Source organism: Chiroxiphia lanceolata, chromosome 1 (genome assembly GCF_009829145.1).
Source record: "Chiroxiphia lanceolata isolate bChiLan1 chromosome 1, bChiLan1.pri, whole genome shotgun sequence".
NCBI classification, from domain to species: Eukaryota; Metazoa; Chordata; class Aves; order Passeriformes; family Pipridae; genus Chiroxiphia; species Chiroxiphia lanceolata.
The window spans coordinates 87332877-87463397 of record NC_045637.1 but is presented as its reverse complement, the minus strand read 5'-3'; the positions used below and the strand labels follow the sequence as shown (position 1 = coordinate 87463397).

The 130521-nt window shown below is 38.4% G+C and overlaps 1 protein-coding gene across 2 annotated transcripts; it reads right to left on the bottom strand.

The window, feature by feature from the left end:
* Positions 1–8931: 8931 nt before the first annotated feature.
* Positions 8932–115942, bottom strand: CDYL (chromodomain Y like). Of its 2 annotated transcripts, XM_032692108.1 has the most exons (7): positions 115772–115942; positions 67833–68499; positions 19959–20215; positions 19191–19363; positions 15974–16184; positions 11851–11994; positions 8932–10820 (listed from the first exon to the last, which is right to left on the bottom strand). In XM_032692108.1, the coding sequence occupies exons 1-7, from the start codon at positions 115793–115795 to the stop codon at positions 10662–10664; spliced, it is 1635 nt and encodes a 544-aa protein (XP_032547999.1). In that variant the 5' UTR covers positions 115796–115942; the 3' UTR covers positions 8932–10661. The 2 variants fall into 2 exon arrangements, with proteins under 2 accessions (XP_032547999.1, XP_032548003.1); XM_032692112.1 differs by lacking the exons at positions 8932–10820; positions 11851–11994 and adding an exon at positions 13992–15106.
* Positions 115943–130521: the final 14579 nt, after the last annotated feature.

Here is a 130521-nt window from a genome sequence, read left to right as displayed (position 1 = left end):
TTCAAACCTGATAATGTTTGTGAGGAAAGGCAATAAGAATAGGGAAAAGAGCTAGGGGTATGAGTAAACTGAAAACTCAGACAGTGACTTCAGTGTTTGGCACAAGTCAGTAGAATAAATAAAGCACGGAGATGCTGGGGGGCAGGGAAAGAGACACTCCCAGAGTAACATAAACAGCAAGTCTTGAGCCAGTGTACTGTGCATTGTGTTAGGAGGCATTAAGTCGGGTTTGTGGGAAAGATGGATAACAGCAAAAAGAGACTAAAGGATTTGAATGAAGGCGACCAAAAGATGGCTGTGCTCCAGTCATTTTTGTACTCTGGTATGAATTGCATGCAGCCCCAGGGGACTTCAAAGATGAATACTGACATAATGCTAGGAGAGAAATGGGCTTTCTTTTTATTAGAAAAGATGCAGATTAGATAAAATTGTGATTTATGTCATTTTGAGCATGTGGGGAGCTGGCATCAAGGGCTGAGAAACCAGCAAATTACAAAGGCCTGAAGAAAAATGAACTGGATCCCAAGGGACTGTCTATTCTCTCCTGAAACAAAATGGTCATTAAGAAAGATAAAATTACTCAAATTAGGTAGTAAATATAATTTTGGGCAGATTGTAGCCAGCAGTGCACATGGACTACTTTATGTCAGTGTGACTGGAAAATAAGGGGTCTTAGTTTCTTTCATGTTGTATAGCAGCAGCAATGGAGAGGTCAAATCAAAAGAGTGACAGGCTGTCTCCAGTGCCCATCTTCCTTTTCCAGATATTGCTGGCCTCTTCAGCTGGGGAAAAGTTTTACACGTCCTTAGCAAAAGCTGTTCTGGGTGTCAGTGAACTTCTGCTTCCAGGGTGCTGTTGAGTAAAGGCAACATAGCAGAGAGGGATGAAGGGTGTTAAATATGTGGCTGGTGTTAAATATGTACTGACCCGAAAGATGAGGAAGAATATAGTGCACAGCCTTACAGGAGTTCCTGATGCACGTGGCTTCTGCCTCTTCCCTCAGTAAACCTGAGGGACACAATTTTTTATAATTATGTACTTCTGTATGATTCAATCAGGGGATGCATAGTTACTGCTAAAGAAAGAAAACTGCTATTTGGATGAACTCTTTCTAGGCAAGAAAAGCCTGTGAAGATCAAATAACAGTGAGAAGTCATTTTGCTGTTCCATCTTCTGTTAAAAAAAACCTAAATTTTTTACCACAGAGGACATCAAGGAGGATGCCTGATATCTGTCTCTAGAGTTCCTAGGATTGCTTGTGAAAGTCACCCTGTCATATATCATCTTGTACCAAGTATCTTTAACGTGAAGCTCCTGAAGCCATGCCAGAAGGCCCTGGTTTGTAGTTTTGTGAACATTTCTGATCCTCACAAGTGTTGAATTCAGAAATTCTGCAGGCACATTTTTAGGTCAGTGTGACAAGGGGATGAACCTGAATTTAAAGTTGTCACAATGCGAAGGTAACTGGGTGACTTGTTAGTAAAACACTTGAAAAAATAAGAACATTACAGACAAAAATGTGGTTAAAACTCTTATGATGGGCAAAACCTTGTTAACTTATTGGGTAAGTTATCCATGCAGAATATACGTGTGAATACTGCATGTTATGCGTTGTGTGCATGGAACTGTCTGGTTATATATTGTAAATATATTGTAAATATATTTTGCTTTTACTGCAGTTATGTGCCTAAACCTCATGGTGACTGTCAAAAATGTCAAACTTCATCACTATCTTAAAGCATAGGTTCGTTAATTTGCACAAATAAAAAAATAGGGATGAAGGGAAATCTATAGCTGAGATTTTTGAAAAGTTTGAGGTCATTTTTGCTTTGCTCCAAGGCTGTGAAAGTGGTTATATGCTTGTCAGTTAAACTGGTTTGGGACTTTTTTACCCATTCTGGGCACCCAGCCAGCCTAACTTACAAAAATGCAATTATCATGATTGTTAGGAATAATTCCACTTCTTCCCTCGGATTTCTTCTGCCTTGCTTCTTTTCTTCTTTGAGGAAGTCTTAAATTTTCCTGTCAGTTCTGAGGAGACCCTGATTTTCCCCTTAGGGGTTCCCACAGAGACACAGAGTCACAGAGGCTCTCTAGCTCTCTGATAAATGTTATCCTTCCAGAGGCAGCAACAAGCAGGAGTGTTGCTCCATGGGATCAAATCCCTGCTGCCTCCAACCTACAAAGCCAGGTCTTACTGCTAGGAGGCCCACAGCATTTTGAGTTTTTTAATTTTATGGTTTAACACAGAATTTCTAATTATATTTTGATTTTGAAAATAATTTGAAGGCTGAGAGTCTTCGGTGTTTGCATAATTCCTCGTGTATGACCACATCGTTTCTGTGGCAGTTGCTGGCACTTGGTCAGTGAACACTTCCAAGGTATTTTGATGCTCCTCCACGAAACACGAATCGAAAAGGAAGAACTGGCACCAGATGCTGCCCCCCGGCAGCCTTTGGGCTGCAAGTACCGTGGTGTGAGGGCACCTTGGGGAAGGTAGTCTTTACTACACTGTTGCCTCTGGCCCCACAGTCTCCAGGAGAAATAAGCCACTGCTTCTGTCAGGCTCCCGGATGACTCCTTTCCAACCCTAGGTTGTAGATATGCGTGGCTTTAATTATCAAGGACAGCATGCTGGAAGGTGCAGTTTCTTGCTGCTGGTTGAGTTGGGATTGCAGCTTCCTTCACGAGAAAGCCTGCGAGGTGCTGATAGTGTGTGGATACCACTGGGCAAGTCTGTAAGTTGAGCAGTGCTGTACTCTGCTCTTTATCGCCAGTGATTTGCAGGGCCAAGCGTGGCAGCAGCCCAGGCACAGCACATGGGAGCCTTTGCACAGTGCTTCGAGCAGAGCTCCTGTTGTGCACAGTAAGAAAAACAGATGTAAGAGATCCTTGATCTCAGCTGTCATCCTTGCAGAGGAGCTGTGCCTCTCTTCCCCATGTTTCATGTAGATTCTGGGTGGGATGATCTGATTCTCCTTTGTGGAGTGGTTTCAGTTTGAGGCGGTGACCTGAGAGAGAAAATCCACTGCTTATCTCGCCAGTGCCTTGTTCTACTGGGCTGTTGTGCCTTCAGCGATAACACACTTCTGGGGAAAGTGCCTTGCTGTTAGTGCTGGAGCTCTTCTCTGGTTACAGATGCTCTTCATCAGTATGAACTTGGAGGAGCTCTAGGAACGTCAGAGACAGGGAAATAATGATGGTGTTGTCAGCTTATTGTGTATTGCTGGCCAGAAACTTTCCATCAGCGTATTCCCTGGGTTCAAATCAACTTTTTGGGATACAAAAACTCTGCTGAGGATTTCTGAAGTCTCTGAATGTGAAGTCGGGGACACTGTGCATGTCTTTTTATAGACAAAAATAAAAATTACATTTGTGTTCTGCCAAGCAACCCCTCTCAGGAACTTCTTGTCAATTTTCATATGACTTTGTTGAATTATTTTATGTATATTAGCACTACAGACTGCTGTATTACTTAGAATAATAGAATCGCAGAATACTCAGAGCTGGTAGGAACTCACAAGGATCACAAAGGCCAACTCCTGGCCCAGCACAAGACAGCCCAAGAGTCACACCATGTGCCTGAGAGCATTGCCCAAATGCTTCTTGAACTCTGTCAGGCTTGGTGCTACGACCCTGGGGAGCCTGTTCCTGTGCCCAGTCACCCTCTGGGTGAAGAATCTTTTTCTAATATCCAACTTAAACATCCCCTGATACAACTTCAGACCATTCCCTCGGGTCCTGTCACCGGTCACCACAGAGAGGACATCAGTGCCTGCCCCTTCTCTTCCCTCTCACAAGAAAGCTGTAGACAGGTACAAGGTCTCCACTCATACTTGGTTTTATTTGTTTTTGAAAGTTCAGTAGTCAAAAATTTATTAGAGAGGGAATTGAAACAGAGTGAGATCTTAATTGACATGCTGAGGATTGGTGGTAACTGGTTCAGTGGCAAGATTGCAGTTTTAATGCCTGTGTGTGAAGAACTGTCTAGAAGCAGATGTGCAACATGTCTTTTCAGTGAGTTTTGCTCCCAAAGCATTAACTTACCATGTGAGCACTGGGTGGACCTGTCTTGCTGTTAGCAAGTGTAGTGAGGGAGCTGAATGGCATTTTAATATTGGCTTTTCACTTACTTTCAGGTTTTGAGGTCCCCCATTAATATAATTTTTGTGCACTTTACTTTTTTTTTTTCAAAAAACCCTATGCTTTCAACCAATTATGTTTAAACTGTTTAATATCTGTAAAAAACCTGTTTGCTGAGTTATGATGCCTAAATCTGTAGTAGCATGTAATAATTGAATGAATATGAAAAATTACATTTGCCCTCATCTGAATGGTTGGTGTGATGTTGGGGGTATCCATTGTAGGGGAACCTGAACTGTAGACTTTGTGACTGCATTTTTTTAAAGTATTAAGCGCAATAGTCTATCTTCTTGTGCCAGGACCTTTCAGAAGCATCAGGGATATGAATTATTCTTTAAGAGCTTATTCTACCTGAGAGCTGGGTTGTATGAGGTCTCCAAATTTCCCGCCTTACATCATTAGGACTAATAATTTGCAAAGATCTTCCGCTGAAAGAATCAGAACTAATTCTGCTGCCCCATAGACGAATATCAATGACTTCAGATGTTTATAGTTCTAAGGGAAACTAAATCTGTTCTTATGGGCTGAAAGAGATTATCCAAAATGTCCAAGAGATTATGGAATTGTTGCCCCAGTTCCTCCATCTGACTGACTGTTCTGGTTTATTTTTCTTCAAGAAAATTGATTTCCAGACCTGACCTTTGTCTTTTTCTTCCCCTGGATGCACAGATTTGTTTAATTTCTATCCAGAATACAATTTTCTGCCAGCATGAATGAACATGTAACTTTTTCAGAAACATTCAAAAATGAAAGTGTATCTTCAAGTATTCCAAGACACAGCATAATACCGTCTTCAGAAATACTTCTGTGGGTGTTACACAGCTCTTGAGATCACAAAGTTAAGTTTGCAGACTCCTGTTTTCACATGATTGGGCCTGAGAAGCCTACCAAGAAGCATGAGCAGAAAAACTTCCAATGGCCATGGTGGCTTCCTTTGTTTTCTGATTTTGATCCCTTTATTTCAAGGGGTCATCCAGTTCAAAAACTCCCAGCTTTGAATTGTTTTAATTTTGTTAACTGTTATTTAGATCCAAAATAATGCTTCCAGCATGTAAATTCTGGATTTATCAGGTTTCCAGCTTAAATCCCCACCACTCTTTCTGAGCATAAAGGCAGGAGAGGTGGGTGTGTGACCGTGGAGAAAAGGGAAGAAATATGGGGATGTGTCTGTCTTTTGATATTTGACCATGGAAAAAAAACTACAATATTTTGTCATTTTTACTTTACATCACGTAGTGCAAGCATGATTCCTGTAGAAGCGTTTGTCTTAGTTATTCCTGGCATAGCAGGTGGGTTTGGGTTTGTTTTGGTTTTTCAATAATACTGTTTGGTTAAAGATGCCAGTCCAACTTGACAAACTCAGTGAATTCCAAAAACTTCATAGCTGTAAGGAGCAGCATCTGTATTTCACAGAAGTTGCTACTGTCGGCAGCCAGTTTACTCAGGACATGACTTTGAGGTTGGCCTCAGTGACTGCCTTTTCCTACTGCGACAAATGGTACAGTTTTACAGAACATTTCGATGGAGGTGGGTTATGACTCCTGGAAAAACAGCATCTGGGAAATACTGGTTTATTACAGCATTATAACCTGACTTCTCACCCTGCAGACTTACTAAACACACACTACAAAGCAATGATGTAAGTTATATCCAGATGACATGGTACAGACGTGTTACACTGGACCTAAAGGTTCACACTGTGCTGTCTTCTTGGCTAGTCCATGTGGTTATGTTTCAAGCATGAATGCCAGTGGCTGGGTTACTGTTCAACTTGATTGAAGCAGATCTTGCAAAAAAATTCAAAATTTCAAGGAGCTGCTGAGGCCAAAGCAATGTTTCAGGTACTGTATAAGGCATGAATTTGTTTTGGTTAAGTACTGCAATCCTTTTTATCCTCGAAGAAACAAATTCTTATTCTTTGCATTAATGATTTTCTTTATGCTTTTTCAAGGCAGGGTGAATTTTAACCCTGTTTTACCTGAAACACTAGTTGAGCTGTACTTTGTTCTGAATGATTTGGTGTCACCCAGCACAAAAAGCTGACTAAAGGTGCTGCAGAGTTTGAGCAGCCTAAAGTCCTAGCCATAGGAGTAGTTTGTGGATGATGACTGGAAACCTGGAAAATGAATGGAAGTTGGGGTTTTTTTTTTGTTTTTAACAGCATGGTGGAAGTTGGAAGGGACCTCTAGCAGTCATCTGGTCGCACCCACTGCTGCTCAAGCAGGACCACCAAGAGCTGTCTACCCAGGACCATGTTGAAAAGTTTGAGTATCTCCAAGGATGGAGACTCCACAACCTCTCTAGGCAACCTATGCCAGTGCTCAGTCACCCTGACGGTAATGACGTGTTTCCTGATGTTCAGAGAGAACCTTCTGTGTTTCAGTGTGTGCCCACTGCCCCGGTCCCGTCACTGGGCATTGCTATTCCTTTATTTCTTCTTGCAGCTCCTTTGACTTCTTACACGCTGTTTTTTGGTTTCTAATTCCCCTTATTTGTTGTATTTTTCCCTGTGCAGGAGGGATGAGAACAGGAATTCCATACCCATCTTCTCATTTTTTATTGTATTTCAAAATCTGTGTACATCAATCCACTTTTCATCCTGTGAGTTCCTCAAGAGGTAATTATATTTGGTTTTTGCTTGTTAGGAAGACCAGTGTGTGATTTAGTCTGCCAGTCATGTCCCTCACGAGTAAGAAAAAAAAATGTTGAGACCTGTGAGCAAAGTATTTTCTAGAGAAATCTGAGGGGCTGTACAAAGCAGGACCATGGTGATCTTGTGCTATACCGGGGCTCTCCTTTCCTTGGAAAGGCAAATTCACCAGTGTGCCATCTTCAGTATAACTGAGTTCCCCTGCTGCATGACTGAAGGTTGCCAACTTGGACTCTGCTACAAGCTCTGTAAGACAGACTATGTTGACAGCTACTGGCAGTTCTTCAGGAAGGAAAATCATGTGGCAAACCGTAAATGAGTTGAGGCATCTCCTCCCTCCTACTCTCTTCAGAAGCATACTTGTAATGTCCCAGATGAATGTGACAGTGCCTTAACCTCTACCAACAAACCTAGGCAGAGTATAGGCTCCATTTATTGAAGGAAGTTTTTCCTTGTTTGCTGCCTCGTTCCGTAGCTGTTTGCAGTCCTACTTTATCTACTATTTGGGTAAAGTATGAACTATATCTGTGTAAAGTTAAGTAGTTTATAGCTCAGTACTATGTATTATTGTTATTAGTATTATGTATAATATTATTTTTCTATTATGTATGCTTGACTTTAAGAAATTATTCCCATCTAAAAAAGTAATTTAATTCCCCTGAACCTGTTTTCCAGAATGATAATGGTGCAGCTTCTGAAGGACAGAGAAGTGTCTTTTAGCAATGTCAGCAATCCAGTGAAGGACTTGCTCAAGTAAACTGTTTCAAATCCTGGATTCATACAAATTACGAAGTTTGAACAAGGAAAAAATCTACAGGTGGGTTTAGACCTTCAGATTACCCCAAAACACCTTTTATTGTAGGTTATCTTACCCAGAGTTCAGACTTTGCTCTGCTTCCTATTTTTGCTGAAAGTAACATACCAGCAGAAGGTGGGATTAAGGCACACAAGTGGCTTTCAAACAGCTCCAAGTACATTCAACCCATGTGTCTCTCTGGTACCATTTCATAATCAGGAGAAAATTTCTCTTATTTTCTTCTGAAAATGAACTTGAATGTGATAGAACTTCAGTGTGGAATGCATACTCTGTGGTGCAACCCAGTTGCCAGAGCTTGTCAATTCGCTGTGGTTGCTAGTGCCTGGAATGTTACCCGTTTCAGAGAACTGTAAACCTTCATGCACATGAAAAGATACTCACCTGTACCGGAAAGAACGGGACAGTATTTTCCTGATGAAACAGTATCCCCGCAGTCCAGTATATAGACAAAAGCTAGACATTTTTAATTCCTTACATAATTTGCTAATAGTGTCAAGTTAGTTACTGCTTTTAATGTAAAGTTAGGGCAACTGCACAGTGACACTGACAGTGTACAAGAATGGGCCTGAACTAAGGACTTTTTCCAGTCAAAGACAGGAATTTACATAGTCACCAACTTACTCCCATCTTATTGTGCAAACTGTAAGCAGCGTAACAGCCTGACTCATAGTAACACGCACACCAAAAAAAATGAAGCAAGTAGAAATATTTTTTCAGTTGAATTGCTTGTACCTTCAATTGTACCTTCAATGTACAATTCAAATATCTTCAATGTAACAGAAGGCTGGACCCAAAGTTCTTTCATGGTTCAAGAAAAGCATAAACAATACCTGAGATGACATAGATGGAGTCTATGCCCTTATAGGTGCAAGAAAAGGGATCTTTATATAAATTGGAGTCAAACTCCAAAAGGTTTAATATTACAGAACTGTAGGCAAAAGTACCTTTCCTTCTCCCTTTCAATAAAATCAAATTCAACTGAGGAATTCTAACCTAAACGCAGCATTATAGGGAAAATGACCCATTTTTAAGAGATTGCAAAGAAACATTTACATTTCTTTTGGAACTGTAACAAAATAATTAAAATTAGAATTACTTTCTATGTCTTCTTCCCCTGTCTACATCCTGTAAGAGAAAATGTCTATGTAATTTGCAACTATAAACTAATATTCATGTTTAAATTTTAAGGAAATTAAGAGCTTTTTAAAAAACCCCACATAAATATTGAAGCCTCTAATTTACGAGATTTGTTTCAGCAACTTTTACTTTAAAATCAGAATGAAAATGTCTTTGAAAAAGATAACTCTATGAGAGAACCACATTTAAAATGTGTTAAGAAATATTAGTTTTATTTAACCAGTTTTCACAGCTGAATATTTATTCTATAAAAACTTTACAGATTGTACAGTTTATATATAGTTCAAACTACTAGAACAAAGAAGTAGGTCCCACAGATGCAAAAATACTGTACCAATCCAAGGTAAAGGCAGATTTACACACTGTACAGCTCTCCACTGGGAAGGGGAGGTGGGTCAGTTCCAAGTAAAAACTTCAAAACTGTACAAAAATAAGGTTTGATTTCTTTTTCATTCTTCATAATACATTCAATAAGATTGCAAGCACAGATACCCAAGTAATAATAGATATCTGCAGTCAGGAATCAATAACCACTCCTGAAAGGAATGCAAAATAGGTCTATTTACACAGGGCACTCTTTTACACCATACTGCATATAGTGTATATTTCAAATAATAAAAAAGCATAGACAAAGAACATTAAACATCTAATATAAGGTAGTTTTTTTAAAAGGTTTTTTGTTTTTTTTTACTTAATAGTGTGCCAAAAGAATTTTAACTTATTAAATAATATATTCTAAGTGAAACTAAAATTTATGAACATAAAATGCATTTTTGGTGTAATACATCAATTAAACCAGCAAATAGGAAAAAAAAGAACCAAAAACAAAACCCAAACTGTATATGAAGTAGTATTCTCACCCAGCAACAGAAGCACTTATGTAGTTATTAAAAAAAAAGAAACAAAACAAAGAAACAAAAAAACAAAACAAAACAAAAATAAACCCAGAGAGGTTTTTTAAAAACCCACTAAAACTAACTTATAACTTAGGATATTCATACATAAGATATTCAGTGATTCACTAATACTGCAAAATGAGCTTTTTTGTGTTGTGGTTTTTTTTTTCCTTTCCCCTTCCATTTCCCTCCCACTTTCCCTCATTCCCCTTCCCTAAGAGACAGTGGTTTCTTCATGCTGTCTGGGTAAGAATCAAACATATTCCTGCCCCCTTCCTCCCACCCCTCTATACCTCCCTCCCAAAAAAGGACAGAGTGTTTTCTTAGCATTATTCATCCTGAGCACACTCTCTTTTTGGGGATATGTGTGATTTAACCTTAATAGGGTCTAGTTCCCCAAAATTTCAGAATGTTCCATTACTTGAGGTATTTCAACCTTCTTCTGAGACAACAGCTTGTATCTTAGCTGACTCATTGGGCAGAGAAAGTAAGGGCTGGCTAATACCCGTTTCAATTCTGTATTCTCATGAAAAAGAAAAGCATTATTCCAGACTTCCCTGCCACACAGAAAATAATGCAACACCATTCACTTTTTAATTAATTCTCTATTTGATACAGTACTAGCCAAAGATAACAAAAACTAGAGCTTTTAAAGAGATGTTTGGTAGTGCACTCTATCATTTTTTAGCTTGTGTGTGTGTGTCTACGTACACGCTCTCACACACATATTACATTTATATATATATAAAAGACATATATATATATGCACACACATACACTTGTGTGTGTGTATATATATCTGCATGTAACAATCAGGGAAAAAGGAGTTTTGTTCAAATTTAAGTGATACAGTACTTTTAAACCCCTTGACAATAAAAGGGGAGGGGGGTGTGTATGTCCACTCCTGTTCCCAAGTTGAACAAGGGGTTAGTTTATATAGGTTTTTTTTTTTTAAATGGGCATATTTTGTTTGCCCTGATGTCCAAGAAATACAATTCCAGTGTCAATGGGCATCTCATCAGAACTCATCGATTCTGTTCTGCAGATATTTTAACATTGAGTCCATCCCTTGTGCTGAGCCCCAGATTTTCTTCAAAACTTCACACTCCTTTTCGTTTGCTTGTTCCAACTCCACCTTCATGATGTTACGTACTAAAGCTTTGGATTCTTCAAGTACCTAGGCCAAAAATAAAAAAGGGGAGTTGGGTTAGCATTACACGAGAACTAAGCAACACATGCACTTACAGGTTATATGAACGGATCTCAAAGTTGATTATGAACTTAAGCTTATCAATTCATGGGCATACTATGACTATAAGAAACATTTCTTATAGTCTTTCATGTAGCATCACACAAAATTTCCTTTATCTTACACCAGCAAAATTTAAAAGTGCAGAAAAATGTGGAAATAACAAAAACAATAAAATAACAATAATATGGTCGTATAACCAGGGAAAACTCCAAGTCCATTTTGGTACGCACATAACACTATTATTCAGTACTGTTTTAATAACCAGGCAGATCTTGAATTTCTTGAGCACTTAAGATACACTGAAAAAAAATCTCATCTGCTTTTCCATTTAGAAAACTTTTAACTTGCTTTAAAATCCAACATTTCTAATGCACAGAACACACAGGACAGTTATTTTGTACTAAACCTTTTCTTGCAAAAAAGCATCAAATAGTGGCAGTTTTAGCTGTCTTGTGCAACTGCCAGTACTGCACACAACCATGACTGCACTAGGTGTTACTCATAAAACTAAGTTAAACATAACGTCAAAGACTATTTATTTCCATGGTAATTTAAATTACAACTCAAGACAATTCAAGATTTCTGTGTTTCTGTGCAGATATTATGGCAACTGTTTACATTGTTGGTTAGAGTAAGTTGGACTTAAGCAACTATGTTAAAACCAAATTATATTATAAAAAATCCAATGCTGGTTTATGTCCTTTATTATATGCCAGAGTACATCATGGTTAAGAAGAGTTAGATATAAATTTAAAAAAAAAAAAATCCTAAAACCCCCAGAAACAGAAAGATACATAAAAATATGTCAAAAACCATTGCTGTACTATAATACAGTCCTTGTTTCATGAAAATGGTCTCTTTTGTTTTTGGAGGACAAAACGATGCAGTCTAATAATAATTGGAGTAATTTTTATTCATCTAATCATCAAAATATAAGAAAATAAAGGAAACTTACAACTGAATGGCATGTGACAAGTTCTTTAATTCGAACCATTACTTCTTGTGTGAATGTTCCCGGCCAAAACACTTGAGAGACGAGTCCTTTGGCACAAGCTTCCTGCGCCGTCAACTTCCTTCCACTGAACAACATTTCATTGGCCTGAAGGGATAAAAAGTTACTTCTGGTATGAAATGTAATGAGACAAAACTCATTAAAGGAAAAATGTTTGAAAAGAACAAGAAAAATGCCTGCACTATTTGAAATAGTTTTTACTATAGCTCTTCCAAGTTTTAATTAAAAAAGAGAAAGACTGGCCTACAGATGGTTGATCCATGTTGTTGACTAGTACTATGTCAGTAGTTATTAAAATATGGAGGTCTATGATTAAGGCTTAAATGTGAAAATATCTTTTGTTATTTCCTGGCTGTGAATGTTTGTTAACTCTGGCTTTCTTGCAGTATTGCTTACTTGGTTATCTGTGTATGTGGCAATAGGTTTTAATGCCTGGCAAATTTGTAAAACAACAAAACTTGCCCTTTATAATAATGTATGCCAATTTCTGAACAAATTTGTAGAAAATAAACATTCACATCTTCAGAAGTTCAACATCGAATTGATAAATCCTTTCAAAATCTTATATAGCAGTCTTATTAAAAACCAACAGTATTTAAAAGGTCTTGCACATAGTTTAAAGGTACAGAACTGACTACTACATTCTATGCAACAAGGTGGTCTCCAGTTCTGTAAATATTTTTGATTTGTAATTATCATGCACTTCCCTATTTACTAATTTCCCCATTAAAGCTTTGTCCTACAACCACTTTAATTCTACCTTTAGTGAAGTTTCTTATATAGTTAAACTTTGTTTGCAGTGACATCTGCATGGAAACAGCCAGTGGAAACTAAAAAGTCAGAGTAATAGTAAACCTCAAGAAAAAAAAGAATCAGTTTTACTGTTTCTTAATGACTTATTTGCACTGAAAAGTATGACAAACCCATTACTGGACTCTTGAAATATAGGAAATAATGCTGCTATGAAACACCCAAACCTGAGGGCAAAATTCTGAGTTTTTAAATGTTTTCTAATACTGGAAGTTTTGGTAATTATTTCAGCAACTTTCAATTAAGGACCTCAAATTATCTATTTCCTGGGGATGTTGACATTTTACAGATGAAGCAATTTGAAGTCTAATATCTGCAGTCTATTACTTGCCCCTTGTAATGAAATACAAAATCTGGATTCTACCGGCATTTCCTTCCTTAAAATTTATCATCAGCACATCTCTCATACTTAATACAGAAAGCTGTGATTCACACATATTAGTTTATAAAAACCTCAAATCTCTTGCACTATGGTCAAATTCTATACTCCTACAGTTCTACCTTCTGTGAATGCAAAATTAAATATAAAGGTTCGTTAACCATTTCCTCTAATTTTCCAGAATACATGTGAATGATAATAACCTGGAACACTAGCTAAAAAACAGTGATGTACACAAGCTTGTCTAAAAAGATATATCCTTTTTCCTAAGCAGATGTGCAGATGTGGATATTCTTTCAAAATAATTTTGAAAAATACTTAATGTTTATATCAAAGATCAAAATGTGAAGTCAATCTAAATAGTAATTAGGAAAGGCAAAAATTTAAGTCATTTGGTCAGACCTACATATTCTTCACATGTATCTTTGGTAGAATGGATAAAAATTAATGCTAGAAAACCTTGATATTTTTTTTCCTAAAACTAAGTGGCAATTGCTGAATTCTCCTGAACATGGAAGAACTTAAGTGAGAATGGTGCAGTTATCTTATTTCTGCCATCTGTAACACAATATTAGCATAAAGCCTCACACGAACTGAGCATTCCCATTAATATTCTCACTTAACAGGTTTTGAAGGGAAATGTCTTGCTCTGGCATCTTCACTTCTGATCTACACACAATATATGCTGGAGACCCACTGCTATACAAGCTTTAACCATATAATCATGCCTTGTACCTGCTGTAAAAATTAACACACTTGTGGTTACTTTCCAAGAAAGGTAACAATATAGCAATAGAAATGAGGTTGATAAAAATATTTCACTAACATAAGAGTCTCACTAGAAACCTTCATTTTCTACCCAGTCTGTCTTTCTCCTTCCACAGAGGAACTTTGAGGCTCACCAGGGACCTTTCGTGCAAGGCCACAGGCACTGGGGCCATGAGCATCTCAGTTCTCTTGCACTATGATCAGGTGACAGCTGGTGTCTGTAGAACCCGAGATCCTGACTCTGATGTGGATTACAGGCACTATGGAAACGTGTACCCCTCATGACTGACAGAAAAGCACAAGTAATGCTGCCAAGCATACTGGGGACTGACAGGGAAACCCAGTGTGTGATGCTTGATCACACGGTTCCTGCGCTCTATACCCAGACCAGACAACCAGAGCAAGAACTCCACAGCAAACACACAATAACATATCTCTCCATACAGATGTCACCTTAATCTCTACTGCAGATTATTTTCATACTCAAAAGCTAAGTTTGAGAACACTTCTAAAATTCTTGGTATTCCCAATACGCAGTATCAGTTTTGAATTCTAAGGTTTGGGCTTCAGATTTCCTGTAATAAGACTGCTGTTGAATGTATTCTGTGAAAAAAAACTATCCATGATAGACCTGTTCACTAGCCAAGACTGATCCCACAGGAAAAATATTTCCAGCAATCTTGCAATTGAAGATTTTTACATAGCTGCTGCTGCTAACAACATTACACTGAATCTGACTTACAAGAGTTAAAGGTGGGACTAATATTGCTGAATTGATACATTTGTAGAAAACTTTATGATGCACACAGAGGGCTTAATTCTTTCTTTTGTATGATATTTTAATTTTTTTCCCCCCTGAATGTTTTGCATCTCACTCATAACATCTTTCTGCTGACTTCTCTCTCCCTTTTAGAGATGAAAAGCATGCTGCTTTATCAAAGTCTTCAGTATGGATTGTGAACATATTTCATGAAATCTGCTGAGTAAAGTTCAATTTTGTCCCATACAGCACCAACGTTGCTATACTGCAGAGGGTCAGGGAGAGTATGAAAACAGTGGATTTTTTTTCTCCCCTTCTGCACTGAACATTATGGAATTGTTAGCACTGGAAGCTTTCAATTTAAGTCTTTATATTTAAAAATGAAAGCATTCACAAACACACATGGAAGAGTACACTAGGGAAGAGCTTCTTGTGTTTTTCGTACAACTTCTAAAGAAATTAAAAGTAACAACCACAAGTCTCTAAAGGACGAGGATGGATGGAATGGATGGATGAGCAGATGGATGGCCAAATAAAAAGGGAAAGGAACAATCAGTAGTTTGAAACATGCTAAAATATTACTCTTATAACTGTTAATCTATTTCAGTTACCTTTTCTATTCTCTTCTAATAACTAAATCCAGACATTATACAATTAGTCATTAGATCTGATCAAAGTGGTGGTTTAGTATATTGAAATCTATATTTTTAAATCAATAAATACCTACAGGGAAAAAACTGGCTTTTACATTCATACTGGTCAAACTGGAATGTGACGTAGGTCTAAGTTTTCAAAGAACACAGCATGAAAAACACTAAGGAACATGAAAATAATGTAGGTAAGAGGTTTTTAAATAGCTTTTTTGTTACGGGTGCATGGAAGCTGAAATACTTATTTTGCATACTAGTGTAAGACTGCTGCTGGGTGGTGACACAGTGCTCTGCCATGTAACGACACCGAGGGCAGAGCAGCCCGTTCTCTGCTACACTCTGATGCTGTGCTGAACGCAAGACACTGCTGGCTGATCTTCAGAGGCACTGGCAGGGAAGGTGTGTCTTGGTATACAGGACATAACCCTTCCCACACCATCAGGGTTAAAGGTGCCCATGATGTGGGATTCAGTCCCACACCTTCTTTCTGTTCCGTGCATGTAGGTGAAGACTAGCTTGTAAGAGCATGGAGCAGAGAAGCTAAAAAAGAGTGGTTTCTCATGAAAGGTTTTCATGAGAGAAAGAAAAAAAACTAAGAAAAAGACAACACAGCAAAGGCAAAAAGTCTTGAAATCACGCTGGATAAATTATCACAACTGAACTGTGAAGCTGTCGGCCCCTACCCTGCAAACTACTTACAGAAGCCAGGCCCATTATCCGAGGGAATGTAAGGGATGAACATCCATCTGGACTTTGTCCAAAAGTAGTGTATGGTGTCTGAAACCAAGCCTTCTCGTTAGCCCAAACCACGTCACACAGAGGCAATATAGATGCTCCAAGTCCAATGGCTGGGCCATTTACTGCTACAATGATAGGCTTCTTAAACTGAATAAAAGTATTCACAAAATTCCTGAAGAGAAACAGAAACATGCACTCACTACATATATTGAGAGAGTAAAATACACCAGCTCTTGAAAACTCCATAATAATTAATCTCCACAGTAACATCACTTTCAAAACCAACCTGACAACCTTCCGCAATGAGGTGGTTATTTGGTGGATGAGGGAAGAGCAGTGGATATTGTCTACAGAGACATCAGTGAGGCTTTTAGCACTGTCTCCCATAAGAGTTTCATAGTCAAGCTGTTGATGTATGAGCTGGATGAGCAGACAGTGAGGTGGACTGAAAAATGTCTGAATGGCTGGCCCAGAGGGCGGTGACCAGTGGCATGAAGCCTAGTTGGAGGCCAGTAATTAGTGTTGCACCCCAGGCGGTCGGTGATGGGTCCAGCACTGTTCAACAGCTTCACTTATGATCTGGAGGATGGGGCAGAGCGTACCCTCCACAAGTTTGCTCATGATACAACAGAGAGTTGTGCTGCCATCCAGAGGGACCTTGACAAGTTGGAGAACTTCATGAAGTTCAACAAAGGGAAGTACAAAGTCCTGTGCCTGGAGAGGAACAACCCCAGGCACCAATACATGCTGGAAGCCAAATAGCTGGAAAGCAGCGCAGCAGAAAATGAGCTAGGATTCCTGGCGGACACTAAGTTGAATTTGAGCCAGCAGTGCGCCTTTGTGGCAAAGAAGGCCAATAGTATCCTGTGCTGCTTTAGGAGGAACGTTGTCAGGAGGTTGAGGGAGGTTATCCTGCCCCTCTGCTCAGCCCTGGTGTCCAGAGCCAGTTATGGGCTCTCTAGTGAAAGAGAGATTCAAGATGGTCTAGTAAAGGGCCACCAAGATGACCCAGGGACTGAGAGAGCTGGGACTGTTCAGCTTGGAGAAGAGAAGGCTCAGGGGTTTGTCATCAATGTGTATAAATACCTGAAGGGTGATGCAAAGAGGACAGAGCCAGGCTCCTTTCAGTGGTGCCCAGTGAGCACAGACTGAAACACAAGGTCCCCCTGAACAGTAGGAAATACTTTTTTACTGTGAGGGTGACCGAACAGGTAGCCAACAAGGTCCTGGACTCTCCATCTCTGGATACATTAAAAAACCCCAGCCTAAACACGGTCCCAGGAAACCTGCTTTAGGTGACCTTGCTTGAGCTGAGGCAGGTTGAACAAGATGACCCTTCCAACCTCGACCATCTTCTGCTTCTGTAAAAGCCTAGCATTGCTCCCAGCCCAACAAAGCACAGTAGTTTGGCAGGTTCAGATTTAACACCTCTCCCAGAAGCATCAGCTGACCTGTCACTTGAGGTATATTCACATGCCTCACAGCATTCTCAGATAAGGCTGCAGCCATACCTCACCTCTGGGCACCAAAACTGTGGCTACAACCCTAGTAGTTTTCACTGTATTTATGTATGGCATTGGTATAAGGTAACTACATGTATTTTAAGTGAAGGTAATAAGGTATAAATGAAGATGGGCAAAGCATTAATGATTTTCCTTAAGGAGCATTTCTGGACTACTGGGACACAGCTTTTCATAATAAATAAATCTGTCTTTTAAAATTATAAACCAACCACGAACAGTAGAGCTCTATTATCACAGATCACGCACCTGTAAACTTTCCCTCCTTGTCTACCTTCTCTTGGTTGGTCATAATGATCTGGGTACTATGTTATTAAGTTACAAATGCATATTCTCATCCTCATTGTCAACAAAAAAATGCCAATTCATTCCAGTACCCACAAAGCGTGGATGTTCTCAAACAGTAACGCCTTCAAGAGCTTGTCAGGAAAAAGTAAGCATATGTGTACGTATACACATAGAGGTTATTTTAAAGTTTGCTCTTTATCTGCATTACATACTTTTGTATTTCTGTGAAACAGGACAATTTTACTGTATTACTTTCATCACTAAAGGTTATCATGCTGCTTCTTAACTCATTCAAGTGAACTAAAATAGCTAAAAGCAAAAAAAATTTCTGGAACCATCTTACACAAGTCATCATGCAAACATCCCATCCAGAGACTTAAGAAAATGTTCACCCTGTCTGAATATTCCAGAGAGTATAATCTCTAGCACACAAATGAAAAATACCATTATTATATTTGAAAGGGGAGGTGTATTTGTAGGCCTTTTAAGTTACCTTTGACCATTTTATTAACAAAGAATAATAGGTGAAAGATCAGGTTTCTGGAAGGGCCCAAATTAAACCAGTGATAGAAGCTCAGTGTTAAGAGCCTCTGGCCACATCTGAAGTTACTGCATAACCAACTTATACATGGAAAGACTGAAAAATTTCCTTTAACAAAAATAACTACAATCATCTTTATGAACCAACTGTGCTTCCAATGACACAGACTTTACATGCCACATGGTCTTTTCTTGAATATCGATAATAACAACACAAGACAGGTCTCTGAAAGAATACAGATACTCTGAAAGTATACAAGACACCAGAATCTCAAGACCTGTGTTCAAATGATAAGCTACTTGTTTGTTCTGTGAAAACACGTCTCTGAGACACATACTTCTTTTCCATATATTTTCTTCTACTTAGTAGTAATTCAGCTAATTTTGTTTAAATGTTAGGTTTGGTACCTAGTGTTGAGATGATGTTTACTAGTATTAATCTACTCCTCTAAAATATCCATCACTTCACTGCTCTCAACATACTACATCAAGTTACTCATTCAATGCACATCTCATATTTTTGTGTATTAAATTTGTTTTCCTGAAACCCTATGGCTATTTAAGTATTTTAAAATTGGTTTTAACTGGAGGACTATTACCATACTCACAGTTTTCATAGTTCAATTTTAAAAGTAAAAATAGTGATGTGTGAAATGATAACCCAAAGAGAAAGGGACAGAAAGTATAAAGAAGTGCTGCACAGTATATCTCATAACAGGGGAATGTCTGTGATCTTTTTGAATTAGAGGCTTTTAAAATGAAAAAGATAAAACAAGCCAGGTTACATGATGAAGGATACCCATCAGATGACTAAAGATAATCTTACATACCTAATAGCTTCTGCCATCTTAGTGCTTTCCTTTTTTCTATCATCTGTTAAACGTCGTATAAAATAAATAAAATCAAGACCACAGCAGAAAATGCTACCAACTGCACTGAACAGCACAAGTTTACTGTCATCTGCAGCTGCTGTGTTCAGTGCACTTTGGACTTCCTTCATTACCTGAAAGATAAAAATTTCATAAGAATTATTTTAATCCATCATTAAAAAGTAGCATGTTGCTCTTCCCTTCCTCCCCCCGTGAGATCTTCGACATCTTTAATTTTTCCTTAGGGTCCACTCAACCATCATATTAGAAAAGTTAACTTTCTTCATTATCCAAAAAAAAGAAAGTTAAAGTATTAGAAGCTTTGCATTTTAAAAATGTAATTAGACTAAGATAATTAAATCATTAAGGAAAGATCTATTAGATGTTATCTGTAACTGAAGCACTCATTCAGCATTTCTGTAATTTGGACAGCAGATGGCACATGCAACCAGTACAGAAAAAAAAAACAACCTTAATTGAGGCTAAAGCTTTTTCAAGTTGCACTTCGTAAATCACTGCATGTGTTATAAAAGACAGTACATCTACACTGTCAGATAACAGTTTTTAAACTCAAGTGAATTATGCATAAAGTCAATTGTAATTGTAACATCTTGCAAGAATCTGTATTTTGTTTTTTGTATGTTTGTGCCTGAATAAGAGGCATAAATGAGGCAAGGACTTCAAATTCCCCCAGCACCCTTCCCCTCCCAAAATCAGAATTGTTCTGACCTCTGGATTTAATGAATTATTTTCAGATGATTTTGTTGATAGCAAAATATGTGTGAATCCATCTTGTTTCCTGACAACAATGTCTCTGTACCGGTACGCACTCTCCGTTTGTCTCACGCTGAAACGTAGCCTTTTATCAAAAGGCTGATCTCTCCTGTCATCAATAAACCTTCGTTTGCTGGCTGTCACTCCTGTTACAGATGTCTGTATGTTGGTTGTACCATTTGCTGCTAATGCTTCCATAAAGGTAGATGTACCTGGAAACAGTTTAAACAAGAACAATTGCATTTTATTAGTCCACCAGTCTCAAAATCCCTATTAGCATGAAAATGCTAAGAAAATGCTAAGTCATATTAAGAATACACAGTAAATAAAACCCAGTCCCCTGGAAGTTACTGAAATAGACACTGTGCACAGAGCAAAATTAAAGTGAGAAAGGGATTTGAGAAAGTAATTTTACTTTGAGAAAATACATTTAAAACAAGCCAAACAGACCATAAAGATCATATACTTATTTTTAGAAGGAGAGAAAGGTGTATTTAACCTTCCTAATACCAATGCACTTCAGTCAGTTAATGCTCTGCTTTCTCCTTGTCCAACATTTTAAGGTCATTTAACAGCATCAACATTGTGAAAAGAAAGCACAAGTCTTTTTTTTGCAAATGTCAGAAGTTAATATACAGAAGAAAAAGACACAATAAACCAAATAAAGAACTTCACTGACAAGATAATTTAAAACACAATAGTCTTTAAAGAAAAATGGAAACGAAGAAATACAGACTATAGCTCTCTGAGAGGGAAGCAAGATCATGTGGTGAAGGATATTTTAATGGATTCATAGACAATAAGATCTTTCTCATATTAAACAATTTTTGTTATTAGAATTGGTAAATAGATCATTAAGTCTGTATGGTCTTGTTCCCAGTCACTTAGACAGAATTTGAAGGCATGCAAGTAAACAGGCCATTCCTCATGTCACAGAAGGGACAGGTTTTCATGCACTCCACATTAGAAACATAATACCAAATAATTACCATTCACAAGAGAAAATAAGAGAACACATTAGATCTATAAGTCATCTGTAAGTTTAGGCCTCCATGCAAAATCTCCATAGAATTTGTCATACTGAAGTAATGGAGTATACATAGAGGGAGGGGACAGGAGAGTTAAAAATGTGGGAAAGTGTGTTACAGGCCAAGACAGGAAAGTTTAGAAAGACTTTTTCTGAAAGCTGATGTCTGAGACTAAAATCTACTGGAAATCCACAGCTCTTATCTTACTAACAGGCACTTCAGAACATCATGCATATGAGGTCTTTACTAAAAAGTAGAGTTAAACCATGTATAAGTAAGTTGTTAATTAATGTCATTGATGGATCTTGCTACACGTCTCAAGGATGAAGGACCACCGCCTCCCTAAGATCTTTGTTTATGGTGAACTTGCCACCGGCTGCCACAAGAGAGGAGCCCAGAAGAAAAGATACAAGGACTCCCTGAAACAACATCTCAGCCTTGGCCATATTGATCACCATAACTGGTCTACTCTGGCCTCCAATCGGAAAGCCTGGAGACACACCATCTATAACGCTGCTGCTTCCTTTGAGAACGCACACAGGATCACTCTCGAGGAGAAAAGACAATGCAGAAAGAATCGTGTCTTGCAGAATATACAACCTAAGGAGTCTTTCTGCTGTGCCTTTTGCAACCGGACGCGTCTATCTCGTATTGGCCTTTTTAGCCACCAGCGCGCTTGTAACAAATGTGGGTAGAGCCCTTCCCAAATCTTCGTTCGCAAAGCCCAGCCATGACGATGATGGATCTTGCTTAACTCATCATTATCTTCCTGAAGAAGTTGTATTTTTAGAGTTCTAATAGTAAGCAATGCCATGATTTCAATATTTGGTTTTAATTGCAACATACTTCAAACACTTGTGGGTCCAATGAAGACATTAAACAGGTTCACCCAGGTAAGTGGAATATCTTGATATTTTCACTGTATTCAAATGCTGCTTACTTTGACCCACATGAAGTATAAGAGAGAGACAATAAGAGACTAACACAATCAAAATTTAGAACATTATACATTTTCCTATTTGTATTTCAGAAAATGAAATTTTTACATAAAATATTTTAAAATAAACATTTTATTAAAAACGTTATGATTAATTAGGCAAGTTGCCTATTAAAAGAGCTATACAATAATAAGGTTTTATTTTACTTTTTAAGGTATTTCTCATTGTAACAGTGATTTGATTCTCTCACCATATCACTTTTTGTGAAGAAGTTAAAGAAAACTCATGATTTTTTAGTTGTTTAAAGTGAAGAGTAAGAAACTGGACTCAGTCTGTGATCAATTTCAGAGGTAGAAATTAAACAGAACATTAATATTTTATACTGCCAAAAAAGTTTCACATTTATTCCCAAATTTTTCATGGCTTATGAAATTTCTTTTTTTCACTTCCGCAGAATAAATAAAAATTTGATGCATACCAAGTATGAAGTTGATGAGGGTTGCTTTCAATACCTTTCCCTTGTAAACCATACTACGGCAATTACATTCCTTTAAAAGAATTCCCTTCAAAGGGAATTTGCAGGAACACCAGTGTTGTTCCATATTTCACTAGGAAAACAAGATGAAATGGCATCACTGGCTTCATTGTTTTTTTTCCCCCATAGGAAATGTAAATTAAAACAACTGAAATCATCTCTGATTTTTAAACCCCAATGAAAGTTTTTTGTCTGCTGTCCTAGCCATAGTGAAAAACATGGAGAATTGGGAGAGCACAACAGACTAGATTAAGCCAAAGCAAGAGTCAGTAAACTCGTGCAAGAGTTTTGAGCCTATATTTTCCCACGACTCACACTTCCAAAGCTATACTCAAATACCAGAAAATGACTTTTGAGATGTAAGAGGCAATGATTATATACTTTGAGAGACAAAACTTCTGGCAAGAGAGACCAAGATGTAAACACTACAGGCCTCTTTTCATGCTTATTGAACTGACAAGAGACCTTCTGAGTTTTTATATAAACGCTGTCTACACTTGTCAACAGTTGTAGTTTCAAACCACAAGCTGCAGTTCAGCAGAAGAATACTCCTATATGCAATACCGAAAACACACTTTTAGGATCCTTAAGATGGAATAAAAAAACTGTTAACTTTAGAAACCACACCTCTGTGGAGTTAAAATAGGTTTGTTAGCGTTTGTCATTATCCTTGTAAGTCTGGGACCTAGTACACCTGACAGCACAGAGGGCTCTTTCTTTTAGCATTTGATCCTCAGGGGTGAAGAGACAATGCAGAGACATAAAGCAGTGATTCATGCTATATATACACTGGCAAAGGTTGTTTTGCTGCACATCTTGGACATGTGTTGCAGCAAATGAGGACAAAATAAGAAAGTGCCACTGAGAATTAACTGTATTGCCACAGATTTCCTTGCATGAAAACTCTGCACTGAGGTTACTTATCTTCAGGTTAATTACAACTACATTTTAGTGTTTCAAAATAGGATTTTGTAACAAACCAAAAGCAGTTCTGCATTTTAATACATGTAAAAGACAAACAAAACAACACAGCCTGCTCTTTTCAAACTGAGCATCCAAAAATAAATAAGGGAAAAAAGACAGTTTACCCTGGATATTGTCAACTAATGCAGAACAGTGTTTGTTTAAGAGGTAAACAAACAGCTTATAGTTATATGTTCCACCTGCAAACTGCTAATGTAACGTGATCTCAGAGGTGAAGACATACTACTGCTGCACAAAGCCAAAGCTTCACCATACAGATACTAAATGAAATTAAGAGGACTACTTTGTTTTGCAGTTGCTGATCAAAAACTGGTAACAGTCACCAATTTCATGCAGCTGCCCTTGGAGGGAAAAAAAAAATTATGAGTAAGAGATAAGAAAGGAATTGCTCTTGTCCAAAGGAAGACAGGCACAAAATACCAATGGTTAGAAAAGGGCATCATCATCTGCATTCCACTGGCAGAAGACAGAAAAAAAGAAACCTCTTTAAAATGTAAGCGAGATAACAATTAAAATGCATGATGTCAGATGTCAGAGTTAAAAACAAAGCAAGTAACACAGGACTTCACAACTATCCAAAGTTGCAATCCCAAGCTCCACTAAGATATTTGTGCCTCACTGTTATTGTTTCCTAAATTCTTAAGAAGTTCAGTTTCGCTTACACAGCAAACCTGGAACGCAAACACTCCCCTCCCTGCAACAGTACTGGGACACATCCAAAGAGATGCTTTAAAATCAGTCAAGCTTCTTTTGTATGCTTCTTTTTGGGTACACAGGTGCTAGTACTGGTGCTCTTTATTCAAAGGTTTAAGTGACAGAGTGTGCTGTTTCTGAAAGGCATAGATGCCTAAGGAACAAGCATAAGAACTTGGGAGGTATGAATGATACTGTCCAAGTGTTTTAAGCCCAGCCATCAGAAATGTAGCAATTACTAAAATTTGCATGCCCAGAATCATAGGCTGCACCAAATCTCATGTAATTAAACTCTCCTCCCCCATGGGATTGTCCAATTTACTTCTGAAACCACTACGGGTTTGTCTTCCGAAGTACCTTTTTGCAGCAAGTTCTACAACATACGTCTTGACCTTCTTCATCCCTTTCATCACAGATTTATTAGCCCCCATCTTATTTTCCCTTTCTTCTTTCAGAAGCCATTCCTCTCCATGCCTCTTCCTCTTCTACTAAATCTTGGAACACTGTGTAAAATGGCACATGATATTCAAAACGGATTTTTTTTTTAAACTAGGACTGAACAGATGTTTGCAGAAAACTACCCAAAACAAACCAAATGCCCTTTTCCTGAGCAGCAACATGAAGTCAGGAACTAGTCACTGATTTATGTTTTGTTATAGGCACAGGTTTTGCCTATAAGTCTGTTTTGTCCCCTCCTCATTGCTTGGCATTCATCTGCACTGAAAGTTATCCCTCATTTTAAATCACAAAATCACTTAGTATTTTCAGAGAAGGTTTCAGTGATTAAAAGGAGCTTCAAGGACTCACGTGCCTTTTCTGTACCTCAATTCATCAACCACATCCTCTCGTACACCAAGCGATGAAGGGGTTAATAAGCATCCCACTTGAATAAGCAAATGAACAAACACCAGCAGCAACAATGTCTTAAAGTGTTAACTGCAAAAATAACACTTCAGTGATAACTGAGTACAACTCAAGTACCAGACAGGGAACAATATGATCTGGAACACTGATTGGAAACAAAAATTGAATTTTCAACGGAAAAAAAAAAAATTAAAAATCAGTGCTAGAAGTAAGTTGCATTTTTTAAAATCCTTTCTCTACTTTCACTGCTTTATTGTTCCCTGTATAGATAATCCGCAACACTTCACATCAGTTGTCCAGTGCAGGTTACCTCACATTTCGTTTTTTTGCCTACACACAAGGGTGTTTTGCTTCATGTTCATACGTCCTAGCAAGCTCTAACTGTAAACACTGCTAAGCTTTTCCAGTCTTAACTCTGCACTACATCAAATATTTCACACAAGACACAGATCCCAGACAGTGATGGGAAAATGCAAATGCAAACATAATATATAACAGTTTCCAGTAATTTTTCCACCTCTGCTTCAGCAATTACACAGAAAATATCTCAGAATTCTAGTGTATTGGCACAGATTATAGAAACTAAAAATGGGGGTTCTAAACCTGCTATGTATGTGTCCATTTTTTGTCTGAGTATATATATTAATAGCATTTACATTCTGGAATCAAACAAAAGTTCCACCTTCCTTTGAAACATCACTATAAATATTTGTAAGAAAAAAATGTCTCAATTTATTGTACGTTTCACCTAAAAGGATGATTTGCTCTGTGTTTCTGAAAGGGCAGTCGGAAAGGACGAAAATTCTTCAGATTATGGGCTGCTGGTCACTGTGATACGCTGCTGCTGGTGTTGAACCCTCCTCAAAACTCTTACTGTTGAGGGGGAGGGCGGGAGTGTGTGTGTGCCGTAACCTTATCCCTTCTAACAAAGTTAACAATTTCTTGATTCTGTTTCAAAGACATATAGTTACACAGAACCATTAGATGTTGTTCAGCCACATTCCGTTGTTTTTGCAAATATGTCACATTTCAATACACAAAGAATGTAGGTTTTAAGCACAGATTAACTGGCAAATTATGATGGTAGAACTTGGTGGAGCACCAGCAATACGTAACTACAACTCAGAAGCAAGCACTTGTGCAGTGGCTGGCAGGCTTGATTGTCAATGTCTACCTTCAATTCCTAAACAGCCCTCTTCTCATGCCCTTTCATTCCTACTCTGCCATATATTTTGTATGGGTGTTAATTGTAAATGTCACTTTGAAACATTGCTCCTATTAAACCTACATTTCTTACAGGACGTTGTTGTGGACTAAACTACCATGAGAAGACAAACATACATGTGTACCTTGGTAATGTTTCTCCACTCAACTTTTCAAGTTTTTTCATCTTACACTAGCTTTTAATCTTGACTGCCATGTCACACTTAGAGTAATATGGTACACAGCAGCCTTCCCCCTCCTTTGTGGATAGGTTTCTCTGTTTCTTTGATTACTCAGAACATCAAATATATTTATGTGTTATTTTAATATTGTTAGGAAAATATTGGTTGTATTGGATTTTAGTGGGTTATAGGCTATTTAATTATTTTTGCTTTTGAATGTCTTTCCTTCTCAGAGAGCATAAGCATTCATGTGAAGATAAACTCAATGCCAATCAAAAATGCAACTGATTAGAACACAAAATTCTATTACTGAAAGTGGGCAACCAATACAAGAGAAAATGGTATTTCTCCACCCTTGAGTTAATTAGGTTTACCTTAGTCTGACTATTTTATATCATGTGGAAACAAAAGAAAGTTTACATATTTTAAAAGACGGGAATAACAAATGTTAGGTCTAATGCTTTGTTAAGATCATGCCCATAAAAACAAAAAGGATAACCTTAATATATAAGTTGGCAACATATCTTTTAAGGAGTCTGATTAAGTTTTACTGTCTTTGAAAAGGAGCTGTGCATTTTTATGCATAAGGTATTAAGTAAACTTTCCACAGTCTTATGATGGAAAAAAAATGTCCCTCTCCTAACACAAATAAGGACAAACAAGAAAAACCTTCCCCAGGCTATAGACTCCTTTTTGTGGCCTTTTAAATCTGGGAACATTTCATAAGGGAAAACTCTTCTATCTTGATATTTTTAGAGCTGCAGGTTATGGTACCGCAGCATTCATTCAAAATGCTCTCAAATTTAAGAGTTAAGCAAGGACATCTCTTGGGGCTCATCTACAGAGGAAAGCTATTTCAAAATAGGCTAAGGTTTAAACCCAGCTATTTCACACTAACTCCTGAGGTGAACACATTCTATATTAAAAGCACCTCACTGCAATTTAATCCAATCCCCAGGGTGATGGGAAAAATGGCTTTCTGTGCAATATCAGTGCCCTAATGCAAGGCTAGTCTAGAGCAGATACTGCCAAAAGACATCACAGGTAATTTCCTCTATAGACATAAGCATATACATATTTTAGTACACATGCTCTAATGCTTGTAAGGACATCAAAACATTCTAAAATATCTTAGCTAAATTATGAATGAGATTTACATAGATAGGTATAGCACTATACTGGCAGAACTCTTTCACTTACCTTCATTTTGAAAACACATGGGAATACTTATTGGCAGGTTCATTCTCATCACATAGATGAGGTTTTTAATACCAGAGTTTGCAAGAACTCCATTCACAACTGCCCCTTGCCCCCCTACATTTGGCATTTCGATGCAGAAAAGTAGTAGACAAAGAAGGCTCGAGACTTTCAGAGGTTCAGAACACTGAGGCACATGTGCCAAGCTTTTCAGGGAACCCCAAGATCAGAGTGCTCCAAGTATCTGGAGTTCATCCCTGCTGGGAAGAAGTGACTACTTTTACATATCTACCTCAAGAAGGCACATATGTCTTTCTAGCCACTGTCTAATGTCTGCTATTCATAGAAGATGCCTCAACCTCCTGTGGGATATTCACCAAGAAGTTCATTTACAGGTGGCAAATGAACCTGAAGCCATCTTCCAGTACACAAGGGTGCACGGCTGTGTGCCTTACCATGACCAGTTATACTTTATCCTTGAGTAACCTGCAATACATAATGTTGCTGGCTGCTACTAACACAGGCAAGCTGTTCTGTAGCAGCATCCTCTTATCAGAAATTACTGGCCTTTGCAGAAATAACTGGTTGGGGTGGGAAGGGGAAGAACAAAGAAGAACAAAGAAAGTCTCTGGCTTTTCGAAGAGGTTCCCAAAAACCTCAAGTGAAAAACTAAACATTGCAGTGCTGGGTGTTTAGTCCTAAGCTCTGCACTTAAGTAAGAGGGCTGCTGGCTCCTTAAACATTGCTGCTGCCTGAATGGTTGTGGAGCAAAAACCATGAGCTGGACATTGCCACCAGTGGAGAAAATAGGGTGAAAAGAAGATCAGAAGTCTTGGGAAAGTGTAAACACAGCTTTAGGATCCTCTGATGAATGGCATATTAAAAAATGCATGTGCCAAGTAAGTTCTCACTTTTGATTCAGAGGCAATCAACAGAAAGTAGTCTCCACTGAAGAGTTAAAGATTTTAACCAAAAAGATTTCCAGAAGACCTTGTTTTTAGGCAAAACACACAACCGATATTTACACCACATTTAAAGAGGCATTCACAAACTGTTCTAGAGGCAATCTCTCCAACCGTTTTCCCAATATTCTGGGAAAATAAGCCCACATTAAAAGAAGGACGAAGAAAGGTGTCTTTGGGTATCCCATGCAACAGGTAGCTGGATAGTTAGTTAGATGCCCTGAACTAAAAAGTAATTCAGAACAGTGTATCACCTTGCCAAATTTGTCCTTTTGTACTGTTGGAGAGGAATAAATTCCAAATACGATCTACTGGCAACAGCTGAAATGAGGCATGATGGAAAGGAGTAAGTAAATATAACCTGTGCTTTCAAGATGAATCTGATCTCTCCTGTGTGGTTTTTGGCAATTCTAGCCAGGATCAGCACATACATGAGGACTTGCCTCGGTGAACTCATGATACACATCCAGAATTTTTTATTCTTCCTATATTAAATAATAATAAAACCCCCAAATAAACAAGCAAAACAACAACCACCCCCTCCAAACCGAAGCAACAAAACTAAAAAAACCTCAAAGTCCTACAGTCAACTACCAAAAGACCTGGATCGGACGCTTTGCATGAGGAAAAAATATATGATATCCTCTCTCAATTAGGCTTTGTGCTGTATCACTGCAGGCAAGTACTAAAAGACATGGGAGGCATTTGTTTTCACGTCATCTTTCCCTACAGCTTGATCCCAGTACAAATGATATAGTTCTCCACGTGTGGGATTTGCAGAGGCAGCAAAGATCTTGAGCACAGCCCCCAGCATAACAAGAACACAGGTCTGCTGCAGCAAGTCCAGAGGAGACCACAAAGATGATCAGAGGTCTGGAGCACCTGTCCTATGAAGACAGGCTGAGAGAGTTGGGGCTGTTCAGCCTGGAGAAGAGAAGGCTCCAGGGAGACCTTAGAGCAGCCTTCCAGTACCTAAAGGGGTCTTACAAGAAAGAGAGACTTTTGACAAGGGCACGTAGTAATAGGACAAGAGGGAATGGCCTTAAACTGAAAGAGGAGAGGTTTAGATTAGATACTAGAAGGAAATTCTTTACTGTGAGAGTGGTGAGGCACTGGAACAGGTTGCCCAGAGAAACTGGGGATGCCCTGTCCCTGGAAGTGTTCTAGGCCAAGCTGGATGGGGCTTTGAGCAACCTGGTCTAGTGGAAGGTGTCCCTGCCCATGGTAGGGGGGGGGTTGGAACTAGACGATCTTTAAGATCCCTTCCAACCCAAACCATTCTACAACGATGGCTTTGGGTCCTGGGAAAATGCCCATCATAAGAACATGTTTTCAACAAATTTTGCAATAAAGAATGTAGAAGTAAATAAGCAAATATATAAAAAGAAACATGCCCAGCGTAAATTCCAAGGAAACAACCACAGCTGAAAGCAGTGAACAGCATCTCAGCCAGCAGCTGGGAGGACTGGAGGCTGTCGTTACACAGCAGGGTGGATCACACATGCATGGGTACTGTTTGGGTGGGTGCTCTTCATATTGCTGAGGAAAGCAGTAAGCTTCTATTTAAGACCTTAAGCTTTCTACTTCATTGACCGTTGTCATATTTATGAACAAACTATCAAAAGAAAAATCTACAGACAAACACCCTACACTGATAAGTCCACAAACCACTAATTAAGTAGTTAACACATGCTGCCATACAGAGATTATGGTGCAAAGCTGCCAAAGTGGATTCCCTCAGGCTACAAAGCAACTCAGTATAGAATCCAGGATTATTGGTTACAGGTGGTCCCAATACCCAAAGACTATTTTCTCCTGTAAAAATCTGCTTTTATGAAGTACTGGAATTTTTTTCTTTAGAGATAATGTATGTATCTAGATGAAAGTACCAATAATTATACTATTGCTAGACAGAAGAGACAGCTAATGAGGCAACAGAATAAGCACTATGATATTTAAGTTTCAGCAGCACCAATATATTATATATTAATATAAATATTACATATTAATATTAAACCTCAGCCTCTAAATTATTATTAATACTAATACTAGGAGGCTGAAGTTTTGAAGAAAAAAAAAAATCAAGAAATTAGGAAGTTACAGATGTGACAGAGAAAAAAACCAAGCAACAGAAAAGCCAGTGTGGTTTAAGGCAAAGTTTCAAAAAAGACAAACCAGTTAAGATCTGTCTCAGAGAGCAGGACTTAGCAACTACTGTCAACCACACCAAAACCAAGGGAGGTTTATTCAGGTATCATGACACCCATTGCTACACAAAAACCAAGAACAAAGTGTATCATGTCTGATACTTTAAATCAAAGTGTGCAGTGGCCTCAGGGAGAATTTTATTGTTTGTGTAGCTGGCAATAGGAAAGCAAGGTTTATTTGACTATTTGGAGATGGAGGTATGAGCACATCTTTTCACAGAAGTCATACTGGTGTGTTCGCAGTTCAAGAGTAAATTTGCAGATTTTAAAAAATATCACTGTAAGGGCATGGAAGGACTTGGGTCAACAACCTAGTAATTTGAGAAAGCAGGGGAAAAGAAAAAAAATCATCTCCATTTGAATTTTGGGCTTGCAAGTTGTTACAGCTCCCATTGCTGCAATTCCAAAGTCCAGCACTGAAGCCTCACATGTTCAGCAGGAAGTTCATAAAGCTGTGCTTAGAATTCTGTTTACTAAGAGGTGGTTCATGGGTGACAGGCTCTGAACATTTTTAGATACAGTAGATGCCTAAAATGTTGAATCTTGCCTTAGGAAACAATCCATTAAGAACACAAAGGGAAACCAAAAATATCAAGTGAAGTCACTACACAAAAGACAGAAGAATGACTATTGAGTAAAGCAAAGATAGTGTACACAAAAATAATGGGACTAGTACATAAGTAGCCACAACCGTGAGCTCAATTTTAACTTGGAAACCATTTAGAATATGTCATAGATGCCACAAAATGATAGATGAATTACATGACTGGTTGTTTCCTGAAACCTGCCAGGGACCCACCTGTTCATGTCAGATTCCAAACACTAAAAAAACAGAATAAAGAAAATAGAAACAGGACAGTGTCAGCAAATGGAATAGAAATTTAATTTCTACCAAGATGAATGCTGTGCAATTTTAGACAGCTGTGTTAGGTAAAAAGATATTGCATTTAATACTTTTTAGACAAATAGCAAGATACCCCAGTCATAAGGAGAGGGTGTATAAATGGAACTGAATTTATACAGTGATTATATTATTTTCTCCAGGAGTGAGATGTAGCTTCAATTAACTCCACACGGTTAAACAGGTCAATAGAAACTGAGGGGAAAAAGAGAATATGCTATACTTACAAGAAAATAGGAAGTAAAGAACACTGGGAAGAATACAGGGAGATGCTAAAACAGATAAAGAACGGGTATTAGAAATGCAAAGTAAAACTCTGAAGTACTCATAGTTACAGATGCTAAACACAAATTATTTTTCCAGTGATAAAGAAAAAAAGAGAGAGGAGAATTAGACCAAAACCAAATGTGAAACGCAGTATAAGCTACAAAGTCAATTAAAATATTACTGGGGAAACCAGCATGCCATAGGAAACCAGAAAAATATTTATAATGAATATGAATATATTGAACATATAACAAATGACATACTAAAAGGCTTGAACATGGCAGGACTGGTGACTGAGAGTAAAAAAAAAAAAAAAGAAATAGACAAATGTGATAGTCTATGTGGGAAATGTATCACAGCAAGTGAAATACCTCCGAGAATTGCTTGCTTAAAAACTAGTAAATTTGTAAGGTACACTGAGTAATAAAATTTGTACTGATGTAGTTTCAGATACAGGTTTAAAAAAAAACCTTAAAAAAAAAGGCAGTCTTAAACTTCTGAAGTTTGTTTCTGTTTATAAACAAGACTGCCCTCAAAGTCATGTTTCAAAAGTGTGCTTCCAGTTAAAACCTCCTGGAGATCCAAAGCAATACTCATGAAAGCCATACTGGGTACCACAGAGAAATTTCATCTTTTTACAGGAGTTCACTCATTATTTGCAATGTATTTTACCAATATTTTGCAGTTTCATACCATTACAAAACATGCATCAGAAGCCTCACTATCATATGTACTTACATGTAATGTAAATTTCAGGATTTTAAAAGAATGATCTCATCACAGGAGCAACCTTATTTTGCTCAGCATCAAAACTGTATACATAGAATAATTCTTAGCACTATAAAGTTGAAAATACATTGAAAAGTAAAAATTTTCTACCTAACATTAATTCTACTTCCTAAAAATCCTAACACACATAAGCTTTTATTGATGCTCAAAAGTGGAAATTTGTAGCCACACAAATTTCAGGGTTACTGTACGATAACACAGCTAACATTCTCTGTCATTGGGAGTTTGATATACAGAGTTAAAAGAAACTCTGAATCTCCATTTGCTCTCAGAATATGTTGCCATATCACCAGTATGTTGTCATAAGATCAACAGTTGACTGAAACAAATTTAATGCTTAGAGTTTTCTATTCTGTTCTTATCTATACATAAAAATATTGGTGCTTTGCAATCCTAAACACCTTGTCCTTTTTTAATTACTACAGTGGATGAGTTTGCCACTCCAGCTACATCACAAAAGATACCACATCGTCAGATATTTCCCCCTACAGCTCAGTTAAAATACTATCAATTCCTCAAGTAAGTGTATTTTCAAGCTGTTCTTCTGAATAATCATAATTAAGATTGGGGTGGGATCTTCTTACTTTTTCATTAATTTTAAACAAAATTATATGTTTATTGAAATTTCTAAAAGAATTATGTGGGTTTTGCTTTTCGAAGAGGGATTACTCCCCACCCCTTACCGCCTGAAACCAGGCAAGAGACTATAAGCAAGCAGCACAATCATATGCTGGCTCAGATCAGATTGACACTTGCAAATATAGTAAGCAAGTTCATCCCTGCTAGAAGGAGGAATAAATCTGCTTCATGTCTGTCCTTGGGCTTGACTGTTCTTGCCAGCAGACTGGCATTCCATTTAGCTGGAAAATTCAGGAAAATTAGGATCTTCCATGAGCCTCACTGTACCCATGACCTGGGCAAGCACCACATACTGAATTACTTGGCAGTACTAAAGCACCGATCTAGTTTACATAACATGAAGATTCATTTCCCTTCACTGCTCTATTTCTTCCCTGCATAGCCTGCCAGATCAGAAACAAGTCATTCATTGCAGGTATTTCTGCCTAACCCAGAAGCAAGGCAGCTGGATTCCTTAATACCTTCCCTCCATCCACTGTTCCATCTGCTGAATCAGTCCATGAGACCTTCCAGAGTTAAACCAAATTTCAGTTTAAAACTATCACCTGTGATTTTGCCCCATTTGACTTTCCTTTCCCAGCCTCAAGTAAGACAACTGGAATCCCAAACCAAAATTATGAAAAACATTAAATACAGTTCAACTACAGCAGAATATCTGGGCAAAAGTAGTAGTGTTTTCCTACTCTGGGCTCAGAGTATTTGGACAGAAATATCAACTTATGACTAAGTACCAAGAAATGAGTAATAAACTGACATAAACAAATGAAGACATGCCAAAAAATCCCACAAAAACTGACAAAATTAATTTAACAGCAGCCAAACATTTTTGTGATGTGCATTGGGTTAACTTTCAGCTTGATCATTTCCCAAGTGCTGCTGCTGACCAGTGCTGTGTGGGGTGGAGGTGGGGGGAAAGAGGACATGATAACTGAGAGTAAGGTGAAAAGCACCGTGTCTAATGAGAACAGCAACATATTTTTCTCCGGTTTAAATAATATACTGACTAGTAGATAACAAGTAGCATTTTAAGCCCCCCCACTGGCTGTGAATCTATCTTCTAATATTTCAATTACATGGCTACAAAATCCACCAAGACTGGGAACTACTTTTGCAAACATAAGGTGGCTTGTAGTTTAGAACCAATCTGTGGACTAGTTTATTTTTACAGTAGAAAACAGCCTGTGATGTAAACTCCTTAAACTTTCCCAAACACAAAAATAATGAGAAAAACTGTTGCCATATCCGAAAGAGAAATACAGTGCATTTCGTTGCTGCCATCAACTTGTACTTTAATCAATGTTTAGCAAAGGAATGAGAGAAGTTGTCACAGAAAAGAAAATGGAATAGAAAGTGAACAGGATGTCCCGCTGAGACACAACCTACAGAGGGAGGTGGGAGGTAAAACCACTGAGGCTGCCACAGTCTGCAGTGGGATGAAGCATGAACAGGGACAGTCAGAGAAGCGTGACTATTCATCACCTCCTCTTCACAAGCAGGGACTTCCCTGCCTGCTAGGTCCAGGCAGCATGAGTTTTGACTATAATAACTTCTAGAGTAGATTGCAAGGAATAGGAAAAGAGACTAAAGTTCAAGCTGAGGATCTACAAATCAGTCTAAAAAATGCTTCAGTAAGCCCCTGGAAAATGTTGTTAGAGAGTGCCCTGACATCTCTGAGAATTATATTAGTGCCATATGTACTCAAAAAGCCGATTTAGGATTATTTTGTTGCCAATTTTGTCAGTCTTCTGAAGGACACAGAAAATAGTGAAACAGACACAGTCTCTAAAGCTGTTGGGAAAGTTGTCTTCCCTAAACTAATGGCTGTGGCAAACAGCAGACCTCATTCCAAAACACACTTCATTCATATGCCATGACAGGTTGCCCATGTAGATGTGGTACTTCGGGACATGGCTTAGTGGTGGACTTGGCAGAGCTGGGCTGAGATGGTCTTAAATGCCCTTTCTAACCTAAATGATTCTATGATCACCAGCCCATAAAACAGCTTTGCTTTCAGAGAGGGACTTGCACTGTGCCAACTTGGGGTGGTTCTATCACAACTGCTTCTCTCCAAGACAAGTTTTTCACCATGCCTCACTCTGTGTGTAACAGCCAGGAGGCAAAGCCTTTCCCTTCCTTTCAGGATGGTTAAGGTTTAAAGTTCAAAACTATCTGTTCCTTTTCATCTAGCTCATATATGTTCCCTGTAGCATATGAAAACTGAATATGATGACCATGAAGTAGGAATCAATCAAAAGCAGAAGGGGGTAAATAATGGATTTTGGCTCAGAGGGTAAACTGGAAACACAAAAACAAACCTAAAAGGGTGGTTCTTTTGTTTTGAGATGTAATCCTTCTATGTAACATCTTTGAAACTGTTCTGAACCAAAGCAAAAATGCTGCTTCAAAACAAAGTCAGATGTGCATTTAATAAATGGTACTAATTTATAAATAGGATTCTACTCTTCCCTGTTCTTTACTTTTGTTGCAATTTCTATTGTTAAAAAGAATGTTGCCTGTATACATTCAGGAATAATACAATTATAGCACTTATTACGAGAGCTAATGCAATAGTTTTAATTCTTTTTCTGTATAAACATGAATATGTATTCTTCACGTTACTTGTAGCAAAGATAAATAAGAAACATAATAAAATTTGCAAACATTAACATAGCAGTTAACTCACTAGATTCTCCTTGAGGAAGGTTAAAATTGAAGCAGAACAAACCTAGCACTGTATCCTACAGGTCAATTTAAAATTGATCATAACTTCAGTCACACATGTGTTTAGCTGAAAGACAGAAATGATTTAACTGAAAAGATTTTTCCTTTGTGTGGTAGAGAGAAACCAGTAGCTTGAACTCAGGCCTGTGTTGTTTCAAGATCACCCTTTGAAAGTGATTTCATTCTGCTTTGGCAACTTAAAAAACTACACATGTCAGTGGTCACAACACAATTGGAAACAACAACTTCTCGTAATTACTTTCCTTCCAAAAGCATCCCCTCTCCCAGTCAGGGTTCAACTACAAAACCCAAAGCATTTGTCTCACACAGGCTCACTAGTGAGCTAGTGCTGATGGCCCTGTACAATCACACTACGCAACGAGGCAAATAACCAGCGCCCAGAAGCAAAAAAAGTGAAGTACGGTCCATTTAAAATAACATACATCCACTGTCATGTATTGAAAATCCACTTTATTATATGCCCAAACAATGCCTTTTAATGCTCTGATACAACCAAACACTTCAATAAGTAAATTCAACCCAGATTCTGAAAGAAAAATGATATTTCCCTCATTTTTTAGTCTTCACAGACAAAAAAGGGTCAACAGCAAACAAGCATTTCCAGAGACATGCATATTATTTTCATTGATACATTTCCTCAATAAACTCTTTTCCACTACACCCTTGACCAGCTAGAGTTATCAATACTTCTGTTGTCCCAAGGGCATCTACAAAAGCAGATGGCATTCTGACTCTATCACACTGCCTAAAACACCTTCTGTTCCACCAGATGACCCTCAGAGAGAACTTACCTCCATTTTGCAGTTCCTTGCTCTTGCTCCTGCACAGTGACACAACAGTTACTAGCCTTTTTACTAGCTGGCACATTCTTTAACCCCAGAGCTACAGGTGTTTCCCACTGACTCTGATGGATTCCTCTGCATGTAAAAACAGTTTGAATCAACAACAGCATCTGCAGAGCAGTCTGGGGGAGGAGGAGGATGGATCAGATGACAAAGGTCTTTTCCAGCCCTATTTCCTAGTATTCTGTGATGCATATGTGATTACACTATGCAGCACTTTTGCCTTTTTTTCCCTGACTGAGGGGCTTTTCAACAAACTGGAGTACCAAGATAAGGTACCTGGACCCACATCAGGTGCAGATTAGCAAACTGTGGACAAAGACAATCAGATTCTTAGCTAACTGCTGCTTTCCGATCTGATGTCTGTGTCCTTGAATCAACCCTGGAGGGAAAGAATCCTCTTTCTGTGGAGCCGCCTGAATATTTGCCTGGGAAGCCATCAATGTAGCTCCAATGTATATATCTGTACCTCTGCCATAAAGTTTAGGATCTCATGCTATGTAAGGTCTTTGTAAGAATGTTTCTATGGATTGCAGTCTCCACTCTGAACTGATCATTTCTGCAATGAGGTAAAAATGACTCCTGTTTTATACATTTTATACATTATTCGTAAAATACTTCCAAATCAGGAGACTATGACTGGGTACAAGAAATGATAGCCTTCTAACAGTTTCAAAATAATGATGAGAAAGATAGCCTGTGGTAAGAGGGACCTTCTAAATGATCTGATTAAAAATGACAATTTAATTTTTCTTCAAGGGTAAGGAACATGAACGGTCATTCATCAGGAGAAACTTTTAATCTCCTTGGTATCAGCACAACCAAAATACTATCTAAATTAAATATGGGTGCTATTACTGGATAAACTTTGTGCAATACCTTTTGGACTGCCCAAGGGAGTTTACAGCTAACGCTAGGAATCATTCTCTGAGATGACCTTCTGCAATGCTTGGTATTAAACTAGAATTTGGCACAGTTAAAGCTAAAGAAGTAAAGCCAGTTTGACTCCTCTAATATACTGGCATTTAAGCGTGGACCATAATAAAATCACCTTTCCCCAATGTGTAGGAGTCTGGACTATATGATAAAACAATAGCAAGAGTGGACATAAAGAATTCAAGAGTACTATGCTTCCCTGACTTACCGCACTTATTGAGGTGCACAGTTAACTTTTTGAGAGTATTTTTTTCCCTTTTTTGGGAAATGCTGTTTTGTCCAGCGTTGTCCACTGTTACTAGTTACTTCCAAATGCTGAAAGTTAACTGATCATACAAAGCTTCTGGGGGGAAGGGGAGGAGGGAAATTGGGTTTTCTATGAGTCTCAGCCAAAGCAAAGTCAGTTCCCTCTTGAGGGCCTGCAGGTTCCTCTTTTTTTTTTTCTCCCTTAAATCAAGGAATACTTTGTCAGGAAACATCAGCATTAACCAAAAGAGTGTTCAGTCACTAAACAAGAGTTGAACAAGGGTCTTTCCAGCCTGGCAGTGCTTTTGGCCATCTTCCAGTTTGCAGCTGCTGTCTCAGGCTGGCAGGCAGGAGATGGTGGGCTCCCTGCAGGGCAGGCACAGAAAGGAGGCAGCAAGGGCATGGAGCCACTCTTGTACAGGGAAGCACAGGGTTACAGTACTGAAAGATAGAAAGGCTCATGAAATTCATCAAGAAGGAAGGAGATGGGGGAAAGGAGCTGAAGCAAAAAGAGCCCTTGAGCGTTTGCCAGGACAGGCAGCCACAGCTGGCTGCAATTTGGTGAGCAGCCCCTTCTCCACCTGGTTTTCCCAGACTGAGCTCAGTTGCCCCAGGTCCAGCCATCATAGTCCTCCCAGAGCAAAAGGAGACAGTTACAAAACTCAATCCTCTCGGGGGAAAAAAAAAAAATCATCTTTTTAAGGAAGTCCATTTCTACTATTTCCATGCTGAGGAGATCCACTCACTGAAAAGGAGACTGCTTCCTCTGCTGTTAGCATCATGTTAGTAGGAAACATCTGCAGGCGTCGTTACATTAATTTCCAAGCCAGAATGTGTTCATTGTAGGCAATCTTCAGGCAACGTAATGGATGAAAAACAAAGAGGGTTTTGCTGAGTGTGCACACAGCCAAACGTTTTTAGAAAGACTGAAAGGGTGGCCAAGTCTGAACGGATTATAACATGATAGCAAAAGCACATCTCTGACATACAGGCCAAAGCTCTGTTAAATCGCAAATCATTGCACAAAGGCTTCTGTGAGGAGCAGATTATCGGCTCCACTGCCTTTGACAGCTGAGATATTCAGAAAGCAAACTGCAGAGAAACATATGACATTCTCAGGATATGGGAATTCCTGACATCCCATACATTTTTTGCCATATAATTCCCTCTGATGCAAGCCCAACACTCACTGCAGAACTTTCTGCTATTGACCTTTTCCTTTCCCTTTCCTTTATTCTCTGGAAATTCCTTTAAGTTTGGAAGATAGCTAATGAGCCTGAGTTTTTTGCGCTTCCTCTTCCCAAAAGGCTAAAATCTCAAGCCAATAAAGTTTCATCACTCTCCCAAAGTTTAAAGTAAGTAAGTACTTACTTACATACTGCAAGTAAGATGGCTAAAAAAAATCCAGCCCCAACAAATGTGACATATAACAGCTTCCTGTTACATTTCCAATGAAAAACTAACCTTAGACATTGCATTGAAAGTTAGCCTGTGTGAACATACACACACTAAAAGTTCTTTGTAAACCTTTTTTTTTGTTTTAAAGATTACTTCAAGGAAAGGATGTTCCTTTATCTATCACAGTAGGAGATGTTAATTTGCACTGAAAAGTGTTCCTTCTCATCTGTATAGCAAAGCTGCATTTATGATTCAAGAGGATTAATTTTTTTTAAATTCAGTTTATGTAATTTTTTTTGTCAGTGTAATTGATTCTTTTACTATGTGGATTTTAGTATTAAACTTCATTGAAGCAATTTAACATTGTCTTATCTAATTTACATCTATAACCTGTATTTCAAAAATAGCTTTTGTTATCTCTCAGCAAAGACTTGTTTCTTGGTTAATTTAACAATGTGACCACATTAAGATGTATTTCCTTTCACAAAATATGACAAAGTACATATTCTTAAGTATTACTATAATATAGCAAAAGTGACATATAATCAGATGCAAACAATTAGAAGCACATAGACATTTTTCTGCATATATATATTTATCCCAAACTTGATTTATTTTGAAAATCAGTCATTCAAATCAAGTATTCACATCCCTATTGAAAGTTCCAACTGCTGAAGTTTCACAAATAAATAAAATAATATTTAAAACCCTATTTAAGAGTAGTCCATGAGCACATACGTGAGAATTAGAGCAAAAAGGGCCAGTGCAACTTGCCAGAACACAACCTCATGAGGGGGTAAGAATAACAACATTATGGCAGCATCAAGGTTATGACAATTTTGAACACTACAGAAGTGGAGAAGATAGAATATTACTTCTGTTGTGCTGGCATCAACTGCAATAAAATTACTGTAACAGAATCCTGGGTATTTCAGGCAAACACATTTGGTAAAACAGCATGTTTGTCTATGGAATTCCATTGGTTTATAACAATGTACAATGTTTTGAGAGAGAAATACACAGACAAAGAAAATAAATACCTTCTAAACTTTAAAATATTTGTCTTTAGCTGTTCATCTGTTTAACAATTTAAAATATCTAACAATAGTCGCAAGAGGAAAAAAACAAATATAGTCCCTAAACCAGCCACAAATACTGACATCCTACAGAAATATGAATATTTTAAAGATGGAACCAAGACAAAACAAAGAACACCCTTCTGTAGGCCTTCATGATGTAACTGACTGACACAAAAAGGGGACTGTGGAACAGCAATCATCAGATGAAGCCCGTTTATCTTCTGCTCAGGAAACTTAGGTAGGTTTGAGGGAATAAGCTTTCAAAGCAGGAAATGTTTTAGGGAATTGCACTCAGTGAAGCTTGTGGTACCCTTATTTAATGTTCCTTGTTGTCTTACGGATTTTTACTGCTTAAATCGTTTCAAGTAAGCTAGAAATCAAAGACTAACATATTCTCTGCAGGTTTCATTTCTATCCCGCTACTGTTCCCTATGACTTTTCACTCACAGCAACTGCATAACTGTGTTACACAGTGAGGGCCAAAGACAGGGACTAACCAAAAGAACTCAAGAAACCTCTTAGTATCAAACTGCAAACTCTTGCTGTGGGGATTGTATTGAAAAGTTAAAACAGGAGGGCTGGAAAAGTGAAGATAACATACAGAGAAACAAAAAGTATAAATCTGAACTCAGTACTAAGATAACACATAATGACTTTTTTTTGTTTGAGTACCAACAAGCATGGGACAGTATTATAGTATTTGCCTCTACTGTAAAAGAGTAAACTCACTTTAAAGAAAAAAAAAAAAAGAAAAACGTGTTCCAAAAATCCCCAGAAAGACATCCACGTCTTCATAAGTGAAAAGCAACTTTTTATTAAAAACACAAAATAGAGCTTTGAAGAAATATTAACTCTATTATGGAAAGATCAGAGCATGGTAAACCATCTGAACTATTATAAAGCAATTAAACTATAAGAAGTATGTAGCTGTAATTATGAGAGAATCAGACACATGCCAGTGACCTTAAAGAATATTCATACTGGAAATGAGTAAAAAATCTCTGTAAGAAAGAATAAATCCATATACTCTATAACATCAGATGAGCTGATGAGCTATGTGATACTGAAAGAGTACTATGTCCTTGGCATTTGCTTATTTTAAGCCAAAAATTGAAATCTCAGGAATACTACAACTAATTATCCATTACTGCAAGTTACTGGAAGAAGTTTATAAAACTGTTAACTTTATATTCTGTAAGGTAAACAAGATGGCTCTACCTTCCCAGCTGGAACCATCTATTTTATTTATATTACGTACTGAAACAAGGTCCAGAAAAGTAATTTCAGATGTGAAATGGAAAAGCACTGATGAGATGCTCTCAAAAGACAGTGAACGGAATCTCTCTTTTTTTTTTTTTTTAAACACTGTTTTATAGGCCACAAAACATCTAATCATTTGCTATCATGCCTTTCTCCCACCAGACTGAATTTTCCAAGATTCACATGAGAAAATCATGAGAAGACTAAAAGAAAGAGGCAGTAAATGCCCTTAATGTTCATGAATGAAATTACTCTTCACTGTGCATAACTGCCTTCATAGAACTTAGGGATTTAGATCAGCCTGATATTTCTGCAGCACTTACAACCAACCTAAAGAGCTGTCTTAATGACTTCACGCTGAGCTTAGGTCCCTGGCATGACCAGACAGTGGAATAGCTGAGAAGCAGAGATTTTCTATGTACTTATAGACACAGTCTCCGGAGATCTTATTATCCCAAGCTTTAATACCATGCCAAAAAAACAAACAAAAAACCCCCCAACCAAATAATAAAATAGAATAAAACACCACTACCTCAAGTTTATCAAACTGTGTTGAGCCTAAATGTACAGCAGAGATACGGAGACTCTTACATCTTAGAATTAATCATGTTATTAATTCAGAGCAGCAGACTCAGACAATGAAATTTGAATTCTCCCTAACTTAGGCAAAAAAACCCAAACCACTTGATTCCACAATCTGAACAGTAGAATTGCCACAAAAATTTTGTGGGCAAAAACCTATTATACTGACAAAAAAACCCAAATAATGGGGCTTAAAGCATATTTCATTTAACTGAGATATAGTAACCACCTCTCCCCCCTTCTTATTTATTCACAGATTCACAGAACAGTTAAGGTTGGAAAGGACCTCTGGAGATCACCTAGTCAAACCCCCTGCCAAAGCAGGGTCACCTAGAGCAGGTTACACAGGAATGTGTCCACATGGGTTTGGAATGTCTCCAGGGAAGAAGACTCCACAACCTTCCGGAGCAGCCTCTTTCAGTGCTCTGCCACCCTCAATGTAAAGAAGCTTTTGCTCATGCTGAGGTGCAACTTCTTGGGTTTTAGTTTACGGCCATTGCTCCTCATCCTCTAGCTGGGCACCACCAAAAAGAGTTTGGCACCATCCTCTTGGTACCTGCCTGTGAAATATTTAAATGCATTGATGAGATCCCCTCTCAGTCTTCTCTTCTCCAGACTGAACAGGCCCAGCTCCTGCAGTCTCTCCTCATAAGAGAGATGCTCCAGACTCCTCATCATCTTTGTGGCCCTTTGCTGGACTCTCTCCAGTAGCTCCTTGTTGTTCTTGTACTGAGGAGCCCAGAACTGGACACAGCACTCCAGATGTGTCCTCACTAGGGCCAAGTAGAGGGGCAGTATCGCCTCCCTCGACCTGCTGGCCACACTCTTCTCAGTGCACCCCAGGATACCACTGACCCTCCTGGCTGCAAGGGCACACTGCTGGCTCATGGTCAACTTGTCATCCACCAAGACTCCCAGGCCCTTCTCAGCAGAGCTGTTCTCTAGTAGTTAGCCCGCAACCTGTACTGGTACTTGGGGTTATTCCCTCCCAGGTGCAAGACCCTACACTTGCCCTTGTTGAACCTCTTTAGGTTTTTCTCTGCCCAACTCTCCAGCCTATCAAGGTCCCACTGAATGGCAGCAAAGCTTTCAGGTTTATCAGTCACTCCCCACTCCCACCTCTCACCCCCTGTTTTGTATCGTCAGCAAACTTGCTGAGTGTACATTCTATCCCTTCATCCAGGTTGTTGATAAACAAGTCAAATAAGACTGGATCAAGTACTGATCCCTGGGGAACACCACTGACTACAGGCCTCCAACTGGATTCTACCTATATTATTACCTACTGACCACAAAAGCTCCCAATTAGTTTGGATATATATTTCATCGGTAGCAATCCTGTTCTGTAAATTTACAAGGCTGGAGTCTCTGAAGCAGTGATTCCAGAATTGGGTATCAGTGTTCAGAATTTAGGTAATTGGGTAATATTAGACACACTGAATGTTATACACAATTAAGTTCATCTCCACACCATTTCAAATACATTTCTAGTGCTACATGTACGTATCACCACAAATTGCACTATCAAATAAATATACAAAGATTTCTCTTTAGAAAATCCACATTTAAGAATTCTACTGTGCCCCTTCCCTCACAGGTGCACTAGAAGGAAGCTATACCAGTACAGCCTTCACGTAGCAGTAGCTAGTAATTTGCCACTGACAAAAGCTAAAGTAAAGCTGCAATTCTTGTCAGTCTGTAAACAAAGAGAAGTTTCTCATTTGGACACTGAGCCAGGACACCTTTTCTGTCACTGTCCAGTGTCAAAAGTATCACTCTACACTCCAAAATTTCTGGACTACTGTATCTTAGAAAGTATATTGCTCTTGGAGGTATATTGCCTCTTTCTTCTCGCAAAATGGTACCTCTTACAGAATTATAAAGATCCTTGTAAACATGCTGTGACTGAACTGTAGACTATATTTAAAAATGAACTGTAGACTATATTTAAAAATTGAGATGTGCATTTTTAGTTGTCATACTCTTGCACAAACATTTGAAATGAGGTGGTCTTTACTGCTACCTTGATGAAAAGAAAATATAAAGGACAAAACCTATCAATATTTTTCTTAAACCCAGAGAATTTGTCTTTAAATTTAACCATAAAGTATTCTAATCCTCCTCAGTGGTGACCCTGTGAAGTTGGTTCTTAAAAAGCCTGAGGTTGCATTTACCTTGCAAACAAGAAAAAGCCAACACAGGCTAGATTTGTCAACTTTCTAGAATATGTTTAAAACCAGTAGGAGTCAAAGGTTTTCAAGAAAGTTTCAAGGTCATGCTTCATTGCTTATGGCATTAAATAGGTCTACAAAAAGAATTTTAACAGTCTTAAAGTGAAAAGCATGTAGGGTACAAGGACAAGTGGGTTTTTAGAATAAACATGTGGTTTCTTTAAGCCTGAGACAGGAAGCCAGAGCCTGGACAGGAAAAGTTCTTAGGAGAATTCACTTAACTAAAGCTCTGCCAGTTTATAATTAGTGACTTCACTCATTATGCCTTTTTTTTTCTTAATCTTAACCAGGTATTTGAGAAAAAACATTTTCCATAATTCTGTACAGTTAGCAAACAAAATGGAACTAGAAGCTGACTTTCTTGTATTATGTCAAGCTAGGAGTGATAAAATCACTGTGGAAAGTCATTATTTCAGTACATATTCTAGTATTACATAAATTTGTGAGATATTCTGAGAATGTGTATTTTCCCCTAACCTCTGAATCACAACCTTAATTTAAATGAGCTGAAGCCCAGTAACAAGGCTACTAATTCATGCCCTTAGAGTCCAGGTGATCTATAAATCATTTACCTTCACAGAGAAAAAGAGATCAAAATAACCATGGCACCGTTTTAAAAGAAAGGATGAGGATCACTGCCTGAAACAAAGACAAAACATAACTGTCTGGTTTTACCTACAAAGTCACAGCTCAAAGAGTGGGAAATATGTGGGAAAATAAAGGATTGTGACTGTGGTATGAGGAGGAACAAAACTCAGATTATTCAAATGTAGTGCATAATTTTTTTGGAAACTCTGGAGATAAAAATGAAAGTGCAACTGATTCAGCAGTGCCAACTACTGAAACTGGAAGTCACTGAGCAATAAAAGAGTCAGTGCATTATAAACATGGGGAAGGATTCCCATGGAAAAGAGCATCACTGCAAATCACTCCTTCACAATCAATGCCTAAAGAACCTATTACTGAGTTCCTTGGTAAAAACATGTAGTTAATGCTACCAAAAGGGTATTAGACCAACAAAGTACAACACTAAAAAACATAATATTAAAATAAATGTATGCGTGGAGAAAAAAAAAATTTAAAAGTAAGAAAGAAGGGAATTTGCTGCATGTTGCAAATATAAGCAAACATCACCTGACCAGACCGAGCAAGCAACGCATAGCAAAGACAAAATCTACAGATCTTGGGTTGCTAATCTCCAGAGTGATCTTTAAAATCTGATAGGCAAAACATTTAGAATATCTAACTGATTCAGGAATAGCACACACTGTGATTTACAACACCTGATCAAAATTTGAGGCACTCATAAATTAAAGCAGCCCAAGGTTACATGTGATAGCAGGATGGAGAAACCTCACTTGGGGTTGTCCTGTTGACAGCTAAGAGGCTGTCACCACATGCAGCCCAAGCAGAGGTCATGCAAAGAGAGGGGGAGAGGGGACCACAACTTAACAGCACATCACAAGGCTACTCCTCTCTACAGATGAATGCAGCCCAGTCCTGCATGGAGACAGCAAAATGCTGAGAATTTCTGGTGCCACTCAAAAAACCACAACCACAATCTAGGAAACTCACTGAGGAAGAATTAAAAAGGGGAAAAAGGAAAAAAAAGAAAGAAATACATTTTCTTTCCACAGTGGAATACATATTGGTGCAGTAGATGCAAATAAAATATTAAGCTGTGCAGCGAACAGTGTTACTTGTCTTTAGCACCTTTTCAGCTTTACAAGGATAAAATTAGGAAGTCTTCAGAATCTAGAAAGTCTCAGAGGTGCTAATGTCACCCCTACGTTTGAGAAATAGCAAAACAAGGTTAGGAGATCTCAGAAAGTAGTCACAGTTGCTGGGTTAGACAAGTCATATGGAAAAGGCATGCTGTGACAGACCAGGAGGGTTACTGGGCATTGGCTACAGGTATAGATGGGGGGGCAACACTGATGCAACCCCCCCAGTTGAAATATTATGTTTCCACCTATAAACATATTTGGACCACTGCTGTTATTTTTTCAATAAAATTTTGTCTCCTACTCTTGGCCACCCAATTTTGAACAGACATGATCTCCACTCCCTCAAAAAACCACAACACAAAATCACCACCAGCACAACCACCTCACATACTTGCAACCAACCTCTGCAGGTTCCTTGAAATCAAGTAAACCATTTAGTGGTAAGGGGGAAAGGGAAAAGAAAAAGACAGAATAGATGGTTTTGACACTGGTGAGAAAACAAAGAATTATTCTTTAAGGGTAACAAGCACTGCAAGGTGAGAGAAGCAAAGTATATGAATAATTAAAAAATATATGAAGAAATATTATTATTAACACACTATCAAACTAAAAATACTTTTCAAGGCAAAGGTCTGCCTTTGCCCTAATTCTTGTCAGTACTTTTTAATCAAGACTTATATAATGGAAGAGAAACTGTTCATGAAATGAACAGATTACATCAAATTGAAACGACTGCAAAACTTTAGAAGGGGAATATCACATTTCTAAATTATATTGCTGAATTTGGAAGACAGCTTGAAAAGTGTATTTTTACTTGTACGGAAGAAAAATAAAATGCATTAAAAACATATATAACAGACTATGGATCAGGAAAGTTTATTGGATAATAATCAATCATGATGTGTACATCCATTAACAATGTGGTGTTAAAACAAAGGCAAAGCTCAATTCTGAGGCACATTGGTAAGGAAACTTGACATGTGCAAGATGATGATACATTCTGCTAAGTATCTGCTGAAACAATCCAGTTTTCAAAACTGTACCTAAAAAGAGGTACAGTTCGTGGTTGACCAACAATGGCAAGAGATTTAAAAACAATACTTGAGAGGAAAGATTAAAAAAATACGGTCTCTTTAGTCAATAAGAAGTAAGTATGGAGATCTGACAGCTGTTCTACAGCATGTGTAAGTCAGATATTAATTGTTCCTTGGAAGAATTACCACTGAATTGGCTAGACCTGTATCTATTAAAATAAACTGCAGGGAAAAAAAGTGGACTTTTCTAATCAAAGCAGTATGAAAAGGGAGTTAAAGATGGTTTCATTCCCATTATGGAGGTATTTTAAGAAGAGGTTATACAACCCCTGCCTTGGAAAACACTTGCTCAATTTTGCCTCAGTACAAGTATGGACTAAGCTGATCAACATCTCCTTTAGTCAAAGCTGCAGCCCTAACAACATCCCTGAGGTGTTTTTTTTTAAGAAAATCTACTTTCCACATGCATAGTCCCAGTTCCAATGCTATCGTATTTTGAACAAAGGCCAATATTTATTGCTTCAGTGACATGTTGTTCTACACAGCTCTTCAACTTAAGATGTTTGGTATTTCTAAATGGAGAAAAAGTGTTGGAGTAACAGGCTTACTATAAACAGATACCATCTTGCTCGTTTGAAGCTGTTGGTAGAAATCAGCACCACTGAAGACAGAGCCAATGTGGGCATTAACTCACTAAGAGATTTAAACCTACTTCAGAACACACACACACCATCTGGTAACAACATCTACTTGAGGAGCCCCAATTGATCTCTCAAATTCTCCAAATTTGTAACAAAGACTGTAAGACTACATGTTCAAATAATCAAATGATTCAAATATGACTAATACTTCACAATTATGAGGTCTGAATACAGTTTACCAGCTTAATTTGACTATTTGATGAGGTAAACGGGAGATTCTCAGAATCAGGTGCCTCTTTTCCCTCCAAAATCAGACTTCCAATGCTGAAGGTTAAAAAGTAAAAACTATTCCAATTTTGTTTCCTGTAGCATGTAGGATGGCTGACACATTAGAAAAAAGCACTCAATGAGAGCTGATGATCTTATGTCATATTTAACAACCTGACATACAGCATTGCAGAAGGATAACCAGGTTATTCTTGGAGATGCACATTAAGGGATGTGGGGAAATGGAAACTGTAACCAGTGAAATTCTGATACTAGGTTTAAAAAAGAGTCCACAAAGACGTAAGTCAAGAACTAAAACAAGTGTTCGCAAATGATGTGAAATCTCCATACTTGCAGATAATTTAAACAAGCCCTGAACAACCTTCACATGGATATCAAAATGACTGATGAGAAGTAAAACAAAAAAAAAACACAGAACCTTAAGCACAAGACTGAATCACAATCTTTTTCAATAACCAGATACAGCCCAATATATCCTGTTCATCGGACTAACTGTTTGATCTTCATAATTATTCCTATTATTAGAGCAGAGTAAAGAATAGGGGCATATTTACCTGTTAAATACTGTCTTTTAAAATTTGTTTAGCTCCTATCTTCCCGTGACCCACTATCACATTATTCTAAATGTCAAAAGGCAATTTTCTTCATCAAACAGTTTCAAAACTTATGACATTAGTCAGTCATACCGACTAATGGCCCAGGCCACATTTTGCTGGGTCTGAATTATAAACTTCTCATCTGAAGCGAAGTTTTGAGTCAGCTACCTCCATCCTTATCATCCACAGGGACACAGCTGCCAATGCAAAGAATGGAAATGGCTAAGGGAAATCGTCACTAAAAAGGCTCTGTATTAGCTTAGTTGAGATATAAAGCAATCCTTCCACTGCTGCAAAAGTTAAGAGGTTTCCATGTTCATATATTACGTATTGCCTGTATTTGAAGAAGCTGCTTAGTGACACTGATTGCTTCTATGAGGGGGGTAGCAGAGTGGTACATTGCATCAGGGTTATAAGCATCTCAAAGATTGTTAATTAGGGAACCTCAGAGTTATCTCTGTATTTCTACTCCTTGTAATAGGGACTTCTGCTCAGTGAAGATATCAGCTCTTGGTAACTCTCCCCACAACTTTACCAGATGTTTTTAGCAGTAAAAAAAGAAAAAAGAAACTTTTCAAAAGGTATCTAGAGCATGCTTCAGTAAGAAGCAGTTCCAGTTTCAAGATCCTCCTCTGCCCAGTGCCTGCTGGTTTCAGCCCCTGCTCAGCCCCTTTAAGTAGGCTGTCATAAATTAAAGGAAATGGACAGGAACAAGCAGCCAAAACCATGCAGTGATAAGCAGGACAGACAGAAGCAAAAAAGACATTGTGTAAGCAGGTGTAGGAAGCACTTCTACTTAATGTTTAACCACAGTACTTAATGGGGGGAAAAGTATAGCTGGCTTGGGCTAGGTTGCCTAGTAGAAATCTGTAGATGTATTTCTCCTTCCCTTCGAGAAAGTAGTATAGACTGAAGATTTTGAAAAAGCTGCATACAACAGACAAAATGAAACAGGAGAAGACACAGATGCAGGCACAGGAAAGACAACCCAAACAATTTAGAGAGAAAACCCCAATTTTTTTGCCAGGACTTTTCCAACATCTGAGAGGGCTCAGTACAGGGTTATTCCTGAAATCAACTTCAAAAAATTTTAAACTTTAAAAATATTTTCCTTACTTTTGCAGAACTTCGTAGTGTAGACAATGTAAGAAAAAAAATGCAATGTATTTCTGAGACCATCTATTTAAAATCTATTTGCACTGGATCTCTCTGGCTTGGACCTTCTGCAGGTACCTTTCCAGGCTACAGCTCAGCCTGACATATGTAAAATTAAAAAAAAATATCTCTGGTCATATGCTAATCTACAGACAATTGCAACAACCCCCCCACACACACAAAAAGACCACAACAAAACAACCCCAACCCTTTTTTGTTTAAGGGGGAAACAGCAAAAAACCCCTCATACTTCTCTTGTATTCATAAAGCCCATTATGCCAACTCAGCTTTCATATGCAAGAGAAAGCCCAGAGTTTATGGTGCAGAGGTCTATCAAGAAATTGTGTGAGCCTGCCTCTATTCTCTTCCTCAGTTGAGTAAGAGACTAAAGGAAGAAACTGCAAATGGTGAAAGCAAGCCCTTTATAAGGATGACCTCTGCTGAAGTTTTAATAACCAGCCTACACAGTTTTTCATTGTCAGCACACTCAGGCATTCAGGGAGGCGTAACAATCTGCATGGGTCTTGGTGGGAAGAGCAGAGGTTGCCAGAAGGAAGTGTTTGGAGGGCACATTACCAGAGCTAGGCTATGTGTACATGACTGAAACATAAGCTGCTTTTCTGCAAGCAAGCTCTTTTAATAGGAATCCAGTTTATTTATTTATTCAGAAACAGATGGCATCCTCTCAAGATGTTATGCAGAACATGACACACAAAACAAGTATTTTCATCCGAGCATATTTTTTCTAATCAACTCCCTGCTATTCATCATTAAATGACAAACAAAAATTTAGTCTCCAGAGTCTGGTAATACTCTAGGCTAACTGAAGCTAACTCAGGATGTAGCAGTAAGTGATGAAAAGTAATGACTTGTAATACACTGGAGTGCAGACTAGATGACCTCAGTGTCTTTTGACTTAAATGCTATACAAAAAAAGCATTCCAACTGCAAGGGAAAAAAAATATTATAAATTGTAGCCTCTGTGCTGATGAGCACATCTGATAGACAAGCCCCATGACCTATACTTACTCAGAAGTGCCCGGCACAGTTTTTTGTATTTATACAAAAGAGAACAAAAGGCAAGAAATCTTGTCAGAAAGAGTTAAGAATACTGCCATGCAATCATTGTATTGCAGGATTCTGTATGACATTGTTGATAGCTTTCATACCACGTTTTTATGTAATTCCTACTGAATCATGACCTTTAATCTCCATTCATTGTAAAGCCTAAGCCACCACTACAGAGACATGTAGAAGGATATCATGTTAAAGACAATGTTATCACTACATACAGACAAAACATAATTTAGAAGGAAGTTAAGTACTGTCAACTACTCCCCTCTCTCCTGACTCTTCATACTCCACAGCTCAAATCCCAGACTACTGTGTACCACCTTGCAGGTTTTCTTTTAATAGGGAAGTCATACATATCCAAGTGTATTGATGTACTGAGGTTCATTTACCACACGATAGTACAATGAAGTACACCAAAAGTGAGTCATGCTCTCATTATAGCCTCATACAACACATAATTAAAATATAAGGGACTCCCACAAAGTAAAGTAATTTTAGAATTTTCTGCATGAAGAATACGCATGGTCCTAATATTTTCCAATAATGTAACAATTTACTGGTTTTATTTTTAAATAAGAACACACTCAAAGAATAGTAATACCAACTCCAGGAATTTATATGTTATGCACTATGTCAAGGTGGTTCAAAATTTAGCAGTCACTGAAATCACATTCAGCTTCTAAGGTCCCTTTCCGCTCCTGACAGTGCTTCCAGCTTCTTTTCAATGCCTCCCCTTCACCCCTAACCAAGATCATCACCTTCCACTCTCTGTTCAAGTAGGTCCTTCTCACTCCTCTCCCATACAATAGCTCTGCTTTCTGTTTCTTCCACTGGCAACAGCTGCTCCTGCACACACCATCCAGACACTACTAAATCATCGCTGGAGAGCGGAGAGGCCTGGGAGAGCTGCTGCTGCCAGGCAGAGCACACAGTTGCAGGATGCATGGGACACCTACTGCTCCTAGCAACTTCCCTCCCACAAGCAGGAGCACATAGCCTGGAACCCTGAGAGGCAGGAGAAGGGAAGGACTTGAGGGCTTGGACTGCACTTTCTGTTCAAATGGTTCTCCATCTCTTTGGGAAAGGGCAGAAGACTCCCAGGATAGACTGTCTGGGACCAACTCTACCTGTGACGCGATTGTTGGGATGAACTGCTATATGCAGTTAAAGGTAAAAAAAGAAATTGTATCTTTTCTCATATTAACTGCATCACAAAGTCAGTTATACCCAAAGTTCTCATGATCAAGAATGATAAAATTTACAAAATTGTAGTTGTAGTAGTAAGAAATTCTTACACACTCTGTTATTTTTCTAAAGGTAAATTGAGTGGGTAAATCTAAACCAGTTTTAGTGTGAACACTCAATTTCTTACCAATTACTTACTCTCACTTTACTTTGTTGTGCCTGAACATGGGTAAAGAATAAAACTTAGGTTTTGTTTAGTTGTGTGTAATTCTTATTTGTAGAAGAATTCGACCCCTTATTATTTGAAAGATTTTGCCTAACTAAAGTGCCCTTGAGAAGATTAGCCTGCATCACTACTTTTCCCCTCTCTGCTACATCCAGATGGCTGAGAAGACTTAGCAGGTACCTAAATATCATTGGAGGTTACCAAGGAACATTGAAGCTTCAATGTTTCATATTTGCACAGTTTTTCTTCTTTAGTTTTTCATACTGAAGTGGGTTACCAGATGATTTCCAAGTATTGCCAGCCGGTCTGATTTTGTGTTCTCTTTCCCCTTTTGGGAAAGAGACAAGAGCTGTGATGATCACCAAGAACCCTAAGCTCTAACAGCTCCATATGAAGGACTGCCAAGCTTCAATATCCCCCATAGTCTGGCTCTCCCACAACTAACCCCATGAAAATCCAGCCAACTAGCAGCTCAACACTAGTGAAAACCTAGCAAACTAGCTAGTAAGAGCTATTCAGACCTGCCTGGACTTCTTAACCTTTTCCTCGGCCCCCTTCTTCCCCCCCCACCCCCCGCCCAAATTCTGAATGTGCATCTCACAAGATACTAAGATAAAAAGAAAAGGAAGGTTTTGGGGTCTGGGCCTCCTGCCTTGAAGTTAGCCATAAAAGCAACTTGCTGGGCCAGAGATTTCCTATGTTTTCAGAGATCAACCCGTTACTGTTCGTGAGGGTGAAAAAAAAAATATGGTTGGAGAAATGAATAGTTGCAGCAAATTATGTGACTTGAGTATACATATAAAAATGTGATAAATGAGAAAATAATTCCTTCAGGGAAGAGGAATGATCCTGCTGTTTTTTCCAGTACCATCACTGAAAAAGACAAAACCATCACCAATAAAAAGCATTTCCCCCTCATCTACTATAACTGAGAAATACCGTAATCAAGGTTTTTGGCTTTAGTGTTTTATTTGATCACTGCTGAGAATAAAAGCTAATTGGGATCCCTGTGCAAACTAGGGATCTTACAATTTACCCTCATTATGAAAATTCAGATGTGAAGGAGGGCATTACTTCCCCCATTAAGGGAAGACTAGAGTATACTCCCATTCTCATCCCTTCCTCTAATGGCTTTTACCCTAACTCTAGATTGTTTTCCATGAATGTAGATATTCTGTCAACAGAATTTCAATTGTGTATTTTTCTTCATAAATCTTCAGCTTGCTACACCACATTTTTAAATATGCAAATTAATTTTAAACAAATCAACTAAATGCCTAAGAAACTTCACCACTGAAACAGTATCATAGAACCATAGAATACCAGGTTGGGAGGGATCTCAAGGATCATCTGGTCCAACCTTTCTTGCAAAAGCAAGGTCTAGACAAGATGGCCCAGCACCCTGTCCAGCTTCAAAGTGTCCAGTGTTGGGGAATCTATCCCTTCCTTTGGGAGATTATTCCAGTGGCTGATTGTTCTCATTGTGAAAAATTTTCCTCTTATGTCCAATCTCCCCAGGAGCAACTTGTACTCATTACCCTTCATCTTTTCCATGTGGCTCCTTGTAAATGGGAGTCTCCACCTTTTTTGTAGCCACCCTGTAGATACTAGAACACAGTGATGAGGTCTCCCTAAGCCTCTTTTCTCAAGGTTGAACAAACCCAGTTCTCTCAGCCTTTCCTCATATGTCAGTTTGCCCAGGCCTTTGATCGTCTTTGTAGCCCTTGGACCTTCTCCAGCTGTTTTGCATAGTGGGGACCAAAACTACGCACAGTATTCCAGGTGTGGCCTGACAAGCATTGATTAAAGTGGAATAATGACTTCTCTATCTCTGCTGGTGATGCCCTTGTTGATGCAGCCCAGTATCCCGTTGGCTTTCTTTGCCACAGCAACACACCGCTCACTCATATTGAGCTGCTTGTCCATCAGGACCCCCAGGTCCCTTTCCACAGAGCTGCTCCCCAGCCAGGTAAATCTCAGGCTGTGCTGCACTCCTGGATTATGTTTTCCTCACACTTGTCCTTGTTGAATTCCACAAGGCTCTTGTTTGCCTGCTCTTCCAGCCTATCCAGGTCTTCCTGCAAGGTGGCTCTCCCTTCCAAAGTGTACACTTCCCATTCAGTTTGGCACCATTGGCAAACATCATCAGGGTACATTTCATCCCATCATCCAGATCACTTATGAGGATATTAAACAGTGTTGGGCTCAGTATCGGTCCCTGGAGGGCCCCACTTGTGGCAGGCTGCCAGTTTGAAGAGGAGCTATTTGCCACCACCCTCAGGGTGTGGCCCATCAGCCAGTTCCCCACCCAATGCATGGGACACCAGGCTCAACCATCACGCATTAGTTTCTTTAGGAGACTGTGGGAAACCGTATTGGAAGCCCTGAAGAAATCCAAGCAGACAATGTCCACTGCTCAACCCCCACATCCACTGAGTAGGCTACTTGGTTGTAGAAGGCAGTCAGGGTTTGCCCTTGGTGAATCCGTGCTGGCTCTTTCCAATGACATGCTTCATCTGACCCATGGTGGCTCCCAGCAGGATTCATTCCATTCGTTCCCCCTCCCAGGGACTGAAGTAAGATTCATGGGCCTATAATTTCCTGGATCCTCCCCTAAGCCCTTCTTGTAGATAGGGGTGACATCAGCCTTCTTCTAGTCTTCTGGGATATCCCTGATACCTGTGACTTCTCAAAAATTATGGAGAGCAGCCTGGCGGTGATGTCAGCAGCTCTCCTAACACCTCGCTTGGACAGTGACAGGGTTCACTGGTGTGTGTGGGTTGAGCCCCTGTAACAGGTCACACACCAACTCTTCCTTCGCTAACAGAGGGTCTGTGTTTGCATCCGCTTGAATTTTGGTTCCCAAGGCTGGGGGCCCAGCAGTGCTGGTAAAGTTGGAGAAGAAAGTATTGAGAACCCCTCTGCCTTTCCCACACTGTTGGTGACTGTTCACTTCTGTTTAACAGCAGGTCAGTATTTTCCTTTTGTTTCTGCTTGTTGTTTCCATACCTAAAGAACCTTTTCTTGTAGTTTTTGACATCTTGGGCTACTTTCAATCTGAACTGAACTTTTGCTTGTCAAGCTGCACCTCTGCACACCCTGTCAATGCCCTTGTAGTTCTCACTGGGTGTTTGTCTGCTTTTCCATCTATGGTATGCTTCTCTTCTGGCTTTGAGCAGACTCAGAAGCTCACAGTTAAACTAAGGGCATCTCTCCCTACCTCCCTCATGTTTAAAGGGCAAGAATGGTTTTTGTGTTTCCAGGAGAGCGTTCCTGAAAATCTCCCAGTACTTGCTGGCTCCTTTATTCTCCATGGAAGCTTCCCACAGAACCCTTCCCAGTCGAGCTCTCAGCGAGCTGAAGTTTCCTCTTCTAAAACTGAAAACATTTGTCTTAGTACTAACCTTCAATGTGTTCAGCAGGATCCTAGACTCCACAATATTTTGATCAGTGAAGCCAGGGATATTACTAGCAGAGATGTTACAAAGTAGTATTGCATTTCATTTGCTTATTTGTTCTATTCGGTCATTTCAGAGTATCTAACAGATGTGAACAAGACTGATTTGAGGTACAACAAACACTAGGCATAGCAGTGCTAGGATTTCACAGCAAATCCTGCAAAATCTAAATTTAAAAAAAAAAACAAAACACCAAATCGATTTCCCTACCTTACCTCACCTTACCCCTACAAAAACATTTTACTGCTAAATGAAGCCACAGTACAATTAGAGCAGAATTACAAGAGTATCTGTGAAAACTGGACAGACACCAAGGCACTTACTGACCTATAAACAAAATCTGTAAAAGCACACAACGATCATAATAACAGTTCATATCACCCTGCAACCAACAGAAATCCTCTTTAACTGCTGAGGATTGCCAGGGATGCCAGAGTATCTCAGTTTTCATCCAAAGGCTCCAACAGCCTCCCCAAGGGCCTTCCCTAGGCCCTGACACAGTCCCACCAAACTCACAGCAGTGCAGAAGGAGAATCTAAAATTGTCTCAGCATAAGACCTATCCAAAGAGTATATGAAGTACTTATAAGAGAAAGATAGGATAATATTTAAGTATATTAAGAAAACCTGACACACAAAAGACTAAAATGTTTGAAAATGTGATCATTGAGTTTGATTAAGCTGTTAAAATATCATAGTATAGCTAATATTGACACTGGCTAAATACTAAAATATTAGCCAAAATTACAGAAGGAAAAGTGTAGAGATGTTAATGTCAGGTCAACGACAGACCCACTGATTGACAGTTTTATCCTGAAATAAATTTATTTAGTATTACTCTCAACCTTTTTAACCAGAACATATGTAAATATTTGCCCTATTTGTACTACATTACCCTATTAGTTTGTAATTTATAATACACAATAGTGGCGTAAGAATTTCTTCATATTACATTTTAACTGAAAAGAATCTAGATTTTTTACTTTTTTAAAAATTGTGTATTACTGATATGCCTAAAATATCTAATAGAGAATGGAGTGCTCCTTAACATGTCATGCATCAATCACTAATCTACTAATATACCTTATTAAATTATGGCACTTCAAACTGGACTATGCCAACAAAACAGTAACAGGGAGACTCTGTGACAAGATACACAAGAGGAATAATGATTTCTTAAAGACGACCGTTGTGCCAGAGTAAAACTCAATACTAGATAAGAAAGAACTTAAGAACAAAATATCTTAACATATCACTGTAACAAGTCCATTTTCTTCCTCAAAGTTTCACAGCAAGCTGAAAAATAAAAATCAGTGAGGTGTACTGATTAGTTTTGGCTTGTATTACTTTATCAGAAGACTTAGTGCTCAATCTTTAATGTTAGCTAGTTAGATCTGTATTTGGAAATGCAAAAAGAAATCTGGTTTTCAAAACTGCAAAGCATAAGCATTTCCCCATGAGGTCAACAAACATAACAGTTATCTAAACCACTTGCTGGAAGAAAAGAAAAAAGTATAGTATTGATTTGTCATGTTTCTTAAAGCCACTCATGCTTGAATAGTTTTACCCATTGCTTTCAAAGATGATTAAATATAATACACTTGCTACTTTTTACATTTTCTCTACACCATCTAAAGGGCTGTTGAATTTAGCACTCCAGAAAGAGAAAGAAAATCTTTGAAATAAACATTTCCTCCGATTCTTAAGAACAGAAACTAAATCAAGTTCAGAAAACCCTAATTTCAGAGTACTTCTTCCAAAATAGGCCCTGGCTCCTGACCCAGAGCTTGGGAAGGCCCTCTACTTACTATCATTACTGTGTTGTACTACATGATCACTTGAGAAAACCCATCCTCTCGCTGTACAGTTATTACACAAGACCTTTTTTATTAATGGGAAGATTTCTTTTTTTTTTCTCCCTCTCACATATTTGAAGAAGTTTTTTTGCTGCTCCACTGTTTGTGCTCAGAAAGGTCATTTCTAAACACACGTCCCCAACCCAACTGACTATACAGCACCCAATAAAGCTAATGGAACAAAAAGCATTGTCAATGTGCAAAGCAAAGAAACAAGAAAATAAAATGTCCCACTCAAAGATGTAACTTGTGTTTTGAATAAACTTTTAAATATTTAAAACAGGTTTTCAAGCTAATTGCCTACACACTCACGGAAGGTAAAAAAACATGATTCTCTAAAGAACACAGAATAATCTGTCATCCTTTGTATTCAGAAATTGAAACAGAAAATCACAAACCACACAGTAAATTGTCTGAAATACCCATTATTGCCATCTTGAGTTTGCCTGCTTGTACTAATATAAGAAGAAAACCACTGTCTTTGAACTCCTTGCTGAAAGGGTGTTGCCCCAAACTGCCACAAATACATCTTCACAAAATCACCAACTTTAAGAGAAGCCCTGACAGGCTATTCTTTCCACTTGCTGAAAATTGTTTTTAAATTAGCTCTGTCAATAAAAAGTTATGCGCAATAAAATAAGCATTAGCTTTGCATTTACTGTTGGTTTCAACTCATTCCTGTATTTCTTGGAAGTGCCCACTGAATTTGAAATCTGTCCAGAAAACCAAAGAATGAGGGGAGAACACAACAAATCTGTTTACACTGGAGTGGGTTTTGAGCTGACTATACCAAAGCAAAAGAGGATGAATGACAATCAGTATTCTTTACTTAAAGCATCTGAACTTTGTAGCATTTTTTTTTCTAAAATAATTGTTTTATACAGTTCTATAAGCAATTTTTTTAAAGGAAGGGTGCTTTACATAAGGACCTCAGCAGAAACCTGACCAGAGCTCCACCTTCTCACTGCTTTTCCAATGCCTATCCAATATCCTAACAGAGTAATGATCAGAATCTCTGAATGTCTGCATGGTATAAAAGTAATTCTATAAATAATAGTTGAGTGAATTATTCCATAAATAATAGTGGCCAACAATGTTGAAAAAGGTACAAAAATCACTGAATTACAATTTTCAAGTATGTCACAAAACATTTCCTTAATTCTGAAGAAAAAGAACTTATATTCTTTGTAAAACTATACGTTTCCTATAAATACTATTCATTTCCATTATCCTTATAAATGTTGAATTTTTTTTTAATGGCCATTACCTCTTCTTCTCTTGGTCTCGAATATGTTTTACAAACAGTTCTCAGGACTAAACGGAAGCTATAACAAAAGTTATTATCTTTCTCTTTTGAATTTGACACCTTTTGATTTCTTTAGATGTCTCCTTAACTTATTCAATTCCAGAATAGAAATTTCCAATTACTTTCGTCATTATTTCATCACGTCTATAATTTGTTTCTTCTCCAACATCTTTTCCATATTCCCTTTAGATACATGATTTTTTAACAAATTATTGAATATCCTCTTTGTTCCTGTTGTACCAGCTTCCATCAATGGCTTGGCCTAGATTCTCCAACTGCGTATGCACTGGAAGTACACTGAAACACATCTCATAGGGGCCTTGTCTGAGAAGGCAGCCAGTCAGTTACTCCATTCCCTCTCTCTCATTCTACCCCCATCTCAAAACCAATACAGGAATCGAAGCTGAAATCCAAGGAACAGCAGCGCCAATGCATGGAAGACACTGTGCCAGCCAACATGTTACATATGGATTCATTATACAGCAAGCATGACTGAAGTGTAATAACAAATGTGTGTGACAAACAGAGAAATCTTGAGAGCCTCTTTAGTCCAATATTAGGCCAAGTCTTCTTGGAGTTGCCCTTAGAGTGTTCAGGTATTCCTATCTGCATCCCAGGCTAAAAATTCTGTTTAGGAGCTAGCAAGAAAAACGATCAGTTGAAGTTCTCTTCCTGCTGTTCATCATTTTGCTTAGCCTCCTGCTTTAGATATGTCCCTCTGAAGTTTCTGTTTTCTTATGTCTTAAGTAATAAGGTGTTTCTCTGCAAGTTTTGTACCTTTGCTGCTCACTGCAACATCTTTTTTTAAAAAGAGATCACTAATAAATATAAATAAACACAAATTCCACTGCTAATCTTCTGACACAAGTACAATGAACCACTAAGCCTACTCTGTTTTCCATCCTTCCAGTCAGTTTTTTACCTGTCTTTTGACTTACTTTCTTTAGTTGCCTCTTTCAAGGAAAATTTTCAAAGAAAAGAGATGACAATCTGTATTTCTTTATCTGTGTTTCACTGAGATGTTCAAAGAACTCTTAATACAATAGTAAGATGCTCTCTTTCCTCCTCTTCTTCCACATTAAATTTTAGAACTTCTCAGTTTTCAGATGTGTTCAAATATAGAATATTATAGTTCAAAGCGCCAATGTTTATGATTTGTCTTTGTTTCCTAAAGGTATCTAAAACATAATAAACTTTAAATCATTTTAAATTATAAATACTTACTAAAACCAAGAGCTTTTTTATGCATTCTAAGGTTGCAAAATTAAGAGTTACTACAGCAGAATCAATTGTTTGATAATTTGTGGCCTAATGCATTTTAGTGTGTGTTCTTAAGTGAGTTTACAATATCAATGTATGTACAGCAGATAATTTAGATATTTTTTATTTGAAAAAATGCATACAGTATTACAAACGTATGGCTCCTGTATTTATTTTCTTTTAAATAACAGTGCTTTGTTGTATTATTATTAATAACTAAAGCAGCAGTTTTGGATCATGATTATGCCACTTTGAGTACTGAAATTTCTCCAGCTGGGTAGGGAGTACAGTTATTCCAGGGCAATATAGGATCTGGCTATTGCATTAGTCATCATTATATTAAAAAAAAAAAAAAAAGATATTTTTGCAAACACCTGTAACATGCAAAGCTGTATCCAGCTGTTATTCCAGCAGCTAGCCTTAAAAAAATTGTTTTTTGAATCTTAGTTTTGCATGTCCCTCAATCTAAGAACTTTCTTTCTTTCACAAGCATTGATGCAAACAAACTATTTCAGGGTTTTTTTCTTAATTGTACGATACTTTAACTCCCTTGTAAGTCTCCATGTGAGGATGTTTTGTTGACTTTATTTTAGGCAGATAATGTGATCTAGGCAAATCTTCCACAAACCGTATTATGGTCATTTTAGTCCATTTTTTAAATAGATTTTTGTATCAAACTATTAAGATTAATCTTCTTTTCAAGAGAACACAGATTCATAATGACAACTGCCTTAGCAAACATGCATTCCATCCACTTCACAGCCTTAACAGAGATGGGAGATGAAACTTTTTCAAAAATTGAAACAGCAAGAGAAAAAAAAGTTGCTGGTTCCTCTGCCAGGCACTGTAAAAGGCATTGCATGAGTATTTCTGTTTGCGCTTTACATTTCTGCTCTATTATCAAAAGCTGCTCTGAACTTCTACAATTTGACAACGTTGGATGGAAAAAAAAAGTATCTACCTCAACATTTTTGTTCTATCATTCAGTCTGATCTTCAACACATTTTCTCTGTGTAGATGTATGCAAAGTAGGTTGAAAGTGAACCCTGTAAACAGAGCCTTTGCTTCATTGGGCTTCATCTTTCCTAAGTTTTGACACAGCAGGTGTGACAAACCTGTCCTCAGAATTTACTTTTGTCCCATGTTGGCACATGTGCTGTAGGAGAACATGATGGCTGATCATTATTGAGCCCATTTGAGCAGTCAGTCATGAGAGATTTAGACTCCAGACCCTCAGTCTGTGTAAAGTGGTGTAATGTCAGAAGAACTGCACAGCTACGAGCTTTATGTTTACCCGTGAGCCTGCAGGTGTAATACAAATTCCAGTGAAAATAACAGAGGAGTTTCTCCATCAACTTAGGCTGAGGTTTTTATGTCCAAACTGAGAATTTATTGAGAAGTCTCTTACCCTTTAAAAAAAAAATATGTTTAATCCAGAGTTTCCTGTAAAGGTTTTTCAGGGACAGAATTAAAATGAGGAAAAAGCATGTGTCTGTCTCCCTCCCCAGGGACACATCCTCTCCCTCACTGTCACTTCCAGAAGGCTGATAAAAATAAGCCTGCCCTTAAAGGAGCAGTTGGTTAGGCCACATCTCTTTCTCTCTGTAAACACGTATATATATATATATATATATATATATACACACACACACACACGCACACACACACACATATATCCCATACCTGGAATTGGGGAAGGGAGGAAAAGGAATGGGACCACTCTTTTTCAAAGTAACTACATTTTACACTAGCTTAGCTGTATCAAAAGCCTACCCCAATGTAACATCCGACTGAGGCATCTCTGTTCTGAGTAGTGAAGGACAGCAGAAGGCAGAAAAAGAAAGAAAACAGTCAATTATGCCTTATGTTCTCAGAAAACTACAGCAAACCCTGCACTTAGATCCTTATTATTACGATAATCCGTTGACATAAACCAATATGGTCCTGAAGATGAGAGATTTTCACAGTAAGTTCTCAATCCTGGAACTCCATGTAAAGTAACAATAACGTGTACTATAAACTGCATAAGCAGTAGGGCAGAGGGGAGACAGAAACCAGAACAGTATGGGATAACAGATCAGTTTTCCACGACATAGACCATCCAGTCTACGACACAGACCATCCAGTCTACCACACTACTTAACACTTTTCCATTTATACTAAGCCAGAAAATACAGATAAAAAAGAAATTCACAACAACTCAGAATATTATTTTAGTTTAAAGAATCTGAAGAACTTAAAAATGACTTTGTAACACAGAAGCTAATTTGATGTTAGGTTAAAATGTTGCAACACAGTGTGAATAAGGGACATAATAATGTGAATTAAGAAATAAGACCAAAATGAAATTTCTGGAGAAAAAACAAGCCAAAGGTACCTTTAAGGTTGATGTAATGAAAACTGCTTTACTCTTTACTCTTAGTGATCTGCTAAATGCATACACAACTGAAGATACAAAATTTCACATCGCTGCATTTGACAAAGAAGTTTAACCAGTAATTTCAGAAATTAAGAGGGCTTTGCAAAGGACTTTAACCCACTTCATAGGCTTTTGTTTGCACTAATAAAATACTTGGTTGCTTTCCAGATCACTCAGCAGAGATAAAGCTGCCATCCAAGTGCAACGTACAAACACACTGAAAAAGGAAGTTCTTTTATTTTGAATCACATTTGACTGCATAACCAAAAAAATCCCAAAAAGCCAACAAACAAAATGAGGGCTCAAAACTGCTTTTGTCCTTCCAGGATGTGAAAAAGAAATCCAAAAAAACTGTAACACATCATCCCACCTTTCCTTTAATTGTACTGTCCACTCTAATTCAAACTGCAATGAACTGTAACTCTCCATTCTGCTTTCTGAGAGGATTACATGCATGGCTTGTGATCCACCTGGACAAATATGTGCTTCACACCCAACACACCTTTGTCAACTGCTGTGCTCTTCCCATGGGACTCTTGAGGGTGGTCCATTACACTGGTGACAGTGGACTGCTCCTCATGTAAAGTCCAACACCCAGGCACATACAGGGAGAGGGGGAAAAAAAGTAACTGGGAGATTTTGGGAGGGAACTGCGTGAGCTCCCCTCACCCTAAGGAACAGGGAGGGACAGAACTCCTTTCAGCTTGGCTTGGTATCTTATAGAGAATGTACGTTTCCACCCAGTTCCAGTTGCCTCCATAATCCCTTCTACACTTGATTCCTGTTGAGCCTAAAGCTATCAAACACTTAATGAAATAGACACTCTTTTCCCTTGGTGTTTGAGTGGATTTTTGGTTTTCCAAGTCTATGTTTTTTAATCCGATAAATTGCTTTGGGGAAAGGAGAGAACAGGTAACAAAGAGAATTTTAAGTTCAGTCTTTTTTTTTTTTTTAAATGTCTGGCTTTTTCTCTTGGTGACAAAACCACTGGTTTGAGATAAAAATAGCACCAGTATCCAAGTGAAAAATCAGCAGACACCCTTGTTCCTTGTAGGGTGATACATCACAAGCATCTTTGGATTGTCAGTCTGCTGCTCCTGCAAATTATTCATCTAGACTAATACGTGCAAGGAGGGAGATGCTCTAATGCCACCATGAACACTGGTAGTGCTTGTCTGTCTAACAAGTGATGTAATTCACCGCATTTCTCGTATTTCTTCTCTTCCCGTATGTAAGAACCAGCCTGCCTTATTCTAATTATAACAACATATACAGCTAGATGTGCTTTTCTTCCTCATTTTATACTTTGAGCTTTGCATGCCTTTCTGCCCAAAATCTCCCTTCTTGTGGCATTTACTCTGAATTGCATCCACATGTTGGACACAGCTATCTGAATAAAAACTGCAGCAACTATAGGGTTAACCAGAAAAAATCCCAAACAAACAACTAGAAGCAATGGTATTCACCTGGCTTATGGTCCTTCCTAAAACAGAACTTCTCTGGATATTATGAGTGTACTGTGGCTAAAACATTTCCAGTAAGATTTCAAAGCTACTTTTTAATGCCATTTTAATGAAGGAAGCTTTCAAAAACTTTAAAGGTATCAAAACCTACTGTTAGACGTGAGGCTGCTTTTTGTCTTGCCTAGTTTTGAGTAATATGTATTGACTGTATGTGCCACTAAAAACTTTTCCACAACATTTAGTTCTTTGATGGTGCTTTTCTGTTTCATTCATCTAAATTCAGGATTGCTTTCATTAGCTTTTAGTAACAGCTAATGATCACCACTTTTATTATAATTTAAACTTAAAAACCCGGCAAAAGTAAGGCTGGGGAAAACAAACAAAGAACAGAGTAAACAATGAAGAGTTTCACCATCCTGAGCTAGGACTCAAAAATCAACAGAAGTCACACAGCTCAAAAGCAGACATAGCAATAATCTCAAAATTAGGAACACTGTTTTCATATTAAAATTTTAAATTATTTTTCCAATATTACTTCAAAAAATCTAAATCTGTTTCAATTTAAAAAGCTGACTAAAGCTTTTTGAAGCGTAATGTGTATTTTTCTAGAATCTTTCAAAATTATGCTTTACAATGAGTGATTTCTATTTTGATGAACTTGGTTTACCAACAAAAATATCTTGATAAAAAAATCCCTAAACCACCTCAAGTAAAAAGTTATTTTTCAAAACATGCCTTTGTCTTCCTGACAGCATCCTCCAAGTGGTAGTAGGAACTCTTAAAATTAACAGAAGGTATATACAGAGGAGGTGGGAAGTTTGGAAAGAGTGCTTCAAATGCCAGATCTATCATCCGTATTATTAATATGTCAGATCTGGTGCATATGAAGATGCATTTTTGTGCAATAAATACCTCTCATGATGTATGAATCCTGAGGTGGTGCTGAAAATGTGATGAGGTGTCCATTTAAGAAAGAAGGAATGTCCTGAGTAAGGAGTAAAACAGGATCCTGAACTGCAACAGCCCCATCCATGCAGGGGAGGGAAGCATCTATTTACTACATTTTTAACGAATAACAGTGTGAAGCTAAAAATACAAACAGCAAGGAGAAGAGCACATCTTTAATGAAGAGACAGGCAATGTGTCAGCTCAGGAAGCTTCAAGGCTAGGTGAGCTCTAGGAGACAGGGCTATTTCTCTTGGCTTCTCCCTAAATAAAGGTCCACTCAGGCCATGCATAACATCTGAGTTGAAGCCTGGGCTTCCACAAGGAAGATATCTGTCAAAGAAATCCTGGAAAGCTAGGAAGAGAGAGGTGTCAGAAACAAATGGAAATTATTTTTCTTTTGCAACTTTGTCTCCAAGTTTTATCATCACAGAAATAATGCATGATTTGAATGCTAAGACCAGAAGCGTTGCAGGTGAGCACAACAAAGTCCTAATAATGCTATTTAGCATCCATTTCCCAGCAGACTGCACAGCTCAGCTTGGGGATTGGCAGTGGTGTATCAGGACAGAGAAGGAAAGCCTCAGTTAATGTACTGATATGCCTCCAGCAGCAGACAGAAGGTGGAACATATTGCGTATGTTCCATCCACCACGTATTGTGACTATCTCCTTAGCTCTCCTTTTTTTGATCTACACCTTAAGATTTCATGAACACATAAGTGTGAGAAAAATCTCATATTGTCATCATCCCTAGAGTCAGTCAATAGCTTCCATTGTTAGTTGCCCAGGCAAATGCCTAAGAAGAGTTGAAGGAAGTGGTGGCAGTTGAAGAAATTTTAACATCTCACTGAAACAGATAAACGCACCTCAACTAATATCTTCTGTGTCACTACCACTCCTGTGCAGGTCTTTCCACTTCCACTTGATGCCATGTAGCTGGGCCTTTGCCATATCACTAATACCAGAATGAAAGGTGGGAATGATTTCATCTGATCTACCTAAGAAAGTCCTTCATGTCCCCATTTTTTTTCCTGGATGCCACAAGGCAAAAAACCAGCATGCTGATGGCAGCACTTATCAATCATTACATTAGAAACACCACCAGACTCCAAAATGCACATTAATTGTCACAAAAACGCACTCCTCTACCTCACCTACACAGAGAATTACATCCTGGCATCTCTTCATCTTCCCTTTCAGCTTTGTTTACATCCTCTGAGATTTACATTCCTTCTTTAGCCCATGCAAAGCAAGAGATATTCCTGGCATCTGTGTGTCCATTACCATGGTTACCTAGTTCATCTGCAGCAAAATGGGTTGGTCCATGACCTGACACCGCAGCTCCAGAAGTATACTCCTCCCTTGTCCACTGCTTTCCAACCTTTCCTGCTCCAGCTATTTTTTCAGAATATTTCAATGCAAACAACAGTGGGGTACCCAATACAAACGCTCCCGAAGTCTTCAGCACATTTTTCTCCCTATATAGTGTATCTAAGTGTGTTTTTTGGCAGGCCCAGTCCTTGAAAAATTTCAGGCAATTTTTCCAGCAAGCTGTCATCAATAGCATACTTGCAGATCTTACCCACTGCATTTTATTTGAGGATGCAGTATTTACTTGCAAATTTTAACTTGAAAATTTAGCCTTAAAAGTATGCTTACAAGAACACTTGTGACTACACAACTACCTGGGTCTATCAGGGAAGAACAAAGGTTTGGAGCATAAGAATGAGGAACATGTTCTAAACAAGGGTCTCAGCTGGATGGGGAAATGAACAGCTTCCTCCCAGAAAAGCAGTTTGGGTTCCTTTGGTATCACAAATTTTACAGCACGAATTGAATTAATTGTCATCTACTGAAATATTAGCAAGCCAAGCATCACTCCTAAATAAGCGCCCAATATCAAATGAGGTATAAACAACAAAATATTGATAAAATATAATGAAGACAGATGTCAAACCAGGCAGGAAGCATATGTATCTCCACAACTGGCTCAAATGCTCACTGAAACAAAGCTTATCAGCTTTTTTTTTAAGCAACATCATTCTCACAGGTTTTTTTCCAGGTAATATTAATAGCAAAATAGATACATAAACTGCTATGAAAAATTCCTGCTCACACCATTCATCTGTTCCCATAATTAAAGTTTCTAATATTCATACCAAATTTGACCTACTTAAATAAACTTAAAGCAATGATGTAATCTCTGGAAATGGTACACTAAATAGGTGTACCGCACAACGTCAAGGCAAACACAGATGTATCTTATGGTGATTCTGAAAACACAAATACCAATGAATCTCTGTGAGGAAACCAAAAGCTGGCAAAATTCGAAATGGCTTTGTAGTCATATAGTTATGCAAAATAAAGTTGTGAAGTTCTCCAGACTTAACATGGCTGAAATAGAGTGGGTAATTTGTTTGCATCTCAGCAGCAAAAAGAACCCCAGTCAAATGACAAATCAACACAAAACCGACCAACTCATACACCTACCTTTTCCATTTATTGTTAATGCTGATGCAATTGTGGCTGTTACTGGCACTGGCAATTGTGGCACTAATGGATGTATCCTTGGTCGGCTCCCCATTCTAGCACGCTCTGCACCAGGTCCTAATAAAGCTCCCACCGGTTTTTCTGCTGCTACTTCTGGTGCTACAGAGTCGTCTTGATCCTGCTCTATATGGTCCATTTTATCCGGGCTTTCATTCTGGAAGCCATCAACTGTTGTCCGACTCTTAATTGGACTTTTGGGCACTAGGATTTTAATACCTGATTTTGCAAGGTCCATATTTTTCCGTCCAGAAAGAGATGGGGAATTGTTTTTCCGGAACTTCTGTGCAGCAGAAAAAAGTTGATTATTTTTTGACTCATGTTCTTTACTCATAACTAAAGATTTAGAAGATGTCTTTGAAAAAGAACTATTGGTAGATCTAGAAATTTGTTTTCGGGCATTATTTGGAGAGGTCCTGTTTGTCCTGGTTAATGTGCTTTCTTTCTGCTTTTCATTGTGGCGTCTGTTAAATTCATGTATATATTCCTCACAATTAACAAGGTGCTGTTCTGGCTCCCAAGTATCATCGTCACTGTCGTATCCTTTCCATCGCACCAAATACTCTGGTTTTCCCTTCTTGTTTTTCCTCTTGTCAACAATTCTCTCTACCTGTTAAAAAGGAAAATTAAACATAAGACATGGGCAGATATACAACTCAAGGGAGCAACTTGCATGAAAATAATTTTTTAAGTGTAGACAGATTTTAAAATATTCTCGTAGCTCTATAGCTTACAGTCTTTCACTGCTGACTGGACACTCCTCTCTTTAAGCTTCAGATTGTTACTTTCATCTCAAAAACATGTTCTAGAATACCAAAATTGTTCTTCACTAAGTATTTTGCATGCACAAGAATCTGAATATGACATATTAAAACTGACAATCGGCACTGGTCCCAGTGAAGCTCTTGAACCAACTTCAATGGGGATAGGATTTCCCTCTCTGAATACAGAGGTCATGTTTAAATATGCTGTATAAATACAGTGTGTTTACCCTACAAAACTTATCAATTTGATATTGTTTGAATAATTTGCTTGCCTAACATAAGGCATATGTGAGAATCTCTTACTTACAGTGAGCTATCCTTTAGCTACCAGGGAACAACATAGAACAGCTCAGGAATTGGGGCAAGAAGATTTTTTTTTTTAGAGGCTTTTTGTGAGAACAGAGAACATTTTGGACAGAGTTTTTGATACATATACTTGAACAAATTACCATGCCTCACTTATCTGCAAATAGAGATGATATTTATGTCACAAGTATTAAGTATGCACATGCTACAACTGCATGTGGGACCCACAGGCTGGAGGAATTCAGGCACTGGGGTAAAGCAGACAGGGCAGACAGCAGCAGCTGCAAGGACAGAGGCTCATGCCTCAGACCAAAACTCATGCCAATCACGCTAATCCTCCAGAAAGGAAATTCTTTTATTGAAAAAGAGAGATAAATGCAAGGCTAGTCTCTAGGATTTCCCCTTTTTATTTCCTTTTTCCTACCCAGGCTGATCCTTCTGGTAAATCCTCCATCCCACTTCATTTCAGTTATGGGACCAGTACAGATTTCTTACCTACCCATCTCTCTCTTCTTTTTGGTATTAAAAACGAAGGGAAAAAAAAAGGCAGAATTTGGGACTATCACTTATTAATTTAATTCCCAGCCCTTCATGAACAAAGACGATGCACAGAAGCCAAGATTACACGTACCTAGAAGAAGCTCCGAAGAAACAGTAACATTTACTGTAGTGGCATTAATGAAATGGAATGTCTACAGAACAGTTTAGAGAGATGGAAGGAAAATACAACTATGCGTGGTGCACATATAAATGGTATGTGATTCATTACCAAGTCACATCACTGCCGACAACAGATTCTCTTAAGAGAGTGCACCTCAATTGGCATGTGGCATGCTATCATAATGCACTCCCTGGTTTTCAACAGTGAGGTTAAATGACTACTATTATTATAATCTCATCAGCAATATAGGGACTTACCCTACAACTGCATGTGACTCCCTGCAGGTGTTCTACTATGCTGTCCTGTCATTAGGATGTTGTACAGCTCTGTTTGCACAGGTCTTGAAAAACTCAACCAAATCAACAACACACAAATAAAAATCAAACACAAACTAGCTCTACCTTAGCTTTGTTTATGACTTGAACAGTTGAATACATTTTATAGAGAGAAATGCAATATAAATTGTCCAAAGTTTATTTAAAATCTTAAAATACCTTAAAACTATTTTTATTGTAGTTCTTTAACTTTTTAGTAAAGTTACTGTACTTAAAAAAATATGCATCTAGAAAAAGGAAACTTGTTTTTTCCATTAACTACTTCAGAACGTCTTAGAAGAAAACACAACTCCAGATAAGAAAGACATTGTAGAGAAATATACCTTCAAAATTTTTTTAGTAGAGATTGAGTAAAAAGACCTCCAAGTACTAAGCCAGAAATGTTAAATTAAAAACTAAAACCAAACCCATGAATCAAACTTCATATCTTGTCAAAAAAGCAGTTACTGCTATAGTCTTGCTTATCCTCTCTGCCTCTCTCGACCTTCTAAAATAGATTTTAAAAACACAATTCTCAGAGAAAGATCTCTACTACTAGCAAGGTAATTTTATTTTCTAACAGGAAATCTTTGTAACAAACAGCATCAATTACTGGGCACAAAGTTCTGCTACAGTCTTTCAATAGTGAAAGGCCACCTATTAAGGGCATGCCCTTTTCAAGCAGGAAGCCATCCCTCTCGTCCAAAAAACCAGAAACCTTGCTGAGATAACAGATGAACTCTAGAACAGGAGATGCAAAAATCCATTCTTAACCTGATGATTTATGGAGCAAACAGAAATGCATAAAGAAAACCATTATATTTAGCCATATTGTCCAAGCCTGCAACAAAACCTATTTTGTCATTGCTCTTTTTGATTAAAAGATTTTTTTCCTAACCCTTTATTTCTTCTTGAACACATTTTTTATTTTATTTATAACAGAAAAATTATAGCAATTAACCTGTGATATGCAATTTATCATGCAGCTTCAGAGCTTTACTGCGGGACTCTTTTTGGATTGCTTTGGTTTGATTAGTCTGACTCCCCTAAAAGGACTTGAAAAACTGCTCAGGAATATTCTGCCTCGATACTTTTGCTGATGATAACAGCTACATAAGTGTTTCTTATCCAGATTTGGGAGCAGAAAACTGGAATGCTTACAAAATACGCACAGAGTTTGAGTATAGAACAAGAATAGGAATATCCATCCTGAACTAGTGGCTTATTTAAACTGTTTCATGCTAAAAACAGAGACTACAAACTTGTGCTTCTCTTCTCCTACTGAAAAAGAAAGCTTGTCCAAGTCATCCATTTCTCCTTTGCTTTACAGTGGTGATTTGACATGAAATACAATGCAAGACACCTCGAAGTCTGATGTTAGAAGACATCAATGATTTACACCCAAATATTAAAATGAAAAAAGAGATTGCAACTGGGTGGGTAAAAATATCTACATTCCTACTTCCTGACACATCAGTCATGGTGTAGTTTGATGATACCAGCTAGCTACCCTGTTGGAACAGCTAGGCAGCATCCACACAGGCAGTATTGTTTCTCCCCGTTATTGCTGCCCTGGAGCTGAGCTTATCTTATGCCAAGTTAGTTCAGAGAGTTAGAACCTGGCAATGTGTCCCTAACCAGTGGGAGAAGAGCAAGACCACATCCTTTGCTATAATCACACCAGAAATGCTGGCAACAACTAGTTTGTGACAACTACCATTTCTACAGTATCCCATGCCTTCCACAATGGGACAATATTTATTTTTAGTAATTAAAAGGTTCTGTACTGCAGGATTTGCCATCCATTGTTAGTTTTCAAGTGTTGTAGAAGAATCAAAACAAAATGGAAAATTATATAAAAAAAGAAAACATGAAACAGGTGTGAGGTAAAGTTATCAGACAAACTATCTGGGTGGCAAAAAAGTAACATTTCCCAGTTTATTTTAGCATACTAAGTTGTTACTTTCCCCACCTGGGCAATACCGATCAATGTCACTCAAAAACTCAGCCAGCAGAAAAACTGACAGAAAAACAATGAGCTGCTCAGAGGTACAATCCAGCAATGGTGAAATGCACAAATTATAATCCCACACACCACAACTGTAGCTGAGATGGTAAATTTCGCTTCCTTCCATGAATGTGGCGAAATTGGCTTGTGCTTGCTTTCTCTCCCTGAGGATTTTAATAGCTTTTATTAGCAAAATATACTGCATTTACACTTACAAAAAAACCCCAAACAAACAGACAAGAACAAGATAAGCTTGCAGGTTAAACTGCTATCTGACTACAGCTGCACCAGGTGGAAATGTCAACAATGCAACTCCTCCTCCCTGTCCTGTGCTCAGAGACAACAGCTCCTCCCCATCTGTCACAGCACAACTTCTATAATTGTTCCCTAATGTAGTTCTGTCAAAGTGACCTGGTTTAGATATTAAGAATACCTGAGCTAATGTAGGCATCCTGAAATAACTAGTTTGGAGAGCGGCTGCTTTTGTGGTATGTTCTGACACATCTAAGAGGACTGCACCTTTCAGCAGAGGACAACAAACACCTATGTGCTGGACAGGTCCAGTAACCTCTTTGTCAGAAAAAGGACACCCATCCTTAATGCCCGATGAAAGATCTTTAGTTCAGGTCAATAAAAGTAAGCAAGAAATTCAAAAGAACATTCTCAACTTAAAGCATTATAATTTGGGCACATTTGTAAACTCTCTGTGTTTGTGTGTGTGTATACATAAGTATGTTATATACATAAAAAGATCATGCTTTAATTTAACAAAACATTTAAAGAGATTAAACTAAAGGTACAGCTGTCAGGAGGTGGGGAGGCAACAAAAACCAGAATGAGCAAAATAAACATACGTGGGCATGTAAATATTCAATGAGCACTGCCTTGTTTATAATAAATCCTTTTTGCATTCCCATTACGTTCCTTTCTGTCCTCACATTCATGTCAGGCTAAATTAATTTAGTAGAATACAATCTATGTGACTTTATCTGTTCTCTGTAAACTATAGAAGGCCTTGTTCTGTTAGCTGAACGTTATGTTTACACTAGCATTTTGGTTCAGAGCAAAAGTGCAATTTAGAAGCAAATCCTTTTCTCTTCTGCACTATTCTGCTCACTGTGCAATGGTTTCACAGACCAGTTTTAGTATCTACGATGTGGATTCTTTACGGAGAAATATAAACTGGAAGTGGAAATGTACGAGTGTAATGGTGTTATCTGTCATGCTTCAACCCCTAAGGGGACACACAGATCCAAGCAAATAACAGCTCTGAACAGTTTCAACACACATAGTAGCATGGATATTTGATCCTGAGAGGCTCCACTAAATCTAGTCCAAAATAAAAGTGCTACACAGCAGAATATGTAGAGGTGAGGGTCACAGCACCAACTGCTTCACTCTACTGATTTTCTCCACTTGAGCCAAATTACTGCTGTAGTCATTCCCCCAGTTAGAGACAGAAGCTAGAATACACGCAAGCCTTATGTTACACACATGTATGTTCTACAAGTGAACAATCATCCTTGCTTAAATTGGAAACTCTTCCGCATACAAATGGGACCTAAATGATCATCCATAAGCAAGCAGCAATGTTTATGAGTGATTATATCTTCTATTTATTAAAATCTTGAAGAAGTCAATGATAAGCAGTATTCTAATACTTCTTATTGTAAATAAAATAAATGCATTCTACATTAAAAAAGAAACTCATATATAGCAGCATACAACATAAAAACCACTAAGTACTAAGCTTTTCTTAAAGGAGAAAGTAGTTTTGGGAAGACAGTTATTCAAAAACACATGTGATGAGGATATCAAAATACACTTGAAGGTCTGTAAAATGTGCACTAAAATCTTCAATGTACATATTTTATTAGAAAATACATAATTTCCAATAGTATGACTTAAGGCCAGGTCATAGTATTTCTCACTGCAGTTAGCACCAACAGGTAAATTTTAAAAACAGCTTAGCACATATATTTAGAATATCAAAATCATAGTATTGTATAGTTTTAGGTCAAATGGAATCACTAAAAAATTACATTAGGATATCATATAAATCCAAGAGTTCATCTTCACTGCAGTTCCATGTTGCTCCATTCAGGCTAGCCTGGGAGTGAACATGTAAGCCTCCCACCACATGCTCCTGGAGCTGACTGATTTGATTAGCAGAACAGACTGATTGGATTAACAGTCGATGAATTGTTGTAAACTGAGCTGCTGCATCCTTATGGCATGACTGACCAGAGTGTCTGTACAGTACAGGACTCTCTGGCCATCATGATGGCTGTATCATATATACATTGCTCTGGAAGCCAGAGCTGTACAAAATAAAGGCGGATCAGATGCGGACAGATTATTGCCTTTCTGTCAAATTAGCTACAGCAGATGATACAGCTTTGTGTTAGTTTCGTGTCAGCTCTGGGATGAGGGTTGATACCGGATCCGGCCCAAAGCCTGCCAATACAAAGTTCACCCACTCGACTGTTTTCAGGCAGTCGGGACCAGCAGGATGAGCTCATACAGGATCATCGCTTCACAACCCACAGCCACTCCCAGCCTCCTTTTGAGGAAGCAGTGTGTGCAGTGAGGTTGGAACGCATTCATGTCTATGAGCAGGAGTCCCATAAAGGGCTAATAATACACTTCCTGCAGTCCTTCATGCTAGCCGTGCCATAAAGAGAACTCCATACCTCCACCTCCCTTTCAAAAATTAAATAGCTATGCTAAAACAAATATTAAGATTTTTCTTTTTCACAAGCTCTATTTCAGTCAAAGACTATCCATTCTTTTAGGATTCCTGGACACAAGTCATGCAAGAGCTAACTTTGTGGCTATCCACAACATTCAATTAATATATTGGCCTGCAGGTCATAATTCACTTTTTAATTTACCCTGTGTATAAATTTCTAATCAAGTTGCCTATAAAATCACAATCGTCTCAGTCAAGCTCATTATTTATTATCAACTTTAAGATTTACACCCTTCCATGGTCTTAACAAAGACAATACATAAAATAATTTAATTACTGCATTCTCATCAACGTCAGTGATTCCAGGGAATCACAGCTATGGTGTATGCCATGCCTGGCTGCACAGCCAGCTCCTGAAAAGGCGCTTCAGAAAGTTTTATACCTTGTACCTACATTAAAAAAACAGTATCAGTATGTGCAACTCATTTATGATCTATTAAAAAATACAGATCACAATCAGGAAAAAAAATCATTATAAGAAGCCTTCTCCATAGCGGACATTAGGGAAATGGGTGTGGAGGGAGGACCTGTGTCACAGTCACTTTGCTTTAGAGAATTAACTCCCTAGGCAAACAGTTTGCTTGAGATTTTACTTTCTCACAAGTCACCACTGATGACTGATGCTAAAATGTCAGCATCACAGATCTTTCCAGATACAATTTATATAGAAATAATTACAACAGTTGCAATGGAAGTTACAACCTGCTGCAGAATTTATCAACTGCTTTACCCTAATTATAGTTATGTAACTATCGCAAGAATGGTGAGAAAATCTTACTCTCATCAACTCACTGTTCACAACAGCTCTCACCTTTTATCTACCACGAAGTAAGACAGACATACATTTTCTATTTTGCACAAAAGCAGAATGAAAGTACATGCAAACCTGTTAATATCTGTACAAATACAATATAAACAAACACCTGCAACAATGTATTCTTACCAAACATGCACTGCTTTTCTCCTTTTGAAATAAGAACAAGTAGAATCAAATAGGCCTATCACCTTAAATGGAAATGGCCCTGATCAGAAGAAACTATTAGAAACCACTAGCATTGGATTTAGGATACGCATTTTTGGCAGTCAAAGGTATTACGTTAGTATTACTGTGTTATTAAGTTTTTAAAAATTTTCTCATTACTAGTTACTACAAGATTTCAGCATCATCCACTATAGAATGCCAAAGGAAATTGTTTCCATCTTCAATTCATTTGTAAAAGCTATATCTCAGAAAAAAAATCCTCAATTTTTTTTTCTCAGAGGTAAATATTTTGTCTGCACTTGCCAAATTCTGTTGCTTGTATCTCTCCACTGCTGTCATGAAAAGTGAAGGTCCCAAGCTTGGTGCTGCCAACACTTTGCCAAAGAAGAAATATAGAAAACCAAAATGCTTATTTATTATTGGCAACTCTGGCAACATGAAAGGAAAAACTCTCACCCAAAGATGCCCGTATTTTGGGCGTTAATTTGGGAAAATGTAGCAATAGTCTAAAGCTGCCTCACAACAAGAAGCTGTTGAGAGCTTCAACAGCTTGACAACTATTTACTTACAGGATAAAGCCAACAGAAACATTGTCACTTTATCCTTCAGGTAGATTAATACAGAGTAGCAGATGAAGAATTTGTCAATATTAAGCATCAAGACTACAGACTTTCTTTCAAAGCAGGAGAAACTGGACCTTCAGTACTGCTCAAGAACAAAGACTCTGTAAAGACAAGTGACTAATAAAGATTCAAAATATTTTATCTAAAAAGAATATCTTAAGGACAGAGTAGGTCACAACAAAACTGCAGTTGAAATGCTAAAGAACACTTTGTCACAGCTAAGCAAACTTCAGAAACAGGAACTGTAACAAGAAAGAGGAGTATAAAAATCACAAGACAGTTGCAGAGTGAACTTGGTATGCTGTAGTCAATTTATCAAATTTCATTTAATTCTACAATAAAACTTTCATCTACCAACACCAAACAAGGTCTTTCAGCAGCCTACCGCTTGCAGAAGCAACAGTGATAGGTCTGCTACTGTAGATCACCTGACCAAACCTCAGTAGAAGGGACACAGAGCTCAGCTTTTAGAAGCTTACTCAGTAGCAGTCTCTTCTTCCTTTTTTCTCCTAGGACTTTTTTCTCCTAGGACTAAGACCAGGACTGCATTTTTGTTTTCAAATACAAAAACACTAAACAATTCCACATAGTTAAGAGCAACACCATTTGCTGGCTCTTTCTGTATTCCTTACCTCAATTCCAACATGTCCTAGAAGAATGTATTGTATGAGCACAGGTCCCTGGTTGCTCTGTCTGCAATACGACTTCTCTCAGTACTTGATCTAACTCCAGCTAGAAAAGCTGGTGATACGGAATTTCCCCCTAATTAATCAACCTCAATGCTTGCACAGCTGCCTCTTAGTTCTAACATCATGTTTCTTTATGGGATTTATTAGTAGACAAACTATTTTTCCAGATAGAAAAAGGTATTTTTCTGGTTTGGGTCTCAAGTGCCTCCATCTCCCCATCTTTTAGTCTGAACCTAAACTCATTTCCTATTTAATACCACTGCAGCTTCCATGACTCCACTCTACCATTTTCTTGGGAGATGTGGGATTGCTGGTAACTCTGCTTGTCAAAGATTCTTTCAACTTCCAAGGTTTTAAAGTTTATTTCTAAACCCAGGGAAGTTCTACAATGTTCATCCAGTGTGTACCTTCCTAACAAAATAAAAAAAGATTCAGAGTACATACAAATAAGTTCATGATCTTTGCATTTAATAGCTTTTTACCAGGTCTGCACATTGCACATGACTAGTACAAGTTTTGCAATACAGTATGTGTTCAAATGACTTTCTTATTTCACCAATATTTGTTACTTTAAGGAGTTCCTAAGCTTCATCCTTCAAACATGTAAATCAGAAATAAAACTAACCTACATTATATCACTGGTTTTAAAATACATATACCTCCTGTTTGTGTAATTTGCATGAAAACATATTTCCAATAACTACAATTTTCTTGAAATGCATCTAATGCTTTAGGCATGATACATACATTTTAACATCAAGTCACTAATTACTCAATTGATACTGAGTCACTACTTACTCATTGATATTAAAAGTCCTGAATCAAAGGAACTGATGACTAAGACTGTTTTTTATTGTCTTTTGAAAATATGCATTGTCTTAAGCTCCATTTACTTACTGATCCTATCCAATATGTGCATACTAAAAGTAACAGACACTAGGTATTAATCTGATTACCTTGATGTTGGTTGATAAAACATGTTGTCCCACTTCAAAATCCTTCATGCTTTGCCAAGGACAACAAACGGCACAAAAAGCAAAGCATTTTAGGCTTGGAAAATGGCATCTTCATTAACAGCAGCTTGTGTTGAGGTAATAAAATTCATTTTTTAATAATTCAGATTCTTTCAAAAAGCTGCATAGCAGCAACTTCTCTATTACACAGTTAACATGAATTCCTGAAGTAATATAGATATAAAAACCTTCTTCATAAGCATCTTCTTTTTCCTGTCTCTGAAATGAACTAGGATAAGGAGAAATACATGCAGTTTCCAGAATTGGGTAATAAAATAAAATAAAATAAAATAAAGCTATTTGTTACTCAAACCACTTCTTCTGGAACACTATTTTTGACCAGAAAGCATCACCTCAACATTGGCTGTAGCACTGAAATAGCCACTGTACTCTTGATAAAACACTTAAAAATTTTGCCCTTTAAGGTTACAACACAGATATTAAAGCAACCTGAACTATTAGTACTGCAGATTTTGCCACTACCCTTTAAAATCAGTGAAAGGCCAGAGATTTTTCCTAAAAAGAACCACAGCTGAAATCTCCATTTAGGCAGAAATGGCACAGCACTACCACTTGCTACAGTCCCTCCTCAAGAACAAAGGAACTAAGAGTTACCTTCTACAAGCACAAATGTCCTTCTCTATCTGCATTCCAGTCTTTCCCTCTGCACAGATGTCATATAAAATAATCTGGCAACTGTCTACTATTACTACAAAAATCCTGTAAGTAAACTACCATGTGCTTTTTGAAAAGGAAGAACATATATTTCTGTATTTTCCATCAGATATGGATACTGCATTGGCTTTTGGTGCACCCTTACTCACCCACTGGACTCAATTTGGTTTTGAGGAAACAATAAAATCATCTCATGCATCTCCTTCACTTTCAGTTGCTTTTTACTCTTTTTCCTCTGTCCCCGTGTGAATCTGATACTGTTATTTGCAGTGCTTTTCCTAATCCCACATCATAGTTTGCTCTCCAAATAATGCCTTGAGGATTATTTTCCTCAAAATTTTACACTGTAATGGCATATTAAATCCTTACTCATTTCTCTAGTTTCAAAACTGAAGTAATTTGTAGAATACTCTGCAAAATAACACTATTTAAAAAAAAATAAAAATCACTGTGTTCACTTCAATCTATGCAGCTGTTTGTGGCAGAGAAACTGTTCACAAATAGGAGGGATTTTATATGGTAAGTGTTTTAAGTTAGGCCCAAATCTTTCTTTTTGCCTTAGTTATATGTACTACTTCACTGATAAATCTCAAATTATTATTTCTATACTCTATACGTTGTAGAGAATAAGTGACTGGCTCGCCTCTTTGTTTATGAAATAGACAAATTCACTAATTTGTGTGCATGGAGAATCAAGACTTAAGCATGTAATACACTGGCTTCTATTTTCCCCTTCACTATGTCCTTTCATATTTGAAGTCAGTTTAAATATGCACTGTAATCATGGACACTTTTACTTAAGAGCTGTTTTTCACATACAACACCTTAGCATTACTGCCCTTTCTCCATTGAAAAAAACTGATATCCACAGTAATGCCACAAAAAGAAGGTAAAAATTCACATAAAATTATCTTCACATTGCAATATAAGCATTATTCATGGATTGCCTGCACTGAGAAGTGGTCATCACAGGTCAGTGTCAACAGTGGGGAACTACTCTTCAGAAACAGCTACCGCCCCACAAAACTTCTTTCCTACAGAAGTAATGCCAGTATCTTTGCACAAAGAAGTCCGCATTCCAATTCAGGGAATGCTCAGCCAAGGTTGGTCTTCCAAACTTCTAACCTTGGTAACCACCACCCCTTGATAAAACACTTCCACAAAATAGAAATAATTTATTTAGAAGCAAGTGTCCAAATTCTATGAATGTGGCATCATACTTATTTTATCATAGCACAGTTACAGTAACACTGAAATACAGAAGCATGTTTTGCTTTCTTTCAAATTTGGCTGGAAGGACAGGTGAAGTTCCTTTTTCCCTATAATGCTTAGCATTGTTACTGCATACCTATACTGCTTACAAAGAATTTATGTTGCAAATGCCTTGAGAAGAGTCCATCTGTTTATAGAAATAGTCACATTTTTAAAACATTTTGAATTCAGAATCTTCATTAAAAACAGATACTTTCCCTTTTTTCAGGTGCTGCTAATTAATCTAGTCATTTGTTGGCAATGCCCAGCATCACCTGTAAATTCGAAATAGGTCATAATTAACTCGAATATATTTTAAAGCATGCCTTAAAAAAAGATGTTTGCATATAAACGGTCTTTTGTGATCATTTTGGATAGCATTTTTAATACTTTAGCACTATAAAGTACAGATAGTACTACTCAGCATAGGATTTCATCTTACCTCTCTAGGTACTAAAAATTAAACTAAGTTAATTCATATTGTTACCGTTACAGCAGTTCTCCAGAGAACAGAATTTAATCTCTAAAACAAATGCACCAATACAGAAGCAATCCAAAGCACTGATGAGGGTGTAAAAGGATTTCCTGTAAACCACGTCCAAACTGCTGTAGTTTGTCATGCAGCTCATAAGACTGCATCTTCCACACATTACTACAAAAATTCAACTTTTTCCTTGTTATTTTTATAATTAATATTCAGTCACCAAGTTACAGATACATGGATGGATAAAGAATTATCTGCATGGCCTCAGGCAAAGAGTTGCGGTCAATGGCTCAATGGTCCGAGTGGAGACCAGTGACGAGTGGTGTCCCTCAGAAGTCAGTGCTGGGGCCAATACTGTCCAACATTTTTGTCAGCGATATGGACAGTGGGATCAAGCGCACCCTTGGCAAGTCTGCTGACAACACCAAGCTCTGTGGTGCAGTTGACACGTGGAGGGCAGGGGTGCCATCCAGAGGGACCTGGACAGACTTGAGAGGTGGGCAAATGCAAACCTCATGAAGTTCAACAAAGCAAAGTGCAAGGTCCTACACCTGCATCAGGGCAATCCCAGGCACACCTACATGTTGGACAGAGAAGTGACTAAGAGCAGCCCTACAGAGAAAGACTTGGGGGTGGTGGTTGATGAAAATTCAGCATGAGCCAGCAGTGTGTGCTCACAGCCCAGAAAGCCAAACAGAATGCTCAGCTACATCAAAAAGAGACTGGTCAAAATGTTGATGGAGGTGATTTTCCCCCTCTACTATATTATCATGAGACCCCATCTGAAATATGGCATACAGTTCTGGGGCCCCCAACATAAGGACATGGAACTGTTGGAACAAGTCCAGAGGAGGGCCACAAAGTTGAAAAGGGAGACAGGCTGAGAAAATTATCATAGAATCATAGAATATCCTGAGTTGGAAGGGACTCACAAGGATCATCAAAGTTCAACTCCTGGCCCTGCACAGAACCAGCCCCAAGGGTCACACCATGTGCCTGAGAGTATCATCCAAACACTTCTTGAACTCTGGCCAGGTTGGTGCTGTGACCACTTCCCTGGGGAGTCTATTCCAGCATACAACCACCCTCTGAGTGAGGAACCTCTTTCTAATATCCAACCAATACCTCCCCTGGCACAACTTCAGGCCATTCCCTTGGGTCCTATCACTGGCCACCACAGAGATGAGATTAGTGCCTGTCCCTCCTCTTCCCCTCACGAGGAAGTTGTACAACTGTGTGCTAAGGTCTCCCCTCAGTCTCCTCTTCTCCAGGCTGAACAGACCAAGTGAGACCTCAGCCCTCTTCACACGGTTTCCCCTCTAGACCTTTCACAATCTTCATTGACAAAGTTCAGCCTGGAGAAGAGAAGGTTGAGTAGGGACCTCACAGTATCCTTCCAGTACCTGCAGGGGCCCTGCAAGGAAGCTGGAGAGGAACTCTTCATCAGAATCTGTAGTGATAGGACAAGGAGTAATGGGTTCAATCTGAAAGAGCAAAAATTTAGGTTAGATATACAGAAGAAACTCTTTACTGTGAGGGTGGTGAGGCACTGGAACAGGTTGCCCAGAGAAGTTGTGGATGCCCCATTCCTGGAAGTATTCAAGGCCAGGCTGGATGTGTTTTTGAGCAACCTGGTCTAGTGGAAAGTGTTTCTCCCCATGGCAGTGGCGTTAGTACTAGATGATCTTTAAGGTCCCTTTCAACGAAAACCATTCTATGATTCTATATATATCACTGATTTATATTTTTATTTTATGGCTGTGCTTTTCACAATACTGTGTGAGATTAGTCAAGCCATCAATGGGAAATAGATTTTTTTATCTGAAATCAAACAGTTAAGCATTAGGTGGAGTTAAATATCCTATAATAACTCCTTAAACTTTTTTTTCTTTTAAAAGGTGCTTTCCTCTTATATTTTCTTTCTTTTAAGGCATGTTAGTAATGTATAAACATAATTTCTGGGGAAATGTAACATTTAGGGTTTTTTCCCTGGAAGAGATGAGGCCTTAAAAATCACCTTCCTAGTTTTCATAATTATAATGCATGACAATAAATACCTTTGTTTCATATTCTGTTGAATCTGGAAGTACTTGGCTCTGTTAGTGTAAAAAATATAGCTGATTCCTTCCTTTCCGAAAAAGTAGCAATGTTATGCATTAAACTAGTGATCCAATCTGCCTGAACTTAAATACATCCAAACTGTTTTGGCTTTCAGCTGGTTTATTGTGTAATCATATCCTTACATGATGCAAGTGGGACAGAGCAGAGGAAAGAAAAAAGGAAGTGGAGATACAGCAGTGGTAAGTTTTTCTGGAATAATGAAAATGTGGAATTATGGTGAAAATTGCTGTAGTTCCGCAGCAGAATGGTTTATATGGGTTTGTCATGAACCCAAAGGAAATTTAACCCTGAGTGCCTCAACCTGAAAATAAAAATCAGAGATGAGGAAGTTACCTGAAGGAATGCATTTTTTTTTGAGATTGCTTTAAAGACTGAATACTAAGTTTATATGCACAAAAATAATTACAAATTGTATATAAGTATCAAATATAATTAAATGCCTAATCAAGAATTCCTAAAGACTAATTAATTACTTTTTTTAAAGTACTGGAAAGTGTATAAATTAAAATCTTCCAATTTCTTTCCTGCATTTATTTGTCTTTTGCTCCTTGTTTTTGAAATGTCTGCAATTACACAAGGATGAAAAGTCAGTTCAGCTTCAAAAGCTTTTCTACCAAGTCTTTAATTGTTTGTTTTATGACATGAATCTTTTCACAGTAATCAAGTACGTGATGTCAACACAAAGGATTAGGGCCTTGTTTCTTCTTCTGTGTATTCCTTATCTTGACTGCATGTTTAAAGAAGTCTTGCTTTCTAAGAACTAAAACAGAGAATAAGTCAAAAGGAAGCCATCCTAATCCAGAAAACAAATGGACAAAAATTTGTAAAGAATTTATATTAGTTCCCACCATAAACACGAGAAGGGTTAAGCAAAAGGTTTTTTTCATCTACAGACACAATGTCATTTTAACTTGTCATCTCATATTTAGAAATAATTATTCAAGGATTGGAATTTTCATTCAGAGAACTCTGTTTCACAAAGAAAAACAATGCGTGACTGCTTCCAAACTAGAAAAGCATTTAAGTCAACCCTTTTTTTTTTTAAATCCAGATATTCAGATGCCAATTTCTGAATTAAATTATTCTTCTTGAAACATCCATAAATCTGTGACATCTCACTTAAGTGAGGAAAAAGGGAAGTGAAACAGACTTCTCTTTAATCCTAAAGGATAAAGTTACTGATGAATGTGACACTTCATTTCAGTTTCCACTGTACACAAACATCAAGTGTCACTTTAAAAAAGAAGTCTGGGGGAAAGAGGTTTATTTCTTCTAATTGATCCAATATGCATCAGTGTGCATGCACCTTAGAGACATCCTCCTACCAGCACCTGAACTTATTATAGGCTGCTATTTTTCCTGCCTACTAGTGTATGGTAGGATATGAAAGAGATACACTGTCACAGACCAACCACTGCTAAAGCACTCATTTATTTTGCCTTTTCTTTCCTAGCTTAACATTTTGAGCAATAGTCCTTTTGCTGAGTGTAATGTGTGTATTAGAAGTAGCCTAAGCTTTCTTCTGCCATCAGCCATAATGTAACTTTTTCAATCTGCCTCCTCAAGCCCTAAAACACTGCTATATAAGTCCTGCTGGTTCTCTCTTACACCTTCACAGCTTTCCAAATTAAAGTGCTATGATTCTCTCTATCAAAGAGCTTGGAGTCAGTTCTGAAGAATGAAATTGGTAATATACAGAATTAAAGAGAAAACCTTCAAGAATTTGCTAAACTAACAGTGGAAATTACAGTTCTGCTGATTGTACTTAAAATTTATGTGTCTATGGGATAGAAACGCCCATGTATAATACAGGTGGACCAACAAGACAAACAACTTTACAGTCCAACTTCCTAGAAAAGAGGGTACTCTGAGTGGCTTTTTTTTGAAACTCCTGATATTTGACAGGATTGCCAAGATGAGCTACACTACCCTACATGTAAAACTGAAATCTCTGCCGAAACAAGCTTTAGATCTCAAAGCCTCTAGATAGGTCTCTACGAGGAACAGTGGCCTTCTAAGTGTGCTTTTCTCTGATGCTTTGTCCAACTATTTTAGTTCACCCCACCTTCCCCTCAAATCTAAAGCACCATCTTTTTTTGTATTTCCCACCTGCCACAGGGTTGTTTTCGCTTAAACAACTCATCACAAATACAAAAATCTAGAACTCTGGGGATCAGACCTTTTCCTCACCTAGAAAACCCCAAAACACAATTAACGAAATTTTTGAAGTTTGCTTCAATTTCTCAAGTCCTGCATGGTATAAACTTAAATAATATCCACATCACATGTGCAGTTGTCTTTTCATCTTTTTTTGAGATCGGATGATCTCAAATAACAAGAACTATCAGTTTTCAAAGAATGAAAACCAAAACAGACTGACTCTTCAGTTAAGAGGTATATGACATGAGGAATAAGAAAACAAATAGGAAATATTTCCTCTACTTCCTGGAAAAACAACAACAACAAGCAGGAGATACCTAGTGAAAAATCAAAGTATTAAAACGAAAACCAACTTGCAGAACGTATTGCCTCATTATATAGTGGAGAGACTAGACAAATTTAGGAACTATAGATCCAGTAGAGATTACTAAATACTAAGTGCAAATCGTAGCTCAGGAAGCTCTTAAATTACTGTTTCCCAGTAACAACAAGGGCATGCCAAAAGAAGAATCGCTCTGTGATATCTTATTATTCTCTACCTGTTTGCTACTACCTAGATGGATCTTTGGGCTAGTGCAGTAGAGCATCTCTTATATCAAAAACTACTTGGTATTTTTAGCAAGTATAAAGATGAAGATTAACATTTCATTGATAGCAGGGTAAAGAAGCTTTAAGGAAAAGTTAAGGCCACCAGCAGATCAATCAAGTGCTCGAACTGGAGTAGTAGACCGTATGTTTTGTTTCATTCATACCAGTGACACTTTAGAATCAGGGTTACAGAGACAGTTTGGAAAATGTAGGCAACATAAAGATAACTACTTATTAAATTTAACTGTTTTAAGGAATTTTTCTAATGAAATATTTTCTTATCAGTAAGATTGTTTTCATTAAATTGATGTTTTCATGAGGAATTTCAATTCTTCTGGAAGTTTTATTTCTCTACTCAATAAAATCATAGGACACTTTTTCATTCTTTGTCTGACACAAGTTTGGAATACCTCAACATGATATTTAAAGCAATTCAATGCATTCTTCCTTAATGTAATTTAAAATCAATTTAACTTCCTTTTCCTAGACAATTTGACATTATAGCCTCTCCTCGGAGCTCCTGAAGTTCCCACGATGAATTTCCCCACATTATGCAGGCAGCTCTCCCACCTGCCTGTGCAGGAAGCATAAAGGAGACAAAACTCTGTGCATTCTGGGAGAAATAACTTGGCCAAAGATCTTGGTTTCTTTGAGTAAATAATATATCGAGGTTCCTAAATGACAACACTCTGAAAATGATATGCCATAGTGGTAAAACGCAGGTTGAAGGATCAAAATTCAGCCCAACTTCACCATTCCCAAAAAAGACAACATGAGAATTTCTACTGTTAAAAGTTAATTTCAGTTGACTTCTACCAAGACAAAAGCCCCACTAACCTGTATGGTTTCTCCCAAATCCTTCAAACCAAAACAAATCCTGTTTGTCAGAATTTCCCTGTGTTGAAACATCTAAGTTTTATCTAGCTCTTCACAGAAACGCTTTCAATGAGGACCCTGATGTTTGAAGGTTAATTAGCTTTCAAAGGCAGGCAAAGCAGAGGACCTTGAAAACATGTAACACTTTAAGATCAGAAAGCCACCACAGAGGTAAAATCCAGATTAACCCCGAAACAAAAGTGAGATGTTCCATACATACACAGCCTGCTACAGCCTCAGGACTTAACACCCTCAATGGAATTCAATCATAGCCCACAGCAAGCTGATATTGAGGTAATCACATACCTAGGATAACAGTGCCAGAGACCTGCCATAGTGCAAAAGCCTTGCCTTCTAAATTAAAACAAAACCACACAACCCCCAACATTTCCATAAGAATATGTTAAAAATACCAGCATAAGTGAGACAATGGTGTCTAACATCACGATAGGAGGTACATTTCTTTCAGTATGGGCACTGGTGCCAATTTTAACAGTCCCTGCTCTTAAGACCATCCCCCCAACATTAGCACAGGTTTTTTAGCTTCACCAGAAACCAGTCTGGGAAACAGATCCAGTTTTGAAATGTCACAATAAACAAAAAATTAAACTTAATTTTGTTTCCAGTATCATGTTGTGCCACTATTGCTCAAAAGCTTTGCCATGCAAAGGGGTAGGAAGGAGCAGCCAGGCACAAGAAAAGAACTTCACCGCTTTCTGTGACACTTGTGCTAATTTATGTCAACATAACATTAATTTTAGCTGTTCCATTTAGGTCTGATGGAACAGAATGAAGGTCTAAAGAGGCTTATAGGTAAGCTGTTATATTGCAGGTAAATTATAAACAATAACTAAAACAGGCAGTCGTGATTTCACTAGTCCCTTCCCCACCACTTATATCAGTTATAAGGATATTGCAGCTCCTGAAGAATCGTTTTAATTACCTTAATCAGTGGAAAGCTAGTAATTCCGGGGAATAATTGGGTTATTTTCCTTTAATTATTTTTTGCTTTCTGTCAGCTAACAGGCTTCAGAAAGTTTTTCTGAATTACTGTGAAACTAAGAACTTTGACAATAACTAGATGATGAAAACAAAACAGAGAAAAAGGTCTTCAAAAAGGATAGCTGGGTTCAGCTCAGAGACCTTGTTGTTCGGTTTGATGGCCTTTGCAAGCATCAGTTCCCACTAAAGACAGTTCTTCCCTGGAATTGCAAATTCGCCCTTCTGCTTAATGTCATGTGACAATTCTTATGACTCTTAAGAAACGGCACCATTCAGTGATCAATCACAACTGTTCTTGTACAGATATCAAAATGCCCAAAGCCTCCTTGTATTCTTTGGAACGTTTAGTCCCACTGTCATACACTTACGTCTTACAGCCTAGTTTTATCTTCCCTCTTCTCTTTCCCTCTCTTCCTCCCCACAATCAACCGCCTCCTAATAACTGGGCCCATAGAGGATTAAACACACAATTAAGTATTGCAACGTTCCTACCCATTCAGCAAACAAAGCCGAAGCCTTAAAAAAAGGTCATCACATCACATCGCCATTTCTTTGTCTCTCCCATGAAGCAAGTTTTATTAAAACTGAAGTATTTCTGTTGTAGTCCCACTGTTCCCATCCCAGGGTGTCTCAGATCCGTCCCTGGGGAGTAACACTGGAGTTCATCTGACCTCAGAGGGAGAAGACTCGGGAACTTTTTACCCCCTGTACCCAGACCTGGTATAAAACTCACCAGCTCTCCGAAGTGCCTCATCAGTTCAGCAGCAGCACTCATACAAGACAGGAAACTGCAGTTTGGGAAGGATGAAAAGGGAAACTCAGAGAGTCCCCACTCAGCTCAGCTTCAAAGCTGCAACGGAAATGCACCTGGAAGCTGCTCATTTCCATCTCCTATTGTTTGGATATACGGGTCCAGCCCCCTGTAATTGCGGGCATTTTCAGACCACGAGTCTTCTGACTCACGAGTCATCCTACACTTTAGTGAGTCGTTAACTTCACATTAGCATTCTCGAATAAGTTTGAATTGAGTTTGGCGGGGCTTTTTTACTGTTGGTTATCAGAAAAAAAAACCAACACAACCTAACAATTGCAGTAGAGAATAAGAAATAAACCAAACCACACCAAACAGAAAGCCAAATTTAACGGAGAAAATAAAGAATGATTCAGGTACTGCAAACGGACTAGAACAAAGTTCAGATAGCTCTTGCTCAACCTGCTTTTTAAATTTACTTTTCCCACTCTATCCTTCTTTTCATCTATTCACTAATCAAATTTACTTTAACTCAATTTTGTTCCCACCTTCTTTCCTACTCTTTTTAACTCCCCAGGACACACATACAAAATGGGAATCAATCAAATCAATTTAGCAAGAGCTGCTTTCTCCAGTTCAGTTCAACAATCTTTTCACTCCTCTTCAACCCTGTGTGCAGCTTCCAAAGATTCAGGGTGCAGTTTTGTTTCTCTCTTTCATTACATTTTGGGAACAAATCCTTTATAACTCAGTTTGTTCAGTTCTTCTTTACAGGTATACCCTTCCCTGTTGCACCAGATAGGTGCCTTAACAAGAATGAATAGACTCAGGCATGGGAGCAGCAGAATGGATTCATTGGAAGAAAAAAAAACCCCAAACCAATAAACTTAAGATCATCACAGATTTAATCCTGTTTTCCATCAAGGTTTTCCACTTGCTTGAATCTTACCTTTTAACAGCAGCTGCATCCTACCTTTTAAGGAAAGGCCCACTTTCACTGGTTGGTATTCTTAAATCAAAATGATAAATACTATCTTTTAACCAGAGTTGGCAGGTTTTTCTGAACAGGACAATACATCACTCATGAGATCTTAAAGGTGTGAAAAGATTTAACTGCTTTTTTTTTTTATTCAGCCAAAAAATGCGTCATTCTTAATCTTAAAAGAATTAAGGAAACTCAGGGTTTTATTTATAACTGACATGAATTTTTATTAGCATGTAAACTGAAATTTAACTACAGTGAGAAAGCTTTCCTTTCTTATTGTTTATTTTAGTATTATTTAACTAAAAATTGGTTATGCACTTAAAGACTTGATTTTTTGGGGGGGTTGTTGTTTTGTTTTGTTGGGGTTTTTTTTACTTAACATGATTTTATTATAAATCATTTTGAGAACATAATAAGTAGCAGTGAGCTAAACCTGGATTTATTTTTATGCTTCAAGATTTTGGAAGTGAAACATATTAAGTCATACCTATCCTTTTATTTAGACAGTAATATATAAGACATTAATTTCTGAAAAACAAAATGTTTTCTTAGCTTTTAGTAAGTTACTCAATTAATTGAGACAGTTGAATAAACTTAAATGGAGAAGGTATTTCTGTGCATCTACAAAAAGCTTGCCACTACTGCTAAGAATGGATTAGGTACTTAAAACTCAAGTTTACTTAGCCATGACTGACTCAGTGATGTAGTTCTTCGGCAGAAAAATAAACAGTATTTTGTACTTTTCTGTAGTTTCCTGTACCTTGGTAAGTTACAGAGAGTTCAGCCTTTAATGGATGTATCATATTTTAAGTAGGCTTTTCAATAAAGTTAAATACTTACTTAAAATGCACCTAGTCATATCATCAGATATTCAGAATTTTATATTAATCTGTATCTTATTTGCTTATTTAGCATATTATGGTTAATTTCATGTTCTGTCAAGAATATTTTCTTTTAATTCCTCAGATTCAGTTTTCTTACAGCTACTCGAGAGTTACTGTATCTCTTAAATGTTATTACTTCACTGGCTGAGCCTCTCTCTCCAGAGAAGAAGTTATAGTAGTAAACATTGGCTAAATTAAACTCAGACCAAATTCTAAATTTAAAGAACAGTTTCAGCCAATTTTTTAGACTAGCAGTGGGGATCTGCTAATGCACAACAGCTGGGGACAGCTATTTAAATCTAGGAAATGAACAGGGAAATATGCTAAGGAACATGAGGAGCCCCAAGTACAGTGTATGAGGATTCATTCCGATAACTATTTTCAGATCTAGGAATCAACAAATGTTTCTTTCACGTATTAATATGAAGTTTATCCAATACATGTACACCTCTGTAACTTCTTCTGGCCTAAAAATCTACACATATTACATACATGCTTCAGACATGAGAAAACAAACAATTTTTTGAATATACCTTCAAATTGTTAGGGGAAAAATAAATATTCAGTCTAAACAATGGTTGGTTTGACTGAGTATGCATTTTCCATGTAAGTAAAAGTTGCAGGATTGGCTTTGCATTCTTTTAGAAAACAGAAGTGGATATTCTACCACTTAGCAAGATACCAGCATTTACTTTATTCTTAATTGTTTCAATTTTAAACACCTAGTTTTACATTTAGTGGTGTGGTTCTATCACACCAACGCAGCTCGCGAGACATTTTGCTGACTACCAACAACGCTAATGTATCAAAATCAGCAGAACCAGATCGTACTCTGACACCAGAGGAAATCTAAAAAAAATGCTCAGCTTGGCACCTAACAAACAACTTGAAATCCTGCCGGTAAGCACTTAGTTATATCATTGATCCAAAAAGATTTAAAGGAAGAAAAGGGTAGAGAGGACAAGAGGGTCAACAGAAAGGAACAATAAAGAGTACACTCTGAAAAAGAGCATTATTTAAAGACAACTCCAAATCTCTTGCTGTGTTCAGTTCTCAAGGTGGAAGAATAGATGGCATGTTTTTTTGTAATAAGGGCTTAAGGAAATATTGTTTGAGAATAAGGCTTCAACAGACGAGAAGACAGAACAGTGTCTATGAAAGACACCAAGTAAAAAGAAGGTGAGGATTGGGAGAGAACAAAGGTTACAAAGGCTGCATGCAGAAAGCACTGTACAACAGTAGTGTCATCAAAGAGATAAGCAGGTGGCTTTTTAGCACCGCATGCAATAACAGATTTGAAAGTGACTTGGAGTAGAAGGTGGGAGTAAAATGGCCAAATGGAAAAGCAGGAAAAACACTGTGGATGAAGTGGTTTAAGAACCTAGATGCTAGTTCCTGGCTAAACTCAGTCAGTACTCACAAAGGATCAAATTTGTACTTAAGTCCCAGTGAAAACTGTCGTCTAATGGATAGGCTCAAATTACAAGTAACACTCAAATTTCACTGAAGTCTATGCAAAACTCAGCTGCTCAAAATGTGTGTAAAAATAATTTAGGTAGTTCTGAAAAAAAAATAGGAAAAGGGCCATTTTGAGAAACAGAATTGCACCATCGCTTCGTTCTTCTCTCAGGCTAAACAAGAATTATGTCTACACAGTGGAACTGGACAGCATTAAGATTCTCATCTTCTTTAAGTATTGCCATCCAGAAAGGTGTTTTTCTCAAGAAAAGCTTTTGGATATTTTGAAATATCCTTATAATTGTGCAATATATTATGAACACCTTCTCCCTCCCAGCAACCATTCTAAGGTCTGAATTTGAGTTCTCAACATAAAAGACTGTTTTTCATTATTTGTCCTGCAGTATCTTTATTGTGATTTCCAGTTTAAGGATCTAGGACAGGAGTAAACAGGTAGATGGACAACTATATTTCATCAGACTTTCCCCTAATCTGGCACTGGCAGAGATTTGGGTACCTTCCAGCAGTCTTTACTGCCTTCTTTATTTTATTATGAAGATTATGAAGCTTTTTTGAACGATATTCCTCCACAGCACTGAGTGCATTTTGTAGAACGCACTATTCTAGAGAGGGTTTATCTGATTCCAAGACACTTCGTAAGATTATAAACAAATAAATTCTTAAAGACAAAACAACTACATGAAGAAATGAAGTTTTCTTGGGAAGGAAATGGAGGAGTAAGGTTCAGAAGCCTTATAAAGCATCTGAGCTGCCAGGACAAAATAATTACTTATACCACTGAACAAATGAGACCTTCCAAGCAATCTTTTGCCACCTCTTCATGTACATCTGCTACCACTGGGACATAGATTGTCTTTTTTTGAGAGGTTGTTTAAACTCAAGGGCAGACTTTAAGATGGTACTAAGTGCTAGCAATGAAGAAGTAATCTAGTACTCTGATTTGCTCTTAGAGGAGGTCACTGAACTGCCTCAGACAGCAGCACAATTATAAAGCATTTTGAGACCAATTTATTCCTTTTGAAAGCAGAATGAGTAAGTGTGAAAGAGCTTCTTCAACATTTTTTTTGTTTTCTACAGAAAAATTTTTAAAAAATACGTGAAAAGAGGATAACACAAAGATCAGCTACAGCCAGATGCTCAAGCTGAGAATGAACAGAAGCCCTTTAATGGTAACTTGCAGAAAAGTGTTACCAGTGGGTAACCTGCTACCTGCTCATCCTTGCTTCTTTCCTTTTAAGAACAGTTTTAAGGTTTTTTTTTAAAGTTAAAAAAAATAAAGGACACTGGTATAGTTGTGTCCACAGATGCACATTGTACCCATCCAGAGAACTAATTCTGCTGAGAAGGATAATACTTATGTTTTAGCTGAATTTCTGGACCTGATTCACATACAGGTGAAAAAACAGATTAACCAGCACAGTGGAAGAGAGTGCACTGGAAAAAAATCTTCCCCCCAAAAAATATTGCCTCCTCCCCCCATTCCTGTCACAGTACTGACTTAATACATATGAAAACTATGTCCTAACAGTCAGAAGAAACAGTAGTTTTATATCAAGGGAACAGAGAAATACAGGGAGACTAAAGGCTGACACCACCTCTGCTCCTGTATAAACCCCAAAAGAACCTTATCATCATCATCCTCTGCAGATTTCAAAAGAGCAGTAAAGCACAAAGCAATTCAAAAGACCACCTGGCTTTTTTCCAGGGCTACCAGCTTGTCCCCCACATGGACAGCAATGAACATCACAAGAAGATTGGGCTTCCCACAACGAACTCCTGTTCCACACAGCTCCTTGTCCCTCCACTTTAGAACAAAGCAACCTAAACCGCAGCCAAGCAGGATGTTGTGTTAGACATTGTCCACAGAGATACGCCCACATAAGCTTCAAACGCAGAGTTAGACCGCCATGCTGTAAGACTGTATCACACAGGTAACCTGATGGGGGGCTGCCTTCAGTTTATCATTTCTAAGCATCAACCTGACCTTGCTCATGCTAGGCAGTCCAAACTAGTTTTTTATATTGCTTTGTTTCTCATACCAGGGAAGGTTTCAGGCGTGTTGGTTCATGACAAAGGATGAGAAGATCACGTGCCTGAAACATTAGCCGGTATTCCTCTAGAACTGTGTTCCTAAAAGATTGTTGGGGGCATTTTTAGAACAGGCTTATTTCAGGAAATAGCAACTTGCTGGACTGAGTCATACACATCACTTGTATTTGTTTTGAGAGCCCCCCTGCTGATAGCAGGCATTGTCAAGGTATTCTCAATGTCAGCAAGTCACAATCAAAAGGTGCCAAGTCCAAAAGTCAGGGAGTTCTTTTGATATATGGCATAAGCAGGACATTTCTGAGAAACATTTGTGCTGTGTGTTCTTGGGAATATGAATGGAAAAATTTACACATAGACAGCTGTGAGAGGTAGGACTAATTATGCAAAATGTGGTTCTCTGAAAGGGGCAGAGGTCCTGAGGTGGAAGGTGATGTAAATGAAAAATTCCTCCCACAGTGATGACACCAGTTTTTAGTATTTTGTTGGGGACGTGGTGGTGTGCTCTTTTCAATGTTCTCATGCCTAGGCCTTTCCATCAGTGGGATAAGGTCTTTAAATTAGATTAAAATCCATCAAAGCAGAAAACTTCTAGTTGTATTAGAAAGATCAATGTTTGTGTGGTTAACTAATTTCCAAAAATGGACAGCTAACAGGAATTGGTAAGAAAGTGAAAAAGGTTAGAAACTGATGAAAATTATCTGGGTTTATTTCCATATATCCATATATATCCATATATTCATTATCCATACATCCACATACTAACCAATATACCTCCCAAACAGAAGATTTTGCTGTCAGAAAAGGTGCAGATGACAAGCACTGTTGCAGCTGACAGTGACTGCACAGTTCTGAATTTATGTGTAGATTAGCACTATGTAGCACAAGAAAAAAAGTAGTCTACTGTCTAATGTTATTGTCAGCACTCTCAGAACTGTTATTACCAGGACAACAAAGAGATCTTTCTCTTTTCATACAGTTGGTTTCAATTGCTCAGACCAATTATAAAATCTTGTGCTTTTACAAAGTAGGCACCAGAGGGAGACCTGCACTTTAGTTCAACTATGAAATGATGCTGGCAGCAGTCATTCAAAGGTGGACAATCAAAGCCTCCTGGCCAATATACCCTAGGTGGTTCTGGGTGAAATAGTGACTAACAGGAGCACTCAGAGAGGAACTGGTGCTGGCAGATTTCTGTTCTTTCAATGGCCAAAAAAACTTAGGAATTCTCCATGAAGGAAAAGCAGGTTCCCAAATTTCAGGCTGTAGATGAGTATACATCAACCAGTTTGGGCATAGCTGGGAAAGACCTGCTCTTTGCCACTTATGCCCCCAGTTTATCATCACATTCTGCTGACGGTTACCACTTCTCAGATCTTCTGGCTGAGCTGCATATATAAGAACTCCCTAAACATGCCAGTCAAAATAAGCTAGATCAGCTTAAGTAATTTAAATAACAAATCTTTCCTAACATGGCTCAATTTGACTGAATTGGATTAGGGAGAGCTCCTGTGAGCAGCTCAGCTAGCAAACCAGAGAGGGCAGTAACCCCAGGTAGAGGGCAGCGCTGAATGCTTTCGGGTGGACTTGCTCTTCCATTGACAAAGCTACTGCTGAAGGAGGATGTAAATACAGATATTGTAGGCAGGTTGCTACCACTTTGTAAGCCTGATAAGAGACATCTAGAGAAGCTATATGGACACAAAATATATTACTCTCTTAAAAACAGGTACTCAAATGCAAGTGGGGAAAGGTAAGTGGCAATGGCTTCTACAAAGCAGGTAAGAGCCCATAAAATTGATCCTGTGCACATGAAGTTGAGCACATTAACTGGAATCCATGTACACAAAGAAAAATAAAATCATTATTATGAATTATGGGTCTGTTAGTATGGAAAAAACTACCATCTCCTTACCAATACAGCTGGATACAAGGTTTATACTTATGATAATCACAACACTTAGTGTTTGCAACACAGCAATGCTTATTAGAAGTAGTCCCTCTACTCCATAATTTTTCTTACTATCCAAAGGGAAAAAAAATCAACAACATCATCAGATCCTCATATGCATTCCAAGTTAAGAAAATTATTGAACAGCAAAGACTAAAGAGCAAATTCTATAAGAAAACCAAACTTTAACTCTGCTCTCTTGTGGTGACAGGTAGTCATAAGTCAGTAAATTTCTGGAAAGTTTGGGGTTTAACTTCCAAATTGAGAATTTGGGCTTTGCATTTTTGTTTTAAGCAGATACAACTCAGGTTTTTAATTCATAAATTCATTTTAGATGCTTCCAACCACTAATACAAAAATGTTGGTATTTCAACGAAGTTATTACACCTTTAATGCAATTTTGCATGTTATTTTAAAAATACTTCATTATAAGGGAGTTGGTAGTGAAATAATGCCAAATTTAAAGTTTCCTTACAATGGCAGTCTCGTTTAAAAGTTATACCACCTCTACAGTTGCGAGCAGCTTCTGAAACTCAGCAGATTAACAGTCCAATGATGCTTTTTCAGGGCTGCTTAAAGCAATACTCATGGGGTTGCCAAAATTTAAATTGAACCTGCTCCTGGGAGAAAATCTGGCGTCAAATTAACCCTATTAAGCAAAACAGGAGGGGGAAAAAAAAAGCAGAAGTGGGGGGTTATGAGGGAGAGTTTTCTGATGGATAAACTCCAAAACCTGCCTCTGTATGGAATCCTGCATGCCCATGGTGGTAGAGGGGACATCCAATTGAGGACATGAGGAGCAGGCAGGATATCAGCCTACATTGCCTTGGAAATACATGGGAGTCTCTAGTCCTTGATAATAAGGACAAATAGGAGAACAAAAACCTGTCAGGTTTTTGCTTATGGCTTACACTTTTCTCCTGGGAGCACCAAAGGGAAGTACCCCTCCCTACTGAATTCATCCAAAAGGGTAGATTAGCTGTGCACCTTCTAGTTCTCTTTTAATTATGACTGCAAATGGTTTTCTTCCCTGACCACAGGACCCATGATCCAGTCTGTGCATAAATTAGATAAAAAGAAAGAGAACTAAGAACTCACAGGCAACCATTAATCTGTCATTTCCTCAATCTAAAGTGTTTGAATTTGTGACGTAAATAACAGTATTTTTACAATGTGGTACAAAATCTATAAAGAAAAAAAAGCAAAAAATCAAAACCCAAAAGATACTTAGGCATAGCTCTTGTCCCAGAGAGCTCACAATCCTCCTCCCCACAGGGACACAAGAGTTTTATCAGAATTATCAAGTATATATGAACAAAGGGCTAACCGAAATGTGGTTTGTTTATATGAACGCTTCTTTATCAGGTAAGCAAAAGTAATCATCTTATAATTTCATGGGAGCCGAATTTGAAATATCTTTTTTTTTTTTGTGGTAATATTTATGCATTGCCAGTTAACTCTATCACAGAGCAGAGAGGGTACAGTTTCACTTATATTGTCTCACGTTTTCTTGTATCAGTCAAATGGTTTTTCTAAAAAGTGTCAAATTAGTTATTTAAAAAGGTATGGTGAACTATCAAAATGCACCCTAACACAAGGAACGTTTGTGTATGTGGTTACGCTTTCTAAGCAGGATTTTAAACAAAGCTGTAACTATTTTTCCCCTTGATCATAACAGCCTTCATTTCACATGCAACTCCAGCTTTTGCCCTCAGTTATTCCAGTGCAATAGTGCTTCTGGAGTTTAACAAAACAGAATGTGGCAGATAGTGACAAGAAGTCAAAAATCTACACCTGAACTGTTAAAACCAATGTAGAAATTGCAGAAAATAAAAAAAAAACTACAGCAAAAGGGGATTCTGACATATTCACCTCTATATTTATCAAAAAGAAAGACCTACTTAGTCTTTTTTACACTGTTTATGAAGTAAGTTGAAGACTAAGCTCAGTAGCTGTGACATGGGTAAAAATAGGTGTAGGGCTTAAGCACAGCAACTCACACTGCTCCACAGGAAGAATTACTCTCCTGGTCAAAATATTTGCCTTTTCAATGAGCTGAACTTTCAGGTCATCTGTTAACAATGTAGATTCTTTCCTGTCTCCAAGAACGTTATTGTCTCTCCTTTAACAAATAGCAGGGTATTGTTCCCAGCTGGTTGCTAATGCACACAATTAGCATGCAAAAATCTTTCAAAGTGCTATATGGAAATGTATGTGTTGCTTGGATGATCACATATTTTGATTTAGTACTTAATATTTAATTTCTCTGTATGTGTAACATAAAAATTAAACTCATCTTTATTATATCCTCTCATTACATCCCCAACCCTCCCTTTCCCCCTCTGTTTTCAGCCTTCCCATCAAAAATACAGACACACATTTCAACTGAGTACAGAGTGTCACTGATGCTGAAAACACTTTTATCATATTTTGCAGATGACCTGTGTAGGAGATGATCATTTAGTCTGCCTTTCTGTTTAACAGATAATTTCACTCCAAAATTCCTGCATTGGGTCATCATACTGTGCTTGAACTAAAGGCATCTTTTTGGAAAAAATCACAGCTTTTTTCTGCTGACATATCCAGAACATCCTTAAATATGCTGTTTGGATAGATAACTGCCTTCAGTTTCAAATTTATTATATTGCTAGAAGAAATACACCCAAGTACAGCTTTCAGCTCCATTATTTTGTCTACTATACCTAAAGGACTACTCCACCTGAAATCTTGTCCCATATAAGTACTTAAAGGCCATCAGTCACTTCTCAAACTTCCCTTTGCTAAAAACTACATAGACTGAGCTTCTCCAGGCTCTTACTGTACAGCAGGGTTTCTTGACTTACTTGTTTTTACGGTTTGTAATTGTCCCTGACACATTCTTTTGAATCTTTTTAAGTTTATCTAGGTTTTGGGGTTTTTTGCACTTTAAACTCAAACGGGATGCAATTTTCTAACATCTTGCTAGAGTTATACAGCAAAATAAGAGCACACCGAATTCCACTTGGGATCCCCTATAATCATACCGACGGACTGCAATGTGCATTTTAGCTACTGTATTGTATCACCAAATTACTCCTTTCCAAAGTACTACTCTCCATTCTACATGTATGATCCCACTGTCTAGACAGATATCTTTAGCTATATTAATATATGTTGAAATGATCGCCATTAATGAAGAACAGACCATCCTTCACACTTATGAACCCATCAATTTTTGCACATATGCATTTTGCCAGAGATTACGTTCTATTTTCCTCCAGATCATTATCCAAATCCTCAAAGCAATGGACTGTGAACGACTTCTATAAAATCCAACACGAATGTCCTTAATCTATTGCTGTTTTATGATCCGTCAATCAACCACTTTGAAATGTGTTTGATATGGGCCATTTTGACTTAGCAAAGGGATGGATTTCAGAAATCAGAATACCATGCAGTACTGTATAAGGTGCCTTACAAAAGCCTACTACACATACATGAGTATCTTTGTCAATGAAAAACTTTCAGCCTCAGAATAAAGAAAAAAATACAGACCAGTTCTAACTGTCATGAACAGCTGGGCAAGCAGTGACTCTGTTTTCTTTAATTTTCTGCTGAACAATTCTCATTTCAGCCTTTTACAGTTCTTTCTGCGATCATTATCACAGAATCACAGAATATGCTGATTTGGAAGAGACCCACAAGGATTATCAAGTCCAACCCTTAGCCCTGCACAGAACTGTCCCCAAGAGTCACACCATGTGCCTGAGAGTATCATCCAAATGCTTCTTGAACTCTGGCAGATTGGTGCTGTGCCCACTTCCCTGGGGAGCCTGTTCCAGTGCTCAACCACCCTCTGAGTGAAGAACCTTTCTCTGTCTCTATTCTCATATCCAACCTAAACCTCCCCTTACACAACTTCAGGCCATTCCGTTGGGTCCCATCGCTGGTCACCACAGAGAAGAGATCAGTGTCTGCCCCTCCTCTTCCTCTCACCAAGAAAGTTGAAGACTGTGATGAGGTCTCCTCTCAGTCTCCTCCTCTCCGGGCTGAACAGACCAAGTGACCTCAGCTGTTCCTCATACAGCCCTTCCCCTCAAGGCCCTTCACTATCTTCATTGCCCTCCTTTGGACACTCTCTAACAGCTTAATGTCTTTCTTACATCGTGGTGCCCAAAACCGCCACAATATTCAAGGTGAGGCCACCCCAGTGCAGAGCAGAGTGGGACAATCCCCCCCATTGACCGGCTGGCAATTCTTTGCCTGATGCCCCCCAGGACACGGTTGGTCCTCCTGGCTGCCAGGGCACTGCTCACTCATGTTCAACTTGCCATCAACCAGGACCCCCAGGTCCCTTTCCGTGGAGTGTCTCGTTCCTCAGTCTGTTTGTACATCTGGGGTTGCCCTATCCCAGGTGCAGAACCTGGCACTTTGCTGTGTTGAACTTCATATGGTTGGTGATTGCCCAGTCCTCTAATTTATCCAAGTCTCTCTGCAGGGCCTCCATGCCTTCGAGGGAGGCAACAGCTCCTCCTAGTTGTTTTTTTAAATTAACATGTCCAGTCTAGTATTTAATGTTACATACTAGCCTATCCTATCCCATTTACACTTCTAAGAATTAAAATTAACACAAAACAAAAATACAAACCCCAATACCTTGGATATCTTCAGTTGGTTGGGGTTTTTTGTTTGTTTGTTTTAAATCCTGATTTCTGTAGACTAAAGAAAAAATTAAATTTGTTTGCTCCTACCAGAATAAAGAAATATTTTTTGTAAGTCACGATAAATTTTGAACAGAGCATCCAGATTTTGGCCACAGAACAACAGCAGTCTGACTCACAGTAGAATCACAGAATATTTTTTTCAGTACTTCTATCTCTTCTCAACTATTAACATACCTATCTAGTAGACACATCTTCACTGGCCTTTTTTTTGCTCTCAATAGATAAGACAACTTTCACATTGTTCTTAACCCCATGGATAGAAGGTTTATGATTAGTGTTTATATAATCTACTATGGATGGTCTTTTTGTTGTGGCAGTTAATAGCCACTGCTGCTTATGGCATTTTCTCTGAATCTTCATCCATTTGAATATTCATCTCTCCCTTATTATGCTATGACAGTTTCATATCTATCCCTAATGACTTTTCATTGTAATAATTACAAAACGCCTGAGTAACTTTTATTTTTAAGCAGTATAACTTTGAGACAAAACTGCTTGCTTTATAATTTCAGTAAAATCTGTGTTATATTATTTCTAGGAAATCATCCCTTTAGCAAAAGGCATTATTGGCAAGGTCGGTACTGGATAGAGCATTGAAATAAGCAATGGTAACTATCAGTGCTGATTGTTTTCATGGAAGTGTTCTTATATTTAATTTCATTTTTGTCAAAAGAGTAAAATTGAAGAAATGGAATTTCTTATTCTCAGAAAAGTATGGTGAATGACCTGCACATATCAGTAACTCCAAGAAAATGTTAATAACAATTACCTAATGTAATCACTCTGAAATAACAACGCATGTTTTCTTTGCATCTAGACATTTAAATAAAGATTCCCCTATCATATAAATCTCAGGAAAATGTGCCTCTGTCCCTAAAAAAAGAAAATTCAGACGTTACAGAACTTTCTGAGGCAACTTTGCACCCTTAAGCAAACACTTTATTTAATTGCTTTTACCTTGTGATAAATCAAAACCAGAATGCAATATTTTATTCCTTGTTTTCTGGATGTAAAGAAGCCAGTGCCTAGGCCAGGTTGACTGTTAAACCAACGTTAAGAATCAAAACACAGAAGAAAAATGGAAGGGGCAATAATAATGGCCTAATTTTATAATTTGATTTTGCTCTTACTAAAGTGTGGCACTCAATAAGTGTAGCATAGTGAAAGTTTATTTGACTTTAGTAATTTTCACATAAGCAGTCTATAGAGTATTCGGTGTTTGGTTTGGGGTTTGTTTTAAATACTTTGTTGACAAATAAATAGATTTAAATATATTAGACTCTTTCCAGACCATGATCAACAGATATTTTTTAAACTGACTGTAATCTTGTTTTGTACTTTTAAATTATTTATTTAATAATTTGTTGTTTGTTATTTTTTAAAACTAAATGAAGAATCAATATCAATGGCTGGCAATGCCACTAAACTGTCCTGGTTTAGGAGTAAAGTAGAGCTTTTAAACTTATTGCTACTTGCAACTGTTAAAACAATGAGTCATCTGAATGTACATTCAGGCAATTTTAATTTTTGTGTGCTACAACCCAGAAATTACCAATATTTTATGTTTTCAAACTGCATACAAACGCAGAATTTGTAATAAATATATTAAATATTTTTAATAAAATTGTCTTTTAAATGCTGAATACATAATCTACTATTTTATAATAATATTTAACATTTAGAAATAATAAATTTCTTAATTAAGTTTTATCTGCACCTAAATAATTGACAAAATATTTTTACTTAATATAAGCAAAATAAGGGGCTTACACACACACAGAGAACTGAGAACACTGCATTTGGGGCACTTAAAGTACTCAAGCTGCTTTCTAAATTCTCACTCAATTACTCTATATCTCTACGTTCCCAAATCCTTCCGTAACACAGCACTAGCCTTGTAGTCTAATATTAGTAGATGTTTTTCTTTCCTAACCAGTTTTTATTTATATATTGGAAGGAGTTAGAGAGCAACGCAGTTTACTTTCCTTATCAGTTTTCCCACCTTCAAGTAAACACACTCAAAGTGAAAATAATTTGCTCCTCCTCTCGTGAAACTGAAACCAAAAGTAATTAAAGCATAAGTTTTTCTACCGGAAAGATATTGACAGCACTTTTACTCTGAACTTTAGTTCCATTGGAGTGGCTAAAAATAATCTCTATGAATATCAGCATTTTAAATGAAATGCAGCTCAAAGCAAGCTCAACTACAAGGAGACATCCTGTCTCATCCCACTCCCTGCCCACTGCCCACTCAGTGAATAACTAGAATCCTTAGAAATAAATTATATTTTTAACTATACTTGTATATCACCTGCATCTTCAGACTGGGTTTGCACAACAGCCTCAGAGCATATTACAATATCATCACGGTGGACAAGGAAAATACAACCTTACTCCCCTGCAGGCTTTTCATTACTTCCGTGGCACAGCAAAAGTAATAAAAAGTTTCAGCAAACTTTGTAACTGCTATGCTTAAAGTAAAATTCAGGGAACTGTAGCAGGTATGCAGCACTGGGAAGTAACTGGAATCACAACTTATTGCAAGCACGAGTTTTCCATTCTCACAATAAACAGAAGCGTAACCAGTCACTCAAACATACAGCACAGCATCTTCTCCTCACCCCACCCCTGCATGTGCTGCATGACCTCAAGGTGGAGTCTGGGGACACAGGCTCTGAGTCAGCTCAAGCCAAGGGCAAGAAGCTGTGCAGCTGCACTGCAAGTCTGTCCAGCGAGCTGATCCAGCTGCAAATTAAGCATGCAGTTTGACAGATTCTCTTTTTTTTTTAACAGAACTAAGTCACTGCTGCAACCATCTCTCCACATCTAACCCATTTTCTCCTCCTATCTCCCTTCAAATATGCCATATATTCCTGTTCCTTCACTTGAAGTGGCACCTCTTGGATTTCAACATTAGCCAGTCAGTAAATTGCCAGGAAACTATTTCTACAAAAGCAGTGGGCAACCTTCAGCTAGGCAAGCTTCCTTAATCAGCATTCACTTGACCCAGCAACAAAAATCGGTGTTGGTGCAAAGAAAGGAGGAAGAATGAGTGGTTTGCTGGAGAACACGGTGATGGAAAGCAAGGCACCTAAATTTGTTTAAGCTGTAGAGAAGAGAGCCCTAGTACTCACAGCTGAAAGTGGACAAAGAATAGTCTCCTTCCTTAACGTGTAGTATGTTTCAAACCTAAATGTTAAACATCACGCCATTCAAAGAAACATTAAGAGAAAAACTGACACAAACACTGTCAGGATACACAAAGTTCTTCCCAGTGGTCTCAGGGCTTGCTCACTGAGGCTGTTCTTTTGTGGCCATCACTCAGAGGCTTAACAGCTCCAACGACCTTCCACACCTGCTTCATCATCTGGGCAAACATGGCCATGCACAGAACCAGACTGAGGAACTGCTTCAGCCAAATAAACATTTTCAAGGCAGGGTTTTTTGTTTGGTTGTTTTCAATTATGCCAGATCAATTTTCCAATCCTCTTAACACATGGCCATGCTGCTGCTATGGCTCAACAGAAGGAACAGCTGAGTAATTGGAGCAAGGACCTGCTGAAGTCAATCATAAAGTGCTGCCACCCCAATACCTTCCGAGATTTAATGTAAAAGGAAGTAAAATACAACAATTATTATTTAAAAACATAACTCCATCAGTTACTATCACTCAGATAACAAACCTTAACTTAGAGTCTAGTAGCTCCCCATAGTGGGGTGCCTAAACACCATAGTGCTGTGCTTAAACTCTTTATACTTCAACAGCACAATCCCTTAAAAACATTCACCTACTAACACAGTTTACAGTCCCAAGGGAAGATCTGTAATGAATGAAAAGTTGGGTATTATCCAGCATTAGGATCAGAAGACTGTAGAAAAAGGAAACAAAACCTCAGTGCTTAGGAGGCCAGATTTAAGGATATTTAACTTAACTGACTAAATTAACCCAACTAGCCTTTCTATACCGTTTTGTAGAGAAAGGGGATCAAGTCTGATGACCTTTTAGAGGAATTTCACTTAAATGGTCTAAATGGCCTTCTGGATGACCCTCATCACTGACTGCTGAGGACATCAAAGATAATGCTGCATGCTAGTTGAATACCTCTGCAGTTAGCCCCACCAAAGTCAAACCAAACCAAAACCCAACTTAAAAGGGAGACAGGCTTGTCTGTAGCTTGTAGTTGTAGCATGGCTTCTCACTGTAAGACCCAATTAGCCTGCTCTACTTAATTCTAAGACGTTCTGACAATATTTACTTGGGGGAAAAAAGAAAAACAAAAAAGATAAAAGGCTTTATTTTGCTTGTGCTTTGGCTCAGGGATTCAAACTTTGTCGGGGAGATGATCAAATGATTGGCAATCATCTCTGAAATACTTAGTCTGAGTGATATGCTCAATGCTAGACTGTGACAGAGAATAGAGAGAATTACATTTTTTGAGACAGTGTTCAGGTGTCCTAATGATTAGAGCCTCCATTGTTCCCCAACAACCTCTGCCTACCCATCTTTCTACAAAAGATAAACCAGTTTTAACAGATAGGCCTTTCTTCCACTACATAACCAAGTTTCAGATTCTTGCAGAAAAATAGAAAGCATCCTTGCTTTACACAATAGACAACTAATTCCACACTGAAAGTGCCCTTTCCTGAACAACTGGATGGAGAAAGATTTTTCTGATGGCTTGACTGCAAATGAGGGAGACAGGTATTGAAAAGACATTGGGAAGGTAAAACTCAAATGTTTGACAAAAGGTACAAATTAATAGAAAGGGAGCGTTCATTTAGTGAAAAGCAGAACACAAAATTATTACATGGTTCCACAGTCAATCGCCACTTTCTTCTTCCCCTTCTCATAATTTACTATGTCTCAGTATACTTTAAGACTTTATTTAGCATATAAAGATATAAAATCCCTTTTCCCAAATTAATCACTTTTAGTCACATCTTAGTTCAAGCTTCATAAATATAAGCAAGTGTACACAAGAAAAAATAAAAAGCCAAATAAAGCATTATTTTACTAATAGAAATAATAAACCCATATATACAGATATATACATTAGAATGATGACTCTCATTAATTCCCATTATTTATGAAAATATCCACAGCCAAAGAACATTATTTTTCTCTGACACTAAGAATGCCATAATACAGAAATTATTTTGTGTGCATGCAATGAACGGGTTTTGTTACGTTTCATAGCTTTGATTAGAGATATATATATATATGCTCAAGTGTGAAGGACAAAATTCTTTAGAATAAACTAGGTTGTAATTACTTGACTAAGGACTTTAGCATTGAATAATTCAATTAATACTGAATATATTCAAATAACACACAGCAATAAACAGCTTCACATTTTACAGACCAATGCCAGTATTATGTTTAACTAAGATCTTCTTGTACTGAAAAAACATATCACATGCTATTTAACAACTGATATTTGTGCATCATTCCTTCCTTTTCATAAGTATCCAAAGACACGAAGAATTAGAGCATAGCAAATTATTTTATCTGGATAAACGGAGGAAAATAACATAGGTATAAATGAACAACAGCACAGTTTCACCTGCCACTATGAGTGGATTAAAACCTAACATTCATGGGGACATAAACCACATGATGTCCTAGTGTTCATTCTATATCCTCACTAAATCCATGTTTCATGGCATGCACAGGTAACCTCTAAAACACCATTTTATTCAATATGCTTGTTCTGCGTTGCACCAGTTTCAGGGTAAAACTGAACTTAAAATCGAAATTGATCATTGTAAAGAATTGGTTTTAAAGATAACGTGTTTGAATGATTTATCTCAATACGCATTTTAAAAATATCCAGTAAAAGACAACCCTGTTATTAAACCTTTACTGATAAGAAAGTAGAGAAGCATGGTACAGTCTGCATACATGTATCCTGCGTGTATCTACCACACATGTATCCTGCTGATGAAAATAAGAGCAAGATTCCATCTTTGTATGGTTTTAAGGATTTGTGAAGTAGTAATCCTTTATATCCATTGGGCTTCTGTAGTCATGGAACATAAGCTGTCAAAATCAGCAACTGCTTGATGTACCAGCTTCCATGTTTTAACAGTCCTACAATGCTACATCTCAGAGATGCATCCTTAAATACAGTGATTTCCATCTTCTCATTCAGAACTTGATATTTTTTTCTTGGGTGGTTTAAATAAATCAGCACAAATCTCAGGAGATGTGATGAATACAATGTGGGAGACAGGAAAAACAAATCAATTAAGGAGCTGCCCTGATAGAAGAGAGATGTCTCTAACGTGAGTGAAATAGAATCTGAAACACTGATGGAACTTTTGAAACAGGAAGCTACCTTATTTGCCATTGGCATGTGGGAGAAAATTCTTTGTTGTTATTGATCGTCATTGCTTGATTACCTGGGTGAAAATACAGCTTATTCCAATGTTAATTCTCTGGAAGTCAATGTCTCTCAAAAGTCATACGATAATAAACTTGCCCTAGACTTCCATATTGCAGTGTCTTATGGAAGTTTTTTTCAAATTAAAACCAAATAGAGATCAAGTGTCCTTTACTCTCCCACTCAACATAGTCCCTTTTGTACAATCAAATCCAAACATGAAGTACATAACACTAAGCATATGAACCACACAAAGGAAAGAACACATTTGAAAACAACTTGTAAGCTGGGCTTTAACCTTCTCTAGCCACATACATATACTATAAAAAACCTGATGTGCACCAACAGTTTAAATTTTATCTTTGAAAATTCTGACCTTGCAATATCAGAAGTGAAAATTGATTGACTGCTCTAAAACTGCACTCATTTCTGTTGCCCTTGGGAATGCTTGGACATCTAGTTACTCCTTCAGCTGCAAAGGAGGGTGGCGAGCTGGGGAAGATCTACAGCAAGCCTTTCAGGAGGCATTAGAAACTGTTTAGCTGGAAATGCTCACAGTTGAGTTGCTTTGAATATTTCTATATAGAACAACTATATTTACGATCTAATTCCACAGAAAAATACAGAACAAAAGCTCAAGATTCTCAGTCTGATGCAAACATAATTCCTTTTACTTTATGTTTCTTTGTTCTTAGAAAGCACTATTAATCCAAGATGAAGTTTGGTCCTTATCTGTGACCCAAACAAGCGAGAAAAAGAGCATCAGCCTTGAAAACATTAGTGGTCACCTAAGAGTTATGGTATAGAGTTACTATATGGTAAAAAGCCTACAGAGAAGAAAAAAACAGTTTTTTTTCTGTTTTCAGAAGTTTTCGATCAATCTTCCTAATTTCCCAAATCTTCGTTCGCGAAGCTCAGCCATGATGAGTGAGGGATATATTTTACTCCAGTACAGTCTACTGTGGTGTATACTTACACTCACAAAACAGTACTAATTTCAAATAATGAGATTAATTCTTAGAATTATTATTACAAGTGCTATGACAATTTGTTTTATTCTCTGGGCATATTCCTCTTTCCAAATTTTCTAGACTAGGAGTCTACTCACAAAGCTGCTAGCTAGACGTTTTTTTGGGATGGAATACTTAAGCACATCAAATCTCCACTGAAGACTCTGCAGGCATCTGGAGCATACACTGCTGATGATTTTAGGTTCCACACAGTGTTTCTGTTCTGTTTGATCACATAAGCTAACAACCTCTTCTTGAAAAATTTAAGTACAAATTAATAGAGTTCAGTAACACCAACGTATTCTGTGGTTATGACTCAGAAAATACCTACACAAATGCCTTAAACTCCAACAACTGAAGAAGACCTCTGTGAGTGTTTAGAAATATTGTCTGAAGAGAAAATGATGAAAGTTTAGCCCAAGGAACAATTGTGCTACCACAACTGAACAACCCGGCAATCACATCGTTCTCCTTACACCACATCCTGCCAGGATCAACAGAAATGGGCACAGAATGGCTCTATCCACAGATGTGCCCCTGCCTTTTCCCGAGCCTGCAGCCGCAACCCTCGGGCAGATACGCGCAGGGAACGAAGGTGGGCTATGAACGGCTGGGCAGCTCAGGTCATGCTGCTGGCATTTTATAACCAAGGCCGAAATCTGCCTTCTCCCAACAAAACCAGCCATGAAAGCTCCCAATGACTATTGCTGTGTCACGTTTCCCACTTTTTCCTCTACAGTAAGACATTATGGACCTGTCATAGGAATCAGGAAGCTGAACTGGGTGGATCTTTTGTGTAAGAACCTATAGTCTTACATTCTCATTATTTCGTTTTAGACACAATCCCAGGTCTGTTAGTTTTAACCTTGTAAGTAACCTAGGCCACTAAAGCAAAGTGGAAGAGTTACACTGCACTAGGAGGAGCTATGTTTTATACACACATATAACTGGGGAAAATACGGTGCTGAAATCAAAACACAACAAACTAGCACGATTTAACAACTAGCCAAACTGTAATCCAGCTAATTTTCACAAATTTACTTTGAATTGCTTTGCATCCCTCATATATCTAGTTATTGGTAACAAAAAAGTTATTAATATCCTGATAATGCTTCACTGAAGAACTGCATTTAATGGAAAAAACTTCAAAAGCTACAGATCTCTGACTGAGTAGAACATTCAACACATCACAGTCAGGAAAGTATTTTGGAGTTAAGGTATATCCATTTCAACACTCTTAAGAATGGACCCCACTGGTTCCCCTACATACATATTTACAAAATGTACATCTAATATTTTTCTGTGATAAATACATCATAACATACTTCCCACAACTTGCTTTAAATTGACATCTTCAAACTAAAGCCAAATTACCTAAACCAAGAAAATTTCCATAAACCAGTATTCTACAGGAAGTGGAGATGCTTAGAGAAGTATTTAAATGTCTCTGCAAAATTAAAATCACAAAGTCACTTAAAAAAAAAAAAGTATGTATTCTTCCTTCCCTGTCAACCTAGGATATTAAAAAAAAAACTCCGGAATTTGATTTTTGAGATGCTACTATGACAATCAGTCTGAGCATTAACACCTAACTTCCTTAAAAGGCATGAAACCTTCAGAAACTGTGGGGGCAGAAGAGTTAGAGAGGCACAACTACAAATGTGGTTAGGCCACTTAAAACACATACCTTATCTTTCCCCACAAAAGAAATAAAACAAACAAACCCTCAGACATAACACGGCCAAGAAGGAAGATTTGATCAGAGCTATACTAATTTATTTTATGTACTGTGATTACAAAATGTGAAGCCTCACTAAGGAATCACAATAAAACTATGTTACGGTAGTCTCATTATTAAATGTAACTAATAGACAGTTAAAAGATAATTAGAAAATAGTTGCTTTATTTTGCAGCTAATGCTACCAAAGTGGCTTCAAAATAATTTAAAAATGGAAATCTATGATTAAAAAATGGTTTTTAATCCATATCCATTCTATGTATTCATATATATTCATAGGTGCCTTGAAAAATATCTACCACAGGTCACCATTAAGGGACACACGTAAATCTTCTGAGGATGTTTATGAAAACAGTATATTCTTCCCTTAATAGTGTACTAAGCCGGTAACATGCTAATTTTCTTTTCCTCTACGTAATACAAAGAGAGGTTCAAAGAAAGGGTTTCAAAGAACACAAAATTCTTGTGTGTAAATATTAAAAGTCCATCAAAAATTAGAAAAATAAAAGCTCTTCTAAGAAAGATACTACAGCTTTGGAAAATGCAATTGATAATGAAAAATACAGAACTTTTAAAGTATTTTCTAGTCTAACAATAGACTGTCAGAGAAAGCACATGGTGTGTTTAATATGTAAATTATAAATGTTTTACTCTAAGATTAAAAAAAATAATCAAGCCTGTACTTCTTGAACAATAAAGTTATCTATCCCATGTCATCAAAAACCTCAAAGGCACAGAAGAAGTGAACAGGGAGTGACTTGAGCATCCCTTTTAACCCTGCAAACACAGTTTGTGGAGCTCCAACAGATACACAAAAACAATAAACTGCCCAGTAACAGCAGATTTGGAATTTATTACAGAAGAATAAGAGTGGCATTACAGGCCTGCATATCTGTTAGATCCATCAGATCTGCACATCCAGTTATCACATATTTAAGAAGTCATTCTGGTTGAATAAGATGAAAGCATAACTGTTAGTAACTTGTTTTTTCTACCACTTCGGCACAGGTCAGAAATGCTGCAGCAGTCGGGAAGAAATGAAGCTGCACCTACTGAGAAGCCTGAAAGGGACACAGCACCACTGATGCTGTTCCAGCTATGCCAACCTTCCTGAGGAACAAGGGGCTGTGGTGTGTCTCATTAAGTCCTTTGTGTCTGATAATTCATCCTCATTCAAGAGCTACTGAACATCAGCATAGTGGAAGCAACCTTCTGCGATAGCAGTCTTGCAAGTTGGAAGTAATTATTCTGTAACTCTAAACGTAACCGGCACCGCAGCAGTAAATCTCTGATTGACCAAAAAACTCAAGAAATTAAATCACAGTAAAAGTCAGGGACTGTGAAGGTAAGAATTATCAGAGCTTTACATGCTTTATGGATGGTGCATCTCTCCCCCTTTCCCACTTCCTCTGCCTCCCATCTTTTTTTTTTTCTGTGATGGACATGGGCAATTCAAAGTAAGTCACACAGAAAAAAATTAAAAACATATATTTTCTCAATATACCTATTTTGTGCATGTAGGTACAAATGAGTTTCATGCATAAAAACTGCTAAAACATCTCTTTATCTGTGAACCACTTGCAGTTCTACACAAGACACAGGCAGAAGTTCATTCCTTTGCACACGTGTGCTTGAACTCCCTCCGGGAGCAGCCTAGAGCCTTGCCAGGCCAGTGACACTGCAGAGGGCAGAGCATACTGGAGGAAATCCCAGGGGGAGCTCAGGCATTCCCCCTGTGGCAGCAGCAGAAGACAGGGCACCAGACCTTCTCGATTTTGTCCAGAGCTCTGGGGCTAATTCAAGCTGGCGAAAAGCAGCCTGGCAAGGGACATGGAAAAGTCAAGCTTCTTGCAGTAGATATGATGGTTCCATTTCTGCAGTGCTCTTGCATTCATGATCTGGTTTAAAGAAGTGAAAGTCACCAATGGGGGAAGAACAGCTAATCCTCACTTCTATTTTAAGTCAGATGTATAGTTCCTAAGGGGTGAAAGCAATACAAACAGGTCTAATGTAAATTCCTAGTCTTGTTTAGTTGGGTAGGGTCAGTCAAGCAAGTCTTAGTCTTTTACCTTGCCTGAAACAAGCAGTAACATTTGCACCACTTGTCAAAATAAAATTGCAAAAACTCAGGCATTACATCTCAATGACTATAAGACCTCCTTTATGAACAAGATCTTTAACCAAGATCTTGGGAATCAGCACATCAGAGACAAGCAGCAGAAGACAGATCCCAAGACAATTTGGACTTCCTGCAAGATAGGTTGAATTAAAAAAAACCATTTCAATGAGGAAAAAGACAGCTATTGCCCAAACAGCCAATTCTAATTTGTTGTTAATAGCAATTTTTCATCAAGTAACTATAAGAAATTACAACAAACTCCGAGCTGTGTACGGTAGATAATGGATTTACCCTTTCAGTTAACTTAAGCAAAACAAATGTTTAAACTTCCCAGTAAATGCACACAAAACATGATGAAGGTTCAATTACTGCAGTGTTACTAGGACTGTGAGAGAAACTCTGGGTTTAAGTGGGTAACTCCTATACAGTATCAAATTTTCAGCAAAATGACAGCATTTCTCCTCCAATTTTCTACACTCTATTATTTAAAAAACTAGCCTAGTATACGAAGAACAGCCCACAGGACCACTTTTTTTGACTTGTGGCCGCTACCGTATACACAAAGTTTAAATTTTCTTGGAATACGTGTCTTTGGGTCTTACTTATTAGGTGATTAAACCTGACATATAGCTTAGTGCAAGGCCATAGAACTTCAGGCAGTTGCTCCTTAAATTTCTTTCAGTTTGTAATTTCGCTGTATCTGTATAATTTAATGTCAAAGGCCTTAGTTCTAAAAATAAAACCAAAAATACTGAATCATCATTGGAAGTGAAGAATCACCTTGAGAATACCAGACACCAGGATGAAAAAAAATGCATATGTATTTTGCAAGACACTTGAAGAATTAAAAAAAAAAAAAAGACATTTTCCATTTTATAAAACATACAAAAATGTATAATTTTGAACTACAAGACTTCAAGTATGTTAACCTGTAATATTTTCATGGAAAAGGCATCAATGCATAGGTGTACTTGCAAAGTTCACACAAACTGTTTTGCTTACTTCTGGTAAAACCCAGTAAAAATGTTGTGATATGACTAGCAATCATGGCCCAAGCCGAACTGCGGTTACATAAATTAAACCAATGGGCCATTTATACCATCCCCTGTACCAGTAATCCTCAGAGGAAAAATAGAAACACTTGGCACTTTAACTAGATACAATGCCCACAGACAGAGAACTTTGATACATTTCCACCACATCTAATACAAAAAAAAGTTAATAAATTTTATGAGAAAGAGACTCTTCCAAATTCAGCACAGAGTTACTAGTTGTCCACCAGATGCCATTTGGTACGTCTGACCTGCTGGCCAACACACAGTTGTCCTGGAGAGCACTTGTATGGAATCATTTCCACATTTCATCAAACAAACTTGTCATGCCAACCACAACTCAGAATGACTTCAATCCCAGACATCACTACAAGACTTTGCCAAAGGAGGTCAAGGGATTCGACTGCAGTGAGAGCAAACATAGTTTGCTTTCAAAATAACCTTCTAAATGAGGTGGATACCCTACTTCTAATTACTCCAGAGAAGATAAGGAGAATAATCAACACAATTTCAACTGGTGGGAAACAGTCACTAAACGAAAGTTGTCACAGTGAAAAAGAAAGTAGCCCCACTATTCGCCCAAAGGGATGTACAAAGGACTTTCCAGAAACCACAGCAACGCAGATATGAAGAGAGATGCCCTAAGATGTCAATCCCTATTGAAAAAACTTGTGGAAATCCAAATACAATGGCACCTTTTCCTATGTTTTCCTTTACCTATCTTGTTCACCAGTTTCTCCATGTCTGTCCACCTCACTAAGAAACAAATTGTCACTTGAAGAATCAAACTTACAAACAGAAAAACTATGCTATTCGCCTCACCCATAGAGGCTGGAAACATGACCAATTGTTTCATTTTCCGTATAGAAAAAAGAGTCTCTTTAATTTTTCTCAATACAGTTCCATATTTTCTTCAGATCTTCTACCCTCTCAAAAAAAAAAAAAAAAAAAGGCAGGTAGTCATTACCACAACCTCTCCTGTGTGCTCAGGAACACATGACATGGAGGATATACAGCCCAGGAACAAGCAGCATAGAGGATATACAGTCAGACCAACAGTCATCCTTCCAGCCTGTTTGAACATTTCAAGGGCTTGATCTTTGAATTCCAAATCACTGGCCTACATAGAGATCAGCTCCCTCTCTCCAGAGATGATATCCAGAGTAAAAATAATCCCATAAACAAATGAATCCTTTAAAAAAAGAAAAAAAAAAACTTACCTTCATTTTTTTATAAGAGGAATTTTTATTTGTATTTTGGAAGAACCATGACACATATCAGCAGGAGTAGCTGGCATTCGTACTTAGGCTAACAATTCCAAATAGATTATACATTTTTTTTTGATCAAGACACCAGATCCAGATTCAGAAGGAAAAAGAGAGGTATAACAAATGGTACTGGATTTCAAACACCAGATTCAAAGACTATTGTATGGCATGAACTCTAAAGAAAATAACCATGAAACAGAAGTAAAGTCCCAGTCAATACCCTGGGCAGTTCACATAACAGTTTAAATTACTAAATAGTTAACATTTCACATTAACCTGCAGCTATGTCCTTCCCAAATTAGTGCTCACTACATTTGAATTATTTATTATTTTATGATTTTTCAAATATGGTTAGAAAATTCATCATAAGACAAAACTTGTCAAAAACGAGCAATCTAGAAAAAAAAGACACCTTGACCACATCCGAGTCCAAGAGCATTAACAACTTCGGCATCTCAATCAAACTTTGCACTTACACGATTAAAGAATGTGTCTCATTTTTAAAATTAAAGAAGTAGTTTATCTCTTCAGGTGGTTTGCAAAAGAGGATTTTGCCCAATAGCCATCACACACCACGTGCCAAGTGAGGACGGCCATGCTCGACAGACTACTGAGACTTTTGTACAAGTCAACATTTTGAAAACAACTTAAGACCACCAAGAAGAGTCATGCACAACGGTCACTCAGCTTCAGCCCAATGCCCAGCAAATAGAATTCTTCTGGTCATTTCTTTATGCCTGTTGAAACCAATATCCTATTGTCCATCTTTGATCAAACACAGCAACGCACTAAGAGCAAGTACTGGTCACATCAGAGTCTATGGGCCAAACTCCACAAACCCAACAGAAGTTCTTCCAAAGTCAAAGCAAGTTTTTGGCAATCCCTTCGGATGCAGAGTGGTCTCTAAATTTCTCTCCTACTTCCAGGGATGATCCCTTCAAGATTGGCTTAAGCCACATTATGAGGATGGGGAAACTTGCCAAAGCAATTAACTATGATTTATCTGTCTTGGGAATACAGGCCTTCAGTCTTCTTTCTAGTCTATCGGTTCAGCACCTCTGCTTGGCAGTCAACTTGCTTCGAATATAAGCCCACCAGGGGCACCTTTCACTGGCATGTAACTCCATTAACGAGAGATACATGTGCACCAACAGTACAGTAAGACATCTTCTGTCAAGCGTCCTGAAGGCTGTCTGTTCTCTCTTTGACCTTACAATTCCAGCCTCTGGATATATTTTTTTTTAATAGATCACTGCCTGGATGCATATTAACTACAAGATAAGACCATTTTTGGTTTTGGGTGGCCACTTCTTTACCTAAAAGGCAAGAACGGCTCCAAAACAACAACAGCTTTTCACTCCCAAGGATGACTTCTTGTAAAAATAAAAACAAGGAAGTTCAATCCAAGAGAACCATGATGCTTTTCAACCAAGGGCAAGGATGTGAAATTGCCACACATAAGACAGGAAATCCAAAGTTAGGCTGTCACCTCGCTCCGTTCTTCACCCCAAAACCTTCCTCTCCCGTCAGCACACCCTTTGACCACCTCCCGAGCGACGAGTGAGGGATGGCGTGTCAGAGCCTTAACTTTCAATCGTTTTGGGGCTTCCCTTGCAACCTCAACCGTATGGTTGGAGCACGAAGAGCCGAGTTTAAATTTTAATATTTTGCATCGCCGTAGCTTGCTGCACGGCCAAGGGACACGATGGTGGCACGGGACCTTGGTACAGACACAAATCCAAGAGGAGAGACCCTCAGTCCTCCCCCCCACCCCGACACCCCCCCCCGGGCCGGACAGAGGCAATAACTCGGCTTTGCACACATTTTTGCACAGCGCCGGGCTCGCACTCCGGCGTGCTCGCTTGCCGGGGCTGTCAGCGCCGCTCGCCCCATCCAGCACCCCCTCTGCTCCTGCTGGACTCAAAGTGTTGTGTGAACGTGGGGAAAGCGGGGGGGGGGGGGGGGGGGCAGTGCAGGCCACGGTAACACTTTGCCGTCTCCTCCTTTCAGTCACATTTCCGTCCTCCTCCCGCAAAACTGGGGAGGGCAGGGGGGGCGGGGGGCCAGGCTGGGCACACACGCAGGCGCCGGGCCCAGCGCGAAGGGGCAGCACCCGCCGCAAGTGTGGGTGACAAGCCCGGCGGCGCTCCCGGGGAGCAACAAAAAGGCTCCCGAGCGGGGTGGGGTGGGGTGCGGTGGCCGGCGGGGCCGGGGGCAGGGCCGGCGGGGATCGGGGGCTCTTACCTCGTAGAGTTCCTCGGAAGCCATGCTGGGGGAGCCCTCACAAGGTGGAGTTGGGTGCTGGTTTGGAAATACTTTTGTTTCAGTTGGTGTCCGTTTGGCCTCCTCCTCCTCTTCTGCCTCCTCGTCTTCTTCTTCTTCTTCTTTTTCTTCTTCTTCTCCTCCTCCCTCTCCCTCCTCCTCCTCTTTCCCTCCTCCTCCTCCTCCTCCTCCTTTTCCTCCTCCTCCTCTTCTTCTTCTTCCTCCTCCTCCCTGCGCGTCTCTCTCCAGCGCAACTAGCAGCTCCGCTCGTTAAATGCCAGTGAGGTGCTGCTGCTGCTGCCGCTGCTGCTGCTGCTGCTGGCGGCGGCGGCGGCGGCGGCGGGGGGGGTGCGCGCACGGCAGCTGCGCAACTCGCTCGCTTCTCCCCGCTCGCCCTCGCACAGCCCGGCGCGCACGCACAAGGCGCGCCCCCGCGCACACACACAACGCGCGCCCCCGCGCACGCCCTGGCCCGCGCGCCCCCGCGCACACCCTCACACGCGCGCTCGCGTTCCCCCCCACCCCGCACCCCTCCGGCCGGCCCCGGCTACGCTCGCTCGCTCCCTCCCCAGGAACACTAATCGAGCGCAGAGAGGCAGCGCCACACGCAACCACCGCTCTCCGCCCCGCCGGCTCCACCAGCCGCCCCCCCCCCGCCCGGCACCATCCTCCTCCTCCTCCTCCTCCGGTCCTTCCTCCCCCCGCCGGCTTTGATCTCCCATTGTCTGCTCAGCTGAGCCCGGCGGCGGGCGGGGGGGCGGCGGGGGCGCGCGCCCGCCCGGGGCCGCGCCCGGGAAACCGCGCTGGGTGTGTGTGGGGGGGGTGTCCGCGGGACGGACGCGGAGTTTGGAGAAAGGGGGAGCTTGAGGGGGTGGTGTTGGGACGACATGGGGCCCCACGCACGTGCGTCGCTTCCCCGAGCACCCCCCTCCCCCAAGTGCTCGTCCCTGCCCGACCCTCCGGGCTCCGCTCGTCCGTGGGCTCCACCATCTCCCAACCCATCGCCCTACTGCGGTGCCATATGTGCGAGCAACGCCGTGTCGCGAATGCACGCGTTTCTTTCCCGTCCGAACTTCCTTGGTTCGATGCCTTCGCCGTAAAATAAACTAAGCAGCCCTCGAGGGTCGCTGCCAACGGCAGATACGTGCCTTCCATCTCCCGACTGACCGCGTTTGCCAAAACGGGAAGGCCCTGCTGAGGCCTCCCTGGTACAATGAGTCAACAGAAAGTCCATGAGCTGTTGACTTTCTTATGGGTCCAGCACTTGTTACACCCCTCAATGTTCTCACGCTCTTGTCACCTCTTTCATCTGGTGGTACTGCTTCGCAGGAATTTGTATCATCTGGGGGTGCTTCACAGGAATTTGTGCACGTGAGGGGCTGTGCAGCAAGCCCTTACCTTGGTGAATTGGAGGCATTGCTGTGCAAAGGTAGATGTGAAGAGTTACTTCTTCAGGAGCAAACTCTTCAAGACAGAGCTTCTTATCTCAAAAGGGCTGAAGGATGGGACAAACCCAGTGTCAGGACAAGAACGCCACACCTGTGTGTTCTGCCATACTTAGGCATCCAGGGAGCCATACTCTACCACAGAACAGCACAAGTTAAAGCAGAGTTCTTCATATTTGTTTAATCAACCAACCCAATGGGTCAACTAAATTTTGATCAAGTTGCCTTTTTTGTGTGTGTGTGTGTGTCAAAGGCTCTCAGAAGTGTTTCTGGAAAACTAAGAAATTCCTCAATGTTCTACTTTGACGGACAAGTTTAAGACTATTGTCCAGCAGATACCCATTCAGAAAATGTTGATCCATTTGTGGGCTTTGGATGATTTATGTAGAAAGATCTGGAGATTCCTTTCTCAGGCTTGATTAATATGCCCATTCTTTATGAGAAATATGTTGATGTCTCCCAGGTCAACATCCTTCATCTGGGTAACTGAAATTCTGGTACCGGACTTCCAGATGGACCTAATTTCTGCAGATAAAATATCTAAGAACTTTCATACTTTTCATATTTTCCCAATCTTCTAACTAGTCTATGAAAAGGTATTTAAACCACTTCTTGATGTGTTCAAGGGCTAGGCTTAATCTAAGTGGTGAAAAAGGGGGTCGTTCAGTGACAGTAACAGGGTCATTGATGGAAGGAGGGGCCTACATATGAAATAAAGATCTAGTAACTCTGTGACTGCCTTTTGGAGGTGAGCATTTAAGAGGGCTGAATCTTTTTTGAGCTGTACACAGCATAACATCACTGTTGTAGCCACCCTTTGAAGGACAGTCTTTGAAAGTAATCAGTACTCATGCTTTAGCAAAGAGGTGGCAGCAGCAATTGCTGCAGATGTTACTTTGCTTGCAAGGCATAAAACTACAACATCTTAATCTGTACTAAGGGTCTCACCACTGTAGTAAACCAGGTCTTAGGTGTTTTGATTTTCTGGATGACTAAAAAGAAACAGTTCATCAGTATTGCTCCATTTTTAGTATTTCAAGGAAAGAGCCAAAGCTCAAAGTTATTACTAGTTTTTAATGTTCTGACCACACTTCACAATTCATCTTCAGTGAAAGAATTTCTTTTTTTACACATATTCATTTCTTGCATTGCCATTAATTCTTCCTTGCCTTCTAACCTTTTGTGCTTGTTGCTTTATAAGACTTTTCAGAGAATCAGTCATACTATTCAAAAATGCCATGTGATAGTGCTATGGTTCAAGCATCTGAGAGGTTGCCAGGCTTTGTGACTGATGTCCAGATTTTGCAGTTAGATTTTGCTGTACTAAGTTTCCTGTTAGCTTGCTCTTACCTTGCTTTCTCTAGAAAAAAAATCAAATTGTCCAAAGGTTGCATGGTGAATTGTCAAAGTCACCCTTTCTTATTTCTTGAGGTACTTCACAGGTTCCTCACTGGAGGCAGGATGTATCAATTTCTAACAATATTTTGTTTGTTGAAACCAACCTTACTGCCAACTTCCTAAATGGCTTTCCTAACATTCCATGGAAGTGTTTCCAGTAGAAACATTGTATGGAATGCAGTAATGGAGCAATCTAAGAAGACTGGAAAGCCAGACCAGTTTGAGTTGACAGTGATAGCAAATGTTTTCAGACATGGTTGAACAGCATTAGCTAATCCAGCTTTGGAAGTACCAGACAATGTCAGCCAAGCAGGAAGTTTTACCATATACCTACAGAGCTTCCAGTTTGAAGTGGACTATTGACTTAGTAGCACTCCTGGTAAAGTCAGGACGGCAGTTGTTCTTCTGTTTAGCAGAATAAAGAATGTTCTAATTTATGGGCAAAGTACAGGTCATGGAATCAAGTTCATTTGAAAGGTCAACTCCATTTTGACTCACTGTGTGCCACTGTAATGTCTATGAGGATCTTCACAGGTGGTGGAATAGCTGAATTTGAAATAGTTATGGTGGTAGACGTACCTACCTGAAAATTCACGGGACTGAAAATATCCAAGAGGTCTGTATTAGATGGGAACGGGTCTACATCTCTAGGATTTCCTCTAACCCAGGGATCACAGCTGTATTTGATATGCAGAGGTTTATCCACAAGATCGTAACTCTTGATAATGAAGTGACTATCAGTAACTTATGTTTGTTCATATTAAGATGATTATCTGCCTTTTAGTATTTGGGAGTAGGGCTTGGAAATGAAGCATTTAGTTGCTGAGATACAGTCAGTGATCGGCTAAAGGATTTCAAAAGGTGAGACTGATAGGGCTAAATGGGATAGTCTACACTATAGGCATTAACACCTGATCAAATGATCCTGTGCTACTTTTTCACAGTCAACAAAAAGATACTAGTGACTGGAATTCACAGCACACTTCATCTTATCCTAAAGCAGATGCCTATGTCTGATCAGATGAATCAAAGTCTACATTTGATTTATTTTGTTGACTGTTGACTTTTTTTTTGCTGATCAGAGGTATGTCACCTTTTCTACAACTGCCTAAAGAAAGGTGAGATTGATCCTACTCATGTTTCTATAATCCAGGATTTCTTAATCTAAGACAACTGAATAGTTTAATACTCCATACTGGCCAAATTATGTTGACAGTTTAGATATGAAATACCTTCGCATCTATAGATATGAATATCCCTTCGCATCTAGTATTTTTCTTTCCTATTTTGATCCTATGCTCATTTACCCCTTGTTAACTCCTGGGATGTGGCTCACCCTTGCAATCTGATATTTTCTGTAAATTCTGTTCCTCTTAGTTTCCTCGCCTCTTCCTCATCTCCATCTCAGTCTGTCGTCTTCTAAGTGGTCTGAGATGTTTAAGTTAAAGTGGAGAAACAAAAATGCGAGAAAAAGGCATTTCTCGCAAAGTGTCCTTCCAACACAGAGATGAGAATTATGTTTTCTGTTTTGTAGTGGGTGGAGTTTCAAGAGAGGTCGTTTCAGGCATAAAAAAAGGGGTTAGCTCTGTGACACACTGTTGTGGTTTAGGAACAGTACTCCCCAATTCAGTGCCCACACTGAGACTTTCCAAACCATGAGCAGCTCTCTCTCACTCTCCTATTTTCCCTTCCCAGTCCCTGCTGTTGTGGGATGGAGAGGAGAATTGGAGGCACAAAAGGCAAAGATCACAGGTTGAGTTAAGAACAATTTACTAGAAACAGCAATGAGATAAGGAACAGCAACAGCTACAATACCAATGGAGAGTATAAGAAAAGAAACAATTCACATGAAAAAAAAAGATAGACAATAGCAGCCGGCTCCCTCTTCTACATTTTCTTGACTGGAAGGAACCCCTTCTCTCTGAAAGAGAGTCCATTTTTCCCCTGCCCTGGGCAATGATGTGAAGTGGTATAGAATAACTTCGGGGTCCTAGCCATGCCCCCTCTCAGCTACTGAAGAAAATTAACCCTGCCAGGGTTAATTCCTGCCAGGAACCAGGACACACACTGAGGAAAGTGGGATCACTTGAAGGAACAACTGTTAAACAAGATTATTTATGTGAAAGTCTAGAAAAGAGGACCCCCTAATTCTCCAAACTACTAAGGCTTACTTTCATTGATCTGGCTGACTTCTAGATTAGATTAAGACAGTAACACAAGATCAAATAACTGAAGAAAGAACTGGTAATTATGCTCAGAGTAATTATGCTCAGAGTAAGAGATTCTTGATAATTTTTGTGGACTGACGTCCATATCTAGCTCTAAGCTTTCAAGAATGTTGTCAGATACACCACTGTTTCCTTGTGGACTTCAATGATAGAGTCAATGTAATAATTTTTTTAGAACAATATAGTTTACTTCACAATGTGCCAATGAAATAAGAGGGTTTTTTGTTATCCATCCTCTACTCATGTAGAACTGAGACCTAAAATTACCATAAATATTGTCAGAGTTGTCTACTGACTTCTACTGTTCAATTAAAGAGACCTAGATTTAAGAACCTAAGAGAATATAGTACTATTTATTTTTAACGTAGTTTCTTATTGATATTTGTTATGGGTGTAAATACTAGATGCTTTTGTACCTCCAGATTGGTACCCAACATCTTCAATTGAATTTCCAAAGATATATTAGAAGCATCCCTGACTACTATGTTTTAATGGCTTGCTCAGTATTAAATGGAGCTTTATGATAGAATTAGGACTAAATTATAATCTATGGGGAGAAAAATGCAAGTTTTAATCTACAGGACCGCTTTTCTCTGCATTTGTTCTCTTGCCTCTTTCACCACCAGTTTTAGTTCTGCAACACTTGAAACTGGAATCTTAAATACAGCAACTTCCATCAGTGCACAGAACAGAGATAGATAGCTGTGACTATGGGCGACTGTGTAAGTCAATGCTAACAGAAATGAGATTAATATCTCTTTACATCCCTTGTAAGTCTACGTATGTGCTACACATCTCTGATTTATTCCTAGAACGTGTTTCATGCCTTAAATGAGGCAAAAGCTCCATGGAAGAGGCAATGCAAATAGCTCATTGGAGAACACACATAGGCAGTGAAGGTGTGCAAGTATTACCTAACTTAAACTAAGTTTGTGTTTAAAAGCCATGAACTGGAAATCTAAAATAAAAATAATGTTGTGCAATTACATTGCTCACCCTTTCGGCTCACCCTATTGGACACCAGCAGAGTTTAGATGTTTATATCCACATCAGAGATAAAAAGTTTTAGCTACCTCCTTGAACTCCTTGGCTCTATACAAAGTAGCCCTGTCTTACCACTGGAATGTAGCTTCCCTTGCCTTGGTGAGGATGAGAACAACTGAGAAAACAAAATCCTAACTTAATAGCTGGGTTGGGATGGGAGCATGGAGTGAAACTGAAGGATGATTTCATCCTTACAGAACACTTGAAATGACTGATCAGCCATAACAGTCTGCTCATTCTTATGATCAATGTAATGATCATTATGCATTACCTGAAAATAAAATGAGGGAGTGTCCTCTTCAGTTTTTGAAAGGAAATGCCACAAACTAAAAAAGTAGTAGGTTGAGGTCTGATATAATTGTAGGTATCGTATCTGAAAGACAGATATTCTTTGGTTTTCTCTGGAATTTGTAATTTACCTTCTCATGACCAAGTACAATTTTAGAGAGAGTAAGTACGTGAGGAATAAAGACATCTGAAACTTATGTGAGGAATAAAGACATCTGAAACTCTGTGTTTTTACAGAGAGTACAGAGAGCCTACAGATTTTTAATAAAGTACCTATTCCATATAACTCTTGCAGAACATTTGTTCATTAAGACCTTTAGGATTTCTTCTGGTTATGAGTAGAGTATTTACAGGTTGACTTTTCCAGAGTTTAAAAATCTCCAGCATTTTTTTTCTCAACATGACATATCCAACCTTTTCCCAAATCCCAAAACCAGTGTTGTCCAGTGAAGAGAATGTTAATTTCGGTGGTAAACTGTTAGCTGTTTCCCTTGATAAGGACATTTGTAAATATGTAGGAAGAACAGGATATTCCTTCTGATAGCTGGAGAAAGACTAAAACCATCTTTTTTTTTTCCATTCAGATAAGAAAATTAACGTACGTAACTATCTTTTCTTCTTAAATAACTGAAAAAGGGGAAAACGGAACAATGCAGAGGAAGTTGTCTTCTAAGGCAATAAAAATGCATTATTACGAATAAGGAATATGAACTTTTTGATCTAACAGTTGAATTTTTGTAGATCCCAACATGAGTCATAGATCTATGGTTTTATTTCAGTTTGAAGATTCAATGTATTTTTCTGTGACCGGAAGAGCAATTTACTTTAACACGGTGCAATCCCTTCTTTCCTCCAGTTAGTAGAACTGCAATATATCTTCTAAGAGGGTGATGAAGAAACAAAACATCCATGTGTTCTTATGCTTAGGTCTGATAATCTGGTTCTGTTCCTGTCTCTTATCATCAACAGGCCTCTACCTTCCCTTCAGTACTAGGAATACAGATGTCGATATGTGGGAACCAGTACTTGATTTCCCTTGCCTGTCCAGACGAAGGTTTTCTATATAGTAGATTATATTTAATCTTCCTGTAATCATCAAAATGTAGTTTTATCCAGTACACTGCAATGTAACCTAGTTCTACCAGTACCTCTCACCAGAAGTTGACTCGTGTAAGATTACTATGCTAATCAGCTTGGCTTGGTGCTTGAAAAACTTTTCACAAAACTGTGCAAGCTGCCTTTCAGCACAGAGAAAGGAAAACAAAATGTCTGCTTGATTCATCATTAGACTGCAGATTTGACTGTGGATTCAGTACAGCCTGAACAAAAATAATGTTATCTTCTGTAAGACGAGGGATACAAAAGATAAGGAATCCTTAGTGTCTTTCCTTGGAGGTGATTCATGAACAGTTCCTTTTTGGGGAAGCATGTTCATGTCAGTATATAGCTTAGTAAAAGTGTGACAAACTGGGAGAGGAAGTGGTCTGAATGCCTCTCATTTTGTTTCGTTATCTTTCTGTGAAGTTGTCTGTAGGGCTTACTGATTTGACTGGTGGTCCATAGATGAATTAATGACCTTTTGCTATAGTTGTGGCAATATGAATGATCAAACTATGCTATAGCTTCTTCAGACTTATTCAACACTGGCATTGGAAATAAATTTATTTCCTAGGGATACACTATGACAGTTATGATCCTTTAACGTAGAAACTGGAGTCAACATGGCTACTCCTTTTGGGTCAGTTTACAGATGGAGGTTTTGCAGCTGAGAATTAATGGATCTGAAATTGCAGATTCATGCAATTTTTATCTTTTCAGGTAGCCCCCACTAACAAAGGCTGGCATATGCAGTCAATAGCTTTGTTGTTTAGACCGGCGGCACTGAAACAAAAGGCCTTGTTCCAGAAGTTTGCCTGTATTAGGATAGGCCGAATTCTACTGGATTTGCTCTGTTAAATTTTAGCAGCTGCTCACTGGTCTTCATTGGTATCGGTTATTCAAGTTTTGCTGTCAGTAGACAAGGGTAATTCACTAGTAAACACTTCACTAGGTTTTGCCATCAAGCCCTCCGTGTCATCTTGGGCTTTGTTCATTGTCCTCACACATGGAGATTGTGTTTTAGAAGGGCATGGATATGTTTCTATCAGTCTTTCTACAGCAATGCGACAGGGAATGACTTTTCCTCTATAAGGTCAAACATTAACGAAGACACAATGGCTATCTTTAATTTTGGCATTAATATTTTTTGTTGCAGCAAAATATTCATTATTCTTAAAAGCAAAAAAATGTTAATAAAACAAAATGATCTCAGCTCATGCCTAATGAAACATTAACTAAATGCCAATCATGTTGGTGTATTTATGTCAACTTGACTCACTGAAATTCCAAATATGATCACTGTGTGGCTTGTAAGGAACCCTTACCATTAAAAATTCCCTACATCTACCATTTGTAATCTTACCCTTAGATCACTAGGCAGCAGTGAGGAAAAGGAGGGAGCAAAGGAGATATGAGGACACTCCAGAGAATATTTCCTCAAGGAATCAAGCAGCTGTGAAGTTGTATTGTTGGCACATGACTGGGCAATGCGTGCCTGCAGCCCAGAAAACCAACCATACCCTGGGCTGCAGCAAAAGCAGCATGACCAGCAGGCTGGGGGAGGTGACTCTCCCCCTCTGCTCTGCTCTCGTGAGACCCCAGCTGGAATACTGCACCCAGCTCTGCTGTCCCAGCACAGGAAGAGGCATCAACCTGTTGAAATGAGTCCAGAGGAGGGCCATCAAGTTGATTAGAGGGATGGAGCACCTCTCCTATAAGGAAAGGCTGAGAGAATTGGGATTGTTCACCCTAGAGAAGAGAGAGCTTCGGGGTGACTTAATTGTGGCCTTCCAGTACCTGAAGGGAGCCTACAAGAAAGCCAGAGAGTGATTTTTTACAAGAGCATGTAGTGACTGGAGAAGGAGTAATGGCTTCAAACTGAGAGTAGGTTTAGATGAGCTATTTGGAAGAATTTACTGTGCGGATGGTGAGATACTGGAGCAGGTTGCCCAGGGAGGTTATGGCAGCCCCAAATCCATCAGTGTTCAAGGCCAGGTGGATAAGGCCTTGAGCACCTGGTCTAGTGGGAGGTGTCGCTGCCCATGTCAGGAGGGTTGGGTCTAGATGATCTTTACGGTCCCCTTCCAACCCTTAACATTCTAGGATCTATGATTAAAAGTTTCCTACATCTTTTGTAATCTACCCTTAGATCAGTAGGCAGGAGCGAGGGAAAGAAGTGAACAAAAGGGATATGAGGACAACTCCAGTGATACTTCCTCAAGGAGTCAAGCAACTGTCAAGTTGTATTGTTGGCACATTGCAATAATGAGAAACTACAAAAGCTATTCAAAGAACAACGTATTTTTCTTGAACATTGTTCTGGGGAAAAAAGAAACAACCAAAGAAACCCAAAACCCAACCACAAATGGAATCTTTTCAGGTGAAATATTCTTTCAAAGAATACATCAAGAGTCATATATTGAAAAGTTGTAATCCAAATGGTTTAAATTCTGCAAAGATAGCAATGTAAAAGTGTTTTATACTAGAAAGCATTGAGCAATGTTAACTATAGGCATTAGTATATGTATTGACTATAATAAAAACAGTGTAACACTCCCCAAAGATAGTCTCAGATCATCACAGGCATGCATAAACACTGCATACTGTAAGCTTTTTGAAAAGACATATGAGATGATGCCATTACTCACAAATAGCATAGTTATGAATTAGTTGTGCAGGTCATCCCAAATGAGTGCAGAAGGTAGCATCTTTATATATAACTTCATAATATTACATTTTTCCCATATAATACATATACCAGAGAGGAACTATTTGAAAACTATTTGAAAATATGTAAAAACAGCATTGCAATTGTTGTCTATATCTTTCGAACCTGTAAAGGGTGCTCTAATTAACCTGACTGTGATGGTTCAATGTTCAGATAAGATGAAGGCTTGAAAGAAATATCTGCAAAAGACCTCAGAACTACTTGAAATTGTTTCTGTATATGGAAGTGATTTTAAAGTGCAATAAAGGATTTTCTACACCTAAAAAGGATGGGACACTGGACTTCCCAAAGGAATAGACTTTTTACTAAAAGCTCTGCAGAAAGGCAAGGACAAAAAACTCTGCCAACCATCAAAAATGTATCACGAATCAGTTATACATCTATTTAAAGTATTTAAGTCCAGAGCAGAGAACAGTGACTGTTCATCTGCCTGGCCCTATTCAGAGATTCTGTCATGTGGTACCTGTCAAGGAAATTGGAAATGGTATCACAGAAGAATTTCCCTACTTCTGCAGGAAACAGGAGAAGCCAAGGACTCAGGGGTTACTTCAAGGTTTCTTTACATTAATTGTTCTTGGGTATACTTGAAACATGCCAAAGAAAATCATGAGCAAGTTGCATATAATAAGACCAAACAGATGTTTGTGCTTTATGGACATACTCCATTAGTCAGGTGGTAATACTCTTATCAGCTTCAAAGGGTCAAAGTTTTATAAAGCACCTTCTAGAGTTTAGCAAATGTAATTTTGCTTGAAAAGACGTTGTTCATTCTTAGTCAGGATGTATATGTATACAAGGAGTACTAAACTCAAAAGGTTGTAGGTTTTTTGAAATGAGTTTTAAACTCTAATAGTAGATAGCGAGTAGTATCAGCTTTTTCCAGAATCCTAACATGTCATTTCCGATGTTACAGGAGTGACTTCACCTCTGGCTCCTCTCTGACTTGTCTGATCCTGGGCTTCTGTTGTGTGCAGTCTTGCTTGCTTTTATTTTCAATCAGGAGGCAAGCGCTCTCTTGCATATACTAATGTCTATCCTGCAGATCTGACTGGTTTCAGGCACCTATTTCTCTTTCGATATTGACAACAACCCCTTGAAAGAAGGCATTTTTATTTAGCAGTTGGAATAAAGCATGAGAGAAAAGGGGGTTTTAGAAACACCAAAGGGCCCATGCACATATTTAGTTCAATTTTGGTTAAGATCCAGCTGGAACCAGTCCACTTTATAGGGATATGCAGAAATAACATAGTCATGCTGATAGTCATCAAATGGCTTCTCACAATTCTTCCCCCACCCCCAAGGACAGGCAACCTGTAACAACTGATACAATCAATTCTGGAAGGGTATCTTGGCTCAAATAACCTGACTTAAAGGAGTGAGTTTAAAAACCCATAGGAATATAAATGACAGTACTGCTCTATTGTGGGAATACTCTCATCCACAGAAGGTTAACCCAGGTGTTCAGATGTCTTTGTCTGTCACCTGGCTGGAAGTGAAGATTCACATCAAGACCTGAAAGTCATGTGTCCAGTGCCTTCTGTATAGTACAGAAGCTTCATATTAAGGGCAGACCCAAATACAGCATGAAAAATTATTCAAAGACACACCCACGTTTGTCACTGTCACATTCCTATTACATTGTGTAAGAAGAAAACAATATCTGACAAAAAATAAAATAAACACAGACACATGAATGAAAGAGAACTGACTACAATACTTTCACATTTATCTGATATTCTAAGGTCAGTTTAAAATATGTGTTCAGTGTTAACATGGAAATGTCACACAAGGAAATATAATACCTGTTTCTTACAGAAAGTTGAAGAGAACAGCTGTAGTATGTTCCTAACCAAGATGAAACAACCTAGTAGTTATTGAAGATAAATATATATATTTCCAAGTCCACTTTCCACCTTCTTATTTATTCTGCTCCACAGAAGTCCTTGCTAGCTTTCACATGGGTACTTTCTCAGTAACATGAAACAAAATTACATTCCTGATGATGAAAATGTAACAGTGAACAAGGTAAGTAGGTTTTTTCTGTCCAACAGGCTGAGGAGAATTTTCAACCTGTCAGCTAATTGGAATCTCAGGGATGGGGGAGTTTATGAAGTTGAAGTTTAAAACCATCCTCTATGCAATTCTTGACACACTGAAAATATTTAAAACTGTGTTGCATAGCTGTTAGGATCCTTAGGTTTTGAGAGCTGCCCAAGGTAAAAATTTATTTTGCATTTTAGGATATAAAGAAAAGAATTTTTGTTTTCAGCAGAACATAAACCTTAAAGCAAGACACCTATGCACATATACAGATTTTTCCCCTTCAAATAAATAGTCTTCAGCATGTAAACTAATATTCTGATTCAGGTTTGCTGAAGAAATGCAATTTCTATTTAAATCTTGTTAGGGAATTATAAATTTTTGGGGAAGTAAAGACAAAACTCCCCACATCGATATTGCTTCAGAAAAACAAACATATGCCTGAAAAGAGGGAAAACCAATTCTATTTTTCTGTGGACTTTCAGTTCTGCTGTTAAGTGTACACTAAGGTAGAATTGATAAGAAATTTATGGGTTTGTATTATTGTCAAATAATAATCAAGTGACCACATAATTTATTCTGATTATTCAACTAACAAACAAATTTCTGATGAAAAATAATAAGATTAATGATTCTTGAGCGAGTGTATTTTCTCGTAGGGTTTTTTTCTTTTTTTTTTTTTTTTTTTTTTTTAATCACCTTGTCTTCTTTGGTATAATCACAGAAAACAGATCCTATAAGTAGACTCATGCTGACTTTGTTTAAATTCGTTCTCATCTCTTTTCTCCTGCATGCAACAGTATCGAGTGAACGGATCCCTACAGTTTTTTCATTAGTGACAGTTAGTAATTAGAGATATGGAATCGTAGAACCATAGAATATCCTGAGCTGGAAGGGACCCACAAGGATCATTGAAGTCCAAAACCTCTACAACGTCTCTCCGTCCATCCATGGGTGACCCATCCCAGATGCAGAATCTAGCACTTTCCCTTGTTGAACTTCAGATGGTTGGTGATTGCCCGTCTCTAATTTGTCAAGGTGTCTCTGCAGGGCTCCCTGCCTTCAACGGAGTCAACAGCTCCTTCTGCTTTTGTGTCGTCTGCAAACGTGCTTAGTCTTCCTTGGAATCCTGCACTCAAGTAGTTTATGAAGAGGTTGATGAACACTAGGCCTAAGAGGAGCCCTAAGAGGAGCCTTGTTCTAAAGGACTAAGGTTGGTCAGCTCTGACTTTCATTCAGGGATGAACATTCTCAGTCAGATTTCATTCTGAATAGTTTTCAGGCACTTCTAAGTTTTGAGGACCTCATTGACTCCTTAAGACTCCATTTTTACTTCCTGGCTTTTGCAACAGAATATTCTTCTCCTTTAAATTTCATGAAAGTCAGTTTATATTTTCAATCCAAAGAGAAAAAAAAATAATTTATAATAATGATTGTTATTATTATACCCAGAAAAAAGTTAATTTTTTTCCAACTGTGATTTGAGGGATAAAAGTTCCATATACTTTCTTCCTATTCTATTTAGACTGTGGCATCTTAAACAGTAGGTGATAGTTTTCTGATCTGAGGAACTTAGTCCATTAAATTCTAGAACAATTCAGTTACACTGCAGTATTCATTAACAATGCAGTGGAACTCCACACTGCCACCACTTTATATGATTTTGCTATTTTAATTTAGTTTAATTTATAAATGCACATGAGTACATAAGTGTTGTTCTTTTTACAAACCTAACCAAAGAATTAATTGTAAAGAAAATTCCCTTTCAAATCCAGTCTAATATAGATCATTTGCTGCTAAGACTCTTTTCACACTGGCTTTTTTATACTTGTGCTATGTATAGAGTGAATCGAGAAATATGTAATAGAGATTCCCATCACTTTCTATACTACCAAGCTGCTATACACTTGTGCCAAATAGCCTTGGCATTTGTGGTTTTCAAAGTGTGAATAATGTGAAATTTGCTCTTTAGAGATTTTCTGTTGATCTTTTCAGACATAATCTCCAAGTGCAGGTGGGCATGACATACCTGGTGACACATTCAAACTATTTTACTAGATAATGCAATGCATTCCTAGAAAATAATGACACTTGGCAAAAAAACCTGTACAGTTTGTTCTGACACTTTCCCTGAAGCCTTTTCTAACTCATTCTGTGATAGAGCACTACCCACAGAATATGCTTTTGAGTTACAGCTCAACAAGCCTTTTAAATGTATCAGTGTTGAGTGTTTTCTCTTCTAATTAAGTGGGCTTTTACTCACTTGGAGCAACTACTCTAATGGTGAAACCATTTTCTAAGACTTGCCAACATTCACAGGTATTTCTATTCTCATTTCAGAGAGCCTCCAGTAATGCTGATAGCCCATGAAAGTTGGTATAAATATTTTTCTTCTCATCCACAGATAAGTCTACCTTTTGCTCAACTCATTTACAACTTCCACAAAATCGTTTTGGTTGTTTT

Coding starts and splice junctions, on each gene's coding strand:
- CDYL (XM_032692108.1), bottom strand. CDS start 115,795: ATGGCTTCCGAGGAACTCTACGAG. Junction 68,500..115,771: donor CTTCCGAGGAACTCTACGAG/GTAAGAGCCCCC, acceptor CCTTTTTAACAG/GTAGAGAGAATTGTTGACAA. Junction 10,821..11,850: donor TTGTCACATGCCATTCAGTT/GTAAGTTTCCTT, acceptor TTTTTGGCCTAG/GTACTTGAAGAATCCAAAGC.